The sequence below is a fragment of the Stegodyphus dumicola genome, chromosome 11, assembly GCF_044657685.1.
Source record: "Stegodyphus dumicola isolate Sdum_Otavi_A_Nest chromosome 11, ASM4465768v1".
NCBI classification, from domain to species: Eukaryota; Metazoa; Arthropoda; class Arachnida; order Araneae; family Eresidae; genus Stegodyphus; species Stegodyphus dumicola.
Window position 1 is genome coordinate 116,146,481 of NC_140778.1, and position 144,179 is coordinate 116,290,659.

The 144,179-nt window shown below is 33.6% G+C and overlaps 1 protein-coding gene and 3 long non-coding RNA genes across 13 annotated transcripts; 1 reads left to right on the forward strand and 3 right to left on the reverse strand.

Moving 5' to 3' along the window:
- Positions 1-8,828: 8,828 nt before the first annotated feature.
- On the reverse strand, positions 8,829-72,391 carry LOC118184129 (uncharacterized). 9 transcript variants are annotated; one of them, XM_085827118.1, is made up of 10 exons: positions 71,303-72,391; positions 50,286-50,393; positions 49,763-49,932; positions 47,053-47,786; positions 44,575-45,324; positions 44,409-44,478; positions 26,136-26,318; positions 20,647-20,923; positions 12,792-14,776; positions 8,829-12,695 (listed from the first exon to the last, which is right to left on the reverse strand). In XM_085827118.1, the coding sequence occupies exons 1-4, from the start codon at positions 71,377-71,379 to the stop codon at positions 47,218-47,220; spliced, it is 924 nt and encodes a 307-aa protein (XP_085683244.1). In that variant the 5' UTR covers positions 71,380-72,391; the 3' UTR covers positions 8,829-12,695; positions 12,792-14,776; positions 20,647-20,923; positions 26,136-26,318; positions 44,409-44,478; positions 44,575-45,324; positions 47,053-47,217. The 9 variants fall into 9 exon arrangements, with proteins under 9 accessions (XP_085683244.1, XP_085683245.1, XP_085683249.1 ...); XM_085827119.1 differs by adding an exon at positions 43,590-43,985 and having other exon boundaries at positions 44,575-47,786; XM_085827123.1 differs by adding an exon at positions 43,590-43,985 and having other exon boundaries at positions 44,409-44,500; positions 44,575-47,786.
- On the forward strand, positions 66,762-67,315 carry LOC146994357 (uncharacterized). Its single transcript, XR_015044119.1, has 3 exons — positions 66,762-66,947; positions 67,070-67,127; positions 67,237-67,315. It is a non-coding gene; the product is annotated as an uncharacterized LOC146994357 (long non-coding RNA).
- Positions 69,566-70,425, reverse strand: LOC146994358 (uncharacterized). The gene is made up of 2 exons (XR_015043858.1): positions 70,002-70,425; positions 69,566-69,925 (listed from the first exon to the last, which is right to left on the reverse strand). It is a non-coding gene; the product is annotated as an uncharacterized LOC146994358 (long non-coding RNA).
- Positions 72,392-92,768: 20,377 nt separating the features above from the next.
- On the reverse strand, positions 92,769-99,013 carry LOC118206089 (uncharacterized). 2 transcript variants are annotated; one of them, XR_015044121.1, is made up of 4 exons: positions 98,944-99,013; positions 98,182-98,470; positions 93,150-93,249; positions 92,769-92,999 (listed from the first exon to the last, which is right to left on the reverse strand). It is a non-coding gene; the product is annotated as an uncharacterized LOC118206089 (long non-coding RNA). The 2 variants fall into 2 exon arrangements; XR_015044120.1 differs by lacking the exon at positions 98,944-99,013 and having other exon boundaries at positions 98,182-98,935.
- Between the last annotated feature and the right edge of the window lie 45,166 nt (positions 99,014-144,179).

Sequence of the window (144,179 nt, forward strand, 5' to 3'; positions counted from 1 at the left end):
AATTTTTGTCGCTAAGTTTGGCAAGAAATTGCTAAAAGTCGACAAACTTGGTGACCTTTTTGCTTATATACAGTTCTTGTTTGTATACAAGGTTAGTTCCGCAAGGGTACATTTTAGGGCCAATATTATATCTATTCTTTATAACAGATTTCTCAAAGATGGGATTAAATTACAATTGCTTTATAGGATGCTATGCCATAGATACGGCGCTTGCCGTTAAGTCCGTGTGCCCAAATTTAGCTGTAAAAAAGCTTCAATAAATTATGCCACAGATCGAATTTTGATGCGCGAAGTGGTGTATATCCATTAATGCGAATAAATCTAAACTCATCATAATTAGGAAGAAAAACTCTGCCACACAGATCACGGAGAAACTTACACTATTTAATGTTGAAGTTCCCAGAGTTCGCCTGGCAAACTACCTAGGAATTATTTTAAAGGAAAAATTCAACTGGAAAGACCACTTAATTCATGTCAGAGAAAAAAACTCTAGCAGTTATTCAAAGCTTAAACCCAATTTTAAATGAGCATTCGAAACTTGACCTCAGGAAAAAGACGCACTTGTATATATCCGTCATTCGCCCAATCTTCACTTACGCGTCTTCTGCATGGGCGACGATAAGAGAAAAAGATATTAACAAATTGCAAATTACGCAAAATAAGCTACTGCGCACTTTTGTGAACGCGCACTATCTTGTATCGAATAAGACGTTACATAAGGATTTGAAAATCAAGACGGTTTTAGAACATATTCATCGCATGAATACGAGCTTCTCCGAAAAGGCAATCAACTGTCCACATTTGAAGCAGTTAAAAGTTTTTGATTATGTCATATTGCCCGAGGACAAGGAATTGCGTCTACTCACGACTCTAATTTCCCAACATAGCTCACGGTAGCTCTCTATATATAGAATTTTTATAAATAGTATATATTATTAGTATTTTCATTTTATTGTATTTACACTTGTATTTCAATTGCTCTTGTTTGTATATGCATAATAATAAAATTTTTGCTCATGAGACATTGTAGGAATTCCTGAAATTCGACTTATTATGATTTATATTTCACAGCTCCATAACACAAACAGTCACGATTTGCTCCCTGCACTACTCCATCATGTCGCGCTCTTCTTGCTTTGCCCGGTTCGGGCTCTGGGGCTATTTGGTTGCCTCCCCTCTTACACCTTAATCCTCTCAATTACCACGTCAGACACTGTAAAGTCATGTGCTCTTCAGGAGCTAGAAACAGCGCGCTGTGCCAGCATAAATTGTTCGGATCGGAAATTGTTCGGACTGAAACCTTTCCTTATGTCTGCCTCTGCTATTTCCCGTTAGAGCTTAAAATAGGTCCCATTCTTTTTTTTTTTTTTTTTTTTTTTTAATATATGTGGTAGTTTTACCATGTAGAGACCGATGATAGACTTCTTATCTCTTTTACTCCATTAAATACAAAAAGTACCCTAGCGCATCAATGAATCAAGATTTAGTTTCTCCCTAGTTGCATTAAGTTCGCTGGAATCAAGATTCCCTTCCAGCGAACTTAATGCAAATAGGGAGATATCCGTGAGCCAACTCCGTATTAGGCTGGAGGGCCGGTCATGTCCGCTGACACCTCTTTTTGAGGAGAACAAACAAAGACTTTTGCCACGCCGGGGTGCCTCAAATCCCTGCGCAGACTTTTGAAAAGAAATCTCGCATTTCCCTCGGGGCTGAACCGGGCCACAATCGCTTACATACCACGGGTCTCAAAGACCACCTCAGAGGAAGGCTCATGAAGGACACCATTACCCACTTTGCGATCTGGCTGGTCGTTAATAATGCCCCTGCCAGTACTGCGCGGCTGCCCGTCACCGAGGGATATTACTCGGAAAACTCAGACTGACCAAGCTACCAAGGCCACCCATTTCAGGGGCTTACGCAATACCCCTCGGTCCGACCGTATGAATGATCTTCCCTCGAGTTCTGGAATCGCCAAGCTCAAATTGTTATTCTCCCGGAGTGGTACTGTCTTGATAAGATACCAGGCCAGTGTATACACCCCAGGGAGTAATAAAAACCTAATATATATATTCCAAATGCCCATAGACGTTGACCACCCCTAATCCACCGTTGTCTCCTACAAGGTGATGGACAAATACATCCATGCCTTTCTCGGGTATTCGAACCCGTGCCCTTTGGTATGACAATCTAGTCTTTCTTCACCGAATTTAAAAATCTTGCACCACTATTTCAAGCCAAAAGTTTAAATCGGTTTACAGATAGACCCTTTAACGGTGCAACTGGTGATTTCACCTGAACTAGTTGACAGGTTACTCTATCCGCTTTTTCTGCTCCAAGGAAAATGCAGGTTGCATATGACTTCTTTGATGTATCGCAAAAGACTTGCAAAGTTATATTCGAGTCATTCAGATAGCTATGAAAAATATTCAATGCTTTTTAATTCATGTAACTTATTTTTCCAGTTCTGAAATCTACAGGTAGTTTAGCATCGCATGCTTCTTTTTTTAAATTTCCCAACACTTTTGAAGAAGCAATTTCAATATCAAAGTTACCGGACACAGGAATCCAGTGGGGTCAAAAATCCGATGTGTGATAGGATTCCTTGCTTAGTAACTGGCTTATCTTTATTCTCCGCATCAAACAACTCACATGACAGAGTATAATTTTTGGTTTTCAAAATGAGACCTAACGCTACCACATCAAAACCTTTTACAATAGTTGAGTCATTCTTCCAGTATTCATTTATTTTGGGACTGCGAGTGTCTTTCCAACCAAATAAGTCTAATCTAGGTACACTTAAAAATTTCTTATAGTCCGTTCTAAAACGTTCTAGCCCACTAACTGATGACTAACCAGTGACACAATTACCTGCGTACATGGAATCTTTTGAGTTTTTGAGCAAAACGTTTCAAAAGGTTTTCTATATGATATAAAAATGGTTTAAGACTGCAGCAAAAAGAAAGGAACTACAAAAAATAATGCCAAAAACTGCTCTGCTAATGTCTATACACAATTGCATTATCAGAGTTACCTTCTTTCCACTAGATGACAATTAAATATTTTCTGTCTTTTACGTAAAGCTGTCTGTAAAAACGCTTTGTGGATATCAGCAATAACTCCAAATTTGCCCCATTTAAATCTATTAAGAGTAGACGGGACGAGCTAGATTAAATTCAACCCCTTTCTAAGCATTCATTCAATGATTCAGGGTCCTAGTCTGGACACCGTTGATATGGAAGAACGGGTCTTTTTTGGGATCTACTCGACAAAAAGCGAGTCTCCTGTCATCGTCTCGATCATTACAGAGATTGACGCGTCGGAAATTTTTCCATCAGCTGGGTAGCTGCCGCTTAACTTTCTGACTGTCGTTTCAGATCTAAGCTGAAGACAGCGGAAGTCACGGAGATTTTGGAATTGTACGTAATGGATATTTTAATTTCTAAAGATTTGCAAAAAACTCGAGTGTTTCGTGATAGAAACGACGCATTTGATGTTAACGATTCTATTTTTATTGGATCATTTTGACTTACAAAACCTATAGCATGGACCCTTATCAATAAATTAAGGCCATACTTTACCGGAGCATCCACATCAAAGACAGCAATAACTCCTGAATTAAAGGTAAAAGGAATAATTCGCTTGTTTTCATATCTGTATGATATAGGCTTCTGGCTATTGATATATCAGATAAGCAATTCCTTATTTTAACTTTAGTGAAAATAATACATTTGGTATTTTTATATTTCACATATAAAGAAGGAGTGCATACCTTCAATTTAAAATTGTAATTTTTAAACTAATGTCTATATTAATGTACTTAATTTCAGGATGAACTAAAAACTAAACTCAGTGGCGCAAACAGCCCTAATGGGACAAGGCCAGCAGTGCCCCGAAATCTGCTTTCTTGACCGTGGGCCCTGGAGTGCGTAAGCATATGCCCTAAACAAGTGGTCAGCTTGTCGCAGGACCTCAGTGTTTAGTCCCCAGCGAACTTGGTACTCATTTTATCGACCCAAGGGATGAAAGGCTGAGTCGACCTTGCCCAGCCGGGGGTTCGAACCCCGGAGCTGTGGTGCTGCTTCGCGATTAAGTTCACGAGTAGTAGTAGTAGTAGTAAAATTAATGGTGCATAAACATAAAGGTTATATGCGCCAAACACACGGTAGTTTAGACAAAGGTAGCTTTCGTTCCCAACTAAAGTTTATTAGAAACATAAATTTAAAACAACAAATATCGATGTTATAAAATTTACGTGAAATAATAAAATGATGAACACTAAAATGAATAGGTATTAAAAATCCGCCAATGAAGTAGAACATGCAATGAAACACATTAAAGTTACTCTATATTAAAAGCTAAATCAAATTACATAATAAAAACCTGTTTCTTTCAGGTATGGAAATAAATTATTATTGACCTCGTTCCCGATTAATCGGTCAAGAGGTAAGTCACACTCGTTAAAATGCTTTAGTCTAAGTCTATTAAAATCCGAACACTCTATTAAAAAATGACGCACAGATAGAATGCTATCACAGTAGGGACATATTGTCTCACTCTCTGCTTTGAGAATGTAACTGAGTGGTTCGGGAGTGGCCAATTCAAATGCGAGTCAAGAGTTTTTCTTCCCTTCGGTTTCGAATACTTTCCCAAAACTGCACTTTAGGCTTCATGCTTATTAGCTTATTATTTAATTGTGCATCCCAGATTTCTTGCCATTTATCTAAAATTTTCTGTTTGATGGTCTTGCTGATATCTGTGAGAGGAATGAGTTGACTAGATTCCTCAACTGGAGCTTTGGATTTGATATCAGCCAACTCATTACCTTTTATTCTTACGTGTCCGGGAATCCAGCAGTAATTTCGAATCCACGACTATTTAGGTTTTTATTCAACTTTAAAATTTCAACTATAAGCTCATTCTGTGTGTTAGAGAATGTTTCTAAAGCCTTCAGAGCGCTGAATGAGTCGGAATAGATAATAAACCTTCTTCGACAACGTCTAGATATAGATAAAAGAGCAAAATAAATTGCAGTCAATTCAGATGTCAGGACTGAACAATTATCATTTAGTCGTCTTCCCACCAAATCATTTTCAATTACGAAAGACATTCCAACATAACCGATTGCTTTTGATCCATCTGTATATACAAGAATATAATTAATGTACTTTTATCTATGTTCTAAGAAAAGTTGTTGATACATGATCTCATTAGTGCTTTTTTTATTCAGATGGACGAGAACATTAAGGCAGCAAATTTGTACATTTTCCCAAGGTGGTATTTCAAAATGCTTTACTAGCCGGATGCTTAAGTCAGACATGGAATATTTTTGAATTAATGAACTAACTTGTAAGGAGAAGGTAGGAATACAGGAGGGTCGTGCTTCAAATAAGAGGTCACATATGTCATCAAGCAGAACTTCACAAGGATGGTTCAGTTGTGAAAAGATATTGAAATAATAATGAAGGGACAATTGCTCACGTCTTAGCTGAAGTGATGGTTCATAACAGTCAACATAAAGGCTTGGAACTGGAGATGTTCTGAAGGCTCCCGAACAAATCCGCAAGGCCTGATGGTGCACAGGATCTAGCTTCAATAAAATGGAAGACCGTGCCGAGCCATAGTCCAGTCTAGAGCGTACAAGAGCTCTATAAATGCGAAGCATTGATTTTCGCTCGGCACCCCAGGACGTGTTCGAAAAGACTTTTAAAATATTCAGTGTTTTGAAATACTTCTTCCAAGAACAGGACATGGGGAATGAAGGTCAACTTTCAGACAAACATCACTCCTAAAAACTTGACTTCTGGTACGACAGGAATCAATGAACCATGAAAGTGAAGTTCCGGCACGGGATGCACATTTCGCTTTCGGCAAAAGTGCATGCAGACAGTCTTTTGCTTTGAAAAGATATACCCATGTTTTTTCTGACCATTTCTCAATCCTGTTAAGAACGAACTGAAACTGTCTCTCGACAAATCTCATATCTGCACCACGACAACTTATTTGCAGGTCATCTACATATCACGGTCAGGATCACGTGTTTCGTGTCAATCGACTGGCCTCCCTTTCGCATCTTGATCTGCCTAGCACCACAGACATTTTGGTCAGCTAACTCGGAGACGAACTCTTCTTCTGAAGCACACAGAAGGTCGATCTCTGAGATCACACCTGTGCAGGAATTAAGTGTCTGACACAGTTATAGATACCTGTCCAAGTTTGGTTTGAGGTAAAAATGAAGCAGACTGGGTGGTCGAAACGGTATCAGTAAACAGGTTTCCATAACGGAGAGGCTTTATGTTCCTTGGCTCACCTATGCATGAATGAATGTATTTGCTTACCAGGAAAGGAGACATCTTTTGGAATTCTCCAGAAGCACTGGAAGCAAGAACAAAGCACGGACAGTCATTAGTTTCTTTGGCATTTGTACAGGTATGGATTTTCTTGCTAAGGGATTTGTTAATAATTTCGATATCTTTGGCATTTACATCAGTACGGATCTTCTTGCCAATGAATTCGTCAATAATTTCGATATCTTGGTTGGTTTAATTTGACTCAGGTTTTTTTTAGAATAAAAAGAGAAGCCGTGATTGAAAGAGAAAAAATTCGGGTCCGCCCACCACGGGAGCACAGATTCCTGTGTTAGGGCTAGCCAGACCTATACGCAAACTGAAGCCCCACAGTAGGCTTTCCCGAAAGCAGGTACTCCCGAGAGTTTATCCCCAAGTCACTGATACAAGGACTAGTGACCAGTCGATTGACACCCGTGAAGACGACTAAGGTGCCTCACGTTTAGCTGAATCAAAGGCCAAAGCAGTGTGTTGGGGAAAGTACCTCGCCTTTCAACTACCAGGACCCTCCTTTCCAGCGACATGGCAAAACACGTGGGCAGTTTTCTCGCCACTCGAAAACAACATGCAAGAGCTGTTCCAGTTTCTCATGACGAGCCCCAACCTCCGATGAGGAAACCACAAGGGTGAAAGAATGGAGAAAAGTTTCAGCTCAGAGAAGAGGAGACGGAAAAGAGGATAATCACTGGGGACCCAGGATCGTGACACCCGTCTCACCAAGATGATTCCCTGAAGGGCTAGGGTACCTCGGGATTGCTACACCCGTACTTACAAAAGTGAGCCCCTAAGGGGTAAGTTCACGATGAGTAATTTGTAAATTTTACGTTTTAAATTATAATGTATTTCCCTGTACTTTTTTAATTTGCAGTGTAGAAAAAATGTAATGCATTAACAAACGTATTACAACATATCTAATATATATTCAAATTATGCACATACTAAATTCAACATTCATATTAAATTGCTTTGAGTTAAAAAATTTATTTAAGTAGTTTTAATTATATCGATACTGTCAATTTTCAGTAGTTTTTAGAATCTCCTGTATAATTTTCAGTTATTTTTTAATACCAGTTAATATTTTAATGCATGATTTATAATTAGTTATCAGATTATTTATGTGGTCTGCTTTTAGATAATATATCAGTTTTGCATATTTTTTCTTTTGGATTTATGTGATTACGGCAAAATCTCGAGGGCTATCTACTTAAGGTGAGGGTTGCCTTTGTGGAGGACTAAGAGAAATTAGCTCGTATACACTTGGGGAAAATCGCGAAAACGCTCATGCAGCCAGCTCGTTCATGGGATTCGGACCGAACTACCAGTGTATGCCCCCACATATGGTTACGCCAGATTTTTCTCGATTTTGGTTCAGCTGCATCATGTATTCCAAAGTAAAACCGACAAGAAAAAATTTTTCATTTCCCCCCTTTTCTGAATATCTAAGAATCATTTTGCAATGCCCCCTTTCCTTGATGCCCAAATATTATATTGCTTATATTGCTTAATTCAGCCCTGCTGATAATGATAAATTTTCTTTTAAAGGGGTCTTCCTGGAGCTGTTTCCCATACAAAGGTGTGCTGACTATCCTACAGTTTTCAGACGAATAATAAGGCTTTTACCGAAGTTTGAGAGTCGTGTAAATCAATGTCTAGTTGATATTTTTTCTGATTATATACTCTGTGTTTTGTGTCCATGGATATCAACTATATATTAGTTGTTAAGACTGCCTTGAATTACATACTACTTGAATTATTACATGTTTTAATTTTTGCATTATTAAAAATGAGCACGGTTCATAAATAGGTTAAGATACTGTTAACGGACTTGGTATTTAAATAGCTAATGTTAGTTGAATTATAAATTAAATTGTTTTATTCCCCGTGCAGTGCGGCGCGTGACGAATATTAAAAGAAAGCCAAGCCGGAATGTTAAAAATAAAAGAGCATGTGCATTTAATATTTAATAAATAAATATCTCTTTTTGATTTCGAGAAAATTCCAGAAAATTCTCGCGCATTTAAAAAGCTTATATAAGCGGTATGAAAACTTCACAGTTCGTTATTGTTATTCATTTAGTTTGTTGTTGTTTTAAGAGTTTTTTTTAGAAAACTGCTCTTGTTGACTGTAGCGAATTCGCAGATTAGCTTTCTCTAGCTGTTTTGAATTAAGTTCTCTTGAGCGTTTGAGTAGTTAGAAGATAACTACTGTGTGTGATACTGCACGATTATTTGAGGACATTTAAGCTTATTTCTTGTGATAAGAATAAATTTTGTTCATTTTTCATCGGACTTGTGCATTCATTTCGTAACGAACCCGTACGCACGCAACAATACTTAACAGTAATTTATCACTGTACACATAAAGCATGATTTTTTTTCTAATTTTCATTATTTCCTTAAACTAAATGAGAAAATTATCGGAATGTTTTGACTCTGCAGCTGGGAGACAGGATATTTAGACAGAGGAAATAAGTAAATATTAATATTTGTATTATAATATTTTATTTCCTTTCTTATTTTTACATTAAGTGATAAAGCTTGGGTAACTAAGACTGAATGAGTTTATAAAAACAATAATTTCTATCTTCAGAATGTATAACACTGAAGGGTTTCTTAAAAATTTAATACTGTTGTTCACATAGCTGCTGATTTGACAGCTGCTTTTATGCATAGATTACAGGGGATATTATAATGCAATGCAACTGCTGATTCAGATTCAAATTTTCAATACAAACACATATAACAAAATGTTCATGGAAATGGAAACAGTTTACATCATGCAAACTGGTCACTTCTTTCTTTTCACTTCTTCAGGTAAAATCTTGAAAAAATTTCTCCCCCCCTAGACCTTTCACACATATCTTTCTAAACGAACAATGCAAAAAAATTTAAATCTCACTTTGATAAGTACCATAGAACCAAATAATTTTAGAAAGAAACAGAGTCATCATATGATGTTCAATTAATTTTTTAATGAACACAGTCTTTCTGCTGCTCCTAGGTTTGGCAACTAACACTGTGAAAGGATGCTTTAATTTTAAGACTTCCATGTCAACTTAAGTTTTATTAAAAAATTAATTCTATTTATAGTTATAGTTAGTTCAATTTTATGAAATAATTGACTAACAGTTCAATAATAACTCAGATTTCACTAATAAATTGATAAACTTGTAATACGCTTTTAAGAAAAAGCATACATACATGAATAAATGTCACTTTTATTAAACACTTAGGAAATTTGATATTATTTAGAATAATTTGCTTTCTAATTTTCCAAAAAATTATGTACAAATAATTTTAAATTAATACACTATAAACTAAATTCATCAAGGAAGATTATGTATAAACATTTTAAAATATGTACATGATTATATAAATATTTCAAAAGGATATGTACCGGGTGATCAAAAAGTCAGTATAAATTTGAAAACTTAATCACAGAATAATGTAGATAGAGAGGTAAAAATTGACACACATACTTAGAATAACATGGGTTTTTATTAGGAAAGCAATAATTAGATAAGCAACAATCTGATCAGAAAAGCAATAATTAGCATAACAAATTAAGACAAAGCAAAGATGATGTTCTTTACAGGAAATGCTCAATATGTTCACCATCATTCCTCAACAACAGCTGTAGTCGTGGAATAATGTTGTGAACAGCACTGTAAAGCATGTCCGGAGTTATGGTGAGGCATTGGCGTCAGATGTTGTCTTTCAGCTTCCCTAGATCACGATCACGATACATGTATCGATCACGATACACTTGCGACTTAAGGTAACCCCAAAGCCAATAATCGCACAGACTGAGGTCTAAGGACCTGGGAGGCTAAGCATGACGAAAGTGGCGGCTGAGCACACGATCATCACCAAACGACGTGCACAAGAGATCTTTCACGGGTTTAACAATATGGGGTGGAGCGCCATCCTGCATAAAAATCGTACATTCCAGCAGGTGTTTATCAGCCAGGCTGGGGGCGATGTGATTCTGTAACATATTGGCGTACCTCTCATCCGTCACGGTAGCAGTTACAAAACCAGAATCATGTATTTCCTCGAAGAAAAAAGGCCCGATAACAGTAGATGTGGTAAATCCAACCCATACTGTGACTTTCTCGTCGTGCAATGGAGTTTCCACGACAGTTCTAGGATTTTCTGTAGCCCAAATTCTGCAGTTGTGGGCCTTGACAGACCCTCGGAGCGTGAAATGAGCTTCCTCGGTCCACAACACATTACTCAACCAATCGTCATCTTCCACCATCTTTTGAAATGCCCACACCGCAAATGCCATCCGCTTCACTAAATCGCCAGATAACAGTTCATGATGCCGATGGATTTTGTAAGGATAGCATCAGAGGGTATGCCTAAGTGCCAACCAAACAGTAGTGTATGGAATGCCGGTGCGACGTGCGACTGCACGAGCGCTGACTTCCCTGTGCATAGACGAACCCGCTACAGTCTCCATTTCTTCCTGAACTGTCTCAGCAGCATTACGCCTTGTGCTCGGTCGGCCACTACGGGGTCTATCTTGTAAACAACCCGTGGCCTCGAACTTCGAAATCATTCTCGCCACACCTGGATTTGTCAACGGACCTTTACCTGATAGGATCGTAATGCTGAACTAGCACATTCCCCATTCTGATAATACAGCTTCACTAAAAGCACCTTTTCAGGTAACGTCAACATGCTGTGACTGCTGGTGCATCTGATTCTCATTACAGCTCCTTTTATGTGTCGATTTTCATGTGCAGTCACTGATGTTTTGCTGTCCAGCGCCATCCGTCAGACATTTTTTGAACTTTTTTTTGTTCTAATAAAACCCCATGTCATTCTAAGTATGTGTGTCAATTTTTACCTCTCTATTTACACTGAAGAAAATATAGTAATGTACAGAGAAATATGAGTAAATGTGTTATAAATTTCGCACCTCTATTTGATAATGTCCATAAGCAAGTGTGACATCTCTTAGTATCAAAAGGACACAGTATCGACTTGGCGTAATATACAGTTTGTAATTCATGGCATCTGCTAGTTATGCATTGACTGGATGTGAGTTCACGACTGTGATAAAGAAGGCACTGCTTATTATCTGCATGATGAATATGATGTCTTATAATACATTTGGTCACTCCACTGGCTGTCTTCTTTTCCATGCAACTACCAAGTAGGCTGAACATTGTAGGTTTTAGTCCTACAAACTCATGAGAGATTTCACCAGCTAATTCATCTTTCATCTTCCAGAGAACTTTTTTGCTCGTACTAAAAGAGGGTGATCTGGTGGATAGCCAAATGTATCCAAAAGCTACATAAGCCTTTATATCCACATAAATGTCTTTGGTTTCCAACAAATAAAGACTATCAGTATTGGTAAAAAGAAGCGTGGAATTAGCTACATATTTGAGTTTATGTACTCATAATGGAAAGAGTGAAAACATAATTGTATAAGTTTCTTTTTTTTTTTTTTTTTTTTTTTTTAAATAATGGCCACGCACTTTATTTAATAGCCATTGGCCTTGTGTCACTACAAGGGCTGGAAGTGGTAGCCATTTCATTATGAAAGCACCTAATAGTTGGTCACCATTACCTCCTATGAAGGGATGGACAGTTACAACCATGCCTTTTCCAGGATTCGAACCTGAGCCCATGGCTACGGCAGTCAGGATCATTAACCACTACACCATCTAGGCAGCAATTGTCTACAATTGAAAAACCTGAACAGAGGACAGTTCAACATCAAATAATTTTTTTTTCATCCTACAGCTACTAGTTCTTCTGTTATTTGATGGAATGCTTGGAAACTTGGAGAAGGCACAAGTTTCTTAGCTCTCTTTTCATCAGTAACTAATCAGTAGTAGTAGATCGATTTGGGCCCTTTTCTAAGATTCTCCATCGTTTTTCTGAAAACAGCATTGTTTAGAAGCTTGAAAAAATCTTTTTTCAAAGCTTGTTTTGGCCCGATTCTGTTGCTCAGTATTGAATAAAATATAACATTTTAGCCATGGAGATTGCTTGAATTTAAGCACCCTATGGATTTGTATGACTTTGAGACCCAAGGACAAGTATAATTTTTTTAATGGATGACATAATGCTGCTTTGAGAAAAGATTCGGAACTAACTTCACACTGTTGCCAACGATGAGCTGGAGCTTATTTGCTATATTTCGGGAATAATCAGACAATATTTGCTCCAGTGGATGTGGGTAATCATTGTGAAGTTGTGCAGCTCTGCTGGATACTCTAAATCCACTTCTAGGAAGCAGCCCTCATCAGCATCATCTGAGATATTCATATAATCAATGGGTTCATGCACTCATTCAAACCCATGCATGGGAAGAGGTTGGCTTATCACCCAGCTAAAACAAAAGAAAAAAACATTTAGAATCAAAACAAAAATCCATGAGAAGTAAAAAAATTATAATTTAAAGAAAAACAGAAAAATGAATAATTACCCATAAAGATTATTCTCATCTAAATAGATGATATAGTTGGAAGGCTACGTTGGATTCTAGTTAGGAAGGTATTTGTTGTTACTAACAGTCAGTCAATATAATATCATCGAAATGCCATTATGAATACCCAGTTCAATTAAATAAATGTTTATCCAGGTCCATGAATAGTTCCAGGCTGACTCCAGTTACTTTCAAAGCAGCTCGCAAAGCCAAGGATGCGACATGTGCCTGACACCGCTTATTGCAATCTGGGGGGACGTCACGAACAGGACGAACAGTTCCCTGTGGCATGGAACCAACCGATTTTCTCTAATATATACTACTAAATTTTAAAATGTTAACAAAATTGAGTCATTTTCTTCTATCTGATGATAGCTGGCAAAAACAGTTTCAAAGAACAAACATCATTCGTTTTTCAGCATCTAAAACTTGATTGTTTTTATTTGTTATAAATCAAATACAATTTTTGGTTTTTAATTTGCTTAGGCTAGGATGTGTAGGTTTGAGTGCTTTCAGGTACATCCGCAGAAACAGCTCCTGTGCTCCACCACTTTTAATGTTAAAAAAAAAACTCTGAATTCTTTTCTTTTCTTTAAGATTAAATAATCTGCAACTTTTATTCTCTTCAAATTTCACTTTTTTCCCCCAGGAATTTAAAAAAATCTAAAGGTGTTTGGAAACTTCTTCAAAGTGCCCTTTGCCACTGTTGTGCAGGACTTTGAAATGCCATAACAGCTATGTTTGTAAAATACTCAAATTCAAAATGAAATACTCATCTCAAAAACAGATTCATCTGGATCAGCAAACTTTCATTTGCAGAAAAACCATCTTACTTTGCCAAGCATCATGAATGCTTGGCAAATTTTGCAACTCCTGTACTAATGTATCTATTATCTTCCGAGTTGGTTCTGTATGGTTTGAAACAGCAAGTTTTTTTTATAGCTGCCCCTGCACTTTGTGTTAGTTTCGACATATGGCTCTTATTTATTTATTTATTTATTTATTTTTTTGGCTTCAATGCCATTTGCTGCTGAAAACCTGATGCTGCTATACAACAGTTTCTCTAGTGCTCGTCCATATCTTTGCACAGCATGATTTGCGCAGTCAAATTTTAAAACTCGGCCTACAAATGAATAACATGCAATTCTTCTGAGAACTAAAAGCCTTCTATTATCATATAGCTTTCCATTCCCAGCGAAGAATTGTTTCAGTTCTTCGAAGAAAATTGCTCTTTTGCTTTTATTTTGCCTTGTTTGACTGACTGAAAGATAAGACACACTTTATTTCTGACACCAATAAATAATATCTTTTGAGTGGCCTTGCCTATAATACATGATGTGCCTACTGAAATATTCCCACAACTTCTCTTGCACCATTCACCAACCGTTACAGCTATTATACAACAAAAAATATCATTATATTTGTCTCCATGTACCTTTGCCAATTTTTTCCTTCTGCCATGGCATTGTACATCGAGTCCCTCACATAAAATTCAATGACCAGTAATTCACAAGAGAAAAACATGTACTGTAACATATATTTGACGTTCATAATACTGAGTTTTTATTATTTTTGAGGAAACCCATTGCCTGTTGTTAGAGCTCCTAAAACACTTAAGTTATTCAGGGTATTTGATTCCATGTCAGACTCAACAGTTGTTACAGGGCACAGTGAACTGCTGCAAATGTATTGATATGATGCCAAAAGTCTATTATATTTAACGTTCAAGAATACATATTTTCATCAAATTTGTAACTGTATGTATGCTCCACTAACTTTTTGGATTGAATTATGACATGAGCTACATTAGAGATAGTGGCCTAATGGCAAATCTTGATATGGAACTCAGTTCGTAAAATTTCTTCTATTATTCCATCCTGGAGTGATTATGATTTACAACTTACACTTTCAACTACAATATCATCAATTGATTGAAGATCATGTTTGCTACCTGTATTATATCCACTGGCTTTAGATTTAAAGACCTAAATGGGAAAGAAAAATAAATTCAGAAATACTAATGCTAACTTAATAATAAGAGCAAAAATTCCATTCAAATAATCTCTGGCTTTACTATAGCTAATAACTTTCAGAAAATCATAATATGCATGAAATTTTCCATACTACTCGGTGTATCGATTTTACATATGTGAATGTTCCAAATATTTTCAATCACTTGGACAATGTACGTCAAATTTCATGACAAAAGAAGCTATATATGTTAGAAGAGTTGCAATAAGATTTTCCAAAAGCAGCAACTAGATGGTTACGTAGTTTTAAAAAGAGGAATAATTTTTGAATGTAAAGACGCTTTTCAATTAAAGTAACAAAAATTTAGCAACTTTACATTATTTTACTTAGATTGGTTTCTCCATCTGTTTGCTTACTGTCACAAATATTGAAATTAATGTTTGAACTGTGATATGATTCTTAACTAAAATTAATCTACGGGCACTTATATAAGGCTTCAACTAATTATGATTTCAAATTTAGGAGCCAAAACTTACAGCAACCAATAAGGAAAAAGCTAAATTATAACTAAATCCTTCTGAACCAAGCTTTCATCTTAGAAAGTCGCATTCTCTCTCTCTCTGCTGCTACTATCTTTATGCATCAATTTCTAAATTATGTAAGATTGTAAACTGAATTTTTTGCACAAAAATTTCAAAAGTGTTAATGTTGAATTAAGCACCAAAAACCACTCAGCAAAGAAGTAAGAAAAAAAAATTATGTAAAAATTAAAGAAAATGTATTATGAAGAAATTAAAACTTTAAGTAGAAAGTAACATGCTTCTATTCAGCTTTGGTTCCAGAGCTTGAGAAAGCAAATACAGCTAGCGAAGCTAAAGCCGAATGATATAAAACCTAATTTATATACTAGAACCAATCATGAACTATATGCAGGACTAGTGCTTGAGGTTTCAGTGCTGGCCTGCAAATAAAAAAATGACATCTTTGAAAAGATTTTAATTCCCCCCTTTTTTTTGTTGCATATTTCAAGAGATTGTACAGTTAGATCATGCAATCAAATTATACTTGGAAAACAAATCTATTAATTAATTTTTGCACAGGATTTCTTTTAAATATCTGATGCAATAAATGTGTAATATCATGTGGTAAGTATGCTATGACTTAAGATCTTTTCTAAGTGAAGATAAAGTCATAACCGTAATTTTTATTATCAAATTTAGTTTTGGCTGTTATTCTCCAATTATAAGATCAACGAAAAATTTTAACAATTACTAATCATATGAATAGTTTATAGATGGCACAAACATACACACAGAAACACATGCACAGTATGTGGCAGGTAATGGCCAGCCATGTTTGTGCCAAAAAGCGTGCCAGAAACAGAAAAATATGCAAGGAAATGATATGAAAAGGTGCACAACAGAAAAATATCCAAAATCCAAAGATAAAGTTAAAATATTTTAAATAATTCAATAGATTAGAAAATTTGAAATAACTAGATTAGTTTGAACTACTTCTGAGCTTTTTAAGTCATATATTGTGGCAGGCACCTTTACAATTACATACTTCATCCCAGATTTCGATAGCCTGCCCTTTTAATAATACTTTAAAAGATACTTCTGAAATAGTAAAAACGTTTCCCCCCCCCATAAATCTTGGCTTTCAGTTACTGGAAAGGATACAAACTTTGTCACTATGCACTATTATTTATTTTTTGTTATTCAGAACTTTCAATTATGTGCACACAGTATCCGAAAGCAGGTAAAGTATATTGATTTCGTATACATTTATTTGAAAACTGAAAGCATTTTCATTTTCCCAATTTTTAAATTCATTCCTCTTCAGTAAGTTTTTCATGTGTAACAAACTTTTTCTATGCCTGCATTATGTTCTGTCTTTCATGAAACTGCTATTCTAGCAGGTTTGACATGTGTATTACAAAGTGTGAAAGTAGAATGTGCTGTATGAATTAACTAAACATATTTTGATTATCATTTCTGCATTCAGCACTCTTCTAACATGCGCTTCTTCAAATTTACATGGATGATTATGTTTTGCAAATACAGTACAAAGTCTGTAATCCGGACTCGTAGGACTTCGGCGATTCTGGATTAGGGATTTTTCCAGATTATAGATCATCAATTTAAGTCTGGTAAGATGGCATGCAGAAATTATACAATTAAAAATATGAAACCATAATTTATGAAATAAAGAGCTATTATGATCTAAAGGGTATCAAAATTTACAAAAAAAAAAAAAAAAAAAAAAAGAGAGAGAGAGAGCTTAATATTTATTTGTTTACTTTATTAAACATTTCTTTCAATGTAAGTTGTTTAAGTTGCTTCTCTTTAATTCTATAAACGGACATAATTTCTTGTTCAGTTACAAAGTTCCACTGTTCCAGTCCTGTAATTGCTGTGCCGAGAATACCAACTAACTTGTCAATCAAAATTTTTTCGTTTTCACTAACCTCTCTGTCACTTTCTTCACGCCTTTACCCATTTTTTGCAGCAATTCCACTTTTTGCTTGATGGACATCGAAACATGCTTTCGCTTTGTATATCCTTTGGCAGCTCCAGAATCAGAAACTCTTTTTGACATAATCAAAAGTTCAAGCTTTCTTTTTATAAAATTGCTCTAACAGTCTGCAAAAAATAATAAGCCGGATCCAATTAGAAGATTAAGGAACAATGCAATCTGCAACCTTAACTGAAATAGATAATTTTAGCCTAGCTTATACCGTCCATTACACATTAAACGTGCATGCATAAACGTATTATGCGCATGCATAAACACTATGCATGCACAGAAAGTTTGTAGCTTTGAGGTCCGGATTATGGATGTTCGGATTTAAAGACTTTGTACTGTATACCTTATTCTCACAAATAAAGTTATATGCACAAATATGCTTATATAAACAAATGCACAAATTAAAAATGTCTGTATATTCATATTCTCAGCCACTGTAAATTTCATTAAACACTGCATTATATGATTCTTTCTTTTCAAAAATTTATATCCTTGACAGAGCCCTCTATTAGATTTAAATATATTCTTAAATTTACCTTAATATTTTTCAAAGGACACATAAGTCTCTATTTATGTATTGATCCTTTTTTTTTTTTTTTTTTTAAAGAAATCTTTAAAAAAAAAAAAAAAAAGAAAGAAAGAAAGAAAAAAAAGAAAAAGAAAAAGAAAACAGTATACATTCCTTTTTATAATCTAAAATATTATTCAGATATTGATCAATTTTAGATTTTAGTCAGTTTTGCTTAAATTTTACTTTCATTATTTACTTTTTAAATAATAATTTTACCAGAAAATCTGTTTCTGAAATAAAAATCAGATTTCGAAGTTTTAACTGGTACAATTACATTCGGAAATTTAAAGGTTTATCTAGCTATATCTTTTGAAAATGAACAATATGCAATGCATCACTTCATATGCCCTAATTTGAGGGTCAGGTGATCCATTGCATTTTCGTAAAATATGCTCCTTTGCAGTATAGATTATACCCATATACATAAATAAATCATTTTCACGGGTATGGAAGTAATTGTGTCACTTGCTTTCACATAAGTAAATTTTTAAATTCACCTGGTAAATTAACGCGGTGAATCACAATTATGTTTACAAACATAATTCAGCGAAAATTTGCCGTTTGTTTTGGCGACAAACTATATAAAGCCCCCTGTGTTTTCCCAGATATTGCGAATGGAAAATATATGCTTTTCTTTATGCAATTTCGCTTATGTAACATGAAAAAGCATCAAATGATATATTTATACATACATAGTAAATGTTTATATTTAATTAATAGCACAAAATGCAATAATAAACTTATTAGGCGTAAACGTATGTCCATATTCAGGCCATTTTTCTGCGAGATGCTGAACGATTGTGATGTAAGCATTCCACTTTAGAAGTTTTTGGTGTAACTTGTATCTGTAATATTCCATAAACACCGCCTTTGCCTCACTTCTTCGATAAGTTCAGCTTCGATTTCTGAACACCACTTGCCGCCATTGCAGTCCACCATCTTGAATGTTGTTTTGGTTGATGATGACGATGATGAGAGACTCGAAGCTGATAGCTGATTGGTTAAAAACGAACAACTTGCAATTTTTTTTGAACGGAAGGGAAAAATTGTGCATCTTTCTCTCGGTAGTAAACCAAGGAAGAAAAATTGTCCGAAACAGTTGTTCGTGTGAAACAAACGCCGTGTTAAGTTGCAGTAATGTTAAACTTCAAAATCATTTCTTCAAAATTTTCATTTTGTGTTGACAAAATGTATTTATAACAAAGGCAATTAAACTGTTTTATGTATGTTCATTCACATTCGGGGGAAAACTTTTTATTTATAATAACTGCATGTAAACTGGTGATCACTACCTGGAGAATGAGTTGGCTGTATTGAAATTTTTGCAGTTTTTCCAGTGATGGGATACGAGTCAGATTCCCTAAAGAAATTCCAAGGAATCCTCAACATCTCGTCGATAAATGCTGATTAAAAATAGAAAATCACTCAGATAAGCAAATATTAAGAGAATTTGTTGATTCATTCAATATGTGGGTAATAAAATTTTCACTGTGGAAATGTGATATTGTAATAAAAAATATAGAAGAAATAATACTGTAGAAAGACAAGCTCAGAGTATTTCACTTTACATTCTTTGTCATCCCAAACAGCCTTCATGATCTACCCATTTGAACCCTTCTTTATTACTAAGTACCTGCCTCTCAAGTAATGTTCTGAGCACTGTTAGCACCAAAGGCATTCAATTAATGAATTTACTATCTCACTTCTTTTTAGGATTATTTCAGTGTGATAGAAAGAAACAGCTGCTATGCTATAGGACAGCTGAATGTCTTTACTCACATGAATATCAGTGTTTTGCAGAAAGGTGAAATCACAGGCTAAATAAACCCATGCAAAGGCTTCAGCTGAAGTTTAGGCAGCTCATTAAAGCACAAAAAGGAAGTTCAAAATACAATAACCATCAAATAGATTTTGTAGATTAAAAATTTTCTAGAAAAAATTGGCAAAAATAAAAAAATTCAGGTGTACACAAAAATCGAAATTAACTTAAGGACAAAGAACAATTTAAAAAAAAGATTATAAAGGCTCTCTAAACTGGGTATTGATATCAAAACTGTAATACAGTTTAAAATATATAATGAAAAGCTCAAGATGGTAAATGGTAACTAATGCTTTGAACAATGGTTCTCAGAGACACTTCAAGAAATTACCTTGAATACAATAGATTAGAAACTGCCTATTGATTTCGTAGAGAAAATAATGAAAAGAAAAATTCATTGATAAGTTTAAACACGACAGCATTTTGCTGGCAGTCCAAAGCTTAGACAAAGTATGAAGAGCAATTACAAATGCTTGTAAGACACATTTAAGTTATTTATAATTTTTTATATAAATGTTAATGATACATAATATATACATACTACTGTTAAAATCTACATTTTCACATTTCAATTACACCAAAATGTTCCTAATAAAAGCTAAATACTTTTCTAATGAAAGTAAATAATCCAGTTTATCATTTGGGTTTATTAAAAGATAATCAAGGAGGATGGCTTTATGATTAAATTATATATATTAAATTTAAATTATACAAATTTCTATTATATGTCTATCAATGGATATTTTTGTATGGAAATATTCCGTATGAAAGTATTAAACTAGTAGAGACCTGTCAATAGAAAATTCATTTTGGTCACAAGAAGTATTATGCTGTAATATTTAAAACTTTAATTTCCTTTGACCAAAAGGTAGCCATTATAAAAATGCAGATCTAAAAATATACTTATTTTTTTATTTTAATACACAGATTCTTGTATTAGATAAATAAATACATTAAAAACATACTGGAAAGTACAATCTTTCTAACAGAAGAGACACGGTGAATGACCTGATATGACTTGACATCTCAAAGGGAAGTGCTTCAACTTGGAACTACTTCTTGTCACAGCTACAGGAATTCTAGCATGAGGGAATCCTTCAGCTCCTGAAACAGTGGGATAAGTGTGCTCAGCCCTCTGCTGATTACTTGTGAATAAAGCCTTCAATATATCCATAGTGTCATTTTACACCTTTTCATTCGAACATCCCTAATATTATATAGTTCATGCTGATTTTCCCATAACTAGAAGAAAATATCACAATCTAAATAACAGTTCAAACTGAATTAGCAATCTTCCCAGTTCAAAAAGAGAAAAAGAAAAAAAAAAAAAAAAAGGCAGAAAGTCTAACTTCATTGGTACTGCACAGGAACATAAGGAGTGGATATTCGTTGAGCAGAAATTATTTACACTCAAATGTTTAGAGCACACTCTTCCTGTTCTGTATAATTCATTTGGAGATTTGTTAATCCTTTGTGGCTCAGTGTTCCACTACATGGAACACCCAAATTGAATCGCTTCTGAAACCTTTAAAATTCAACCGTAAATAGATAAAAATGCCTTTATAATATACTTTGAACTTTTCTTTTTAAACAGTAGATAGCGGCATATCACAAAGAGACACAGAATGTTCATTTATTATGTGTTATTAAAATCCACTTTTTTTCAAGTAATTCTCTCTATTTTTTAATGATATAAAAAATTTTATTTGGGAAAAAAAAAATTAGGCATAATTTTGCTGGCTGTACTCCAAATTATTTGTTCTATATTTTTTTAAATCTTTCATACAAAAACCATACGCAGAATCATTGACTAAAACCGGCTGTTCCATTAGCAGAACACTGCACCTTTAGTGATTTCATGCTGTTACATCTCATGCTTAGGAGAGAACATCCGTTGTTTACGTTTTCTGTTTCCTTTGTTTTTTTTTGGGGGGGTAATGAATTCAAACAAAGCAAGTACCGAGGGGTGAGGTGTGTTTTGTGTTATGGAAGCCCTAATATTGGCATCTCGAATTTAGGCTCGTTTTTAGGCAGGAATTTTATTAGTAGCTTGACTCTTTACTTAGACCTGCGCAAATTTTTTGCTGTCGCTTTTTAGTCTCATTCCTGTTTATTTTCAATAATTTTGTAGATATTTTTCGTGTATGTATATATTATAGGCTTATTTTTCTTTATTGTTAATATTAATCGTAGTTAATTTTTGTATTATTAATTTTCCATAAAAGGGGCAGAGAGGTCTAACTCTTTCTGAAGCGCTAAAAGAGTTTCATGGATTCCCTCGGATTACAGCCCAAAGATTTCCGTTTAAATTTGCTGTGTTCCCTCTGTGCCATGAAAGTGTCAGAAATAATTTTGAAGAGGCAACTTCTTTCAAGACCTGAAGATACTCCCAGGCATAAAGTAAAGGTTTCCAGGGAAAAACACTACACTAGTGTGGAACACATACTGATGAAGGGTACGTGTAGACAATGTGCACATTGTAGCATGAAGCAGAAGCTGCACAAAACAAGTTTTATGTGCAAAACCTGCAAAGTTGGTTTGTGCTTCCATCAAAAAGTGTGACTTGCTTTGAAGAATTTCACAAAGCTAAGAAATAGGAAAATTTGTAAATATTTTTGTATATAGGACTTGTGTATATAGATATTTATCTCATTTATCCGTATATATTCAAGAATATTGTGTATATCCATACAGAGTTCTTTCATTCTTATACAAACGCTTCTACTCATTTTTATGCTTCACTGCAATGCTCGCTTAGTCACACTTTTAAAAGCTCTGGCGGCACAGTGTTCAACCTCATGGAACAAACAGAGAATTAAAACGGTAAGTGCAATTTTTACAAAATTTTACCTGTATACCTCTTTAGGACTAAATAGACTGCATACAACTTTTTTGTTGAAATTGCGACGTTAACGTATAGTGCGCCGCAAAGGGTTAAGCTGAACTCTACTGCAGGCTGTAAATTCTTAAATTGCTTATCATTACAATCAAAATTTTTAATAATTCTTCAGCTGCTTTTTGCCTTATGAATAGTGCTATAGCCTGTGTTTTTCTTTACTGGTAGTGAAACTTTAGTTTATAACTTCGTGAGCACAATGTGACATAACTCTGCATAAAAAGATGTCAGCTAATGTTGTGGAACTAACAAAAAAATAACATCTTAATTCTTTTAGCTTTCTGGCAAATGATACGTCTTACCTTAGTTACTTATTTAAATTGCTTTAGGAAAGAAGAAACATCATATTTTTCACACAAAAAACACACATATAAGGAATTCAGTTCCACTGTCTTGTCACTTTTATATTACCACATACGTGCTTATAAAACGTTTAAAATTATATAAACACACACACATTCAAATACAGCTTACTGAGATATAAACTCAACACAGATATTATATTCACATGAATACCACTATTAATAATGAGTAAAATTGCCTTGGAAGGCAAATAGTATTGAGTTACAATCACTTAAAGTTAGCAAAAAATTATTTTCAGAAGTTTTTGTTGCTGTTGTTGCTAATGCTCACTTGTCTGACCTATAGTAAGCGCAAGCCCATGAAATTCCTCATGGAAAGAAGCACAAGTTTATGAATGTTGCTGGCAACAGCTTTCAGCACCTTACAGGTGACAATATGATTTAGCTCAGTTCCACCACCAATTGTGATTTTCGGCTCGCCACATATTTAGAGTGCCTCCATGTTGCATGGACACTACATTTACAAACACCCATGCCTTTTCCAAGATTCCAGCCTGTGACTTTTGGCATGGCAGTCGCGATGCTAACCATTATAAAAGTCAGGCAGCTGATTTTCAGAAGTGAATCAGAAGTGATCTGAGGTTACCTCAAACACAAAATGTTTTACACTCAGAGACTTCTGTAAACATCAGTTTAATATTTGCTGTTGCTTAACTCTCATTTAAAATGTCCGGGAGTAGTGACTTATGAATTTGGCTTGAAAGGAATTATAGACAGATTGTGTTGCAGGTAGAGTTTCAAGATGTTGACATTGAAGACTTTTCTTGTTATCTATGATATTGTAGGCTACATATATTAGGCTTGAGCGTAGGAGTTTCCAATGAGCCTGTGGAGTACTAGAGGACCATAAAAAATTAGTTCAACCAGGAAAAAATGCTACAACTTCATAAGCAGCAACAGTCTTTCCCTATTCATTGTTTTATCTATTTCATTTGTTTAATATTGTGTTTATGTTTAATGATTTCCATTGCTTTTTAAGGCCCATCCACACAACTACGCTCGAAATGTAGCTGACAAACGCGCTTTTACGTTACCAGCAAAAAAGCGTCCAAATGAGTACGCTTGCGAAGAGTGCATTTAACCAATAGAATTATTTTGCGCAAAAATCACGTGGCGCTGTTATATAGCGTCAATGGAGCTTTATCTTGTTACTTTGCTGTGGTTCTATATGTTTGCGGCAAGTTGTTCGAATCAGATGATTTTTTGATAGCTGAAACTTTACATCATTAAGCAGAGGCAAAACCGCAAAAAAATGGTGAGAATGGGTCCGAAAGATTTATTTAGAGCGACCTGTTCAAAGAGATTTTTTTTTCTTTACTGCTTCATTTGCAAAATGAATATCCGGAAATATTAAATTTCTACTATTAGCTCACACTCTCCACATATCTTGTTCAAATTTTCAGTCGTTAATAAAATATTTTTTATTCATCCACTCAAGTTCAAATACAATTTTTTAAACTTGTAGTGGATGACACTTGATGTTAATACAACCTTTTCACATATTAAAATCTTTTAAATTTTTAATTAAAAAAAATTCTGTTTATTTTTATTTATTTATTTATTTATTTATTTTTTTTACCTAAGTAGAAATTGACCCAAGGGAATTTTTTTATATATTACTTGCTTTTTAATTACTTCTTCAGGATAAGTATCAACCAGTTTGACAGACTTGCAGATTCTATATTGTATGAAAATTAGGATTTAAAAAATTGGTTTGTAATACAGTATATAAAGAGAACTAAATTACTTAATTCTCTTTATATACACCATCCAACATATAATAAAATCAACTTCATATTTTTTAAACTCCCCATCCCTTGGTCTTTTCTTTTGATTTATTTTTGAATTTATAATGAGGTTCTAACTTTGGACAGTTTATGAGAAATTATGTGCAGATAAATATGTAATAAAGTAAAAATAAACAGATAAATTTATAGATGATATATGATAAAGAGATGCAGATATATCATTACATAAGGGTTTCTATTTGCAATGCACATTTCTAAACTAAATTAAAAACAATTATAATAATGAATAAAATAGGAAAGGAAAACAATAATAATAATAGGTAAAATAAGAATATAATGATTCATGATTAAATATAAGAAACATGTTTCAAAAAGAGAAAAGCTAACCGAATTATATACTGTCTACGAGTGAGGTTCGAACTCGCCACCTTTCCATTTGCAATGCAGCGAGCTGACCACTCAGCTAACTGTGATAGCAGTGTTTGTGAAAAATAATGTAACATGTAGAAGTCACTGCAAAGGTAATTTAATTAATATTCAATAAATGATTGCCGTATTACCTAAGTTGTAACTTTCCTCCAAAATTTCTTAATTTTTTTATTTAATTTTAGAAGTTGTTATATTGAAGTTTTGGTGCATTTAATATTGGGATATTTATAGAGCTTTTAATTATACATGATATAGCAAATATTTATAATAATTAAGGAGAATTTTGTAAGGCAGAAACTTTGATTTCGTAGAAACTTTTATTGCTTTATACAGTTATGATATTTCTAAGCAAAAACTCATCTCTGTGTGGTTCTCGCCATACTGAAACAGGTAAGCAAGAAGATTTTCCAATTATGACACGTGATAAGAACTCGTTTGGCTATTGGCTGTTCGTTCACATTACGGACGTAAAAGCTGAACAGGAGCGAACTCAGTTTTACGTCTTCTGTGCAATGCAAATTTACGCCTGTGGGGAAAAAAATGTGTTAACTACGTCACGAGCGTATTCATGTGGATGGGCCTTTAGGTTGCAAATTTGTACACAAAGTACTGGAGTAAATTTTAAATAAGTAATCACCTGTGGTCCAAGAATAGATTAATCCACTTTACAATAATTGCTATGGGGAAAATAATTTTGCTTTACAAATTTTTTAAATGATAAATGGCTTTCAGAATCAAATTAAATTTGTGAATCAATTGTTAAGATTAACAAAAAGCAATTTTCTTGACACCCATGAACATATAAAAAATAAATGGTTAGCATCCAGCACTACTGACCAATCCCTGAACTATGCAAAAATAACCTATCTGTCGAATTCTAAATGTAAAGTTAGACAAAAATAACTTATTTGTTGAATGCCAAATGTAAAATTAGCATAATTTACTTTGAAATACAAGACCAATAACATGCATTATAACAAGATATGAAATTTTACAAAAATATACAGAATCATAGCTACCTGTTTGCCTATTTATTTATTTATTTATTTTTTGCTACTGCACAGGAATGCAAGTAGTGCATTTTTGTCAAGCAGAAGTCACTTACAATGCAATGTATATAGCACACACTTCCTGTTCTGTATAATTCATCTAGAGATTTGTTAAGCAGATCTCTACTGCAGGCAGCAGTCCACTGTTTTGATCTGTAAAGACAGAAAATAGTAATTTTATTTTCTTTGATCCAATAAATTAATTTCTCATAAGATGTAGCATAGTTTAAATGAAATAATTTAATTAAAAACTGGGCTACACATTACAATGCTAAGTAAATGCTTATCACTTATAATAATTTTTAATAAGTAGTTAAATCCGCAGTAACATCTAATTAAGATAGTACAAAAAGGAAAATTACAACTTGTCCAAAAAGTAGTTACTGCAAAATAAATGACTAACTGAACTATATAATAACATGCATCATGCTGTTCAAAAAGTGTCAAACCTATTCCCCCCCCCTTTGCATAAACTAATGAACTGTAGGAGATTTTCTTCAGTATAAGATGCAGAGGGGACATGTATGTTCATTTGTGAATTTTTTCCACCCATGAAGAGCATCAGCTGCTGGCAGTCAGACAAAGAGTGAATATAAATAGTGAGCATTCCATCAGATTTCAGTGTTTTCAGAATGGCTTGAAAATTACTGAAAAACTTGAGCAGTGATATTGCATCACATTTTGCCAAAAGCTTGGCAATACTCAAGCAGAAACCATTCACAAGGTTCAACAGGCTTTCGGAGATGATGCTATGAGCTTTCTCTTTCATCAAATATCTGCTTCAAATCAGTGGACAGGTGAACCCTGTTCAGGTATGCTCTTTACAAGCCAAGATGGCAATGTCGTTGAGCAAGTGCAGCCTCTGGTCTTGTATGATCGCCGTATCACAATTGAAGGAATTGCGAACGAGACAAAGGTAAGCATTGGATGGGGTAAATGGGTCTATTTGCCATGGCCGTAGGGATATTTCGCTGTCAAGACATATTTTTCTTTACACAACTGTATTATATCTTGCCATATTATATTAAGTTGACTTAAAATAATAACTTTGTTTAGTTTAATAATTTCATTTAATTTAATAAAATGTTTTTGTGCACAGTTTAATACAAATACACAATTACACATGACATATTAATTTTAACACTTTACTAACCGATCGCCTATTAATCTGCTTTATATCGTCGAAGCCTACTGACAAATCACCTATTGATCGATTTTTTTGCCAATGACTACTGACCGTTAGCCTATTAGTCAGCTTTTTCTCACCAATGCCCACCAACCGATAACTTATTATTGGCTTTTTTCTTGGGGTTACCTAAAAATAAACTATCTATTGGTAGCCACGGCGATAAACAATTGCCATTTGCTATATCATTTGCATTTTATTTTATTATTAGTATTAAGGTACATTGCCCACTTGCATTAAGTGCGTTGCTTTTTAAACTCCCACATTTTCACACCATTTAAAAAAAATTTACCGTTCACGATGAGCAAAAAAAAAAAGGTACTGAAAAGTTTTATTTAGACGATTCATCAGATTGTCCTGAGTTATTCAGGACAGGGAGAATCTGTGGCTGAGCGGCTGGTCAAACGTGCATATGATGTTGAACTGCTAGCGGTCAGTAAAGTGTTAAGAGAGTAATGTGCTGACAAGATTCCAAAGCAATTCCATTTTCCATTCAGATTTCATAAAAATGTGAATTTCCTGCCTGTATGTGTGATTTTTCTGAATTAGCCAATTAAAATTTCAAGAAATTTTGGCAAATCATGTAAATATTGTACCCGCATAATTTTGAAATAGATAATACAGTCAAAAGTTGTTAATCCAGACTCGTCGGGACTTCAGCGATTCCGGATTATCGATTTTTTCAAATTATAGTTCATCAGTTTAAATCTCGTAAGATGGCATGCAGAAATTCTAAAATTAAAAATATGAAACCGTAATTTATGAAATAAAGAACAATTATGATCTAAAGGATATCAAAATTTACAAAAAAAAAAAAAAAAAAAAAAAAAAAAAAAAGAGCTTAATATTTATTTGTTTACTTTATTAAACATTTCTTTCAATGTAAGTTGTTTAAGTTGCTTCGTTTTTTGTGATAATACTTTCTATTTAATTCTATAAACAGACATAATTTCTTGTTCAGTTAAAAAGTTCCGCTGTTCAAGTTCCGTAATTGCTGTGCCGAGAATACCGACTAACTTGTCAATTGAAATTTTTTCGTTTTCACTAACCTATCTGTCACCTTCTTCATGTCTTTATCCATTTTTTGCAGCAATTCCACTTTTTGTTTGATGGACATCGAAACATACTTTCCTTTTGTAGATCCTTTGGGAGCTCCAGCATCTGAAATTCTATTTGACATAATCGAAAGTTCAGGTTTACTTTTATAAAATTGCTCTTACAGTCTGAAAAAAATAATAAGCCGGATCCAATTCGAAGATTAAGGAACAACGCAATCATCATCATTAACTGAAGCAGATAATTAGATAATTTTAGCTTATACCGTCCGTTATACATAAAACGCGCACGCGAAAACATATTCTGCGCTTGCGCACACGCATATGCGCAATCGTAAAGGTCTTACGTGCACGCGTAAATGCCTATGCGCATGTGTCAACGCGCCGCATGCACAGAAATTTTTTAGCTTTGAGGTCCGGATTATGGGTGCCCGAATTAACGACTTTTGACTGTACAACCTTCTGATATAACAGATGTTTAGCCCCAGTTCTCTTTGATACTGACATAATTTTCCAACTAACTGTGTGTAATTTTTTTATATCTCATACTTGTAAATAACTATATACATTACAAGCAACTTTTATTAAGTATACAAAAGGTAAACAGAATTATTAAATTAAATAAATTTAATACAGCAATATAAAGAAAAATAAGTCTTCATGGCAAAACGTCCTGACAGCAAAACATCCACAATGAAAAGTCCTAGACCCTTGGATGGGTACCAAATTTGCCGAAGGATTTGGGCATGAAGAGATTGTCGGTGCTAACAATGGAGCAGAAGCAATGATGTCTGGACATCACACAGGACATGCTGGACAATGGTAACAATGAACCCAACTTTCTGAACACCATGGTCACAGGCGATGAAACATGGGTGTACAGGTATGATCCAGAAACCAAGATGCAGTCATCATAATGGCAACATCCGTCATTGAGACCAAAAAAAAAAAAAAAATATGGCAAGTCCACAGCAAAGCCCTGATGACCGTATTATTTGACTCCTGTAGTGTAGCATATTGTGAGTACGCTCTGCAAGTCCAATTGCCTTTGTGATGCTGTAGGGTGCAAATGGCCAGATCTGTGGCAGCAAAAACTTGGCAGCTCCATCATAATGCCCAATCTGCACATTTGATTCAGGCTTTACTTGCCGAACACATCATTTCTGTGGTTCATCAGGCTTCCTCCTCACCCAACATGGCTCCGTGTGATTTTTTGCCATTTGCCAAACTGAAAATGTAAAAGGAACTAGATTTGAGACAAAAGAAGGCATCATGTCATTTGAGTCAAAAGAAGACATCATGTCATTTGAGTCAAAAGAAGACGACTGAATGACTGCTCACGATTCCAAAAACTGCATTCCAGAGGCATTTTCAACAATCTGGGAGAAAGGTATCCATTATGCAGGAGACTACCTTGAAAGGAATTAATGTTTCCCACTGCCAAATTGATAAATGTATTTTTGCCAATCAAAGGTTCAATACTTTTGAACTGGTGGCATATTTACTCTACAAGGATACAACAGTAATATAATAATCAAATCTTAATAATTTATACCTATAAATTTAAAACTTTTGCCTCACAGGATCCTTGGGAAACTGGAAGAATCTTCTCTCAGAATTTTTCTAAGTTGCCGTGCCACAACAAAAAGATTAATACAGTACAAAGTCTGAAATCCGGATGTCTATTATCCAGAATGATCTAAAATCCATACCTCAAAACCACCAACAAAATTTTTCTCGTAGACTTTACGCATACGCATTTGATTTTCCCCTCCATGCATAAAACATCTGGAGAATCCAGATTCTTAACTTCACTTTGAAACTAAATAAAATACCTTGTTACTGACGAAACAATCACTTTAGCATAAATTTGTACAATCAGTAATTAGACTCTGTTGCTATGTATTTGCTTGGCACACATCCTCAAACCGAAACATCCCACATAGATACATCGTTGATCTGACGTCAGCCTGGCGAATCATTATTTAGTATACTTTTCGTTTCATTACTGCATGTTTATCAAAACATGACAACTTGAGTAATGACTCATGTAGCGATGCCTAAATAATTTTTTTATGTTAGCATTTGAATAATAAAGGAGTGTGGTAACCTTTTATGTTGACAGTACACTTCGTGATGATTACAGATTTCAGTTAAATGTAATAAAAATGTTGACAAGGAAAAATTTACCAAAAATTTCTTTCCATATGGTAAAAATAGATTTTGTTGATGATACTCATAGACCCAAAGATTACATTTAGGGCTATTTGAATTAAGAATAACTCATTTGTTATTCACATAAACCCAGAACCAGCGCCAGGGCTGGTATGGCCGTGCCGAGTCTCAGAATTTAGGACTTACAGACACTGCATCAGGCACTGAGATATCTAGCACCGACCCTCAATAAGGCTTAAGTATATGTGGGAATTTATTTATTCATAACTAACTCGCACATGCTTATAAGTTAAAAATAACTCATAAGCATGTGCGAGAAATAGACATAAGTATAATAAATAACTAAATTAATACAATTCAGGCTTAATTGTCTCAGTGCGAGATAGAAGTGAGATAAAATTTAATGGAACAATTTGTGGTTAGTCGCCAAGCTCATGATGCATAGCCAAATATGTATAGTAAAGGATAGCTAAATTTGATGATAACAGCCGCTAATTTTAAAGGTTTTTGGATATCACAAAACAAAGGTGAAAATTTCCAGTTAACGAATTTTGTAAAGAAATGTGGAGAAGCTGTAATAAATGAAGATGATATAAAAGAAGTTTTTATATCATGAATGGTAAAATCCGTAGTATGGTTCTAGATCCAGAACATACCGCTACGGATAGTGAAGAATGTGACAGATAAGTTACTGAAAATGAGAAAATTTCGATTAACAAGTTAGTCGGAATTCTCGAGACAGCAGTTACAGGATTTCAACAATGTAACTAAACAAGAGATTATGTCTGTCTACAGAATTAAAGAGAAAGCATTAGCACAAAAAAAAAAAAAAAAAAAAAAAAAAAAAGAAAGAAAGAAAGAAAGAAGTAACTTAACTTACATTGAAAGAAATGTTTAATAAGGTAAACAAATAAATATTAAGCTTTTTTTCATAAATTTTGATACCCTTTAGATCATAAATACTTCATTATTTCATAAATCACGATTTCATATTTTTAATTTTATAATTTCTACATGTCATCTTACTAGATTTAAACTGATGATCTATTATCCAGAAAAATCCCAAATCCGGAATCGCCGAAGTCCTGACAAGTCCGGATTTCAGACTTTGTACTGTATAAAATATGGAAACTTTCTTAATGGTGAACTCTTGACCAGACAGATATTTTAATGTTATACAGAGAAAGCAGCCATTCCCTTTACACTAGAGTTACGCAAACTGGACAATGGCAAAAAGGCTAAAAAATAAGAACGAGTACACATGCCCCATTCTTGGAACTAAGCTATGGTTACACTAAAAAACATAATGCAGATATTTTCAGAGTATCTCAATCTCAGTGCCAACTTTTGGAGGAATTTACCATCTCTGGCATATGTTTGAGTTAGTATACAACAATAAATATCCTATGTATATGTGTACCACACAGTTGTTTCAAAGGACTCAAGTGTATATCACTTGTATTTAAAGGTCATGTCACTAACTGTAAAAATGTACACATTGACACTATATAGAATATCGTGAATTTTTTTTGCTTAAGAAATGTTTATTTTTATTCTTATTTATGGATAAAACAGTTAGACCGTATAAAAAAAAGCAAACAAATGTTTTTCCCTATTCACAAAGTTGCCAATAAGTTGGCGACTTTTCACTGGGGTGCAAATAATCAGGAAGTATACCATATATATTGACTTTGCAGAGGAAATGATAGTACGTAGTTTATTAAATATATATGATTAATTAAAGTTCACTTGCCCTAGTGAAATTAACAAACAATATTAAACAATTAAATCCTAGAAAGGCCAAAAGAACTGATAAGAAACTGGCAATATTCCAAACACAGCCACTAAAGATTTTCAGTAGAAAGAGACTTTTTTTTTCTGCAACCTTTTCAAACACACATTTACTACTCATCTAATGCAGATGGACAAAAGGTAACATGTGTTATTGCACTCGAGAAAGATAGGGAAAATCCTTCTATTCATAGCATTTGCAACCAATAAGTATTTTATTCACAGTAGGGAAGTTAAATGAAAAGGTTAATCGGACAGATGGAAACTTTTCTCACAGACGATGATATCATCTCATTATGCTATCCAATTTCCATTCCGGACACTACCACTACCAGATTTTTTGTCTTGTGGAGATCACCTGTGAAGGACTCAAGAATGATATGGCTGCATGGTTCCTAAACTCCAAGAAGGTTTTCAATAAGAAACAGCTTGCTAGTAGTTGCCTTTTATCATAAAACACTTGTTCTGCCTACTTATTCACCCAAACAGTGCCCAGAAGGTACTCTACCTGCTTGGTTTTCCAATTATGTAAAAAGGATTTCACTGATTTTGGCAATGTGGTTAGGCCCTTTGGTCTTGATAAAAGGCTGTGAGCGCAAATTCCAATTTATAAATTTATTGTCACTTAAATCTAATTCTTCTTTTCCCTATTCAATAATTTTTAATTCTGGACTGGCTATAAATGAATCAAAGTGCAGTCAAAACTGAAATTGCAGAACCCTTGAACCACATTCCTTTATGAACTGATACTTGTTTTTCACATTTTAATGTTGCAATGCCATCCCTTTTCAAGTAAAGCGCCATATCATTAATGAATTAAATTCTGGTCAGTTTCTATATTTTTAAAAACATTCTATTGCAATTTTTTATGTAGTGGGCAAGTTTGAAATTTTAATAATTCTTTTTCTTTTCTAGAATGCGAGATGAAAAAATAAAGAACTGAGCAGAAAAAAGAAAAATGACAAAACTTTTGTTTAAAGAAAAGGATTAAACTAAAACAAATGTTTCTGAAGGCAACTTTTTCAATGTCGTCAAAAGATTGCCTTTATTAGTGAAAATGGTCGACAGGATTTTCTGTGTACCACAGACTGATTAATTATAATTTCCCAGTTGCTCTCATCAATTTGATCATCGACTATCTTCAACTATGCTCCTTCAGAATTAAAATCAAGCACATAACTCTGATAACAAAATTAGTCAGAAATCCAAAATAATTCTGTTCATCATGTAAATAAGAGGTATTCTTTTGAATCATAAAGATGCCATATTTGAGGATGACTGTGATACTTACAAGACTTTAAATTCAAGGCTATTCAAGTATTATTCAAGTAAGTATTCAAGGCTAATGCGAGAAAAGAAGAAAACTGAAACAAATAAATGCTAAAAAATGTTTCTCCCTATTAACTTGAACAAAAGTGATTCGTAACATCTCAATGATAGTGGAAAGAGCATAAATCATATGACTACTGGCAAATACTTAAAAGCAGTCTTATTTTACAGTCTACAGTCTTGGACATAACCCCTTAAGGATCAGCGTGAGGAGAACGAAGTGCAGTCATGGGACTACACCCGCTGAAATGGATCGTTGTCACCAGCCCACACATTTTCAGCAGTTAAGCCTAATTTTACAAAAAAAAAAAAAAAAAAAAAAAAGGTATAAAATCAGCATTTAGATGCCATAATTTCAATTTTTGAAGATGCGTATTTAATGTACTTGTTTTTGATTGTATTAATGTAAAGAATAACACATTAATAGAAATAAATTAAACATCAAAATACTAAAAACCGTAACTATACACACAGAAATAAATACTATAAACATGAAAAAAAATTAAGAATACAAAATTAAAAACAAACTACATAAGAATTACCTGTAGGTAATTAAATTCCAACTTAAAAATGCTGCTGTGTGAGAAATAATTCAAAACAAGGATCGACACACAGTCCTACATTGAATATTTTGCACTCAAAATATGTTGTTTCCTTTCACTTTTCCTTGGTTTCAGCAAACACAACGCATCTTCTCATACATTTATTTCCTTTTCCATCAATGTAAATTTTCAGAAAATGTCTTCCAGTTAGACGGAAAGGTGGAGTGTCTGGTGATTTTGGACAAATTTTTAAGTTTTTAAGTAAGGTCTCTTAGCCATGGCTAATAAAATGAAACTGAATATAACCTCAACACATGTCCCAAAACTTCTTCAAAAGACACCCAGAAATACTTTATCCTCAAACCCTGTGTAACACCAGGTTTATCTTAGAAAACTTCCTGTTCTTCTAAATCGAAAAACGGTGTCCGCCACGACAACCGGAAAGTAATCAAAGAAAGAACCCCCCCCCAATGGCGGGATATCTGTTACTGATCACGTGAATATATACATTATATGTAAATACATAATGCCTGGGTCATTATATATAATGATCTATTAAATCAAGTAAGAAAAATGAAAATGCTGGCTCTTTCCCGAGAAATGCAAACGAGCATTACGCGTTGAGAAAGCTGATGGTCTTTCCCCTTCCATAATAATGTTACTTTTTAATTAACCAAGCAAGCTTATGTTAACACGCGAGCATGTGTGCTAAAATTACAAACATGAGAAGGCGCACCTGGTATGTCATACCCGAAAGCAATTAACACGTTTTAAATTGCTTTAATGATATAAATATGAGTATAAATGTGGATTAACATAAAAAACAATGAACTTTAGAATGTTTTTAAAGAATATAATAAATGAAGTACTTAACTTACAATTATTTTTCACATCTCTGACAGCTTTAACACATATGCTTCATACAAATACTGATATTACATTTCTCGCACAGAAACCGTGTCTTTCTGTCCTTGTTTTTAGGGCACTCAGCGCATCTTTTTAAAATATTTTTCATCTTTTTAGATGGTGGATTTATGCTGCAATCTCGTGAAATTATTTTTCTTTTAGTTTCAAAGGGAGCATGATTTATTGCTGCCATTGATTTGAGTAATCTTCTACTAACTTCAGCCCTAATGATTTGAGAAAGGAATGCCTGTTTCTAAATTGAGTTGGTGGTTCTTTTGTAGAAAGTAAGATTATTCGTGCATTAATTGCTACAACATTTAAAATCGAGGAAAAAAATTACCAACATCTGTTGCTCCTTTGATTAGATTATTAAATGAAATAATCTCCGGCTTTTTTAGTACTCCAGTGGTTTCATCAATTTTATTATCGTTGTGCATAATTGATAGTAGGACAACACTTTCATAATTTGATTGATTTTTTAATTCACTATCTAATTCAGTGTCTGTAACACTGTCTGTTGATGAATTATGATCTACATCTATTAATTCTTCCTCCACTTCGCTAAATGATTTATCATCTGTTGAAATGGTTTCTAGCATATTTTTCAACCTTTCCATTTCTTTATCATAACTTAGATGCCGCACCATGCTGACTAACTAAGAAAACGAGCATGAAAATCTGAGAGATGCGAGAAGGAGCTCAGGTGTCACATACCCAAACGGTACAATTTCTAGAAAAGTATTCGAAGAATCACTCCTCGGATTTCCCAGCTTCAAGAATATCACCTTGAATTCAGCTACAAAAGGTTTCACCCATTTCTAAGAAAGGAGTTTGGAGATATGGGACAATGAATATGCCCCCGGGTATGAGATACCCGGCGCACGTGCTCGTGGGTTAAACTTCAAAATAAATGGAAAAAAGGACAATTGGTCTTGAATTTTTCCATCACGGATATTCGGTGGTGTTACACCTGCTATAGCCAGCTGAACGCACTTTCCTAACAAAAAAAGCAAATAACATAAACAAAAACAAGGAGCTGGATGCACTTACTCACATTCTAATTCCAAAAAATGCAAAGAATAAAAAGTGGGGGAAAAAAAGAAATTTCTAACAAAATAAACAAAAACGCCTGTGCCCTTTTAATTCACATGCACACTTATAAAGAGCCATAATTCCCAGTTTGTTTAGACTAATAAATCTATCAAAACCAGAAGCACAAACGTAAGGCCAGGTATGTGAAGGTCAAATGCCGTATGAATCAACCCATGTGAAAACAGTTACCATTTAGCTCCATCTACTGGCTTTTAAAAATTTAAACAAAGTATTCCGTTTTAAAGTTACGTATATGCGACGCTGGGCTGGTAGGAGTAGAACTGTTGCATCACGTATATGGGATGCTGGGCTGGTAGGAGTGGAATCGTTGCATCATGTATACAGGAAGCTGGTCTTGAACGGGTTAAGCCTTGGAGATCACATGGACTGTGCTCTGAATAATACAATGCTGCTTTCATGAGATAGATATAATAATCTGAGAGCAATGTGGGCTTTTATGATGATTCCAAGTTTCTCATTCACAAGACTATATGATTTTTTGTCACTTATGTTTCCCACGCCTTGATTAGTGCTAAGCCGGTATACAGGAAACAATTTCAAACCTTTCCCAAACAAATGGCTTATGTTCATTACAAATGTATTAACCCTCTCACAGCGTACTTTTTTTTTTTTATCAAAATAGGTTCAAAAATTGCATATTTTTTATTACATATTTTAAATCCACATATATTTTAGAGTTAAAATATACAAAAATTTTTTGTGAAAGAGTTATTTTTCAATATATAATTAGATTATAGATAAAAGTTGTCAGAATACTAAAATTGAAGAATAATGATATAAAAGGAAAATTTTGAAAATAAATATTGGTTAAATTATAATTTACTTTATAAAATACAAAGGTAAAACATATATACTAATGAAAACATTTGCATATCAATTTTGCATCAATGTCAAACATTTTTAATAGAAGCTGAATTTTCAGATTTATCACTATCTGCAGAGGAATCCGAGAAATTCTCATCAGTTTCGCTATAACTGTCTTCAATATACTTGAAATCAGAGTCAAAACTACTATGAGTGTTGGAAATATCATCAATAATATAGGTTATATTACTTGCAAAACAATTCATGTCAGACATCTTTGACATCTGAAAAGTGCACGCAAAATGCTACATTACATATTTTTGTATATTTGCAGAAATGCGGACAACTAACGGCATCTATTAGCCCACATCTAAATAAACAATTAAACATCGCAGAAAAGCCGAAAGGAAACCTTGAACGGGGAAAGAGCGGGTTGCACAGTTGAATAGACGGCAAAAATTCATCCCCGCGGAAATCGCAGGTTGTGCAAATTTTGCTACTTTTACATTACCCATGGGAATCGCGGGATGCGCAGCAAGAGGTTTAAGGTTTGTGCACTCATCAATTTTTCACATGCATTTGAAAGTGGAGATTTTTTACTCCTTTTCTCCATGTCTCAAAACGTCTTCGAAAAAATTAAAAATTCTAACTACAGAGAGCTGCAAGATATTCTCGATTATGACAAATTTGTCAAGCAAATGTTAAAAGGACCAAAGATTGTTTTTCACTACATGAACTGGTAATCTTTGCTTCAGTGCCAATATAGGTGTCCACCTTCCTGTTAGAAGCTCATAAATTTTTAATTATTGCATGGTTTGGTTATTAAAACTTTTACTGTGTATATTACTGCATGGTCCATGGGTTTTAATCTCTCTAGTCTCATTAAAACTTAAGGGCATATATTAAAATGTGAGTAGAAGCAGATTTTGCTGCTGGATGTATAGTTACTATTATTACGCTAATGCATGACAAATACAGAGAACCAAAAGTAAATAAGCAATAACATATAAATAATATATATATATTTATTTATTTTAAGTGGAAGTATTAAGAATTTTCTTTGTGTGTGTGTGTGTGTGTGTGTGCGTGCGTGCGTGCGTGCGTGTGTGTGTGTGATGTTTTAAATGCATAGAAGAACCCAGTTATTTAATTTCTGGCAGTTGACAAGGCTCAGTGTAGAGACATACAGACGAAGCTAACAAAACTGAACTTGAAGAATCACCAATTTTTACACATATCAAATCATTTCTTTGGTAGACAAGTTACTTTTTGATCAAAGTTGAATACAATAATTTTTCTGTGCATGGGTAAAAAGGTACGATGTCATCTTAGACAGGAAAGCATAGCAGCACAGAGATGTTTGCAGGGTAGAAGTTAGAAAAAGGAATGATGTAACTGCAAGTAAAGTAGTATTTATATTAGGTAGGTGCATATGTAATTATACCATATGTAAGCATAGCTAAGCTGTGATTGATTCATTTTAGGTTTTAGTTGCCTTTTCAAGCAGTGTTATGTAATTTGGAATGATCTCGAAATTTGGAGAAAGGATAAACTTTGGGACCAAGGCATTTGGATTACCTTTGCAATTAATTGCAATTACCTCCACATCGTCATTCATAAAATTGAAATAAATAAAAAAAAAAAAAAAAAAAGCAGTCGCTAAAGTAAAAGGAAAGAGCAGTTATGCTAAAGTCGAAAGTCGCTTAGGGTCCTTCATTGTTAGGACACAGGAGGAGAGTACAAGAGTTTATCATCACAATTGAAAGGCATTTAGCCCCCCCCCCCCCGTAGTGACTCAACTTCAGGTAGCTCAGGTACAAAAAGAGAGCAACCGGGACACGAAGAGTGTGAATGGTTGCTATGGAGACAGATCAGCTGATGGAGTGAGGCACAGTTGAAGGAGACACCCGGTGCTCGGGTAAGGTAAGGTATTGTATCCAAGCATATAGCTAAGAGCCTTGGTGATGGTCGGATTGCGGGACAAAGGGTCAATGACGGAAGAAGGGAGAAAGAGGCGAAACTAGCAGTTGCGGAGGAGTTCAAGTCTAACCTTAACTATTTACTTAATTGGAGCAGATTTGGGCGGTGAAGAACCGTAGGGTGAATGAATGTAAGATAAGTTAAGTTTAGTGCATGAAATTAATTTAAAGGTTATTCTTACTGTAGAGTTTAATGTGTCAAAATTCAGCTGGAGGCATAGCTGAATGAAGAGGTAATTAAGGCATTTTAATAAATTAACTTTTAAAAAATATATTAAGTTTTAATTAATTATATTAAGTCTGGCAAATGAGATCTTGACAAATGCAGGTTAAATTATTTCAGTGCAGCACAGGGATGGATTCGCGATAAATGATGCCAGATTAGGTTTGGGGGAAGTTAGAACAGTTAAGAGTAGCCAGGTTAGACCTGTGAAGTACTTTTGATTTTAATCAGATCAGTTTCCCTGGTCGAGCAGGCAAACCCTTTTAGGCTTCCTAGGAAAGATGTTATAAGATCTGTCCTTGACAGCCCTAGGTCGCTTGGTAGAGCTGGATTCTGCCGAATTGTAAACATGAGTAACGTGCAGGACCGGGTTACTAATCTGTTCAAAACGATGAAAGAATTTTGCCGAAACATGCTTGAAGAAAGCATCTAGGGGAGGAATTTTGAGGTCATAATGAAGTACTTCATTATGAAAGTACCAGTGAGCATTAGTTAGGACGTGAAGCGTGACGTTTTGAAAAACTTGTATTTTCTTTAGGTGAGAGTTAGCTGCAGTGGCCCAGATAGGAGCTGCGTAGGTGAGTATTGGCATGATGATGCTTGAGTAGAGGAGTACCTTGTTTCGAAGAGCGAGATTGTTGGTTCTTGAGATGAGTTGCATGAGTTGAGATCTTGTAGTCCTGGCTTTAGTTATTGCATAGGTGATGTGAACGCCCCAGATGAGCTTCGCATCCAAATAAACTCCTATATATTTATAGTAATCCACCCAAGGAACATTTTCACTGTAGAGCTTGAGTGGTTGGATTTGGCTGTGGACATTCCATTTTCTGGAAAAGAAAACTGTGGCAACACTTTTGGCAACATTAATTTTTATTTTCCAGTCAACGAGCCAGGACTCTACTGACAGGTAATGCTGGAGATGATGAAGTGTGTGATGGAGAGTTGAGTGTTGTGAAATAATGGCAGTGTCGTCTGCATAAAGTGCCAGATCAACAGTAGGTGATTGTGGAATGTCGTTTACATACAGGTTGAATAAATATGCACTTATTATTCCGCCCTGCAGGTCACCGGCCTGAATAGGACAGGGGGAAGAGAGAGAATTTTTAATTTTTACACAAAAGTGTCTATTACTGAGATAGGAGTGCATTAGTTGCACAAAGTCAGCTGAAAATCCAAGTCGCATGCATGAGCTTGTATATAATACCGATAAGCCAACACCTGTCGAATGCTTTAGCTACGTCTAAATAGACGATTGCTGTCGGCATTCCATTGGGAGCACTCATTTCCACTCATTCAGGAATGATTTCCACTACTCTCAGTAGCTGGGCCTGAGTGGAGTGTTTAACACAAAAACCGAATTGTTGGGGAATAATGATATTTCGGTTTCGGCAGAAATCTTTCAGGTGTCTAAGCAATACAGTTTCGTAGAGTTTACTAACTGAAGACAGGAGGCTGATCGGCCTGTAATTTTGAGGGACTTTTGGGTCCGAAGCAGGTTTTAGGATGGGAATGACACAAGCATTCTTCCAGCTAGTAGGATAATATTTTGCATAGCCGAACGCTAGCTTCCCGAAGGCTATTATTAGTGGTCTTTAAGGACCTAAGATAGTTATTGTACTTATATCATCAGAATACCTTTTGATATCAGATTTAATCTTTTTCTAGAGTCTTCGTAGTTGGGTTCTGATAGTTTCAAATCAGGTTCTTTGCCAATCTCTACGAAGATGACTTTTAATTTTGATTTTTTTCTTTAATATTAGCTGGGAGTTTAGAATAGTTGGGTCTAAATTTAGGAAATGAGGCTGCATCCAATGCACTTTTGATTGTGCTGGTGAGTTGTTCGATAGAGTTGTCAACATCACGATTATTGCTAATTTTGAGGGTGGGTAGTTTATTAGAATTCAAAATATGCTGAAAATTGTCCCAGTTAGTGGAGACTTGCGCTGGTAAACTTTGATTAATTTTGGTACAGTTAAGGGTAAGGTGAAAGGGGTAGCGGTCGCTTGACAATTCCAGAATCACTTGTATCAAATGAGCTAATGGAATGTTTTTGAACAGTGCCAAATCAATAATGGATGGAGCACCTATGCCACCAGGGAACTGATAATGCATAGGTACTCCTGGTGCAACAATTTGGATGTGGGCACCCTGAGCCCAGTTTTTAAGCTTATCGCCATAGTTGTTGGCAGTGACGCAATCCCAACTTCTATGACGGGCATTAAAATCTCCTGCAACAATCATATTATTTAAGACTCCGCTAAGTTTTTTGAGATCAGGAACAAAATTAGGTCCTTTTCTCGGAGGCATATAGCAGGACGCTACTGCTATGGGGGGGGGTAAATTTTGAACATAAATTTGGATGATAGTTGCCTCGAGAGCCTCCATTTGCGAAGTTGGAATTCTACTGTGTTTCACAGTGTGTTTTACATAAATTGCAGTGCCGCCACTAGCGCGAATAGTGTCACTGTTGCTAGCCGCTCTATCATTGCGGTAGCAGAAATAATTGGGAATATTGGCGCTACGTCCCTCAACCAGATGAGTTTCTTGAACGAGGAAGAGGTCCACAGCATGCTCAAAGACAAAATCCCGCAATTCGTGAATTTTTGGAAGAACGCCGTTAGCATTCCAGTATCCGATGAGGAGTTCTTGTCTATTTGAGGCATTGAATTTGAAGTCTTAAGAAGTAAGAGCACAATAGTTCTCAAATATAAAGAATGCTCTCTCTGGACCTGAAGATGCAGTGAGTAGTTGAGGCACGGCCTTCCGGAATGCAGCCAGGAGGAGTCTCTGATCTATACTGAACTCTCGACAGATCTGGAAGACACTCCTGAGAGTGTCGGTACAAGAGTTGTCGTCAGGCACAGCAGGTTGGGCTAGAACCTGGGCAGGTGGTTTCTCCGGAGCAGGAAATGGTGCCGGAACTGGAGCAGATCGAGTGGCAGTTGGTCTTTGAGAATGTACGGACGTTCTTCAGGGATTTGTACGCTTGTGCAATACTTTGGAAGAGAATAAGGAGCCGTGCTGCTAAATGGAGCTGGAGAGGGAGCGGGTACAAAATTTTGTTTCCCAGCAACTTGGGAGTTCGAAATAGGGTTTGAGGGTCCCCTTTGTTTCTTGTTTTTATTAGCTGGATGTCTTGGGCAGTGATTCCAATTGGCGGCATGCCCTCCAGAGCAGTTTGCGCAGATGTTTGGTTCTTCGAACGGCTTTGGGCAGTCCCGGGCAAAGTGGGGTCCAGCACACCACAGACAAATGGGTAGAGTACAAACAACACTGGAGTGGATGAAATCCTGGCGCCTCCAACATTGAGATACCTTGCCTTCCCTTCCCTTGTGTTTTTCCACTTTGATGTGGATGCCAAACATCTTGGTTTCTTTGAAGATATCGCACACACTGATGGTAGGATTGAGTTGTACAAGAAACAGAGGCATAGGGTGCCGGGATTTGTAACGGCATAATTGCGTTACACTGAATATGCTGTAGCCCATGAGGATTAATTCAGCTTTTATGTCATCTGAATTGGTTTTAGTTGGAAAGACTCTTATAATCACTTTCAGAGGAAGATCCTGTCGTAGGTGAAAAGACTTTAACTCCGCGCCTTGATTCCTCAAAACTTGGTCAACGGAATGGTATTTCTCTCTGGAGTCTACAGATATTCTTAGATAATGCCCTTTTATGTGGCATTGGGCGGCTGGAACTGCGCGTTGAGCAATTTTAACTAAGAATTTCCAGTCATTGGGTACAACAAAGAAATAGAGAATATTCTTAGCAGGAGGGGATGGGCTTTCACTCTGCTCCGAGTCTAGTTCATTGATCTCTCCCTCCTCAAGGGAGGGGGTGGCAGAACTGATTGTTTCGCTCCGCTCGCTTAAAGATGGAGGCGAGGGAGAAGTGCCATTGTTAGATTTCTTTTCTACTGCTTTAACTACCAAATGTTTTGGAGGTTCTGAAAAGCCATCAGAACCGATAATTCTGCTTTTCTTCTGAGGCAACTGTTTAGAAGCTATTTTAGCTTTAGTAGGAGTTGATTTTTTTTTTATTTTTTAGGTGAATTTTGATTGGACTTGTCAAACACAAGTTTTGCAGGTTTAAGTATGGAATTTTTAGCATTGCTACTATTGCTAGTGGTTTGATCATTAGCTTTAGAACTCTTCTCAGGCTTACTTTTTATACAGATTTAGAGATAACATCCGTTTGTAAATCTTTGGGGTTTTCGCATGCGTGAAATAATTTTGAAAAGCACTCTTCTTCTGTGCTTGGGATGGGAAATAGGGGGAGTTTTAGGCACTTAGCAAGACTAGGTAAGCGATGAAAGAATTACCTGACTCTCGGCCTCCACTTGCTTTAAGTCGAAGTTGCACAAAGGAGTGGCTCTCTTGCTTCTAGTCAGCATGGCTTCAAGTTCGGAGAATCTGGATTTCAAAGCGTATAGCTGCTTGATTTCCATGAGGAGATTGTCTACAATTCGATCATCATAAGTAGACGCTATTGTAGATTGTTGTGGTTCCGCAGGAACAGGAGCAGTTGAGGTTGAAGGCAAAGAATCGTTGATATCCGTAGTATCCATTAAATTTACGGGGCTGGCTCATGCATCCGGCATCGGTGACGGAGAGGGAGAGGAGCTCAATCATGATACGTCTGCTTACCTCGAGGGACTCACGTTGAATTAAACTTTGGGGTATTTGGTATATAAATTATACCAAATGATGATAAAATGCTCGAATGATAAAGGAATCTTTATGTAATCCAAGTAAATGACATAATAAAAAAAGCAAGTTGAACAGCCAACACATAAATGCAAAGTGCATACACCTGTAACATATACCATAGGTAATTGTTGCAATAATTTTAATTAAATGAATCAGAAGGACAAAAAGCATTCTGTGGCAGATAAATGACTGTAAGCTTTTCCAGTATCATGTAACGAAGGCAGATCCTATTTAGATCACAAGATTACAAGATTATGTGCATTAGATCACAAGATTATGTGCATACTTAAGAAAAGATTGATTTATTTTAACAACTTCTGGTGATCAAGAACTTATCCTTTTGATATTTTCCAATCTAGAGTGAAAGAAGGAATAAACTGCTATAACAAGATTGAATAAATATTACCAAAAAAAAAAAATGAAAAACTTACTTTCAAAAAAATGTTATTCAGGAAATCAATCACATTTGATGCAGATATAGATGTACCAACAATTTCTGACCTTCAATAAGAAAATAAGGATACTTTATTTCGGAATTAACTTACTATGAATTCATAACTACGAAATAACTGATATGAAGAATAAATTATTTCTCACCTCCTAAACCTTCCAAATTCTGGGTCTTTATTCCTAAATCAAGTTCTTGAGTTCACCAAATTTGCTTGAACTTGAGATTTTTTGTTCCCTTTTGGATGTTTTTTCAGGTGGCCTTGACATTTTCTCATCTTTGAACCCTTAATAAAATATATGCTATGCAACCAATCACAGTACAAATAAATGTAACAAACAAATGACTGTTTAATAAGATGCAATAGGGTTGCTGCAAGTATCTTTCCCTTAACAGATGCAGCATTTTTTACAGCCGCTATTAAGAATAACATTTTGATGAATGAGCTGCTTTATGGTGAATGTGTAAATGTTATTTCGTTTCCAGAGATAAAATAAAGGAGTTGTGGCATCTTCTCTTTTTCAACACTGATACTAATTGAAAAAACAGTAAAAAGTGATATTTGGCAAATATTTATTAATAATAGAGAAAAATAAACCATTTCTTTCAATGCCGCAGAATTTAGAAGATATATTACATGTTGGAGCAGACTTTTTCAGTACTTCACTGCATTTTCTTATGTAATAATATACCACTAAATTTGTTTATGTTGAAAGAACAGGCAGACATTTGTCAACAAACCACCTTAACCTCCCAGGGTGTAAACTTTGTAACTCTACTTTGGTGTTTTTATTACTTCATTCTTTTGGCAGGTACCTTCACTCTTAACAGATGCCAGCTTCACTGTTGCTTCTTCTAGTTCATTCTCTTGACATGTGTCTTGTAAAAATGATCGGCAACTATATATATATATATATATATATATATTTAAGTAACAGGAGAAAAGCTTCTCAATAAAATAATAAAGAATATTTTCCCTTTGAATACATATTTTCTTAGCTCTCTCTTGGTACTAAATAAATTAGAAAAAATTAAATAGTAAATTTTAAAAATGTTTTAGGCTGAAATGGGAAAAAAAAAAAAAAAAATGATACCACAAAATTATTCAGATATTTTCATAATTTCTAATTAAAATCCTCTGCAATAAAGAAAAAATGAAATTTTATGGAATTAGTTTGGATAAAAAAGGCTAGACAAAAATCTAAAAATCACTTGCATTTCTAATTCACATTCTCTTTTTAGAAAATATTTGTTATTTTAATGTTTTCTTGCAATGGCTAGGTCACAGAAACACTGTTAGAAATCTGCAGAGTAGTTTTAGATTTGCATCAAAAGAAAGAGAAACATATTAGAAAATTGCCTATTTAAAATTAAGTAACTCTACAATTTTTGGTATTATTAAGCCTTATAATAAACAGAATCTTTTTTTAAAAAAAAAGAAGACCTGGAAGACCATCTAAATTATCTGATGGAATAAAATGCTTTATTCTAAGGAATATTAAAAAGAATCCAAGAATGCTCCTAAACTTATTGCAAAACTTCATGAATTACATGGAATATAAGAAAAGTAATGCGATCTGCAGGATATCATGGGCGAGTAGCAAGAAATCTTTGTCAGTAAAAAAACAAAAACTTAGACTCGCTCTCGCAAAATTGGTGCAACACAAGACATCCGACTACAGGGAAAAAGTGTTGTTCGCTGATGAAAGCAAATTCAATATCTTCGCCTAAAATGGACGAGTGCTGGTGTGGAGAAGCTCAAAGAGAAATTTCGGAAGCAAAATTTTGTACCAAGTGTTAATACAGTTGAAGGGAAGTTATGGCATGGGGATCTATGGCATATTCCAGTGTTGGAAATATTTCCAGAGTTTATACATGAATTATGGATCAGTATAAGTACCTTGACATCTAGAAGCGGAATTGGCATCATTAGCACAAAAACTTAATATGCAAAATAGTTTTAAACTTTACCAGAAAATGATCCAAAGCATACTACACACAATGTTAGACTCAGGCTGTTGTATAAGTGCCCAGAAGTAATTAATGCACCACCCCAATCACCAGATCTTAATCCTATTGAACGTATTTGGCAGGAACTACAATGAAAAATTTGAGAACAGAGCATATCTTCGCAGCAGCAACTGAAAGCAGTGGTTTAAGAGAAGTAGCACTAAATAAATTCAGAAATTTAAAAAAAAAAAAAAAAAAAAAGTCAATGCCCAAAAGATTAAAGGAAGTGATCAAGTGTAAAGGATAATAAAAAGCAAGATATTAAAAAGCAAAAACAATGCAAGTTTTTGTCATTTTGGGCTGTTACTAAAAGTGTCCACTTATTATTATTTGTGAGAATATTTTTCCTCATTAAACAAATGATACTGATTTTTGAATTTAATTTGTATATTTTCGAAAAGTATTTACTATAAAAAAAATGTTGAATTAATATATAATCAAATAAAAACCTTTCTTTTTGTTTTAATTTATTTTAATTTTTATGTTCATTAAAGAATGTAAAAATTCAAAGTATACGATCATTTTTGTGAGCCACTGTATGTTCACTCTTAATGGATGCCAACTCCTTTGGTATTTATATTACTTAATTTTAAATGCCAGACTAGTGTTTCTATTACTTCATTCTAGATGCCAGCTCCACTGCAGTTTCAATTACTTCATTCTCTTGACATGTATCTTCACTCTTCACAGATGCCAGCTTCACTGATGTTTCTACTACTTCATTCTCTTGACATGTATCTTCCCTTTTCATAAATACCAGCTTCATGGATGCTTCGATTACTTCATTCTCTAGGCCTCTCTTCATTGTTCATAGATGCCAGTTCCATTGGTGTTTTTATTACTTGATTTTCTTGACATGTATCTTCAATCTTCACAGATACCAGTTCCACTGGCGTTTTTATTACTTCATTCTCTTGACATGTGTCTTCACGCTTCACAGATGCCAGCTTTACTGCTGTTTCTACTACTTCATTCTCTTGACATGTATCTTCACTCTTCACAAATACCAGCTCCATACATATTCCTATTACTTCAGTGTCTTGCCATGTATTTTCACTCTTCACAGATGTCAGTTCCATTGGTGCTTTTATTACTTCATTCTCTTGACATGCACCTTCAGTCTTCACAGACGCCAGTTCCACTGGCATTTTTGTTACTTCATTCTCTTGAGATGTAGCTTCTCTCTTCACATATGCCAACTTCATTGGTGTTTTTATTCCTTCATTCTCTTGACATGTATTTTCACTCTTCACAGATGACATCTCAACAGTTGTGGCCTCATCCAGTTTTTTTTTTAACATAAGTGATATCTGTTCAATATCAACTTTCATATTTTTTGAAATTTCTTCATCTAAAAAACAATAAAAATAATTTATTTAAATACAGCAAATATATCACACAATCTTTTATAGTAAAAGCATGCAATTTGCTATTAAGTTAACAATAAATTTTAAAATGTTGAGTACACTTTTCTGTAAATATTTCTGTAAATATCTCACTTTTCTCAAATTGTTTATCATTACTATCAATATTACTACTGAAGTTTTTATTTATTCTTGAGCTGCTTTTGCCTTATGAATAGTTCTATGGCCTGTGCTTTTCTGTATTGGTTTACTGTAGTGAAATTTTAGTTAATAACTTTGTGAGCACAATGTGACATAATGCTGCATAAAAAAAAAAAAAAAAAAAAAAAAAAAAAATCAGCCAACATTGTAAAACTAACAAAAAAGTAACATCTTAATTCTTTTAGCCTTCTGACAATGATATGTCTTTGACCTAGCTGCTTATGTAAATTGTTTTAAGAAAGATAAAATTAAACATTATATTTGTCTCACACAAAACACACATAAAAGGAATTCAGTTTCACTGTCTTGTCACTTTTATATTACCACATATGTTCTTATAAAACTTTTTAAATTATATAAACACACACGCATTCAAATACAGCTTACTGAGATATAAACTCAACACACATATTATATTCACATGAAATACCACTATTGACAGTGAAAAAAATTGCTTTGGATGGCAAATAGTATCTTGAGTTACAATCACTTAAAGTTACCAAAAAATGATTTTCGGAAGTTCTTGTTGCTGTTGTTGCTAATGCTCATTTGTCTGACTTATAGTAATCACAAGCCCACAGAATTCCTTGTAGCAAGGAGCACAAGTGTCGACTATTGTTGTCAACAGCTTTGAGCACCTTACAGGTGACAACGTGATTTAGCACAGTTCCGCCCCCAATTTTGTTGGAGAGCACCCCGAGGGAACGGGTCTGAGGATCTCTCACTCCTCTTCCACTTATCACCAACCTCTCGAGAGGAATTTTGGCTCATCGCATGCACGGACACTATTACATTTACAAACATCCATGCCTTCTCTGGATTCGAGCCCGGGCCCTTTGGCACGGCAGTCAGCGACGCTAACCACTACACTGGTAAGACGGCTGATTCTTGAGAAATGTTCTAAGGTTACCTCATACACAAAATGTTTCACACTCAGAGACTTCTGTAAATGTTCTAAGGTTACCTCAGACGCAAAATGTTTCACACTCAGATACTTCTGTAAACATTAGTTTAATATTTCCTGTTGCTTAACTCTCATTTAAAATACCCAGGAATAGTGACTTACGATTTTGGCTTGAAAGGACTTATGGACAGATTGTGTTGCACATAGAGTTTCAAGATGTTGACATTGAAGATATTTTTGCTATCTATGATATTGTAAGCTACATATATTAGTCTTGAGCTTAGAAGTTTCCAATGAGCCTATGGAATACTAGAGAACTATAAAAAATTAGTTCAACAAGGAAAAAATGCTAGAACTTTGTAAGCATTCCCTATTCAGTCTTTTCCTATTCATCATTTTGTCTATTTAATCTGTTTAATATTCTATTTATGTTTAATGACTTCCATTGCTTTTTAGGTTACGAAGTTGTACACAAAGTACTGGAGTAAATTTTAAGTAAGTTATCACCTGTGGTCCAAGAATAGATTAATCCACTTTACAATAATTGCTATGGGGAAAATAATTTTGCTTTACAAATTTTTTAAATGATAAATGGCTTTCAGAATCAAATTAAATTTGTGAATCAATTGTTAAGATTAACAAAAAGCAATTTTCTTGACACCCATGAACATTCATATAAAAAATAAATGGTTAACATCCAGCACTACTGACCAATCCCTAAACTATGCAAAAATAACCTATCTGTCGAATTCTAAATGTAAAGTTAGACAAATTTAATTTGAAAAACAAGACAAAAACATGTATTATAACAAGACACAAAATTTAATTTTATAAAAATATTCAGAGAATCATAGCTACCTGTGTGCCCTAATTTCTTTGGTATTGCACAGGAATGTAAGTAACGCATTTTTGTCGAGCAGAAGTCACTTGGAATGAAATGTTTAGAGCACACTCTTCCTGTTCTGTATAATTCTTCTGGAGATTTGTTATGTAGATCTCTATTGCAGGCAGCAGCCCACTGTTTTGACCTGTAAAAATAAAAAATAGTAACTTTATATTCTTTCATTCAATAAATTTATTTTTCATATTAGTAAAGATGTAGCATAGTTTAAATGAAATAAATTGATTCAGAACTGGAGTACACATTAGAATGCTAATCAAGTACTTATTACTTGTACAATAATTTTTTTAAATAGTCAAATCAAAAGTGACATCAGATATAGATGGCAAAAAAATTAAAATTACAGCTTGGCCACGAAGTTGTAACTGCAAAATAAATGAACAATGTATTATTGAGAACTTAAATTTTCTCTAAAAAGATATCACAGGGATATAATAATCAAATCTTAATAATTTTTATATTTAAATTAAAAACTCTTACCTAACAGGATCCTTAGGAAACCGGAAAAACCTTCTTCCTGGATGTTTCCAAGACGTCGTACCACAACAAAAACATCGATACCATGTTTTCGCAGATCCTTTCCTTTTCCTAAGCAAAAGGTATACATTAAATTAGTCTACCATTCAGCTTCTCCATTTAAATATTAATAAACTGTGACTATACACTGTATTACTGCCAAAATTTTACCGCAGCTTCTTCCATTGCAGGTGAATTCCACAAGCTCATATTTTAAAACTAAGTTTAAGGCAAAAAAGTATCATGATTTGTGAATAAAAACTGTTGAAACTTGGAATACAACAAAATAGAATGCATACAAAAATAGTGAGGTTGTTTGGTTGAAAAGATTGTAATCAGCATGGTTGTTGAAAGAATGGTTATGTGCACAGTAGTTTGACACTTTCTGAAAATTTGGTTACTTCTACTGAGATGGTTACAATAGTATACAAGTACCAAATTTGGCTTTGAATTGCAAATAAAGACAATCTCAATTATTTTAACAGTGTTATTTTCATTTTATTTATCTTTTTAGTTGCAATGAATTTTTCTCTTAGTAATGTAATAAATTTATTTTATAGCTTTATATTTAAAATATTTAAGACAAGTGTAATATCTTTAAAATTCAGAAATTCACTCAATTATCTTTTTAGATATCAAACATTTTTAAAATGACTCTCAACTTCCTTCAAGAGCCTTTGATGGTAACATTTGTAAACGCATTTTTCTTGGATAGCTTTTAAATTTCAAAAACCTTAGTATACATATAATAAGACTTGTGCCTGAATATCCTCCTTCAGTGCATCATAATACCAAGATCAGATCTATCCAATTCAGCCATTCTATGAGTCATGCTGGCACACTGAAATTTTCAGTGACTTGAAAGCAACATTAAAATCTTCTTTTAAATTTTGCAAGTGACTTACATATAACAATCTGATGAAAAAATATAATTCTTTTCAGTACCAAAAAACCGCATTAAAGTAAAAGAATTCTTTTCGATTCAGCATTGAAATAAACAAGTCAAATTTAAAACAAAAATAAAAAAATAAAGATATTATTGAAATTTAAAATGTTTTAAATCATTTTAGTGATCTCTTTCCCTTATATATATATACAGGGTGTTCAGGATAAATTTGACATATTTATAATTTATTATATTTTTTCGTAGGTTGGATGTACTGACGCACACTACTCATCATTTAAAAGTTTGGACCTTTCTTCATTCATATACAAGATGTCAGAAAGGATGGATGACTGGAACCCACCTGAATCATGTGCATCATGATGATTTGTGCTGGCCTTCAACATAAGGATATTATGACTGCTGCCCAATGCTCCCTGAACACAGTAAAAACAATCAGGCATGAACTAGACTTGCAATGGTGACTATGAGGATGTAGCAAGAAGAAAGATCCGTAGCAGATGATCTGATTGCGTTCTTACAGCAGAATTCCTTGCAAATCTGCAGGAACAGGTGTTGAAGAACCCTGAACCCTGGCATTGGAATTCGGGCTTTGTCACGTGAAATGAATGTTGCAGCCTCTACTATGAAGCTTGCACTCAATGAAGACCTTCGCTACTACTCATACAAGCGGATTTTCTTTTTCCTTACGAAATTGTCAAATTTATCCCAAACACCCTGTGTGTATATATATATATTATGTAACTTCTTCTCACTACATGATATAGTTTTATACAGTATAAAGTCCGTAATCCAGACTCGTCGGACTTCGGCAATTCCGGATTAAGGGTTTTTCCGGATTATAGATGATCAATTTAAATCTGGTAAGATGGCATGCAGAAATTATACAATTAAAAATATGAAACCGTAATTTATGAAATAAAGAGCAATTATGATCTAAAGGGTATCAAAATTTAGCAAAAAAAAAAAGCTTAATATTTATTTGTTTACTTTATTACGCATTTCTTTCAATGTAAGTTCTTTAAGTTGCTTCGTTTTTTGTGCTAAAAGCGCATGCGTAAAGCACACAAAAAAAAAGTTTGTGGCTTTGAGGTCCAGAATATAGATCATTCCGGATAACGAACATCCGGATTACAGATTTTGTACTGTACATCAATAAACAAATAATTATGAATTTTATAAATATACCTTTTATAATCAATGAGATCTTAATTATACCAATCAACTGCTGGCGCATATTTGGCTATTGACTCCTTAACCATCATTCCCCTTCTTTAAAATTTCATCAACTTTCAGCAGGTTGATACTGACCCTGTTGGGAACCTTTAATGTAAATGCATACTGCTTGAATTTCACACTGGGAACTACGATTTATGCATTAGTTTATCGCTCTACAGCACCCGAACGACCTCAATGCACCATTTCCTCACACATATTACGCTACAAAATTGGTTCCTTTCAATATGTTCTATCAACCTTTACATGTTTGCTAGATTAGAATCACCATTTAAAAATGAACTACTACATGACCTAGACAATAATTAACAATTTGAAGCTCATCTTCCTAGAATTTTCTATCAATATTATATTGAATTTAAATATGCAAATTTTATCATCATTCATTGAATATCTTGGAGAGGAACTCGATTGGGCTACGCCTTAATAATAAATAAATATTTAGTAGCCCATTCTCAAAATACTCTTCTGTTAAATGAAAAAAAAAAAAAATCATATTTCAGTTGGAATTCTCTTTTTCCCTATGCTATGTAGATTGAGATATTTCACTTTCTTCCCTATGCTATGTAGATTGAGATAATTATTCATAAGAATCTGCAAGAACGAAGCTTGTAGAAAATCGCATATTCTTTTGATCTGAAACAAATCATCATAACTTTTTGTCCAAGAGATCAATTTCACAAAAATTCTTCCTTTAAAAAAAAAAAAAAAAAAAAAAAAAGTTCCTCAATATTTCTCATATGCTTTTATGAATATATTTTCTTTATGACATAACAAAATATTATATTGCTTTCTTTCAGCAGCAGAGTGTATCATTAAGTTAATAGCTCATTTGTCTTATGGGCTTATCACATCTAGTGATGTGCGAAGTTGGAAGAAACTTTTCCGAGCACTCATGTAAATAAGAGGATTTCTAGTCAAACCCTTGGAAACTTCCTGTCTCCAGGGTTTTTGCTCAAAGGTTCTAAGACTCTGAAAGCTATGTCCTGATTACATGTAGAACATTTAATAACGCTGGCAAAAATGTCTCACTTGCAGCTTTGTCTTTATCAAAACCATAAAAAAGTAGGTTTTTGCCCAAAAGCTAGTTTTGCTTTAAGTCAACCAATCATATATCACAAAGCAAAGATTCCAGGAAATACCTAGCAGGTCTGATAACAATTTTATGTTTTGTTGGCTACCAAGTCAGCATTTTTTCTCAATAATCAGATATTTTACTAGATATACATTTGAGTTCCCAAAAAAGCAAACTATTAATTTCAAATAAAAACTTGTAAGGACAGATATATCACATACATAAGCGGAACTACTCTGATATGCGCCCTCAAGTCGCCAAATTTCTTGCCAAACATTTTTGGCGAAAAACTCCACTCTGCCATATTACTATCTAAAATTTTGTCTACATTTTGAACTTTAAGCCTAAAATGACTCCAAAAACGTGGATTTCGCACATGCAAAAACCACGTTTTGAACACACAATTTAAGCTAAAAATCCGAAACAAAAACAAAAAATTTAGATAGCAAAAACGTAAAGTTTCTAACCAAAAATATTTGACAAGAATCTATGTACACAGCAATATTTTTTAACTTAAAAAAATATCTACGAATGGCACAATCTAGGCAATGAACAAATCTATGAACTACGTACACCTCGCTTTAATACACTAACATAACAACAATAAATTTCAAAGAATACTATGTACAATGCATCCTGTTTCAACTTTAAAAAACATCTACAAATTGCACAATTTAGACACTATGCACTAATCAACAAAATAAACTAAAATAAATTTCAAACAATTCAAAAAACAACAATAACAACATAAATTCATACTAAAAAAACGATGAACATAACATTCTACAAAATAAGAACAAGTATAAAATAAAACGCACTTACCATGAATTAATGCTTCTTCAAACAGCAGAAATACCAGTTTCATACCGCCTTTAACATGTCGCCACATAATCACTATCGTATTTATATGACAGCCAGACACACTATCCAGAAAATTTATACTATGGTTTCCAAATAAATAAAATCACAAATCCCTACTTCTATCATGCAGAGCCACTAAAAATAATCTTCCAGACCCTCTTTCCACTCGTCCAAACACCCACTGGTCCCTCAAAAGGATGGCCACAATGATATTTCCTTTTGCCGAACTTCAATTCAACAACTTCTACCATTTTATCTTTCCCCCTATCTTCTCAGACACAGACACGAACCAACGAGCATGACGCGAACCAACGAACTCCACACAACACGCAATGGAGCCAAAAACCAGCGCAGAACACATATTGCCACATTTGGTGAAATTAGGGTGTATATCAGAGCTGTACCATATAATCCAATATACTTTCATTAATAAAACTACACCAATCCCACAAAGCATGTGCACCAAAATGACTTAGCTATGTCAGACGTCTTAATTTCAAACATTACAATAAAAATTCCCTCTAATGTCAACTTACTGTAGGAAAACCAATATCCAAACCTCAAACTTTGTTGAGAACCACATTCTTTACCCTCAACAACTTTTCTGCAAATCCACACAAATCCATCAGAAACATGATTTTTCTTCTGAATCTTCATATCAAACCTGCACTTCTCATTTGTCAAGTTCAGCTTCAAAAATCCCGTATCCCACAAAAACTAAAAAAATACTCTTCTGTCATCATAAAGACAACCATGAACAAATGCTTAATTAATAATTCCAACAAATACCTTCTCGAACTAGATCTAGCTTGAATACACTTTAAAACTTGTGGCTGATATATCTGCACAATTTCCTTCATGGAACTATATGCCATTATTCAACACATAACCAACTACCACGATGAAATACAAGCACATTTCTCACAAAACTTTCCACGTAAAAAAGGTTGCCGTACAAACAAAATCTTAAGTAAACCACCCAAACACAAAATATCGCCACATTTGGTGACCACATGTATCCTGCGCTTTATAAGACCATTTGTACCTAATTTAGTAGTTAAAAATGGAGAGGGGCCCTAAATTTAGCACAGGAGTAATAAAATCATCGTATTTTCCTAATTAAAACTGCATTCCGATTTAAACAATTCAGGAGATCAATACCAATAAGATCTTGCCAATAGACTTGCTTATTTACTCTACATTATAAACTACACACTTTTTTAAAACTATCCCTCCGATCTCTAAAAGCTTATGGTTTGATTACTGTCTAAGTTAGAATTACTTTCAAACAGCATCAAATTTTGCTTTCCTTGCTTAATACCTTTACAGATAATCATCATAATGCACCAATTGTTATTTAATACTGCTTATGTGACAGGAAACCATGTCTCAAATAAAAGCAATTATTTTAACAAGTATGGTAATATGGATATTGTGGAAATTTGTAACAGTGCGGATCAGTTTCTAAAGGATGCATTAATTTCTCCTTTCTGTTGTTTAATATAGAAAGTGTCAAGTAATTTATATCTCGAAAACTCACAAAAATATTCATTAGCAGAAATATTATTAAAAATGCACTTTACCTTTTAGTGCTCCTGACCAAAAAACATAAATAATTTGAGTATTTACCTTCTAATGCTGAAGGACAGGCTAACTATGGCTGTAATTTGATACACTTAGTTTTTCTTTATTTGGGGAGGAAAATATTTGGCAGGTGCTTCTAAAATAGCTTCAAAGGGTTTTTTACTCCAAGCTACAAATTTCTGCTACCCCATGAATTCCATTAAGGACGACTTAAAATGATATCTTGCTGTACCCTATGTTTCTTATTCCGTGATTCTGAAAAAAAAACCCTATCGCCATGCACTCTTCGACTGACTCATAATTTCATAACATGCCAATTAGATAACTCACAGTTATATTATAGTCTCGTAAGAAATTAATAGCATCATTTTCATTGTTTGGCAGTTCTCACAGACTACAATCAAACCATAAACTGTGAAGAAAATTTAGTTCTTAGAACTACAGCTTATAGGCATTCTTAAAACTTAGGCACATCATGTGGTTGTAAAAGCAATTAATTCGGGCTATAGTGTCAAAGTTAGCAATTATTCACTCTTTCTTTTCCCAGATTCATGCTTTTTGTCCGTTAACACTTAAATACCACAATTTGTCTTACAAATTTGATATTATAACTCAGAATCAAGGAAAAACGGGATTCTAATTTTACACATAATCGAAGGCAATCACTTCAAACTACTTACGATCCTAGATAGCAATTTTGAGGAATATTTTACAACTTAACATTAAACTTCCTTCAGTAATTGTAATTAATCTCCCATGTATTCTTAAAATAACTAGTGTAAGCAAATATTCTATGCAGTAAATTTTTGCCGGACGCGGATTTGTGGGACATGATTTTGTATACACGTTTTTCTTAATAGTCTCCATTTAATCTGTCCAGTAAAAGAAATTCAGTTACATGCAATATGGTGCAGAGCATCAGCTGGGTTGCATTAGTACTCTTTAATGACTGGTTTGAAAATTTATTCATTAAAAAATTCAAATATTACTTTGAAAAGCAAAACCTGAGCTTTCCTAATTCTCAATAATTCTCTAGGATCTCATTTGCACTGATTTCCTATTATCCTTGCAGATCCTAAAATGTATTTCTTCCTCTAATAATAAGATCGTCAAGATTCAGAAACAACTTAAAAACCTAAAAGATAAAAATATTTCGGTTGCATTTGCATTTGTTTGTGGTCATATAAGTGTTGGGAACAAAAGTTAAATGCGCTAAAAAATGTCGACGAGGAAAACTTTAACAATTTTTTTATATGCTAAAAATAGATTTTTTAATGATACTAATAGGCCAAAAGACTACATTTAGTGCTAAGTCAAATACCGAAAATCTGCCAACCTGAAATCCACCAACTCCTGATATCCACATTGCCTCTCAAACTATAAACATTCAGTTTATAGGTTCCGGAAACTGCAACATTGAGTACGAAATATCGAAGAAAAAATACTTACCGAATAATGACGTCATAATTATCAAATAATAAGAAATAATAACGGAAATACCAAATTATTGACATCATGATAAAAGTTTTTTTTTCCCTCTAATCTGCATCAATGTAAAAAAGCAGACGATTCACTCCACTTTTTTTTCTAGTTCACGATTCACATTGTTGTATTTTCTGAGCTTTGTTATTTCACAAGATTATTTAGTGCTGCTTTTTTTTTTTTTTTTTCCTATGTCAGCCCTTTTTAATACAATGACAGATAAGAAACACACTCATGATTTTACTGCTTGCAACATTGAAAAACGTAACCACATTGCATTGACAGTAATGCAAAAAGTGCAAGTTCTGCAGAAAATGGGGGCAGGTTCCGCTCCTCAGTTTATAGAAGAATTGTATGGAATTGCGACACGATTGTGTATGATATACGGAAAAATAAAGAAAAGCTGTTGAAATTTTACAGCAAAAGTGATTCTAACACCGGAATCAGAAATCTTTGCATGAGGCGAAATCGGCAACCTGGATGCTGAGTACATATAATACAATGAATAATATAATCAATTTATATATGTAATAATAATTTAATGTCTATAATAATTTAATTAAATGTATCTAATACACCTTATTTATTTTGCACTTTGAGACTGAATATTAAGATTTATCTTTTCTGTCCTGAAATCCGCACAACCACTGGTCCCAAGCTTTGCAGATTTCTGGACTTCTACTGTATTTGAATAAAGAATAACTGATTTATTACTCCCATAAACCCAGAACCAGTGCCAGAGCTCATATGGCCGCATTAGGACCGACAGAGACTGCAACAGGCGTTAAGATATCTAGCGCCGCTCTCAATAAGACTTAAGTATATGTGAGAATTTATTTATTCAGAACTTTGATAAGCCTTAAGTATGCGCAAGAAATAGATATAAGTATTATAAATAACTACAGTACAAAGTCCGTAATCCGGACTCGTCGGAACTTCGGCGATTCTGGATTAGGGGTTTTCCGGATTATAGATCATAAATTTAAATCTGGTAAAATGGTAACAGAAATTATACAATTAAAAATATGAAGCCGTAATTTATGAAATAAAAAGCAATTATGATCTAAAGAGCATCAAAATTTACAAAAAAAAAAAAAAAAAAAGCATAATATTTGTTTGTTTACTTCAGTAAACATTTTTTTCAATGTAAGTTGTTTAAGTTGCTTAGTTTTTTGTGCTAATACTTTCTCTTTAATTCTATAAACAGATATAATTTCTTGTTCAGTTCCACTGTTCAAGTCCTGTAATTGCTGTGTCGAGAATACCGACTAACTTGTCAATCAAATTTTTTTTCGTTTTAAATAACGTTCTCTGCTACTTTCTTCACTATCGGAAGCGTGCATGGGTAAATGCTTTACTGGCTTTATGCGCATGCCTAGCAGATGCGCGCATCAAACGCACATGCGTAAATGCATTCCGCGCATGTGTAAGTTTGTGGCTTTGAGGTCCGGATTACAGATCATTCCAAATAATGGACGTCCAGATTATGGACTTTGTACTGTAATACACTTAAAGCTTAACTGTCTCTGTGCACGATGGAAGCAAGATAAAATTTAACGGAACAACTTGTCATTAGTCTCCAAGCTCACGATGCATAGCCATATATGTATATAGTGAACGATAGTTAAATTTGATGATGATAGCCGCTAATTTTAAAGGTTTTAGGGATGACAAAACAAAGGTGAAATTTTCCAATTAACGGATTTTGTAAAGAAATGTGGAGAAGCGGTAATAAATGAAAATGATATAAAAGAAGTTTTTCATTGTGATGACAATGCTCCTCAATCAATTAATAAATGGCGAAATCTGTAGTATGGTTCTAGATCCAGAAGAAAGTGACAGAGAAGTTACTGAAAACGAAAATATTTCGATTGACAAGTTAGTCAGAATGCAGTTACAGGACTTCAACAATGTAACTAAACAAGATATTATGTCTGTCTGCAGAATAGGAGAGAGAAAGTATTAGCACAAAAAACGAAACAACTTACATTGAAAGAAATGTATAATAAGGTAAACAAATAAATATTAAGCCTTTTTTTTTTTGTAAACTTTGTTACCCTTTAGATCATAAATGATTCATTATTTCATAAAACACAATTTCACTTGTATAATTTTATAATTTCTACATGTCGTCTTACTAGATTTAAACAGATGATCTAATATCCGGAAAAATCCCAAATCCGGAATCGCCAAAGTCCTGACGAGTCTGGATTTTGGAATAAGCTATAAGAAGGTCAGGTATGAAAGTACAGTACAAAGTCCATAATCCGTACTCGTCGGGACTTCGATTCCGGATTAGGGGTTTTTCTGGATTTTCTGGACCATCAATTTAAATCTGGCAAGATTGCATGCAGAAATTATACTATTAAAAATATGAAACCATAATTTATGAAATAAAAAGCAATTATGATCTAAAGGGTATCAAATTTTACAAAAAAAGCTTAATATTTATTTGTTTACTTCAATAAACATTTCTTTCAACGCGCGCATGCTTAAACATATGTGCATAATGTATGCACATTCTCTACACGCATGCGTAAAGTTTGTGGCTTTGAGGTTCAGATTATAGATCATTCCAGATATTGGTTGATTGGACGTCTGGGTTACGTCCAATTGTACTGTATTGTTTAGTCGTGGAACTAAGAATTCATTAACTCAAATAAAGGAAGTTTAAGCTAAGAGATTTTCCCCTTCCATCAAAATGAGATTGTTATGTCATTACCACTTCTTCACAAACTATAAATTAGCCCAATTTCTTATTGGCCATGGAAATTTCAAAAGTTATCTGAGCAGATTTAAGTTGAGCCCAGAGTCCGTTTGTGATTGTAGCGTCGATGGCGAGGAGAATGTTGAACACGTGCTTCTTTTATGTCCTATATATGAGAGTGAAAGAAAAATCTTGAAACTGGGACTGAAAAATTTTATGGTACTTTTCCGTTTCGCCGGCGCAAATCTCGCCAAGCAGACTTTATTGGCGACAACATACAGTATACACATAAAAAAATATTTAAAAATATGTTAGTTCTAAGAATTCTTTTTAAAAAAGAAGGCATAAACATTTTAATATCGCTTAAAATTTTATAAAAAGCCAATAAATAAACACAACAAATTTGTAAAAAGACATTAATTTAAGAATTTACTATGCTTTCATGGTTCAACATCCTGATTCGCCGGTTCATATCACGTGATCCCAAGCGATCTCATGTCACGTAAACTACTCTACAAAAATCTAATGCTCTCAGTAATTATCTACATTAATTTCATGTTAAATCTTAATTTGGAACACACGTCTAAATGCAAGAAATATTTCAATTTCGTACGAATAACATACTCAGAAATTATGTAAAACTGCAGTGCTTTACTTCGCTAATGCATTCTCATTAGAATTGATGGATTTAACTCTTGACATTACCTTTTCTATATTTTCGGCTTCGGGTAAACGCTGTGATTGCATCCTAATTGACTTAATTGCCGAAAATTGCCTTAGACATAAAACTGAACTATCTGATAAAAATTCTATGTAATGATATGCCAGTATTGAAAGAAACAATCAATCTGATAAGAAAAAGCTGCGACTTGTTTTGAAAATGAGGCGTAAAAGGTTACCAGCGAGAACATTCCGTTTGGCATCGGTTGTACCATTATTGGCGACTTTATCGCTTGCGCCGGCAAAACGGAAAAGTACCAATTTTATTATTAACTGGCCTCCCAAATTTTACCAATTTATTTCTCAGAGAAATGCTTTAACAGTTTTTGTCAATTTATTGTAAAACTTTGTAATCCCTCTTAATTCTGTTCCAATTTTGTCTTCTGTTTATTTTGTATTGTGTTTCATACTTACTTTTGTAAGCCCCATGTGGTAATATGTGGTACATGGGGAACTTCTTGTGTTTCTTTTAATTAAAAAAAAAAAATTCTCTAGGATACAGTACTGAAGCCCTTCCAATACTGAAGCCAAATTTAGAGGTTTTATTCCTTTTACCAAAAACAACTTTTTTAACCCAACCAATGGATTAAGGAATCCATTCAAAGTAAATTAAATGTTCAAAAATATTCAACAAATTTACAAAATATTCAAAGTCTATTATCTCAGGCATGTTAACATCTCAGAAAATAAAGCATTAGAAGAAATAAAGCACAATACACTAACAACAGCATTTTGGAAGTATTTAAATACAGTCAAAAGTCGTTAATTCGGACACCCATAATCCGGACCTCAAAGCTAAAAACTTTCTGCGCATGTGCCGCGTTGACATTGTGCCGAGTTGACACATGCGCATAGGCGTTTACGCGTGCGCGTATGATGTTTACGCGCACGCGCATATGCGTGTGCGCAAGTGCAGAATACATTTTCTCGTGCGCGTTTAACGTATAACGGACGGTATAAGCTAAAATTATACAATTATCTATTTCAGTTAATGTTGATGCTTGCGTTATTCCTTAATCTTCGAATTGGATGCAGCTTATTATTTTTTGCAGACTGTAAGAGCAATTTTATAAAAGTAAACTTGAACTTTCGATTATGTCAATTTCCGATTCTGGAGCTCCCAAAGGATCTACAAAACGAAAGTATGTCTCGATGTCCGTCAAACAAAAAGTGGAATTGCTGCAAAAAATGGATAAAGACATGAAGAAGGTGACAGAGAGGTTAGTGAAAACGAAAAAATTTCGTTTGACAAGTTAGTCGGTATTCTCGGCACAGCAATTACGGGACTTGAACAGCGGAGCTTTTTAACTGAACAAGAAATTATGTCTGTTTATAGAATTAAAGAGAAAGTATTATCACATAAAACGAAACAACTTACATTGAAAGAAATGTTTAATAAAGTAAAGAAATAAATATTAAGCTTCTTTTTTTGTAAATTTTGATACCCTTTAGATCATATTTGTTCTTTATTTCCTAAAATACGGTTTCTTATTTTTAATTTTAGAATTTGTGCATGCCATCTTACGAGATTTAAACTGATGATCTATAATCCGGAAAAATCGATAATCCGGAATCGCCGAAGTCCCGACGAGTCCGGATTAACGACTTTTGACTGTATAAAACACTGCATGGAAATGATTAAATTTGCTTGGGAACAAGTGAATTCATCAATAATGAATGCTTACTGGCATCAGCACTGGCCAGAATTTATCAGTTTTATACGATTTCCATGAATTGAAAATGATGCCAAGGAAATTTTACAAACTGCAAAAGCAATAGTCAATGAAGAATTTTCAGACATAGAAAAAGGAGAAATCAATGATTTAATCAAGAATGATGAAAGTGAAATGATAAATGAAGAACGGAATGATTTTATACCAACTGATAGTCAAAGCAGCGATAGCGAAAAAGATAAAGAGTCTTTAGCCTACAAGAAGTTAAACAAATTGCTAAAAAAAGGTACAGAAATTGAATAATTTAGTACTGGAAACAGAAACAAATGAAAAAAAAAGGCCCACCAGTGTCCGAGTGGCAAAATTGCTGAACACTAAAAGTTCAGTCCGAAGTTCAAATCCCATGAATGGGCTGGATGCATTGATGTTTTCATGGTTTTCCCCATATGTAACATGGATCCGCACCAGTTTCCTTGGAAAGTCCTACACGAAGGCATCCCTCCCCTTAGGCAGATAGCCCTCATGGCTTTGCAATCATTAAATAAGCCAAACCAAACCCAAATGAAAAATGACAAATACATTTTATAAGAGGTATTTAAAAAATTTACACTCCTTACAAGGAAGCATTTAGTGAGCTGCATCGGACACCTTTTTCAAGCAAAAATCGGGCAAAGTGCAGAATCAGCCACTTATATGGCACGTATCAATGCATGGACAAAGTCGAGAGAGTGCGCAATGCCAAGTTTGTGCAATTCTCTGATTTTTTTAAGTGAAAATAGGTCGATGTGTACATTGGTACCGAATTTGTTACTTTTTATTTATAATAATATTTAAGTTTGTATAAATTACATACACTTTCTTAATCTGAAAACTGCCTCTTAATCTTACATACACTTTCTTAATTTCTTATCCATTTATTCACAGAAAGCTATTTTGGGGGGATGTCTTGCACGCAATGTATTCATGATGTAACCAAGCATTCAGAGAGGGTTTATTGTATTAGTAGAATATTTGAGGATACTGTTTGCTTATCAGGGATAGGTCCAGAAATGTATATCTGTATGTATGTGCAGATGTGTTTATGTATGTATCTGTATGTACAGACATATATACGCACATACATACACTTCTGAATATGGTCCTGAAATCTTCATTAATTAATTACATAATCACACAAAGCCACGCATTTACACACAACTCGTGAACATAACAAGCAACCGGCGCATTAGCGGGATTCGAACTTCGGACAGAACTACCAGTGCTCACACACTTTACCGCCAGGCCGCTGCTGAAATCTTCATTAATTAATTACATAATCACACAAAGCCACGCATTTACACACAACTCGTGAACATAACAAGCAACCGGCGCATTAGCGGGATTCGAACTTCGGACAGAACTACCAGTGCTCACACACTTTACCGCCAGGCCGCTGCTGAAATCTTCATTAATTAATTACATAATCACACAAAGCCACGCATTTACACACAACTCGTGAACATAACAAGCAACCGGTGCATTAGCGGGATTCGAACTTCGGACAGAACTACCAGTGCTCACACACTTTACCGCCAGGCCGCTGCTGAAATCTTCATTAATTAATTACATAATCACACAAAGCCACGCATTTACACACAACTCGTGAACATAACAACCAACCCAATTATTCTACACTTATATAATAATTCTATAATTATTCACATTATTTAAGAGATATGATTCATTAGTGTAATTGTACTGGCTCGTATACACACGAGGAAAACCACGAAATTTCCAATGCAGCCAGGGCAATATGAAAGACAAAAAAATGTAACAAATAACCAACAATTAAAGGTTACCAATAATAGTGTACAACAGAGATGTATACCTCTCGCCAACTGAAAACAATTGTTAAATTCAATGGAAATGAATTTTCAAAATCAACAGACATGCGGTCTTTAAATTTTGTACATCCGAACTGTCTTCTCTCTTAAGCAGCAATATGACAAAACATTTAAAAGAAGAGCATATCTTTAGAATTTCCGATAGACAGTCTTGCGCCGAACAGTGTTGCCATTGCTCGCTTAGAAATCGTCGAGTTTCTTAATCAAAAACACATAAATGCTTTACAAAATGTTAAATAGTTAATAAAACAAATTACAAATTTGAGCTTTCAGATGCCCATATTCGGGTGGTGACGTACATATTCAAAATTTCATAGCTGTAGGTACCGTTGTTTTATCACAGTATCTGCATAAATGTTATGTACGTTAAACATACGTATATTTATGCTGAATCTTTACTATTAAATATCTTTAAATATAACACACAGCGATAATATTCGGTAGAAACAGTTCAACGCAAAATGCGAAAACGAAATTAATAGCCCTTCTGGGCTAACGCGCTTTGGGATAAAAACGCAAAAATAGAACATAACAGCTTTCATTGTCAGTGCTTAAAAAAAAAAAAAAAAAAAAAAAAAAACACTAGGCCTTATTTAATTTAATAAAATCAAAAAGTTGAGCAAGTTGCATATATTTGAGAGGATAAATATGCCACGAAACCTTCAAAATCATTTTTAGTTCATCACGCACGCATATCTGAACACAAAAATAACAATACCTATTATTCTTCTGCATCTCTGTTTAAAAATGTTTTAAAAAAACATATGTACCGAAAAACATTTATTTGTAAAGTAAAATATTTTTTTTCGAAAATATTTTAAATAAATTTAAAAAAGAAGATTTTTCGTGATCATATTTTGCCGCGGTTAAGCCCGTGCAGCTGTCTGTCTGTCTGTCAGGTACTGAAAAAAATCAGTACCTCGGTACTTACGTGAAAACGTGGTTTGGACTTTGCCAAAGCTAAGTTTACTTTTAATCTATTTTCATCCATTACATTTTTTAATATTATTTTTCACTTAAAATTTGTTTTAATACTTTGTTTTCATAGATACATATCATTACTATTATTTTTATTTTCCTTTTTTTTTTTTGTAACAGTACTTTCTAGTTTGAACTTTTCACTTCTCTATCTTCCTATAATGAACTAATATTGTTTAATTAAATTTATAATTACTTTTCATCTTTATTAAACTTTTTTATTTCTGATAGTTTTGACATTTGCATAATTACCAAGTTTCTGAAATTTCTAACAATAAATTTCATTAAACTATTTCTGTCACTGTACTGACTTTTTTGAATATGGCTTCTTTGCATGAAAAACTGAAATATTTCTGTTTAATTACTGACATGCATTTAATTAATACAGAGGCAGCTGCACTCGAGTTTGCCACCGATGCTGGACTTCTTCCCAGAGAGGATGAGGCACCACCTTGCCCCAAGTGCCAGGCACCGATGAGAAGCAACAAGAGAAAGGAATCAAAGCTCGGATGGCGTTGGGTCTGCAGCCTGAGAAATCGCAACAACTGCTCTGGCATGATTAACCCCATTGAAAATACATTTTTTGAGGGTACAAAAATCCCAATAAGGGAAGCTTTAGTCATAACTGTGTACTTTGTTCTAGATCACAGTTTCAGTTACATAAATCAGCAGCTAAAGCTATGGAGGGAAAAGCAAAAATTACCAGTAATTGCAAATGAGACTATTGTTGACTTTTTTTATCATATTGTCGTGAGGTATGTGAAATTTTTGCCTCTCATCATAGCAGAATGTTAGGTGGTAAAGGAAAATCTATATTAATTGATGAAACATTTTTGACCCGCCGCAAGTACAACCGCGGCAGGGTAACCAAAAATATGACCATCGTAGTTTTAGGCATCTACTGTCGAGAAGACAAAGAAGGATTATTTTTCAAGGTTAAAGGAAAAAGCAAAAGGCATTTGTGGCCTTACATTAAACGTCATGTTCACCCAGAAACCACCTTCATATACACTGACTCTGCTCCACAATATAAAAGGATAGAAAATTTATTTCCGGCAGCAACACATAAAACTACCAATCACAAGAAAGGTAAATATGTGTCTTTTTTTTAATGAGTGACATTTTTTTTCCATCCTTAACATTCATTAATCCTTTATTTACAGGCGTATTCGTAGATCCCGATGATAAACAGAACACTATAAATGATCTTGAGGGTGAAAACAAACTTTTTAAGAGGTCTATAAAGAGCAAGAGAACAGATGATATTTGCACGCAGTACATGGCTGTACATTATTACAGGCGGTTCCGCTTGAAGCCCTTTACTTACGATGGAGAAAGACTTGCTCAGTTTCTACAGGACATTAAAGCTGTGTATCCAGGCCATGGAAAAGTCGGCCTTGAACTTAAAATGTTGGACGAACCAACATCAGAAAGCGAAGGAATTGAGGACCTGATGCCTCCAAAGAAATCAGCCCGACAAGATGATGATATACCATTCATTCAGGAAGATGATGATAAATGGGGTAAAAGCAACAAATATAACTTTATTTTTGACATAATTTATTTATTTACATATATATACATACAAAAATTGCATTTAAATATTAAATTGCATACCATTATAATCTATGTGCTTATTTTTCAGAGTAAGGGAACACAGACCAAGTTTTAAAACTGGAATAAATGATAAGAAAAGCATACAAGTAAATTGTTTATTATAATTTGTGTAAATGTTCAGATGGTCCACAAATTTTGATTTAATACCTTTTTGTTTTTCACTACATGAAATTGTTATTTTTTATTTCCTTTTAGAATTCAACCAAAAAACAGAGCCCAGAAAACAAAAGGATGGAAATGTTGCGAAAATGTAGCATATCTTTTACAGAAAGAGGTAAATGTGTATTTCAGTTATTCTCAACTTTTATTTTGACGTGAGAGCTATTCTTTATATATTTTGTTATTCCTTCATTAAAATAAACTTTCTTTCACAGCTGCAGATCCAAAATGTCATGAAATACTATGACAGAGGTAAGACAAAATTTTAACCATTCACAGCTTATGTTTCAAATTAGTGCTTCACTTTATTTTAATACTACTCCTTCAGTAAAAGCAACTGTAAAATTTATTTAGTTATTATTAGTATAAGTTTACCTACTTATTTTTCAGTAAAAAAAACTTTATTGCAAATTAGGTAATCCAAAAAAATAAATAAAAGAAAGAAGAAAACTAATTTTGACAGATAAATTGACAAACATAGAGGTGAGTTGATTAATTTAAAGGTTTCCAGCCTACTTCTTACCAGAAAACATTTTATTGTTAAGGATAATTTATCACCCCTTTCAGGTAAAGAATATTGCAGAAATGAGAAATGAATCATGGAAAGAAATGAATCTTCAGTCAGAAAATATACAGGTGAATTCATTACTTTTAATGTTTCCAGCCTGTTTATTTTAATTATGTATTTTCATACTACGTTTAGTATTTTAATTTTACCGTTTATTTATTATTTTAAATATAAGGATTCAATCTTACATTATTAACTTCTTAAACTTGCCACCCTTTTGTGGTAATTGTGTATTTTTGTACTATGTTCAATTATTATTTTCTAGTTAAAAAGAGTATGTAGTTAACAAAAGATTAAAACTAAACAACAGAAAGAACACTTTTAGAAAAAATATTAAAACATTTAATAAAAGTGTTTATATATAAGCTAACTTATGTTTTCATTATCGTAACCTTGTTTAGTTATCTTGTATTATGAATATGCATAATATGGATATTTTGTTTAGGGACTTCAAAAATAACATTTTGCTGCCACTTAGACGAGGGAAGAAGCAGATGGAGAAATCAACTCTGATGACAAACCCAGTACCTGGGGGTATAGCCAGGTTTTTCTTTCAAGAAACACATCCGAGTTGAAACGACTGATGCGGGCCACACCTGAAAGCGAAGGAACTGAGCAACTGCTGCCACCGCAGGAAATCTCGACGATCATGAAATTTAAAATCTTGTTTACTTATCTTGTATTTTGAATATGCATAATATGGATATTTTGTTTAGGGACTTCAAAAATAACATTTTGCTGCCACTTAGACGAGGGAAGAAGCAGATGGAGAAATCAACTCGGATGACAAACCCAGTACCTGGGGGTATAGCCAGGTTTTTCTTTCAAGAAACACATCCGAGTTGAAACGACTGATGCGGGCCACACCTGAAAGCGAAGGAACTGAGCAACTGCTGCCACCACAGGAAATCTCGACGATCGTGAAATTTAAAATCTTGTTTACTTATCTTGTATTTTGAATATGCATAATATGGATATTTTGTTTAGGGACTTCAAAAATAATATTTTGCTGCCACTTAGACGAGGGAAGAAGCAGATGGAGAAATCAACTCTGATGACAAACCCAGTACCTGGGGGTATAGCCAGGTTTTTCTTTCAAGAAACACATCCGAGTTGAAACGACTGATGCGGGCCACACCTGAAAGCGAAGGAACTGAGCAACTGCTGCCACCACAGGAAATCTCGACGATCATGAAATTTAAAATCTTGTTTATTTATCTTGTATTCTGCATATATAACATGGATATTTTCTCTACAAAAAACTCCAAATAGTGAACTGCCAAGTAATACTGCTGAAAACTGCAAAATGTGGTGCTGAATGGTAAGTAATATAAAATATATGTGTACACATTAAAATTAGAGGATTATGGCTCCTGGCGAAACCTCGTAAAAAAAAAATGCATCAGGATTCCTACCTCCTAGTCTTACACGTACTAGCTTAAAAATTGGGATTATTTGTAACTATTTTGTTTCACTAATATCATTAATCACATTTCTTACTGTTTCTATTTTTTTTATCAAATTTAGATTTAATTAAAAATCACTTTAACCTGCATGTAACGTCATGTAATGTGAAAATAGTGCCTATTTTTTAAATGAAATTATATGATAATACCCGCATAAATATTTTTTATAAATAATTGATTTAAATATAATTATAAAAACTAATTTACAAAATTTGGTAATGCTTCAATTAAAATGAATAGTCAAAAAGCAGAAGAAAAGATTTTTCTTTTTTTAAGTACGTGTAAGTCTTAAGGTGATGTGGAAATGGAATCATTTCTAATTTCAAAATGCAAAATGCTTGTAAAAATTGTTCTTTTTCAGATCTGATGAACAGGCCTCGATCTATAAGAGTGGAGTTCAGTGAAACGAAGTATTGGATTTTAACAAGGAAGGAATCTATAACAGTTTTTCTTGTGAAAAAATGAAATTTTATAAGTTATCAGCAGAGTCATAGTTACTGTTTTCAGCGCCCAGGGAAAACTGAAGATTTTGTGCCCCTCCCGACTACTGGCCAAAAATGGAAAACATTCAACTAAAAATTCGTAACATCATTTTGGCTTCCCTTGGATGATGTGCCCACGGACATATGCCCCCTTTCTAGCCCTGGTTATCATATACACAGTTTCTTGTGAACTTGTTGACTGTGAGAACCTGGATACATATTTTCTTGCAAAACTGTGAGAAACTAGATAAAAATTTTCTTGTGAAAAGATGAAATTGTGAGAACCTGGATAAAAATATTCTTGTGAAAAGGTGAAACTGTGAGAACCTGGATAAAAATTTTCTTGTGAAAAAGTGAAATTTTTATATAAATATAAATAACATAATTTAAGAAGACAAAGATTGTACAAGCAATGTCATCTAGGGGTAAGTACCTTCATTTTGCAATATATGTTTACATTGATAAATTAAAAAATATGAAATTCTAGCATATTGAAACATAAGTTAAGAAATATTTGTTTAAATTTATTAATTAAAAAAGGTGAAATTCTTACATATTGAAACAAAAGTTAAGAAATATATGTTTAAATTGATTAATTGAAAGAGTTGAAATTCTTGCATATTGAAAAATAAGTTAAGAAATGTATGTTTAAATTGATTTATTAAAAAAAAGTTGAAATTCTAACACAGGGAAAAATAGAAAATATAAGTTCAAATTGATTAATTAATAAAAAAAAAATGAGTGCTATATACTGAAAAATAAGTTTCTTAAAAAGAACTTACCATATATTACAAATACCTTAATAAATGTTCTAATTTTTCATTTCTCATCCATATATATCACGTTTAACTATCATACACTTACCTGCATAACATAATTAATTTAAATATAAATTCATTATTAATTTAAATGCCAAATAATATAATGCCGAAATTACATGCAAGTCAAATTTTTAGGCTGGAAGCTTTCTTTTAAATCGATTGTTTACAGTTTGAGCGTAAGTACTTCTTCGCCCTATAGCGTTTCATGCAAAACATTTCACTCGTTAAAGTACGCGTTAATTAAAATTTCTTGTTCTATTACTTTAGACTGAATTACAATTAGTAAGTTATCATATCATGCTTAGTAATATAACATTAACTATGTTGTACAACATTGAAGAAATAGGGAATGTCAGGCGTCATCATGTCAACATGAACAAGGTTAAGTTCAATTTTTCCTTTTGGCAGTTCAGAATTGTTTTCCCTGTCCACTTCCCTCGGATAGGGAAAACAATATTTGGCCGCCATCTTGGATTTCGAAATGAGCTTTTTGGCGCATTTCTGAAATCCAAGATGGCGGCCAAAAACTCGCCAAATTCAGCCAAGAGCCGGGTATCCGAAATGAGCCCACATTTTATACCCTCTGCCACAAACTCAGGTAATTAAAAAAAGAGAAAAAATTAATTTTTCATGGAGAAATTCTATTTCAACATATGGCCACCCCATGTTCTTTCGAAGCTGGCTACGCCAGTGAGCAACATTCAAACTCAATACATCAATTTATAAGTTTAATGATACATACCGAAATTCAGAAATCAAGCTTACTTGGGAGGTGGTGAACAATTACGGGAAGTGTCGCTTTCACTACTTGTTGACTGATCCATTCGGCAGTTTAATTTCATTTGCGACGATACGTCGTGGGAAAAAATGGCGTCATACAAGTTTGGATTTCTTGACCAAGCCCATTGTCTCAATGATTAATAACCTGACAAGGTAGACCAAGGAACCTCCATGAGGTAGACATATGTCTTGCTTTGCACCCGCTAAGTCTTTCTGCACCGATGGGCGAAAAAAATCACGATCGTCTCAATTTTAACCGAAATCCTTTCGGGTTGTCGTAGGTAAGGCTCCTATAGGCTCTAGAGGAGCCTTAACAATTCCATATTTCTTCCATTCATTTATTATCTTCTTTATAGAAGCACGGTCTTCGGCATTGGTTTTATACGACTTCATGCAAATAGGCTTACTCCCTTCAATTTCTTTAATATCCATTTTTGTTAAGTTTCTACACCCTAATTCCTCCATATTTAATGCAAAACAATCTCGATACTCATTTATCAAATGTAAAAAACTTCCTGTTTTCTTTCTGGCGTTTCTTTCTGGTTATTAACTTTAATTTCTTCTAAAGTAATCAGTCTCCTAAACTTCTTAATTTCATTTATTATCAGTATTTCCTTTTGACTTGAATTTTCAGTTTTCTGATCTGAACTTGGTTCAACTAATTCTGCTACTTCCGCTCTACCGATACATTGATTCTCTTTCAAAATTAGTTTTCGATCGCTGTAGTTAGTGACTGGTATCACTGTTTCTCCCTGTATTACTTCCAATAATGAGCCTAACTCATTTTCCGATCCACTTATTAAAACATAACCGTTATTTATTTCATCAGTTTTAACTTTCACGAAATTAACCGTATTACTTTCGATTTGAGTTTCTTGGGAAGCCTTCAGTTTAATTCGAGGAGTGTTGCTATCATTTTGCAACTGTGAAAATGGGCAGTCATTAGCATAGCGTATGTGCAAGGTATTACCGTTGCTACTTTGGTAGACGGTTGCACGGATTTTTGGCGATTTACGTTGGCGCGATTTCTACAAACGTCAGCCATCTTGAAAAACGCTGTTTTTACGCATAGTAAAGTATTCGAAACTTAAAAAAAAAAAAAAAAAAAAATATCGTTAGAAATAATGGATTAATTTTTTTGTTGAAAATGTCGTTTTTTAAGATGGCAGACAAGTGTAAATAAATAAATTTACTATGAGTATAAAATACTAAAGTAAGGTTATTATTACTTTCATATAGCAAAGAAGAGAATAAAAACACCGCTATAAAAACATTGTGCCAACGTTTAATTAGATTAAAATATTACTGAAATTGAATATCGAAATAAAAAACATCATCCAACATTTAAAAGAATTAGAATATTATTAAATTTAAATACTTTAAAATACGTTATATAGAATATAATATATATATATATATATATATATATATATATTATATAGAATAAATACATTTACTACGAGTATAAAATACTAAAGAAAGGTTAAATTATTACTTTCATATAGCATAGAAATAGAATAAAAATACCACTATAAAAACATTGCGCCAACGTTTAATTGGATTAAAATATTACGCAAATTGAATATCGAATTAAAAACCATCATACCAACGTTTAAAAGAATTAAAATATTACTTAAATTAAATACTTTAAAATAAGTAAATAAGAACGCTTCGTACACTAGAGCTAAAATGACAGCAATTAGTTTATTGTTGGTAAAAAAGGAGGAATGTCTAATAATTTTCTTACAGTTACAACGGTTATTTCTTCCAACATGACCACAATATCATATACGGCCGTCTCAGAATCGGATCTTCTAACGGTCTTCATCTGTGATCTACATTTTCGCTCTTCATTGAAGAAACAATTAGCGACGTTTCCTTCAAAAATTTAAAATAAATTTCCTCTGACCCTTGTAAGAATTTATAAATAAATCTTTGGCGGCGAAAATAAGGTCTCAAAGGACAATTTTTTTATTCCGAAACCAAAAATTCTTGGTACTTATCAAAAACAACATTCATCTTTGAAGGAGACATTTTTGAAGGAATTCGAAGATATGAATTAAATTTTAAAATAGCGCGGTAATGCACAAATTTTCAGCAACCTATCAGGGAGCTGATTACAGCTCATTAATGCACAAATATTCTAAAACCAATCAGAGAGCTGATTACATCACGCCTAGAATTAAAATTATTTAAATAATCATACATAATAAAATCATTTTAAAAAAGAAATGCAAAATTAAATTGTATTTTAATATTTAACAGCCATAAATAATGTTTAAAACATTAGATTAAATTTATAGATACTAAAACCAATTACTTTTAAAGTAAGGTGACGTCAATGATTACATCATCCACAGCATAAAATTTCATAAAATATGATAAAGAATAAAATTTTTATTTCAAATAAAAATGAAAAAATTAAATTGATTTTTAATATTTAGAAGCCATAAATAATATTTAAAACACGGAATTTATGCATAATAACACGCATTATTTTTTAAATAAAATGTCAACAAAGTATGGGTTACCATAAATAACTTATCCAGCAATGGGTTTACCATAAGTCGTATTACTCGCCAAAGGAAAAATTGCCAAAAACTCGCCAAAATCCGTGCAACCGTCTACCAAAGTAGCACCGTATTACCTATCTTGGCGTATACAATATGCGGTAAATCAATCCAACTAATAAGTCGCATGGTTGCGTTTCATCTCCTACAATTAGAACTGTAATGTCCTTTCCTTCCACATTATCAATCTCTAAGTTAACAGTTACTTTTCCCAATGTTCTAGCGGCTGGTTTATTCTGGTTCCCAAAGCCAAACAATTCTTCCACATCAGGTTTTACAATAAGATTCAGTCTCTTAGCCGCAGACTGTTTCAATAAACACGAACTAGAACCCGTATCTATGATTGCAGTAATTTCTTCTCCATTATTGATGCGAGCATACTTTAAATATACAGCTGGTGAAACACCTGAATTCTGGTCCACGGATAAATTATTTTTAACATTTGTCAAGTCTGGATTCTTAGACGTACACCTTTCAAAAGTATAACCCTTTTCATTACATTTCCTACAAATAATTTCTCTTTTAGGCTGAGGACAATCCGTCGCTATATGTCCATAATCATCACAATTGAAGCATTTCGGCTCAGCCTTTTCATTGCGGATGCCAGAATTATATTCCCTTTTCCTTTCGTCTGTTTTATAAAATTTATCTCTCAGATTGTATTTATTATCAAAACTGTTTTTAAAACCCACTTTAAAATTACCATCTGTCTGCATGGAATCTTTAACATTTCTTTGTCTTGAATACTGATTATAGGATCCTTCATAAAATTTAGAACCAGATTTGGGCTTAAAATTATGCCTAAAAGTTTTATTTTCTACTCGAAGTACTTTTATCCCTGCACGAATATTTTCATATTCATCTAGTTTTTCAGCCAACTCTTCAGGATTAATGAATTTAGACCAATCATCAATGAAATGGTCTCGGATAGCAGCGGGGACCCTCTTCTTTAATTGATCAGTAATAATAAGTTGTTTTAAAGAGTCAAAATCTGTTACATTTAATCCAGCAAGCCACTCTTCAAAATAATTTTTTAATTCAAACGTGAAGTCCTTCCACGTATTACTCAACGTTTTAATATGATCAACGAACTTTTGCCGAAACCGTTCAGGGCTTAACTTAAATTTCCTTAGTAGCAGTTGTTTAACGTGCTTATAGTCGTTAGCTTTCTCTTCTGATTCACGGGCAATTAATTGAGTTATTTCATAAGGCAATAGACCCAACAGCTGAGAAACCCAGTTTTGTTCTTCTAACCCAATACATCGTGCCTGTCTTTCAAATAAAACTAAATAAAAACTTATATCACCTTCATTCAAATCATACTTATGCATTAATTTACTCATATCGCAAATATTACTAACATTAGAAGGAACAGAATCATTTACATTACTACTTCTGATTTCCGCTTCTATTTTCAATTTTTCAAGTTCAAAAGTTCTTTGCTTATCTTTTTCTATAATTTCCATTTCAAATGCTCTTTGCTTATCTTTTTCTTTTTCTAAAATTTCTAACTTTTCTCTGTCTAAACGATCATTCATAATTCTATCTAGCATTTGTTTAGTAAAGTCTTCGTTATAATTCTTACTATTCAAAATCATATCTCTTAAGCCTACAATTTTAATATCAGAAGGGACATCTACATCAAGTTCCAAAGCAAGTTCTTTTAAATCACATTTTTTGCCTCTTGCCAAATAAGCCATCTTAGACTTCAATTTTCAAATACTAATACAATAATTATACTTAAGTTCTTTCCGTTTAATACTTAGACATAACATAAACAGTTTATAAATTCACGTACCTTTCTACTTTCAGTTTTGGCGAGCTTCCGCATTCAGTTTAGGCTTAGCGTACGTTAAGGCAATACGTTGTTAAATCTAGATAATAATTCTAGTTTATCCCACTTCTGAAATGTTAGCATTTAATTAGTTCCTTTATTATAAACACATTCCGTCAAACATTAATTGTTAAATACTTGCTTTAGGCACAGCTTTAGTATAGCCCACCCGGAATTTTAAACAAAAAAATATCGCCAAAAGCGGCGATAAATGATATGATCTGGTAACCCATACTATTCGCCAAACGCAATGTAAACAAGGAGCGAGCTACAATTCTGCAAATCGGAACCCGGAAGTGTGTTGTACGTCATCACCGGAAGTGTACTACGTCATCGTTACATTATCTTTGCTGACCAATGGCATACGAGCAGGGTTAATATAGTTCTAACAGTGGATGCCCTACTCTTTGATTTATCACTGCTTGGCAATTACAAGAGGTAAATAATATCGTAAATAAGCACAGTAGTTATCGGTAAAAATTTGCTATCGCTATTATATGGTATGCACTTGAACTTTAAGGATATAGGAAAACTATACATCTTCAGTGTTTTTCAGGCAGAACATTTTTAAATTCACAGATATTGTTCTTAGTTTGTAAACATTCCCTATTACATATAATTCACAATGTTTGACAGAAAATTTACATATGATATTACTCTGTGACTTATATTGAATTAAATTATTATAATTTGAATACTGTTGTTATTGTATTGCTACGCATCTACTTGCACTCTAAGCGAAATAACTAACAGTAAGAAAAAGTAATTAAACGGCATCGAAAAACATTTTGGGTCATAGTACATTTCATATTTTGGTTATTAGCAAAATAATTATTTCTCATTAACTGATGTAATGAATGAAAAGGAATAGAAAATCGAGGTAATTCTTAACAATATTTATATACCACATGTACGAACTGCTGGGACAATAATATTTGACTTTTATTTTTATGGGTTAAAACTACCAGAAATTAAGAAATATTATTTAATTTTTCATAGAAAACGTACTGTTTTGCAAAAACTTATACACATCTTCAAGTTGATTCTGTTGATATTTTCATTAGATCTCATCAAAGAGTTTCATATTTTTCTATCAGAATGTTTTAAAAATAATTTTTTCATTATAAAATGTCTATATACATCTAGGTTCAGCAAAGAATTTTGTGTAGCTGGTACTCTTTTCATTTACACTTGGGATCTTTTGTATTCCAAACTTTTGTATACTGTAGTTCTAAATTTGATTTACTTTGAAGTAATTATCTCACAATCTTGTGCATTTATTGAATTATAATAAAATTACTGTATTATTATTTCAGTTACATTTTAATTACTATTTTCATTCTGGGATATACAGTCTCAAACCTTATCTAGTGGTGCAGTGTTCCAGATTTAGAAAACATTTTGAACAAAAGAATGTAATCTGTCACTGAATAACAAATTTTCTAAAATTCCAGTCTTATCATTTCATCCTTTCCTCTATATTCTAATTTATATTAATAACTTCTTACAATCCAAGGTACCCTTCTAATGTTTTAATGTGATGCTATACTGTAGGCTGTTTTTATATTTCAAATAAACTAATTTTCCTGTAATTCTATCTATTCTCTTATTATATTTTGTATTATCTTGATTCAGATTTACTAATTTGATTATATAATTTTATATTACTAGTCACAATACTAACAGTTTTGGCTCATATAATTAGAGTTTTTTAATTCTTTCCAGACATTGTTTAAATTTTCATTGTATAACTGAAAAACTGTAATACTAAAAGTAAATAAAGGAAGAAACTAAAGCATATTTCATGCATCTTCTTCTTCTCCCTCTTTTGTAATTCATGCAGTGTATATATTTCTCATTGACTGTTCATTATTTTTATAATTTGCATGTATTGATATGCATATTTTCGTATATTTTGCATTGTTACCCATTTCATTCTGATATTCTGTTTATTTATTACATCAATCAATGTAAATTTAATTGTTTTGTCAAAATTTAGTTATTGTTTATTAACTCCCAGTAAATTTAATGTGAAACAGAGTTTCTTTGAGTACTTTTCTCTAGTGCTGTAAATATTTACACATAGATGTCTGTTTCTATACTTCTTTAAGGATTTTGATTTTCCATTAAAAACAAGAATCAAAATTCAATTTTATAAAGCTAATTACTACAATTAAAATATTTGTTGCAAATAAATGCATTTAAAATTTTAAAATACTTAAAAACAGTTTAAGTAACTACAGTTTTAAGTTTGCTTGTTGGAATTTCAAATAAAAATACAATTAATTTGAATATTTTTATGCTAACTTAATTAAAGAGTTTAAAGCATTCAATATAGTATTACATTAAAAATTCTGCATTATTTAATTTCATCGAGAACACAATGAACCTTCATTACAATATTTCAGTTCATTCAATATTTTCAGAAATGTGCTTGTCCTAAAATTGAAAATATTTTAAGAAAAACATTAAAAATTGACTGATGGCTATTTTATTCATATTTCCCTAATTACTTATTTTATGAAGCTGTATTTGTTAGTCAATTTATGGCAAAGCGCATGAAGGCTATCTGCTTAAGAGGAATCTTTCCTCCGTGAAAGATTATGTAACATTCATATTCACTGTGCACATAGGAAAAATTATGAAGACAAATTGTGCGCCAATAGTCTAACCTGGGTTGAATTACAAACTCTTAGAGATTAATTTCGGGGTTCTTACTTTAAAGATAATTTCTGTACTAAAATTGTTGAGAACATGGGGGTTATTTAAATGTGCAGCTGTTATAAAGTAACACTTATGTAATAAAATAGTAAAATATATCTTTGAGATTCTTGTAAGAGATAAAGTTCATTATTATTATTCTTAATGGAGGATTTTGTTAAATTTTAGTTAGAATCATTAATATGCATGAATCACATATATGCAGAAACCACACAAAATTTCATTTTCTTTCTGAATTTTGAATTAAAATTATGAACAGATTTTATTTGTTTAACAACTAGTGAAGAACCTTTGGTGAGTTTACAAAAATTATGCATTTTCTATATTAAGGTCTGATTAATAGATTTTTATCTTTTTTATATACTATGAGAAGTATAGACATAATTATTTCTTAAACCTGTTCATGACTTTATCCATGAAACAAATCTATGATAATATTAGGGTGTTTTTTTATTTTTTTTTTTTTTTTTATTTACTAAAATTTTATATATCAGATACCTAAAGATGAAAAATTATGGTTTAGTTAATTAATTTCAAAAAATGACAGCTCAGTATCCAAGCATGTAAAACTGAAGCATAAAAATATATATTCATGAATACATGAAAAAATCCAAAAAGCAGTATCCATTTAGGAATAAAATATTTAAAAGAAAAAGATAGAGACTGTTAGTTTAGTAAAATCTTTTTATATTAAAAGTACCTAACCTTATATTAAAGGCGAACGGGTTGGCTGCATGGGTGTTTTTGTGGTTTTCCCCATGTGTAACGTGTATACGAGCAAGTTCTCCACGTCCCCTTGGGCAAATAACCCTAGTGTGCTTTGCCATAATTAAATACACCACACCACACCACACCACACCACCTTATATTAAAGTAAATTTGGCCATCATTCCATATAGGTATCTGTGGCACTGAGATACTTATTTTACAAGGATACAAGATTCTGTTAACGCTAATCATACACATTTGTTAGCAGTTCATTTAGAAATGAAGATACTATTTTCTGGAATACTTTGTAGTTATAAAATAACTTTTGCCCAAAAATTTGTTTAACTGTTGAAAAAACAGTAAATATTTAGGATGAAATTGAGGTTATTGACCAATTGCTCCCAAACCTGTAATCACAATTTCTGAAGTAGCTGTTATGAATTTAGCCTTAAGTTCATGCTGTCAGCCAAGAAGCATTTCTTGTAATTTCAAAAGGATCTGCTCAGTGAATTCAATGTTTCACGAGCAGAATTGGAGCAATTATTGTACCACAATGCAGTGATCATCTGCTTAGCTGCACTTTGGCTTGATTAATAGTGTGCATGATGCCATGCCATAAGTTATTGTTCGATCTAACATGCTACACATCCTTGTTTGCATTTGGGTGTAACAGACAACTCGATTTTTTTTCTCAGTCATGATATAAGAAAGTAAATAAACATCTTTATTTGCTTATTGTGCCAATATCAGTGCAGCTCTAAATGAAAGGTTTCCCCCCCACACACACACACACTTTATATTTGGTATATTCTTTGGTAAGCATATAGTATTGTTATTACTTAGCACACACTTTTTCACTAAAGCAGATGACAGGCAATGATTTCATGCATAATGGATATATGAGAATAGTGTATGGAATTCATGATTCTCATATAACACATAATGTTCATATCACTATTCTCATATAACACATATGAGAATAGTGTATGGAATTCATGAATGGTGTAATGCTAGTCACAAATTTCAACTTTATCTATTCTATGTTATAATTCATTGAAAATAATAGATGTCTTTCCAGGACATTCTTAATCATGCATGTCATCTCTTTCGCCCAAGAACTTTCCATGTCACTGTCTCATTTTTGATTTTTTAACAGGTCAACTTCATAAACTTCCGTAATTTGATATTTAATTTCACATGAAAGAATATTTCTAGTGAGTAAAAATCAAGCAGGTGTCGCTTCATATAAATACAAACTTAAATTAGCACACATCATTGACTGATAATGGATGATTTTGATTGTCACTTACTTATTGTTCAATCAATAGACTGGTGACAGAAGTATGTTACAAAGTAGATATGAACTCTTGTCTCCCAGTTCAATTAGTTGCTCAATACCATAGTATAAACGTTTATATGGAAAATAGCCTGGCTTATGCATTTTTAAAATTAAAATGTTTATTCAAATAAATTTTTCCATTCCTTTTTATTGTGAAATAGCTATAACATTTTGTATATGTCTGGTATGTATACAATAAATTACATTAATATTTTGCTCTTCATTTTGTATTCAACCAACTGTACACATACATGTATTAATTTTCATAAATTTACTGAAAGGTCACCATTTATCATTACCCATTAATAAAAATTACCCATGTTTTACTGTATTAGAAAAAAAGGCTCATCATGGGTCGAATGTTGTTTGAAGCCATGAAATGCTATTAGTTTGTTCCAGGTTCAATAACCAGTAGATAAATAGATTAGAAACACATGGTTTTCATGGCTTTCCGATAAAAATACAAATTACTTAACTTCAAAAAAGCTGCATTTATTCCTATAGAAATTTAGGCTAACTGTCTTTAAAAAATTTCTCATAAAGGCATATCTTTTATATAATTTGTCACAATAAATTATCTATCAACCTGCTTCATTCAGATTAATGCATAAAATGTGCTAAAAATCTCAAAATTCATCATTAATATGAAAAAAAAAAAAACTAAATGGTTTTCTGCGAATTGCTGAAAGGTACTATGCGCCATGTTTATTTTTGAAATGACCTTCGCAAGGAAACTAGAGACACTGTTGAATGCATCCTGAAAAAATATTCAGCAAATTCTAACTATTGGGAGGGACTAGATGCTGTAGAAACAGAAGTCATTAAATTGTTTGTTTTATTTGTTCGAATATAGCAAATTACATTACAGCTATCTGCTTAAATGAAGATATGAAGGGATGCCTTGCTGGAGGAATTTCTAAAAGAAACTGTCTCATATTCATGTTGTATGTAGGAAACACTATGATCCCAGCTTTTACTTCTGGGTCCGAAAAAAAAGAACTGATTAGTCTAGTTTTTTTTTTTTTTAAACAAATTATTTTAATAAACAAATAATAGTATATTTTGTCTAAAAATATACTATTATTATCAAGCAGAATGGCTTTGTGAAGATTTTTCTAAGAAAAACTAGCTGATACATCATTACACAAGATAAAGTCTACAGAAATGCATGCAAGCAGTTTCTTCCAGCTACCAGAATAAACCTCAGGGAAAATTACAAGTGTTTGTGGCTTTAACTACTTGTCAGGCCAGTCTTCTGGTCTATAAACAACTGTAAGAAACTGATCTTTGTCATATACATATGGCAATACTCATCTGTCTCATATGCCATAATACATATGAGAATCTCATTTGTCATATACATATGAATACATATGGTTGTCTCTTTAAACAGTAACTTCAGATGAGCAGCAAGAAATTAAATAGCTGAAGGAGAATGTGGACATTAAGCTATCCCCCTTAGTGCATAAGAAATATTACATATTCCCAAATCACTCATGAATCCAGAGGCGTAGCTAAGGTTTTAAGCGTCCAGGGACACCTTAAGATTTTGCGCCCCTTTCTGTATTCCAAGAATGGAAAACATTTCATTCTGAAATGTGTATCATCAATTTGGCCTAGCTACGCCACTGCATGAATCAACAATAAAACGCTAACCTCAAAGTCTTACAGCTGATTAACAACTAATTCGTCCCGTCTTTCAGAGCCGTATTTACACTGTCATCAAAATTTAAGGATAATGATAGAAATAAAAGTAGCTGATACTTAATGAAAAATTATTAATAGAAATTTGTACAAAATCATTAGTTAACATAAATTACAATATTTGGCAGTTGATTATTCGCAAAATATTTAAATTAAAACCAAATTGATGGGAAAATTAAGCCCCTCTTGCAGAAAATATTTTTCTTTAATATGGTGTATGGTCACCTAGGGCAAGTTTGCATATCTGACATCTTGATTTCATAGACTTTAGTCTTGTAGAATTGCACGCCAGTGATCTAAAAGTGGACTTGTCAGCTCTTGGAAGGTCCGCGAACGAATTCGGCGTGCTAAGGCATCCCACACATGCTCAAGTCGGGTGAGTAAAGTGGTCAATACATTTGAGTGATATCTTCTGTTTACAAGTATTCTTACACCACATATACTCGACGAGGCCAAAAATTTTCACCCATTAGCAAAACTTCTGGGCCAATAGCACTCCTAAACAGTCTAACTTGGGGTTCCAGTAGCTCGTCAACATATCTCCGAGCGGTTACAGAACCTCATTGAAAGATATGCTTGAAAGATTCCAATGCGGCGACTGGTCGTAATTCCTCCCCAAAGCATTAAACCGCGGAAACGGTATATTTCACGGACAAGAGAAGGGAAGTTGTGTGTTCCTTTCTCTTTCCAGATCAACACACATCTACAATCACTGCTTAGACTATGTCTGGACTTCTCAGTAAACAATTGTTGTGTAGAGAATTTGTCTGATAGCGTTATAAAAACTATGTGAATGATTTTCTGATTTATGGAAATCTTAATTTTTATTTGATTCTGAATTATTTATTTTAAGGCTTTAATTTTGGGGAAAAACAGATGCTTCTGGGAATATTATTTAGTTTAAAAGAAAATTATTTATTTTCTTTTATTTGCAAATTTTGTACAAGCTTTGATTCATTGTGAAAGAAGCAGGGAAAGGGAAGCAATTTTTTTTGCCAAGTCATGATTTCGCGCGCTTTGTCCTTTAGAATGTTCTAGAAGGATTTTCATTGTGTAGTTGACCTTAAGAGAGGAAGTACGTGACAAAAAGGTCAAAAGTTGCTACTTGTCTTTCAATGTAAGTCATTCAGGTTTTTGGCGATTGAGGGTCCGGTTGTTGGCTAAGTGAAGAAGGGCGCGCATGCGCGATCACCCTTATTTCCGCATTCAGGGGTTGAAAACAAAAATTTTGCCAAAATTAAGGGGGCGATAAGTGAAGCCATACTGGGAGCCCGCGTTTGTGAAGGAGACGAAGGAAATTCGAGTTGGACGCACTCACTTACGGGCTTGCTGGACTTTTGGACGTTACTCTTGAAACTTGCTGGAAAGTGAGAGACAAGATGTAATTACGAAGAGAGATGTTTTCCGGCGGGGAGCGGCAAATATGCTCCCCGGCCGCGTTTTGGTTAAGAGGCGAGACTTACTGACTGGTGTGTAACTTTTTTTTGGACGTTACTCGTGATGCTTACTCTTGGGATGAGCAAGAACAGGCGAGCCGTAATTGCCTAGATAAACGTTTCTGGCCGGGAGCTGCAAACTTGCTCCCTTGCCGCGTTCTATGAAAATCAGTTACCTGCGTGTTGACTTAAGACTTTCAAGACCAAGCGGATAGCCGTCCTGGGCAGCAGTGCTCCTGTTTCTGTTTTACAGAGGTAAAATACGTCGTCATTATGAAAACCAGTTACCTGCGTGTTCACTTAAGACTTTCAAGACCAAGCGGATAGCCGTCCTTGGCAGCAGTGCTCCTGTTTCTGTTTTACAGAGGTAAAAGAACGTCGTCATTATGAAAACCAGTTACCTGCGTGTGTGTTTTCGCAAATAGTGCCAGGACAGGATGATGTCTTCTGAAACTTCCATTTTGTGACCGTAAAGATGAGCCCCGTCGACGTCAACGCTTATTAGGGTACGAGTCCTCCACTTCAAGATGTCCACACAAGATAAGTTTTATTTTTTGTGTTTGAACTTTAAGTAAGTTTTTCAAAAACGTCCTTAGAATGTAAAAACAACGTCGAATCTTAAAATTAATTCTCAGGCTATCAATTGTTTCCCTTTCCCCTTTTAAATTACCAAGACAAACCTTAAGTTTTTTTAATATGAATTTAAATGAAAAAAAAAAGTAAATGACAAATTGAAGAATTATCCTTAGACTCTCTGATGAGGATAAGATTCTAATTTTGTGATGAAATTGAATAAACTGATATTTAATCTGGAAACCTATTACAGTATGTTTTCTTTATATATTTAATATGTTTTCCCTATATATCTTGTATATGTTTTTCTTATGTTTTCGATCCTCTCACGGCGCGGTCCCGGGATGCATTTTTTTCACAACGCAAAAATGCTTTACCGTTTCACTATACGATCACTAAAAGTTTGGTAGTTGGCAAATTCTTAAGAGTTTAGTTTCCTCCCTAAGAGGAAGTAGAAACCTATCACGGCAAGTAGTTTCTTATTTAACAATGGTGCCGTGTAGCAAGCTTCATAACATTATTTCCCGGCGTGAACGAAGCTTCATAACACAATACTCGGGATCAGTCGTTTTGGCTTCACTGAACATGACGACGGTACCAGTTTAAACAGGCCCCCTCTGGAAGATGGAGTGAATGGGACACAAACCATTGGTTTTCTTCCATACAGTCCAACCTCCTTAAGCCTTCGTGCAGCAGCAGAACGGCTAATTCGAGTTCCTATGGCAGCATGAAGTTCTAAAACCAAATCCCTTGCAGTTTCTTCGCGCCAACAAGGATATAAAACGCTCTTCTGATGCACTTGTTACTCTTGGTCGCCGTTGACCAAGGCTGTCTGTCAACCGATTCATTGCTTAAAAAGCAGCTCCAGATTCAAATCTTTTTCGATCTCCATACTGACTTCTCTCGATTATACCAATTATTCGCCACTTTTGACCTCCACTTAAATGATGCTTTGAGCCATAACTACTGAATACTGATCGGTCTCAGAAACCATATTCAATTTAAACTTTACAACAGACCGGAATTCCAACAGGCATCCATTGCGCACCCCATTGTCAGTCACCGAATTTGCATATTTCTGGCGCTGACGTATGCGCGGAAGTGCAATTTTGTGTCCAAATGTATTTTATTAACAGAGGCGTAGCTAAGGTTTTCATCGCCCGGGGACACCTAAAGATTTTGCGCCCCTTTCTGTGTTCCAAGAATGGAAAACATTTCATTCTGAAATGTTTATCATCAATGTGCCGCTCCCTGGATGCTGCGCCCGGGAACGGATGTCCCCCTTGCCCCAACCTAGGTACGCTACTGTTAATTAATGTAAATAATTATAGCATCGGGCATTGGTTGCAACATTAACTTAGTGAGCATATTTTTTCCTCATTACCCTTTAATTTTGATGACCAGTGTATATGGTGTAGCACGAGTTCTGTAAAAAAATTGGTCTTAGGGCTTCAAGCAAGCAAGCAAGTCAGCAGCAAGACGCGTTAGGAGCGTAGTTGTTCATATTTAACGTATCATTTAAGCTATTTTTACAGTTTAAATATTTTCGAACTCAAAATTGAAATATCTACAACTGTACGTAAGAAATTATCTATATAAGAATAAAATGATTTTAAATATTTATAGAAATTTGCAACAATTAATATTTATTTACCTACCACAGAAATGTAATCTTATAAACATGTCTGTCCGGCCATGTACTTACAGAAAAATACATGTATGTATTCAGAAATATTCATGAGCATTCACTGATCCATCTATATAATGTAAAAGACATGACAGACCTCCTGACGAATAGGATAGCTTATTTGAATACGGGAAAGCATGCTAGTCCTATCTGCTGAGGGGAAATGAGGACTTTCTAATGAAAACTGGATCAAATTCATGCTGCAGATGTAAACCAGCGTTCGCATGGGTTCGAACTTGGGTGATACTACCAGTATTCAGTAGTCTTAATCATTCAGCATGTAAAAGTCTCGTAAAACCTCCAAAGTGCAGGTGGTAAGAACTGAGCACCTTTGTCGCTTCATCCGAATTTCCAGCCCTCTGTTTTAGTGAAATTCTTAGTAACATGTTTCATCTGATATTATCACTTTATGCCTCTTGTTTTCACAAAAGAGTCAAATTAGTCCATAACAATTTAGAATCAGCCATAATTTAAGTTTTAGAAGCTAGAAGTCATTTCTGACCAATCATCCAAGATGGAAGTTTTAATGTGGTTTTGCAGGTGATTCTCATGGACTATCTTATAAGACCTACAAAAAGCTTCCGAAATCTGTATTTATCTATCCTAAACTGCTCAGGTAGTTGAACTGCATCAGCATCACGTGATTGTGTGACACAGCAAGTCGCTTTTCAAAAGGTAGAACGGACCAGTCTAAGAATTTTGTACCGTTTTGCACGTATCCTAACTACCTCTTCGTCTACTCCCTTTCTCTCATTGTTCGTCGCCTTTGCTTTCCATTTCATAGTGGTGCAGTTTCCACACACAGATCGTATTTTATTCTCGAGTATCAAGATGTAGAAACATCTTTTTACTCGACTCCCCGAGATGAGATAGTTTTCCAGATCCTTTTGACATCCTCACCGTCCCTCTCTGACATCTCGCGAAGACGGTACTACTCACGTATAAGAACTATTTGGAAAATAAATGGATTTTATTCATTTTAAATTCTCGAATTTTTTAATTTACTATATTCTGTATTGTTGCTGAGGCGGGCTCCACGGGTACACTACTTATCAATTCTTGCAGAACTGGACAGGCTGACTGCCATTGTGCATTTCGATGTCCGACGGAAAACGCTTTCCTTCTGGAACATCTATGTGTTTGGCTCACTACTGTCTTCAACCTGTAAAGACTGATATTATATATCTAGTATCGATTTTATCTGCCTTCTAATGGACTCATAGATAATATCAACCGAAAACGCTTAAGATAGCACTTATCTACATCATTCGTTCTAACCGATGATTTTAATGACGAGAATCCTCTTTAAGGAAGTAAGGATAAAAACTTAAATATGTAAACAGAGCAACTGAGTATGTCACTGCGTATGCCTCCTTAACGATAGATAGCAAACTCATGTCTACGAACTTAAAAGGTATTAAAAGGCTACTTCACAGCACTGATCTGGTAATATGTACGCCATTACATCTATCACTTTATACATTTAGAATCTAGAACGACCCATTTAATCAGGGCGTAGCTAGAGGGGGGCAAGGGGGACATCTGTCCCCGGGCGCAGAATCCAAGGGGCGCCAAACTGATGTTACGACATTTTAGAATTAAATGTTTTCCATCCTTGGCAAGCAGTAGGGGGCGCGAAATCTTCAGTTGTCCCTGGGCGCTGAAAACCCTAGATACGACTCTGCATTTAATACTGAATATTTCCCAATATTTGCGTCTTTTAAAGGAATATGCGTGTCGGACTTCCATCTCTAGCTTTTCTTACGAATGAAAAAGTAAGGTGTGTAAAAATAGATGATACTGTGGAGACCGTTACTGATCTGTTGTCCAGGCGTTCAGAAACCACAAATCTGTATTCCTACGTCATCAGACAGACTTCCTAGATACATATCTAAAATCATAACAGAACCATAGAAAGAGAAGTTTAGTTAAGACTTATGACAAACCCTAGTCCGAGAATATTGGCAATTCCATGCTGAAGCATTCGTTGACTGAGTCTTTTATTAGTTTCCCTTCTTACTCTTTGTAATAGAGGTTGTAGCAGGGCATTTAATGTTTGGCATAGAGAAATCCGAAAAGCAAAACTTAGAAAAGCCAGAATTGCGAATCACCTACGCAAACTTCTGGGGGAGGATGGCATACTGCAGCCTTGATCATTAGTTAGAAGAAAATGATAATACCTTTCCTAATCACAATGGTTTTCTAGAAAAGAAGATCAATACTGATAATGTACTTCTGTTCAGAGCTATATGTTCTGCTTTTTTTAAGAGGAATCACTTGATGTCAATATTTTTGTGACAAAGAAAAAAGTGTATGACTTGGAGTTCTCTAAGATCTGTTCATTGTTGTTTGCAGAGACCTTCCAATTTTTAAACAAAAATTTCTCGAAGGACTGGCTGTTTCTCATAAAAACTGATACTTTGTTGTTTTAAGTCATTAACTCTTTCCAAAATTTTCGGAGTGTTATGTTATGTCATAACACATAGCTTATTAAATTATCTGCAGTCTCCGACACCAGTAACCTATGTTAGGGCGCAGCCCGGTCCACCTTGCAAAACAAAGTTTGCCTTATGACCCTATACGGGCTACGCCAGTACAAAAATCACCACACAACTATACAACACACGAATCACACACTGATAATGGCTTCTTTATTGTTGTTAATAATCTTCATAATCTTATGCGCTATTCCTCTTGCCTTAAGTAAACCATTTTTCATAAAATCTATGTTCGCTCCATCAATGCATCTGGTTAACTTAACATTCTGTAATAAAGTGGACATTGTCTCCTACTTTTGTACATACTTTACATAAATCATTATCTTGAACATGGAATCTTTTCAGATAAAAGGGAAATATCCCATGACCTGTAAGTAACTGATTCAAGTCAATGTCATTGTTAATATTCATATTTTCTTTAGGAACAAAAATCTTCATGAACATATTATTTTAAGCACAGTTTTCCCATTGAGTCCGCCGTTTATCTACAATGTCACACTTCATAATGTTAATGCATCTTCTCATGGAGGCTTGTACATCGACAGTTTCAATATCATTACTCATTGTTGCCTCTTTTGCTAAGACTATAGAGACATTAGGATTTTTTGGAAGCCAGAGAGATGAAAAATTAGCAACCGCCTTCGCCGGGAATCGAACCACGGACCTCTGGAATACCGGCTCAGTGTGCAGAACCACTACACCACGAAGGCACGCTGGGCGAGTGGGAGAAATGCCTTAGACATCCGCCCTCTCATTGCCCAAACAACCAGTATGGGCTTTAACCCAATTAAAATTCAATTGATGCCATACCTCCAATTGTATCACCAAATTTTTAATAATTTGAATATTTAAATTTTGCTGCTCGGGGTCAGAGAGTGCTTGAAGAACTGACATACAATCAGAATGTATTGTAATTATTTGTGATTCATTCAGATTTCTTACAAGCCACTCCAAGGCTTTTTGTATAGCAATCAGTTCGGCTTGATACACCGAATTATATTTTTCTAATTTAAACTTTGCATGTTTAATCTCCAGTCCACGATAGAACACTACAAATGCTAAGCCAATTTTTCCCTCCAACCCCGAGCCATCCGTATAGACATCAATATCATTAAATACAGGAATGTATCTATTAAAAGTAATTGATCTTCTTTCCCTTGGATGTAAAAGATGACAATTAAAAATATAAAAAGCAGTGTTAAAAACAATATCATCTGTATATGTATAAAAGTCAATCTTATTTGATCTCAATAAAAACTTTTTATAATAAAAGTCATAGGACAACGAGATGGGCGGAATGCCCGCAAGTATATTAGCAATTTCCGTAGGAGCAGTTCTAAAACGTCTTGTGATTGCCAGCAGCCAGCCTCTCTGGATAGAATTCAATTTGTTCCTTAGTCTCAGCAACTCCGCTGCCCTAGAACCCCAAGCTCCAACACCATACATTATAATAGGAGCAATAACACATTCATAAATTTGTTTCATAGTCCTATTCTTAATAGCTAAAATCTCACCAGAGAAGGATCTCTTATAAAATTGATCTTCATGGGTACAAGTATTCTTGGATTTTATTTAAGAAAGTATGTAAATTTACTGCAATATCACATATCAGTGATCTTTACTTGTAGGTTTCTGGCGATCAACAGCATTGGCAGGCATCTATGTTCTTATATTATGTTATCAATATAATTATTATTAAAAATGCTATCTAAATTTAGTACACTACTCTGTACTAGTGAATCTGTTAACAAGTGACAACCAAGCTTTAACTTTTTTGATCGAATGTTATAAATTATGTACGGGCTATCTGCTTAGTTGGAGGGATATCTTTCTCAGGGAAACAGCCTCACATTACCTGAAGATTTGGAACATCTATTCAGACTATGTGGTTTGCTTTTACCAATCACTCCACCTAAGTTAAAAAAGTTCTCTTTGATTTAAAAATGTTTTGGAAATCTGATCATCCAGTGCTTAGTAACTATCATTCTTGGTACTAAATGCATCCATTCCTCACTCCTACCTTTGGATTTCGCGTCCAAAAGGTAACACAACTATTCTTATGCCTGAATAGATCTAGAAATACCCCTCTGCACATATGAAACGTTATTAATTATTACCTGAATTATTTCAGAATTTTATTAAAGATAACAGTGATGTTATTAACTGCATCATTTTTATGAATCCAGAGAATAAAATAGTTATATTCCAGTCTATACAAATGTTTCTAGGTTCCCTAATCACATCGGTTTGGCTGTTATGTATAATAGAACACAACTTTAAATAGCTTATATGGCATTGAACCTATGATAACGTTTTTGAAAAGTACAAAATCTTTTTTATAGATATATTAAGTTTGTGAAGAAGCCACGTTTAATTTTTATACTTCCATAAACAAAGCAACGTGGTTTAACATAGCAAAATCTAAAATTTTTCTGTCGTTTTTTTCAACAGTTCACAACAATTTTATTTTATATGTACTTGGATGTATTCTTGTCTTTACTTATCAGTTTAGATAATCTGGAAAATGTTTGGTATATATTTGATACTGTATACTGCATTTAAATTTGCACCAATAAAACCAATTCTTATTTTTATGTTTCGTTCATACCTTGCAAAGTTCATAGGATATGTTTCATGTTTTGTAGGTGTAATCTTTGGCATGAAAATACAAAGTTATATCTTGAACAGATCACTTCCACATACACAAATGATATACCATAACACAAAATATTCTGGTGAAATCCTATCTGAAATAATCTAAATTTTTATGTCATGTTTCTCAGTATAAATCATACACACCAATACAGAACAGTATCTCATTTCTAAAAAATATTTTTTTGGTTCCTTACGTATTCATTTATGAAGCCTCTCATTTTCTAAAAATGCAGATTTTATTCCATATACTTCTGACACTGATGTTTTTAATTAGTAACAGTGCTTAACTAGACCCAATTTTTAGAATTGCTTGTTGTTTGTAGGCCTTTTACACCCCTATTTTGCATATCACAATATTAGTTACTGTTATAATCAGTCACATTTATTCACACTGTTGGATAAAAACAGCACAGTTCAACATTGATGAAATAATCAACACTTAAATTCCAAGAATCATTCCTAATATACTATGATACAAATAATTTAACAGATTTATGAATGTGTTAGAATTGTTAAGTTTTACGTTTAATGAAAACATTAGGGAACGTGTACGTAGAAATGCAAAGTAACTCAAAGAAGAGTTACTTTGCATTTCTACGTACTTTAAATGGTTGCTACAGAATATTACAAGTTCGAATTTAACTGCACACTTTTGCCCAATTCATGCACTATAAAACCTCATTATTTTGGTTTAGTAGATTAATAATTAGATATCAGATTTTGGATACAGATTAGCATTAAGTTTTATTTTCTCAGGCATATAGCATCCAAGAATAGAAATGATAATTAATTAATTTAACACTTCAAAATATACTCATGTGCATGAAAATAATTGTAACTGATGCAAAATGGGAGAAAACATGGCCTTTTGTAAAAGCAGTGTTTGTTCTTTAGTTATGAATGTTTAAATCAAATCTGGATTTTATGTATATGCTTAGAGCAAATATTCTCTTATTTTTAATGTGTCAAACAATTTATGGATATTGGAGTTCTGCAAAAAATTCAATTCTTTAAAACCATCGATGCAAATGATAAACAAAGAAATTTCAGCAAGTACTTCTGTAATGACAGGAAATAATAATAGGCATTATCTAACTATTAAGTAATGATAAGACTTATTCTAGAATTAAAATTACAAGATATTTAATTCCCTGAATGCTTTAGATAAATCTGGCTAAACTCTTCTGTGTGAAAGACCGCAAGCCCTTTCTCTGCCTGACACATAAATTTTTATGCCTCCTTATTTTGCAATAGTTAAAAATTAAAAAAATGGGCTGTAACTTCAGCACTCATTTTCCATAACTATTACAAGACCAGTATATTCATCTTTTTGATTAGCAGCAAGTTCACTCGTACTTCTTTGTTTCTGAATGTTGAAAATTAAAATATCTAATTATTGGGAGCAGGACCTTTTCTGTTATTGGAATGTGTGAAAGTTTAATTTGTATATGGCTTTGCGTACTGAAACTTACAAATATGCAAGTACTCTTATTAACCAGGAAACAAAAGTGTCCACATTTTTAAGTGACTATAATGTTTTTTAATCTTAATGAAAATCAATTGATATCATGGATGATGAAATAAAGAATGAAAATATGTTTTATTTAAGAAGGGATAATGTATTATTCATGTCTTGTAAGAAACAATACTTATATTATATTATGCTTCACAGATGACTAATTCATAATATGTGGAGCAATTTTCAGTAAAAAATAATTCAAAAATGGAGAATTTTTTCCCAGACTTTATTCAGAATACATAATTATTTTACATAGCTTTTATTCATCTTTTATTTCTGAAAATAAAGACATATCAGATAAAATTCCTTGAATAGAGTATAAATATTATTATTCAACCATATTATTTCAAAATTTATGAGTACTAGTTTCAGTTTCAGAAAATTCTGCTGGCAGAGCTTGCTCTTGACTCTTTATACATACCAGATATCCATTGTTTACTGAAAAATAAAGAAGACTAAATTCAATTGTGAAACACGAGATCACTGAAAACAATGCACCATTCATTTTGCAAACATAAACCTGAAATATTAAAAATGATCAGATATGTTATGAGATTAATTATGAACAGAAAAATTTTCAGTACTTACATATTACCCCATTGGCCATGAAAATTGGTACAGACCCACCAATCATTCCTGAGGAAATCCTTCACAGTCAATGGGATAAAGTACAAATTTTCTGATTCCTCTTTAAAAAAAAGAGAAAATTTTGGCATGTAGGTCCCCGAGAATGCATTGTTAACATAAAATGAACTATTCTCTATTATCCACAATTGGGGGGTATCACCCTGGCCAAAAGGGCTCATTGTTGCCTACTTTAACAATTTTCTTTTATACTATTATTATACTTCCAAGTTACATACAAACATAAGCATTTTTATTTGTTTATTAGCCATATAACATTACAAAATAAAGCAAACTCAAAAAAAAAAAAAAAAAAAAAAAAAAAAAACTTTTATAGAAACTGTATGGCAGCAGATGAACTGCAAAATATTTGTCCACTATACTTTATATTTTTCAAGCATTACCAAAGGAATGGAATGCTGTCCTGAAAAACATTTCTTATTTTTAATTTCTTTAAATATATCAATCACTTTTTTTAATCCTCTGATAAGCATAGTAACATACTAAAACACCACAGCTCATATTATCAGTTTGAAAAATATGCAAAGGATAAATTATTTTCCATTTAGTGCTAGTAGCAAATATTTTAGCTAAAACCTTACACCATGTATGAATTAAAATTTGATACTCTTGCACACATGATTTATTTTGTGGATCATAAAATTCAAATACCATATCTAGAATATTTACTATTATTAATATCCAATGACAATTTAAATTTGCAGGGATAAAAAATAATTTTGCTGATTTTAATCTTGTTAATAACAGATCTTTAATACAGGAATTTGCTTTAGGTATTTGTAAATTAGACTTAACAAAGGCAAAATTTTCATAACTGTTTAATATTTTAAACAAAAAAGCATCAATTATAGATTTATTTTGATCAATTCTGGTTAAATCACACAGATATTGATCACTGTTATTTAAATCAAATGCTATGGCTTTAAATTTAATTTTCTTTTCCACACATTCATTTATTTCTGGGTCATCTACACTATCATTAAAATCTTCGATTCTTGTTCTGCTGATGTTTCTGTAATTTTCTTTTTTTAGAAGTTTTAAACAATTGTGGGTTAAGTTTTTGATTTGGTGAAATTGGACACGATGCACTTGAAACTCTTCTTGAATTTTCATTCGAGTTTAAAATTCCCCTACATTCTGAAACTAATGAATTTAATGTTATATGAACTCACTTTAACATGACATTTTGGACTTTTGGTTGTCTTATTAATCGCAGTAATTCTTCTACAAACTTTTCACATGGATTTACTCTCTGTTCAATACTTTGTGGAATGTAATGATTAACAGAATACACATTTATTGCTTTCATATTTCCATTGAATTTCTGATTCGATTTAAGATTAATCTCTGAGGGATTAAACATACAATCATTTTGTCTATTAAGAAATGAATGCACTTTATGTATATGTTTGCACAGCAATTTATCTAAGCAATTGCCATGATACAAGTGACTACACAATGAGACACAATACTTAAGGGCATCTATAAAAGCAAAAATCCTGACACGGACAAATTTCAAAAAGATGCTGCACAGTATATATTTTATTTTTTGCCTGGGAGCAAACAGTCCAAGAATTATCAGAGCATTTATTTACATCACTGTCCCTAATTTTTAGTCCTCTCTGATGCCTACTTAAACAAAAAATGGAATTTCTGGGAGATACATTAGTGTATAATTTATAGGTATGCTTTCAATATTTATCTTTCTCAATTGTCAGAAGTGTAGAAATTAAAATATCTAATCGTCTATTATGTCTCCGCTTAAAATAAACAGTTTTCAACTGATTGTGAAAAGATTCACAGTACATGTTAGTATCAGTAAATGCATGTGGAAAGTTCCGATAACATAAAGCCCATTCTTCTAATCTATTTTTATAATTTTCAGAAAAGTATTCAATAAAATCTCTACTTTTCCTAGAATAGTCATTCAAAAACTTCCTTATTTGATCATGAAAAGTGATCTGGTTTCTTTTATGTAATATTTTTGTTAATTCTCCTAGCATTTTTTGTCGTACTTCCTTATCTACCACTTTAGAATTAAGTTGTCAGAACCAACTTTGGCGTACGTGCCACGAACATAAAAGATGCTTAACATTTTGGCCAAAAACCTCTGAAAATGCAGGATATGTAACTTTGTCATCATCTGTCATTATGCAGTTTACATATAAATTTGGTACACGACACTTTAAACTATTAAATAAACAATAAAGAGTGTCAGCATCTAGAAAATTAGTAATAAAATGAGCAACTGGATAGCCACAACCAAATTCATCAGGTACTATAAGATTAAGAAGGTAAAAATCATACTGGTTAGTCTTATGCGGAGAATCGATACATAGAATCTCTGTACAACCTTTTATCCTCATTTCTTTCTGTTCACGTGTCTGAAGACCAAAAGCAAACGATACTTTATGATTTGGAAGATTATCTAGATCAGTTGGACCGTACAAAGTTGAATTATTCTGAGGCTTATAATATATATTATAATAACACAGGATTGTATGCTTCACATTTTAAAGTTTCAATGATTGAATTAATAGAAACTGCATCACTACTTGGACGCAATGAATTGTTTAAATATCTAGAATAAGCACAAATAGCTTTACGGGAGAGAAAGCTTTCCTTTACAGGGAATTTATTTCTATTCTCGCGATTTCCTGATCCATCTTGTAAGATATCCCTTTTTTTTGTGGAGGCACAGACAAATGTAAATTTGCTTTTATCAAACATCGCGTACTTTGTTTCAATGGCTGATATTTACAATTTTCCAACTTTTGCTCATGATTATGTTTAGGAAAGTAAAAAACAGAGATTTTATTGATTTCTTCACACGCCCACATTCTGACTGGACAGCATAAATTTTTTGAAATTGTACATTTTTTATTTTTCCGACTAGTATTTTTTCAAAATCAGAATAACCTTGCGTGGTAAACTGACAACAATAATAATGATAAGTTTTAGAATTTTTCGTTACTTTAGAAAACTTCCTGAATGAAGTAAATGTCGAGGTTCCTTCCAGTTCTATCCAGTCTTGAAAATAACTCATTGTTTCAAATGAATATTCTTTTAAGTTATTTAAATTATGTTTATCTGCTAAATGCTTATTAAAATTTAAAACATATATAAAAGACTTATGGCAATCAGGTATGAAGCATACATACAATTTATTAAGTTTTGTGCAAAATTTCTTATGATTAAAAAATGATAATTTGCAAGGATAACAGTTATCATTATTTAGACATTTCTGAGGGTAAACAGATGAAAAATTTTGTTTTAAATCAGGTACTTGTTTATTTGAACATTTTTTTTTTTTTTTTTTTTTGTGTGTGTGTGTTTATAAAATGAATTTTTCGATTTATACGTTTTCAAGCATATTTCACATTTATGAAGATAAGCCATTTCTATTTTGTCATTAATACATTCTTTGGTTTCTAATGTTTTAACACTCGATACATTATCAATGTTTATAGCAATATTACTTTGAGGAGAAGTTAATGAAAGTTTAAAATTTTCAGTTTTTCTTTGCAATTTTTTTTATGATTATTAAAAGAATTTTTAGTTTTATAGTTTTTTTTTACAAACATCACATTTTCTAGGGTAAAGCGATGGTGCATTACAGTCAATTTCGGACCCCCCCCCTCCAGTCAGAATAGGACACATAGACTTATTTTCCCTCTCTTGACAATTAATTTCACTGCTTTCTACGTGATCTTTTAGTAAACAAAATTTATTAAAGTGAAAGAAACTTAGGCCACAACTACAAGAAGCGCTTTCTCTGGTCATAGAAATGTTCTTTTCCTGCAAAGCAGAACTAGAGGCAGAGTAAAAGTCATCTTTTGTTGTACACAATTTAGGTTGTGAAATATAAAAATTTGTTGAATCATTTTTTAAAATCCCTTTGCCACTAACAGAAGAACAATACAATGGATAATAATCACTGAAAGAAACAGCACTTGCCTGCTGTACACTACAACCAGCAGCAGCGACTGCATTTTTTTGTGATGATCCCGTGTAGGCCATTACACTTTTTAGGCGCAAAACAGCTGAAGCAGCATTCTTCAGACGCAAACCGCCATTAACAGTCAAATCCTTCCTTGGACACACACCATCATCAAAAGCACGAATTGGATTCTTCTGAAAGCTAGCAATTAGGACAGTAGTGTTCGTAGAAGAATTAACAGTGGAACTAGCACTGCTCCTCAGAAAACGGCCAGAACCACGGACTGCAACACGTCTGGAGTAGTCAACATCAGCAAGGGTGTCATTTCTATGACAGGGGCTGGCAGTGACGTTATTCCTTGAATGCAAACCAAAAGCAGCTTCTTCGGATGATCGCCAGTACCATGGACACCAACAACGGGAATGACAACATTCTTAGGGCATGGGACAGGGGTAGCAATGTTCCTTGGATGCAAATCAGAACCAGAGCAAGGGATGGCAGCATTCCTCAGATGTGAACCAAAACCATGGGCAGAAACATACTTAAAATGAGAGCCAACACTACGTATGGCAACATTTCTAGAATGACATCTAGGTTTAGTCTCATTCCTTACATGCAAACCAGAATCAGTTCTACGGAGTGATCCACCACCATGCAATGAGACCGAGAACTAGCATCTGGGTTGGCAACGTTTTTAGGATGTGAGCCAGGGGTGGTATCATTTTGCAGATGCAAACTAGAACCATCTGTGGGGTTAACAGCTTTCCTTGAATGAAAGTCACCACCATGGACAACACATTTAAAACGCGATCCAGCACCAGGAATAGCAACACTCTTCAGTCAAGAGCCAGAAGCAGCTTTAGCAGCATTTCTCAAAAAATCAGAATTAGCCTTCTTAGTAGCATCTACAGCACAACCATGCTTCAAAACAGTTGAATAAAGAGGATAAGAAGGGCTTGCAGAAACAAAAGAATCACTCAGTGGTGGAAAATCCAATGCAGCAAATGAAACACAAGACAATACAAAATGACTTACCTTTGCAGAAACTGGCTTTGAAGTCATAACAGTCTTGATATTATCCAGGAAAACTGCCACAAGTTTCTTGTTCCCCAGACGGTTTAGGTTTAATCCATCCCTAGCCAATAACCTAGCTCCAAATTAAAGAGACAACCTGCAAACAAAAAAAAAGCTTCTCGATTTTGGCAGTAATTTTCAAGTTGAGAATTAATTTCTACAACTTTTCTACTAATTACCTGTAAACGGTTCAAAGCTGCTACTCGCTGATTTAAAGTTGTGAAAAAATCTTCATCACATGATAGGATATCTGAAATGATAACATTGATATTTGGGTTCAAAGTTTAATATCCCTAGAGAGGCAATCGTACTTTTTAAGAATAACTTCAACATTGTCATTCGAATTGTTGGTACCAACATGTACCAAAATCAAATGGTATCGATTGTCCAAAAAGGATTTAACCTTTCTATCATTGCACCGGGAAAAGAATGTAAATCTACTTCATAATTCAGAAGATTCGCAGGTAAATATTTAACCATTGAATCTCCAGTTATAAGCAATTTCATCTTTTTTGGTTGCATATCGGCAAAACAAACACAACTACAAATCGAAACACAGATCAATAATTTGGTAATATACACTGTAAGTAAAATGCAACTATATATTAAATGAAAATCAAATCAAACACTAATCATAAATATAACAAAATACAAATAATTATTAATAGAAAAAAAAGTAAATAGCTCAAGTAATGCGAGAAAAATGGCGCAAAAAATACACACCTCACTCCCGCTAATATTAACACGTAAATTAAATTCGCGCCAATTCTTCAGCTTGCGGAAAAATTTACGGAAAAAAAAATAACGCCAAATGCTCGCCAAGCTTTGTTGCCAACAGAGATATCAAAGGTACATATCCGGTGATAACGTAGAACACACTTCCGGGTTCCGACAGACAGACAGACAAAGTAGACCAAGGAGGTTAGAATACATGGAGATGCCTTGCGCGCAGTCCAAGTGAAGCCAAAAAGGGGGGGGAAAGCATGCCCTTAGTAGTCGTGGCTTTAGAAAGATTGACGAGCTCTTCAGCCAATGAGGCAGAACCTAGCCACACCCAGTTTCGTAAATTAAAGACCGTGGATTCTTCGCGCGCTTTTTCCTTCACTTTTTCCCGCCATTTCATTTTATTTCTACATTTTCTATCATCTTGTAGACGGCTGCAATATTGTTCCGAGAAGCAATTTTTATTCCTGCCAGAATGTTAAATTCCTGCGTTGCTTTCGGCTGTACAAATAGAAGAATAGCAGGATCCGGTATTACATTTCACAGGTAAATATTCTTTTAACATATATACTATCATTTATTTAATTATACTTTGCTCAAAGTTAGATAAAAATTTGCTGTGCATGTTTAAAACATATCCAAGGAAACGGCTGCAAGTGCTGATAATTGTATCAATTCTAATGATTATCAGGATATGAGCAATGCTCTTTAATTACCTTTATACTGTAAAATGAATGTTATGTTTTTCTCTGCACCTATATGCAAACAGTCATATATGGAAGCATTATAACTTCCCGCTAGTAATGATTAAGCATTTATATATGCATTTTTCTGAAAAAATTCAAAGCATGTTATTTGGTAATAAATTTATGCTTCTAACTTTTACCTTTTTTTATATATTAGTACTTTTACAGAATCCAGTAATTTAATGCGGGGAAGATATGTGGCTATAGTTGCCTTACATGACCGAAATATAAATATGAGTTATAGTTAATTTGCTCATAATTTCTAAATTATTTATTTTAAAAAATCCAATTTTTGAAATAAATAACAAAAAAGAATGTAACCTTGTTCATACATTTCATAATAAATCGGTTTTCCTAGAACTTTAAAATATAATTTGTATGATTTTATAATATTAAATTATTATTTGAAACCTATAAATAAATCATAGTTAAGTGGAAACAGTACTTTGTCTGCATATGACCAAAATAACTGAGGGTATAGTACAATAATTATAACTGGTTCTTGCACTTGTGTACCATAAATATTTTTATGTACCATATAAAAGAACCACTCTCTTCGGGTTCCCTTTAGTAATATCCATCCTGACAGAAATGTTAATTAAAAATTGTTGAATAATTAATGCACATACACTGCTATTTGCTTAGGAGACAGATGCGTTTGTAGTTTGTAGGCCTTCTTAGAGTAACTGATTCATATTCATATACTATGTGAGATGTTAAGTTTAAATTATGTTGAATTATGTGAGAAGTTAGCATTAAACATTTTGTAAAATTATCCATATTTCAAAAGAATCAATCTTTAAGAATTTGACTATCTTAATTTTCAGAATGTTGAAAATTTTTTCCCTCTTACAGGTTTTAGATCATGATTAAATTTATGATACTCACCAACATAGTTTGCTTTACTGTATTTAGAATGTTTCACCAAAGATTGCTGTTCGAATGATTTTTTGTCGTGGGGCTATATTTCACCCCTCCTAAAGCTACTATTGCTCACCATTGGCTCATTGATAATTGTACTTACGCCAAGATTTAAAACTCAACATCTCACATACTGCATGAATATGAATTACATACCATAAAAAGGGCCTTCCACAAAGGCATCTGTCTCATAAGCAAATAGCTGTGTATGCTTTGCATTAATTAATCAAAAATTTTAATTTATTTATGCACTAAAATTATTTGGTAATTTTATATGCCATTTCTGTATTGCATCATGTACTATATTAATCTATCATGTACTATACTAAAAATTGGATTTTAGATTGTTTTCAAACATTTATTTTTATACTTCTTCAACATATGGATTTTTCTTTTTCAGAATTCCTAAAGATCCAACGTTAAGAGAAGCATGGATTCAGGCAATACGGCGTAAAGATTGGAATCCTTCTGCAAATGCATTTCTCTGTTCTGAACATTTTAAAGAAGAGGATTTCAATAAAAGATACGCTAGCCACCTTGTAACGCTTAAAAAGGGTGTTGTTCCGAGCATCTTTAAAGAATTTCCATCTTATTTGCAGAAAGTTCAAAAGGTATATAAGGATGTGTTTTATTTTTTAATAATATTAAAGCATAATTAACTTAAACACACCAATCAAGTATTAATTTAGAATTCAAACAAAATCACTGATTTTTGTTATTTAAATTCTAAATTAATATTAAAGAATGTTTGTATATGATTTAGTGATATATTATGAACAGTCCTCTTCTAATTAAATAACTGTCTACCACTGGTAAGGCTAGTGCTTCGGTTTCTCACATCTGCTTGCAAATTCAGAAATAAAACCTTTGAGGAATTTTTAATTTTTACTTTCTTTGTGCATTGCGAGATTTGGAGGGCAGGGAGGAATTAATAATCTGTTACAAGTTTGTAAAATTTCTTTTAAATATTAAAGTCGACATATAATATTCATTTGATAGCTATTCAAGATTACAAGCTTATTTATTCTTACATCTGTTGCCCACCCAGGAGCGTAGCTAGAGGGGGGCAAGGGGGGACATCTATCCCCGGGCACAGAATCCAAGGGGCGCCAAACTGATGTTACGAAATTTTAGAATTAAATGTTTTCCATCCTTGGCAAGCAGTAGGGGGCGCGAAATCTTCAGTTGTCCTCGGGCGCTGAAAACCCTAGCTACGACTCTGTGCCCACCAGCGGCCGAGCGGTAAAGTCGCTGAATAGTGGTAGTTCAGTCCGAGGTTCGAATCCCACAAACGGGCTGGCTGCATGGGCGTTTTCGTGGTTTTCCCCATGTGTAATGTGTGTACGAGCCAGTTTCCCTTAGAAAGTCCTCCACGAAGACATCCCTCTCCTTAGGCAGATAGCCCTCAAGGCTTTGCCATAATCACACACACACAGTTCTTACATCTATAGGTTGCTGTGATTTATTATTTTGTTTGCATTGAAATTGTCATGCCATATCCCAGTTTCTGTACATAAATTTTGATTCTTCATCTGTCATCACCATTACTGTCCCACCCCCCTCAGTTTCAAACACTTTCAATAGTATATGTTTGTTCTCTATTCCAGTAAACTGCTTTTACCTTTCAATTTTTTATAAAGTAAGTTTACTCTTCTTTCTTTATCTTAGAAGTGTGCTCTTCAGAGACTTTTTTCGAAAGAATACGAGATTAAATTAGTGGATAAAATAAGCATTTAAAATATATTTTATAGCAAAAGGTTTTTCCCTTATGTTTCATTTTAAAATAAAATTATCATAATTCATTAATTTTACAAAAGAAGACTCTTTGATTCATTCCCCGGGGTGTTCTCCTTCAAAATTGAGATGTGTCTTCTCCATTCTCTTGGATGTAAAATCAGTTCCCCGCTCTAACATTGAAAAGCATTTCTGGTGACGAGTCCCTCAATGGCTGATATATATTGGTAATCCAAAACTTCGTATTTAGCAAAATGTTTTAATTTATTGTAGCAACTAATTTTCATTAATATATTTCTCTCTGAATGCATGGATTCAGATTTTTTTTTAAATCAGTGTGAAACTCTATGTTATTAAAAGATTTTTAAAAATAATTTAATTTTTGAGAGGCCAAAAATTTTTTAAAACTGCATTCAAATAATCAATGTCCTACTGTGTAACTGATAAATGAACATATATATATTTTTAATACTTAATATTTGTAGATTTCCCTCTTTATACTGCAAAAGGAATAATGTATGTTACAAATAAAAAAATATTAAAATTACAGAAATTGTTAAGGCATTAGCTTTAAGCGCTTTGTCATAGCGATTAGCGCAATCATTACTTCTGCGAATATAAGAACATAAATGTAGAACATCACCTCCAATGTGATTATTAATTATCTCAAGAGACGATTCACTGTATATATTTAGATCAATAAGATGTTAAATAAGCTGTTCTAATGTACGTAAGTATTTCAGCGCTAATTTTTTTTTTTTTTTTTTTTTTTTCCCACAGACTAAGAAAGTTCCATTTAAGAGACCTGCTCCTGCCAACTCAGAAACTAGAGAATTCATAGCTGATGAAACATGCAGTAATACAGAAGATTCTCCTGTAAAAAAAACGTTGAAAGTAAAACTGACGAAAACTTCTTTGCAACTCAAGAAGGCAAAAATTCAAGTTAAAGGGCTGCAACAAACAAAACGACGCTTACAAAAGCGATTGCTTTCGTATAAAAATATTCTACTCGAATTGAAAAATAAAAATTTAATTATAGATGAGTACTATGAACTTTTGAATAACATTCCAGAAATTTCCAAAGAAATTAATTTACGTCTTAAGAAAAAACATAACAAATACTCCCCCCAACTTCGTTCTTTTGCATTAACTTTAAATTTCTTGTCACCCAAAGCATACTGTTACGTCAGAAAGCAATTTGACACTGGGTTACCACATCCACGTACCATTTCTAAATGGTATGAAAGTTTAGATGCATCACCAGGATTCTGCAAAGAAGCTTTAGCAGCTTTGAAAGCAAAAAGTTCAACAAGTCAATATCCAGTATTTTGTTCATTAATTGTTGACGAAATGGCAATTCGACAACATGTAGAATGGAATGGTGAACAGTATGTTGGATATATTGATATTGGAACACATTTAGATGGTGACGAAAGGTCTGTTGCAAAAGAAGTTTTTGTACTATTGGTAAATTGTATTAATAGTAACTGGAAGCTTCCAGTAGGCTACTTTTTTACAGCTGGATTAAGTGGAGAGCAGCGTGCATCAGTTATTCTTAATTGCTTAAGATGGTTAAGTGAAGCAAATGTTAATATTGTTAGTCTGACATGTGATGGTGCTGTTTCAAATTTCTCAATGATGAAAAATCTAGGCTGCAGTTTTGAATTGGATGATTTTAAAACTTTCTTCCTCCATCCCACAACACAGCAACCCATATATTTCTTCCTGGATCCTTGCCATGCTTTAAAATTGGTAAGAAATACTTTTGGGGACAAAGGTGTTCTAATTGACTATGAACATAAAATAATTCAGTGGGAACACATAGTTAATTTAAATAAATTACAAGAAGAAGAGGGCCTTCATTTGGCAAATAAATTGAAACGGCACCATGTATTTTGGAAAAAACAACCAATGAAAGTAAATTTAGCTGCACAACTTTTTAGTGATTCAGTAGGTGATGCTCTGCAGTTTTGTTTAGAAAAAGAAATTCATGGCTTTCAAGATGCATCAGGCACAATACGATTCATCAAATTATTTAATAGGCTATTCGATATTTTAAATTCCAGAAGTATTCACCAGGCTTCCTATAAAAAAGCAATGTGCACTGAAAATTATTCCACTATTTTACAATTCTTCAGCGAAGCAAAGTTTTACATTGAAAACCTTTCTGGAAGAGAGAAAACACCTCTAGTACTTAGCAACAGAAAAACAGGTTTTTTAGGATTTTTAATCTGTATTGAAAGTAGCAAGGGAGTGTTCGAAAAATTAGTAAAGAAAGAAGAACTGAAGTATATACCATTGTACAAATTTAATCAAGATAACATAGAGCTTCTGTTTGGGTATATAAGATCAAAATTTGGCTGCAATAATAATCCAACTTGCAGGCAATTCATTTCTGCTTTAAAAAAAATTCTTGTTCATCAAGAACTAGAAATTAATAAAAATGGAAATTGCTCAGCAATAGAAAACTATAAAATCCTTGTATGTTCTTCACACAAAAATCCAACAGAAGGCATAAATAAAAGTAGCCGAAGAAATTTCATATTAGAAAATGAAGAAACAACTCATAATGATAATATATTGGCTGAACATGATTACTGTCTTTCTTTATATTTCCGGCCTAGTGAATATTTAGAAGAAACTATTGCATATATTGCGGGTTTTATTGTTCGGAAAACAGAACAAACAATTTTCTGCTCTAAATGCATTGAAGCACTTTATTCATCAGAAAAAAATTGGAAATTGATAGATATAAAATCTAGCGGAGGACTTATATTTCCTTCTTGGGATACCATTAAAATATGTAAAGAGACTGAGATACTTTTCAGAAGATATTTGAATATGTATCCTCTGTCAGAAATTAATACTTCTAAAGTCGAAACTATAATTACAGATGTTTTAATTAAATGTCTTGATGTAAACATCTTTGAAAGTTTAAAAAATCATGCTCTGGATACTGAACCCGAGCATAATCATCTATTCTATTAAGTCAAATGCATTGCTATGCATTACATAAATATACGGCTTCATTATGAAGCAAAACAGAACACCCTTTTTCTACACAAACAGAAAATACGACAGAAATTCACAAAACTGGTATTGTTTAAAGGGCAGTAAGCAAATTACCAACTGCATTGAGATTTTCTTTGAGTAATTTACAGTTTTTATATTCAGATGGAATTTGTCTGCATTCTGTTTCACAAACAGAGCTTGTTATGTCTTGAATGAACTGCTCATTAATTGAAGTTATGATGTAATATACCATACTTTTATTTGTTTTATTTATATATGTAATTTATGTAATTTTATTTATGTATGTAATTTATTTTATTTTGTAAAATTTTATTTATATATATCTATGCAATTCACTTTATCATTTCTATAAATTATTGTAGCTTCATTAACGACACAGATATTTCTTCCTTGAAAACTTATGTAGTTATATCCTGTTATTTTTTATAAAATAATATTATGTTATCAGCTAACTAGTAGTTACATATATCTTTCATTTGTGCAATGCTTATAGTAAATTAGAATTTTACTATTGAATAAATTACTTTTCATGCACACAAAATTTTCATGAACTGAGATAACCTGATTATTTAATGATAGAAATATTGCATAACTTGTATATTCTATAACTTGCATGTCTTGTATATTTTATAATACAAAATAATGTTTGTATTTGCATATTTTATAGTTTTTATACATGATTTTTTCTTATGGAACTCTACATGTTAAATAAACTTTTTTTTTTTTTTTGAATAAAATAAAAATGCTTATGATTAATTTTTTATTTTTGAACAAATCAGCACCAGTCAATCTTTAACAGTGAAATCTTAATGTAAAAGTAGGCAAAGTGCTATTAAAATTCCTAATACATATGTGAAATAAATATCATTTGACTTATATATGTATGAAATAAATGTAAAAACTAGACTGAACTTCCTAGCAAAAATTGAAAGATAAAATGAACTAATCATAGTTTACAAATTGAATTACTCTGAAATGCAGAGGAAAAATATATGTACAAAGGTACTGATTCCCTTAAAATGAGTTAAATGAGAAATGCATTATGTAATTACATGCTGTCATTAATGAATGCTAGCAATAAAGGTATTGTGAAAATAAATAAATAAATACTCAAATCATTAATTGATTATATTTTAGTTATTCTAAATATATACAAGTATAATTCTCAATTTTCCATGTTAGAAATACTACTTACGTTTTGAAAAATATTAAATTGCATGAACAATGATAAAAAATAATATTTAAATTCTGCATTGTTATTTTTAAAACTCCCACAAATTTCACCCCAAATTAAATCCTGTTATTAAATATTTACTTGCACAGAAAATAAAATTAAATACATAAAATATGACTTGTAATATAATATGATCACACCTTTAAAATAACGCGTTTTCTTTTCCACGATGAGCTGACCACTCCCCCTTCCCTTGTTTACTTACCGTTTTGCTTTTACAACTCAGTTAATTACGAGTATAATACTCAAACCATTAATTGAAGAAAAATCTGAGAATTATAGATGTTTCTTCGCGCACGTCACACCGAGAAAATACTCAAAACTCTTTGCTGATGGCTTTTCAAACGCACATTTCAATTATTCTACTTATTTATGCATGTTAAAAAAACATTCTTTTATATTGAAATGAAATCCGAAATGTAGACTTTATTTCAATGTAACCATTCAGTACCTTATAACCCTCTCACGTCTTCACATAAGAAATCAGAAAACACACTCAAAACTTCAAACAAGCTGATGTTTAACCTCACTTCACATAGTAAGGGAAGCGTTTTCTTGCCCTCACGAGGCGTGGCTTATTTGCTTCCCCCGGCTTCACTCTCCTCGTATTGCGACAGCAGAGACGCCATCTCCATGTATTCTAACCTCCTTGAAGTAGACAGATGTCTTGTTTTGCACCCGCTAAGTCTTTCTGCCCCGATGGGTGAAAAATCAAGCATAGGTGCGAAGGAAAGGTATATAGAAAGAGGGGCAATTTCGTATTTGAGGAGAGTAAAAAGGAACTTCGTACATCTTGTACGAGTTCAAAAGGCCAGGAAGAAAAGATGGGACAAAATAAAATTTAAAATAAATGGCCCAAAAATAATAGAGGAAAAAAAAAAAAAAAAAAAAAGGCCTATAGAAAGAAAAGGAAAAGAAGTAGAAAATATCCTAAAATACGATTGTGTCCATGAGTGTAGTTAAAAGGAGAAGAAACTGTCTTCATTTACAATAAATAGTGTCTCACAGGTGTGTTTGTGTAGTGAGTGTGTTTGGTAATGGTGAATAGATGTGTTACTGGGGAAAAAACAAATATTGACGGTGTTAAAATGCTTCGTATCAAGGTATTTAGCATGGAATATAAAGTAATATGTACGCTTGCATCCTGAGATATCAACAAAGGTCATCAAACAAAAGTATATATTAATTTAACCAAAGTAACTTATGCTACTTTCATTCTCAACATTTTCATACATTTTTCAAAAAGCAGCAGCAGACTAACAACATAGAACCATATACAATACAAGACCATAACCGCATACACCCAAAAAAAAAATAAATAAATTAAATAAAATATATATATATATATGTGTGTGTGTAAATTACTGAGTATATGTATTAAAAACACAAATTAAACAGTATTTATTAATTTAACTATCATAATTTATTACAAGATTAATTATTTTACTATCATAATTTATTACTAGTTAAATAATGTTAATATAACACAATGAGGCACACTGTTATTTATATAAGCTCATAGTTCTAAAAATTCATTTAAGGCGGTGAAGAATAAACCATCCCTTACATATGGACATTTAACAGATAGCAAAGAACAGTATGAGAAAAAATCGGTGAGGTATAATATTATTTAAAGGCGAAACTATATTCAAGCGATCTAGAAAGAAAAGAGAATCCAGAAGATCCGAGAGGGAAATAGCGCGATGCCCAAATTATCCCTCTCATCCCCAAATTTTCCCTCTCTCGAGATTCCTTAAGGGCTTTGTAAGTGTTGACAGACGTGAACTGATAACGCTGGCGTCTGTTTGGAGTTGATACACAAAGGAAGCCACAAGCAATGGCAATTTCAAGTATTTTTTAATGCTTTAAACTGATAAAAAATTAAGATTTATTGATTTAAAGGCACTTATTTATAGAAATTTGATTTAGTTTAGATGAAAGTACTAATTTTAAGATGAAACTACTAATTTTAAGTACTTATCTTAAAATTCCAGTCTTTTGAAGTATATCCTTACATTGTCCGCTGTTTTATTCTCGTCAGCATCGGAGCCGAAATTCATTGGAATGATATAGGTTTTGTAGAGGAAAAATATACATTTTTCAAAGAAATTTAATTGATAATCACCAAGAGGAAAGGAAAAATTTTCACTTTTTTACGGAGCGCAGCGATCGTGCTGCCGCTTGCCTCGGTGATCACAAATAACACCACCATCGCACAACAACAACTTGAACGGCGCCCCCCAGCCCCAAAAAATAACTCGTAAACAAGAGGATGGAATTACGGTTACAGCTAATTTAGTAGTCAGTTACATTTATTCCATTTCAATACAAATTACCGACATATCCGTTTACTCAAAGTTTAATGCACGTGCCCTGTATTCTTACTTTTCCGGTATAGATTTCTCTTAAAATTTGTCTCACGCTGCGTTGCAGGAGGAAATACAACCTTTTAAAATCGAATTCTACTAAAATTAATATCTAAATACACAATTCGTAACATTGTTATTGGCGATTATTTAACGCTCAGATACCGTGAATGCTATTTTGTATATATATTTTTGGCTACTTGAGGTGATATTTTTGCGTTTAGTTATTGCTTGCTCTAAAACTGCTGTTAGTGATGTTGTAATTAAATATCAGGAGATTATAAAGGAAAATTTAAGGTGGGAGTTTTCAAACAAGCGTAAAATTTTGGGAACAGATATTTTATGTATGAATTAAAAATAGTATGAACTTTTTAGAGGATTTTTGATGGATTGTCGATTATTGAAGGATAACGTTTTCTGCGAAAAATGTAAGATACCATGCTGGTTAGTTAGTCAGAAAAAGTCATCGAATGGTAGTATTTGCAAGAAATGTACGGCTGAGAAATCAATTAGGCTAAGATCTTGATTCGCCTGTAGTAAACTCAATTTTTCTAGAATTTTTTTTTTTTTTTTAAACGCGAATGAATGGAGTTGCTTATGCGCGAATTTCTGCAGTTCTCCGATTTCTTTTAAGTGAAAGCAGATTTCTTAGTATATGAGCAATGCAGAGTTTATTCAATTACTGATTTTTAAGTAAAAAGAGATCGCCATATACATGGGCAAAGCCAATGCAGTGCGCAATGCCGAGGTTGTGCGCGGTGCCTAGTTTGTGCAATTCTAAGATGTTTTTTTAAGTGAAAATAGATCGATGTGTACATGGGCAGAGCCAATGTAGTGCGCAATGCCGAGGTTGTGCGCGGTGCCTAGTTTTTGCAGTTCTAGGATGTTTTTTAAGTGAAAATAGATCGATGTGTGCATGGGCAGAGCCAATGTAGGGCGCAATGCCGAGGTTGTGCGCGGTGCCTAGTTTGCGCAATTCTAGGATGTTTTTTAAGTGAAAATTGATCGATGTGTACATGGGCAAAGCCAATGTAGTGCGCTATGCCGAGGTTGTGCACGGTGCCTATTTCGTGCAATTATAGGATGTTTTTTTAAGTGAAAATAGATCGATGTGTACATGGGAGAGCCAATGTAGTGCGCAATGCCGAGGTTGTGCGCGGTGCCTAGTTTTTGCAGTTCTAGGATGTTTTTTAAGTGAAAATAGATCGATGTGTGCATGGGCAGAGCCAATGTAGGGCGCAATGCCGAGGTTGTGCGCGGTGCCTAGTTTGCGCAATTCTAGGATGTTTTTTAAGTGAAAATAGATCGATGTCTACATGGGCAAAGCCAATGTAGTGCGCTATGCCGAGGTTGTGCACGGTGCCTATTTTGTGCAATTATAGGATGTTTTTTTAAGTGAAAATAGATCGATGTGTACATGGGCAAAGCCAATGTAGTGCGCAATGCCGAGGTTGTGCACGGTGCCTATTTTGTGCAATTATAGGATGATTATAGGATGTTTTTTTAAGTGAAAATAGATCGATGTGTACATGGGCAGAGCCAATGTAGTGTACAATGCCGAGGTTGTGCAATTCTCTGATATTTTTAAGGTGGAAATAGATGGATGTGTACATGGACACCGAGCTTTGATGTTTTTCGGGCGAATACGGATCGTTGTGTACAAAGGAAAACGAGATAATATGTGATGACGAGCTGTAATGCAATGTATTTTATATGCAATGTTTAACATATCGTTTGTGTATTTTAAATTTGTATTCTTGTTTCAATTGTGAATTATATTTAAGACATCATTTTTCATTTAAATTGTATTTTTAGTCCAAAGGGATTTGAATCCCGAAGGACTATTATTTTCGTTTTGGCATTTTGCGTCGGACTCATAAATGTCGGTTCACTTTTCAAACTGTTGCCACAAAATGTTAGAGTCCTGCATTATATTTGAAGAAATTAAATAATGAAAATCTGCGTAAATGTATGTATATTTCTCACATTGTCATAAAATAACGGTACATAGAGTCATCGAATTTTGAATAACGTAATCCTCCAACGAATATGAGCATGTGGAAGACCAAAATTTGAAATTTGAAATTTGTTTTATGATCGATTTCCTATTTTTTAAAACTTTGACGAATTTTTGATTAACAAACTCAAGGATTTCAAAGCGAGCAATGGCAACGTTGTGCAGAAAAAACATTTTTATCTCCAGCGCGTGAGTCTCTGTATCGGAAATTCTAAAGATATGCTCGTTTTAAAACTATTTTGCGATATTGCTGTTGCACTGGATCTTATGGTTTAAGTGCGAAGAACATGATATTTAATAAAGAAAGGTAACACACAAAATGTTAAAAAACGCCCCTTTGGACGTAATTTAAAATCTGAAACATTTAAGATTTTTTTTTTATTATTTCAATTTTTTGGTTTTGATATGTATATAATGCTTTCCGACTTACTATATATATCGATAGCCCGACGATCTACTCAACAGTAGCAAAACTGTAAACTTTGACCCTATAAGTAACTTTTACCTCATTATTATAATACGTAGTTTTTGCAATCGTAATCGCACTTGATAATATGAGTTCTTTGATAATACAGTGTCTCACAAAAGTGATGGGACACTTGTGCTTTACAAAAGGAAACTGTAATAAAATAAATTAAAAAAACAGGTAAAAATTTTTTGTGGGTGTGTTTCATACTTAAATTTAGTAACATACTCGTATATTACATCACATACATTTTCTCAAAATATTAATTTAATAAAAATTTAGAACGGAGCAAAAAATGGTTCACATAAGTGATGGGACACCATTAGATACTACTACGTACTATGCAACAAAAATCGTCTGAAGTAAGCAATAAAAATATTTTTTGGGGTTTTTATTTTTACTCAAAAGCAATTGGCAATAATTTATCGCAATCGTCTGCAGTATTTCTCTCCAGTTTGTTTTGGAAATCTTGTGTTTTTTATGTCTGTGCAGCCATGAATGCTAAACGAAAAGAAACTTTGCCTGAAATTCGAAAATTAGTTATTAATTTGCATATTGAACGTGGAAATTCTATTAGAGAAACTGCTGAAATCGTTAACCTGAGTCCTTCAACAGTTTTTAATATCATTAAACGATATAAAAAGAATCATATGATTCAGGATAAAAGAAGACCTGCCTGACCATCAAAGCTATCCAATGGACTAAAGCGAATTATCGTTCGAAATATTAAAAAAAAATCCAAGAATGAGTGTTCCCAAAGTTGCTGCCTGATTTACAAGCATTATATGGAGTAATTGTTAATCCTGAGACTATTGGAAGAGTAATTCGATCTGCTGGATATCACGGTAGAGCAGCCAGGAAAAAATTCTTCGTGAGTGAAAAGAATAGAAACCTCAGACTGGCTTTCGCAAAATCCAACATAAGAATTCTGATTACTGGAATGAAGTTATATTTGCTGCTGAGAGTAAATTTAATATATTTGATTCTGACGGTAGAATCTTGGTGTGGAGAAAACCCAGGGAAGAATGTCGCAAACACACCATTTCTTCAAAACAACAATTAAAATCGGTGCTTCAAGAAGAATGGGGTAAAATCACTCCAGAAATCGCAAAAAAATTAGTTGAATCCATCCCAAGAAGATTAAATCATGTTTTAAACGTAAAAGGAAATCCAACAAAATATTAAAATCTTTTATAAAGTAAAATTTTTGGATAAATGTTTGATGGAAAAGTAAGTGTCCCATCACTTATGTGAGCCATTTTTTGCTCCGTTCTAAACAATTGTATTTTTATTAAATTGATATTTTAATATTTTGAGAAAATGTATGTTATGTAATAATTGTTACTAAATTTAAGTATGAAACACACCCACAAAAAATTTTTACATGTTTTTTTTTCATTTATTTTACTACAGTTTCCTTTTGTAAAGCACAAGTGTCCCATCACTTTTGTGAGACACTGTATGTGTGTGTGTATGTGAAGCATTGCTTAGTGTTCCTAATTTGTAGTATTTATTTTCTTATAATATTTTCTTTCATTGCGAGAAATTAAATTTTTTATTTATTTATGTGTAGAATTCTAGTATGCCTGCTTACAGAGAATATAATGTGATTTAGAAATTTAAGAACTTATTTTTCATTAATGTGAAGTTTAAAATTTTTAGAAAATAATGAAAATTGTCTACTTACTGGTATATAAGGGATTATGTCGTTACGTAGCAAAACGTTAATTTGTAAATATGATAAAATTGATATGTTCCAGAGTAGTAATTAAAAAAAAAAAACTTTTTTTTTTATTTGTATAAATGCTAAAGCTTAAAAATATTTGAAAATACTGAAGCTGTATGAAATACAAGTATGAGAGACTGCGATGTTCTTTATCGTTGTAATAACTGGTAGAATTCGCTTACTGTATCATGATAATTTTAAATATAAACAATTTATTATACTTATTTTCAGTTACGCCTAAGCTCAGAAATGTAAATTTAAAGAATTTGATGTTAATTTACAATAATAAACAATTCATTATTTTTTTTAAAGAGAAAATAGAAATTACGCGTAGCATGGAGAATATATTGTGACGTCACACCAAATTATTTATAAAAGGTGAAATAGCTAAAGGTTTCCGGTATTGTTTTTAAAATTACATCCTTTTAACCTTAATCATTTTTATTAATCATTTCTTAATATTTCTTTCTCTTAAAATCGTGTATAATAGTCGTAAACTTATTTCTATTATCCACGATTTCTGGTGAAATCAAGATGGCCGCCATTTTTTGAAACACAGAGTTTCGTCGAAAATCTGGATGGCAACCATTTTTCAAAACAACGTATTTCATGTGCTTTGGCGCCAAACCAAATTCGCCAAACTTTGAAGGTGGGCTATACTAAAGCTGTTCCCTTGCTTTATTCAGAAACATTCCCGTCAACATTACTGCTCAAAAAAACATTACAGTTCAAATTATTATCGTTCTGAAAAAAAACTGTTATTGCCAATCGGGAAAATGCATTTTAAATAAAATTAATACGTTGCGTTTACAGAACTGTTTACCAGAAGCTTGATTCAACTGTTTATCGAACTTGGACCGAGCACATTTTATTAATACTTACCCAGTTTAGTACAAACAGTCACGATTCTATATCTTTTGGGTTACGTTTAGGCTAATTTATTGAACTCAGTTAGTGTATCAAAATTAATTATGATTTAAATTATTTATCTGTTTACTTTTGACATGATTAAGAAAAGTACAATTTCTTGTTCGATCAGGAGTAGGGCCTTCGGGCCCAGGCGTTCTATCACCATTCCACCGTTATACTAACATTTGCTTCATTGCCCAAAGACAGTCGAACAACTGCAATATTCTTTGGAAGCTCCGCGTAGGGCATCTTCATGGAATTCTTTGCTTCTGGTACACCACACCTTCGACAAATAACTCATATTGACAAAATTCAAATTGCGTTCTTCATGTCTCGAAAGCACGACTTAAGATATGTATTAGATTTATATATAGAACTATTCTAACATTGGTATTTTGACACAAAATCGGTTTTTTTTCTGAAATTACATACAAATTTTTTTATATATTTCTATTCTACAACTCAAATTACGCCTAAATATGAAATTTTGTAAAATTTGGAGCGAAATTTACGGAGAAATTCACAAATTTATGTTGGCACTTTCTTTTTCAGTTTGCGCCAAGAATATATCCTAATATTTACGAAGAAATTTAAAAATTTATCTTGTCGCATTTTCTTCAGTTTGCGCCCAGAATAATTTACTTGGCGAAATTCTTACTTTACAGCAACCTTATTTCCTTTTCTTTTCTTCACTGTAGACGAGCGGTAAAAAAGTTATCTTTCATACTTTCAAGTAATTGTAACAAAGTGCGTAAACCATATTTGGCGTTATTATCGCTCAAAAAAAGATGCTAAATTTCAAAAGGCTCCACTATGTAAATTCCTGTATATCATAGAAAACTCTAATTTTTTGCAGGTGTGCCTAGAAATACATCTACTTTTAAGATGATGAAAAAAAAAATATATGTATACAAAAATCTTTTCGAAAAATTTATAAAAGATATTTAAAAATACAAATTTAAAAAATAAATCATGTAATTATATTTGGATTAAGTCTAAATTTCAAATTCTGCAAGAAGGAATCAAGTAAGTTTAATAAAGGAAAGAGATATTAATAAATATAAATATTAAGGAGCTAAAATTTTTAAAGCTAACTTTTTAAAATCTACCTCGCGATTTTTACAAAACTTGGCAATTTGGCACAATTTGAGTCGTAGAATCGAAATATGGAAAAAAATTGGCATGTCATTTCAGAATAGAGGTAAACGGATTTATGTCTTGTGCCCTCCACTTATCTAAAGGCATCAGTTCCCTGGAGCCTCAAATAATTTAACGCAAAAGACTTGAGGGCATTATCTTAATTTACTAGGTAAGACTCTTTGCAGTCGTGCACCAGCAGCAAAGTAAAGATTAAAGATCAAAGATCAGTGGAGCCGCAAAAGGTTGCATTCGAAGTTAATTGCAAACTGATTCGAAACTGGTATTTTGTGTCAAAAGACCTATATTAGAACAGTACTATATATAAATCTAATACATAGCCTAAGTCACGCTTTCGAAACGTGAAAAACGCAATTTGAATTTTGTCAATCGGCCTAGTAGAACGGAAGATATAACACTGTCCCATTTTTTTTTTTTTTTTTTTTAGAAGTGTATATATTGCCACCGATTACAGACAGTCATGCTAAGCAGAGTGTATTTAGGGTGCTTAGTTTCAGAACTTAAGACTCTTTTTAACCGTTTGGGTACGAGCGCTTCACTTGTCGTATGCCAAAAATACGGCGCAGCGCATCTCTTGTTTTGTATCGAGAATGCGAAGACGCTCGTGTTGGTTAGTATGCTTTACGCAATTATTGAGAGCAGTTGTAGTGATATCAGTAGCAGTTGTTTTATAGGAATTGGAAATTGTTTTCATTTTTTTACGAAGTGTTATGCAGCGTCTTCGCATTCTTGATACAAAACAAGAGAAAGCGCTTCGCCGTATCTTTAGCATACGCAAGTGAAGCGCGCGCCGGACTCAAACGGTTAATACTGACATTGTTGAAACCCCCGCACTCCTCTAACTTTACTCGCAATCGCGCTTTCTGATTTAATACAATCACATTTTCACACATCAGTTTGTTATACTTTTAGTCATTAGTCTCTCTCAAGCATGTAGCAAGAGAAAAACTGCGTTCAACACAATCCGATTTTCAAAAAAGATTCCTGGGATTACCATCGGTTCTTCTTGAATAATAGTATAACTTCATTAATTACTATTTCTAGTGGTAGCTATGTGATGTTATGTTATTATCTGGTTTAATTACCCTATAGTTAGTAATCCACCTTACCTTCTGTACGTGTCGTTACCTTACCTTCTATAAGGGAGGAGGACACTCCGAGTATGTTTGAACGAAAACCGAGTAATGACTACGAATCTCTAGCGTTAATGAATATCGACATGTTTTGCGACCTGCAGGTTTTGCCGTATGGAACTTTTCGATGCTCAGAGGTATAGAGACGACATACTGAATCCTATTAATAGTACCGTATGCTGCCGTAGTTGCGATACCTTCATTCTGCAAGTAGATAATTTTCCCCTCACACTACTTCCCTGGTTTACCAATTTTTTGAAGAAATTATAGACCAAATATGTAAACACCGTACTGCAGATCGGAAAGCTCCTGCGTCGCCCAAGGACTCAAATAATGCTGTTTGATCACAGAAAGTTACTTTTCCTGCGACTAATGTCACGATCGATTCTCATGAACTATCAGAAATGTACTTAAGCAAAATTAAAAGTGTTGTCAACAGATTAATTACATTTGTTGAACATTTCAAGAAAAAGAAGAAGCGCAAAAACTCCAGCTGGCACTATAATTAATTGAACTTCTCGACGCCATGAAAACTTATAATCTTCCTCACCTACAATAAAATGAACAAGGCCAAATTCTATTCAAGGCCTGCCAGTGTGAAAATATTCTTTTGTGTTTTCGGTGGCCTCCGTCAAATTTCTACTGACCGCAAGAAGGCGCTACTCTTCTGCTACACATTGCAACGTTAAGAATGAGCAGAAATGTACCAGAGACAAATATTATCTTATATAAAATATATCTTATATAAAATTTTAAGAATGTTAGTGATGAATGCCAAGTATTTCAATATCATCTACAGCATAATGATATGCATAACATTAATCAAAATGAATCATATACTCCCTTTATCCCAAATTAGTTGCTATATTTGAGTAGTGATTATTGATACTGAAGGGTTTATGATTTCGTTTGAACATTTTCCAAAATCAATCAACAACAACTTTACTTACCAAGCATTCTCTCCTTAAATCTCCTTAACGTCATCAAATTAGTTTCAAAAATCCAGGTTTCGCACATCCTTAAACCACGCCCCATTTTGTAAGGACTCTTCCATCAGTAATCGGACAAAATCTTTTGCTATTTAATTATCAATTATCTGTCTCGTCTGTACGAGCCAGTTTGCTTAGAAAGTCTTCTACGAAGGTATCCTTTCCCTTAGGCATACAGCCCTCGAAATTTTCTTGAATCCCATAAACATGATCTTTCTGATATACGGGCGGTACAAACCATACGAAATCGGGCGTGGCGTGCCTCTAAATTTGGTCCCAAGATAAGTGCTGCTTTTGTGGAAAGTGAAAAGAGAATGAAAACCTATTATGTAGCGTTACATTCATTGTATAATTTGATTGATGTCGATCTACTAAACTACATCCATCTACTTGAAATGTAGTAACTAATTTGAAACAAAAGTTTCGACTTAAATGTAGCAACTAATTTATGACGGAGAAATATAAAATTTTGAAACTGCTAGTGCTGAATACCAAGTATTTCAATATCACCGACACCATATAATACTGACATATATGAGATTAATCACAATGAATCACATACAAAATTTTGAGACTGTTACTGCTGAATACCAAGTATTTCAATATCATTGACAGCATATAATCCCATAAACATGCTCTTTCTGATATACGGGCGGTACAAACCATACAAAATCGGGCGTGGCGTGCAAACCCTCTAAATTTGCTTCTTTAAAATTGTATTAAAAATAAAGCCATATTCCATGAAACAAAAAGTATTATCGCTATTAATTACATATAGATCTCCATTACATCAAGTACAACAGCAAATCACTCAACCGGGTAAACACAAATTCATGCACAACATACTGATACATCACACTAATTAAAATGAGATATACACTTTAAAACTTTGAAGCTAGTACAGACAGTATTCAGACGTTCTTGGATCAAAGATAACAAATAGGAAAGCTAAAAAGTAATAAATTTTGTAAAAAAGGAAATGCAGTTAACATTTCTAATAGAATGTATACGTGGATGCAATCTTAAATTTTAATTGCCTTAAATTCCCATCTCGAACTGTTAAGAACTGGGAAAAAATTAAACACCATACCTCAGATATGTGTACAATATATATGGTAGGTTAAAATATCATTTAATGTAGAAAACAGAGATTATCTCTAGTTTGATAAAAAAAAATTGTGATATTCGTATGACATGAAGATTTAAAAATGATATGAAGCTGAACACACGTACACACACATATTAAGAAACTTGTTTACATACAAAAACTGAGGGAGAATCACATTTCAAAAGAATTTTAAAGCTTTAAAATTTTACGTAATGATGGCTTTTGTTTAAAAAGTTTTCTATTAAATCTGTACTACATGACAGAAAATCTATTAAATCTGTACTAACTAATGGAAATGCTATCCGTCCATCAGTTACATGTTGCGAATAATTATTTAAATACAATGTTTAAAAGAAAGGGTACTATTCGGTTTTGAAGGCTGTAAAAAAATTGCAGCGAAAATGTATGCGCAAAAGCGCCAAATCTAGCTTACACATTGATTTCAGATTGCGTTAAATTTATATAATTCTATATTTCTTAAGTGGCCATTGACATATTAGTTTAATTTTTAAATCCATTTTTTTTTTATTTTAAATCCTTTTTTGATATCCTATGGATTTAAAAATTTGGGAATTGCCCATGACGAAAAGTCGGCAATAGAATTTTGGGTAAAGTGCAGAATCACCCACTGTTTGACGCGTTTTTAAGAATTGCACATACTCGGTATCCATGTGCACATCGACCTATTCTCACTTAAAAAAAAATCCTAGAATTGCAAAAAAAAAAAAAAAAAAAATGGCACTGCGCGCACCCTTGACATCTATGTACACATCGACTTATTTTCGCTTAAAAAGTAAAAGAAAATTGACAAAAATCCAATTGTTTTTACCCTTGTAAAAAGCGGCAAACAAATAAGTGAGAGATTCTGCACTTTACCGAGAATATTTTCAAAGAAAAGGCATCATTCATTATAGAAAATTACGTTTGAACAACCAACGAGATGAAATTATGCTTTAGCGATAAGTCGGTAGCGAAATAGCGATACAGGCATCCATTCAGTTATGTTTTAGCAATTTTTATATAAATTATAAGAATGATCTGAAATAGTTATTTACTCTTATGCTTCCATTCAGTCATGTTTAGACTTTTTCATATAAATTATAATAATAAAAAAAAGTATTATATGAAATTAACCTTTCATCTAAAAACATCAGTCTTAGATAGTTATTTACTATTATACTTCCTTTCTTGCCGTAATTATTAGGGTTGCCGCAATTATCTTTGGCAACATTGGCATCAACAATAGTTTGGCGATTTTTTACGGCCCTCGAAACCGAATAGTCCTCCTCCTCGTATTGGAATAAACCTGTACACTTGAAGTGTTGAATGACATCCAATGTGGCAGTATGTAACAAGGAGGTTAGAATAGAAGGAGGGAAGGTTCAACTCAAACGGTGAAGCTTGGCGGCCATCTTCCTGTTATCACCGTGACTTGTGCAAGGAAGTCTGTCATTGCAACATTTTTTTCTTTTCTTTTTGAAGCATGTCAGCTTGTATTGCATATGGATGCACAAATAGATTCTCGAAAAAAATTCCGGGCATTATTTTTCACACGTAAGTATTAATTTTCTTTATTTTTATGTAATATGACAACTATGTCAAAAAATATCACAATGTCATGTGGTTTTCTTTCCAGATGTGAAAAAAAAAGGACTTAAAATAGGTTATTTAATACAGCTATAATCAAAATATATTAAATACATTTTAATGTTTCTGTTTATAGCTGGTATCTTCGTTCCTTAAGATACAATGCTATATGGTAGGATTTAAATTGTATAATTTGAACGTTTTAGTTAATTCGTTTTATAACTTTCATGAAAAGTAAGAAATCAATTGTTACTATTTTTATTAATTGTAAAGGTGTTAAATAAAGCAATGCTTTTCTTTATATATTAATTATTATTCATTTTTTTAAGTTAAGATAAACTGTTCTGTTGTTAAAAATTTTTTGCATAAACTTACAAATTTCTGAGCAGTATAGTGATAAAATTAAGTAAAATATTTACACAATTGAACGTGTGAAAAGATGTATCCAAAAACTTATATAGGTGTATTTCTGTAATTCAACTTAATTAAAGGCAGTTTCTTTGAGATTAATAAATATGAAATGCGCATAAACTGAAATCAATGAATTCTGTTTTATTTTATTAAGATTTATTTTCTAACCTAAGCGAATCCGTGAAATATGAAGAAACATCATTTTTTAAAGGCTTTAATGTTATGCGCATGCATTTAGATTTCGAACTATTTCTTAACAATTTGCTGTACATAGTAAATTATGGATATCATCTTTATTACTTTAAAACAAAAATTCAACAATAGCGGGGGATTTCATTATAAATTTAACATAATTTTACTGGAAAATAAATGCACGGAACAGCTTAGAAACACGTACATGTCACTGCCGTAATGCAATGTTTTGAAGTCACAAACATGGACGCCGCTTGTTCGGCGGAGTTTCATTCCCCGATAGTGGAGGAAACTGCGAACCCTCCCTCCTTCTATTCTAACCTCCTTGGTATGTAACAGTGGCATAACGTGGGCAAAATAACGATTACAAAAGAAAGAAACCTTTGTAATATGGCATTCAACAAAATACCATCCTGTATTGCTTTTTAGTAAAATACATTTTTCGTTATAAATGAGCTACGTTTCAAATGCTGAATGTATTGCCAAAGTATAGCGATTTGCGACTGCCACCTAGTGATAAATTTCGCGAAACCCATTGGAAACTGGAAACCGGAATAAATTGGTTAGGTTAGGTTATTGGTACTTTTCCGTTTTGCCGGCGCAAGCGATAAAGTCGCCAATAATGGTACAACCGATGCCAAACGGAATATTCTCGCTGGTAACCTTTTACACCTCATTCAGATAGTTCAGTTTTATGTCTAAAGCCATTTTCGGCAATTAAATCAATTAGGATGCAATCACAGCGCTTACCCGAAGCCGAAAATGTAGAAAAGGTAAAGTCAAGGGTTAAATTCATTAATTCTAATGAGAATGCATTAGCGAAGTAAAGCACTGCAGTTTTACATAATTTCTGAGTAAGCTATTCGTACGAATTGAAGTATTTCTTGCATTTAAACTTGTGTTCCAAATTAAGATTTAACTTGAAATTAATGTAGATAATTACTGAGAGCATTAGATTTTTGTAGAGTAGTATACGTGAGATGAGATCGCTTGGGGTCACGTGATATGAACCGGCGAAACAGGATGTTGAACCATGAAAGCATAGTAAATTCTTAAATTAATGTCTTTTTATAAATTTATTGTCTTTATTTATTGGCTTTTTATAAAATTTTAAGCGATATTAAAATGTTTATGCCTTCAAAAAATGAATTCTTAGGACTAACATTTTTTTAATATTTTTGTGTATAATGTATGCTGTCGCCAATAAAGTCTGCTTGGCGAGATTTGCGCCGGCGAAACGGAAAAGTACCAGGTTATTTAATTACGGCAAAGCCTCGAGGGCTATCTGCCTTAAGGAAGGGATGTCTTCGTGGAGGACCTTTTAAAGGAAACTGGCTCGTATACACGTTACACATGGGGAAATCCACGAAAACACCCATGCAGCCAGCCCCCGTTCGCAGGATTCGAACTTCGGACCGAACTACCAGTGTTCAGCGACTTTACCGCTCGGCCGCTGTTGGGCCCGGAATAAGTTGGCCTTGAAGATGAACAAGGCCGACTTATACTCAAGGCCTGCCAGTATGAAAATATTCTTTTGTGTTTTCGGTGGCCTCCGTGAAACTTCTACTGACCGCAAGATGGCGCTACTATTCCGCTACGCTTTGCGACGTTAACAATGAGCATAATGGTACCCGAGACAATAATTGTCTTGTTATATGCAAAATTTAAAAATGGTTAATTTGTAGTAGTCAGAAATTATGCATTTCTTTTTATTAAAAATATTTTTATTTAGAAAGAAAGCATGAAATTTAAAGCTATCCCATTTTTCTTTTTCCATATATAACCCTCAAGTACTCGATTCTGGTTTTAATTCCTGCTTGCATCTAGATGTACGCTATTTTTAATTGTACTTATTAGAGTTACCTACTCTAATTTAAACGTAATTTAGAGCACATGTTTTTGAAGTTAGCAGGTAGCTTCAGAACATAAACTATTTCAGCGCAAATTTTTTATCGTATTAATATGAGTTGTGCTGTGCAACAAAATAATTTGGAGTTACTGCTAAATATGTAATTAAGAAATGATGAAAGTAAATTTGTTAATACATAAGAGAAAAAGTATTTCTAAAAGAAATTTGGTTTTAGGTACTGAAAATTTTTCTCTTTTTTAATTAATATAAAATACTTTTTTAGGAAATATTAAAAAATAAAATTTTAAATAATGTAGATTTAGAGCTCTGAAGAGTAAATGCAACACTACAGATATTCGAAATAATACCAAGCATTTCAATATCACCAACAATATATAATAATGGCATGCACGACGTTAATCACAATGAATCTTATATAAAATTTTAAGCCTGTTAGTGATGAATACCAAGTATTTCAATATCACCTACAGCATATAATAATAACATGTATGACATTAATCACAATGAATCATATACTCCCTCTATTCCAAATTAATTGTTACATTTGAGTACTGATTATTGATACTGAAGATTTTATGATTTTGTTTGCACATTTTCCAGATATTTCAGAGTGTTACGTTATCAATCAACAAAAACTTTACTTACCAAGCATTCCCTCCTTAAATCAGTACCAAATTAGTTTCAATAATCCAGCTTTGGCACACCCTTAAGCCGCGCCCCATTTTGTAAGTACCAGTGTGAAAATTCTTCCATGGGTAATCGCTTAAAACCTTCAGGCTAATTAAATGTAAATTCAATTATCTGTCTTGTCTATACGAGCCAGTGGCAGACAAATCTCGAGGCTTTGCCTTAATCACATAAAAGCGATCTTTCTGAAATACGGGCGGTATAATCCTTAGAAAATGGGGCGTGGCTTAAGAGCTTGAGAGCCCTCTAAATTTGCGTGGATAAAATTGTCGCAAAATAAGTGCTACATTTGTGGAAAGTAAAAATTCAGAATGAAAACCTAGTATGCAAGAGTTACATTCCTTGTAGTACACCGTATAATTTTACTGATGTCCATGTACTAAACTGAATCGAAAGTTATTTACGACTTCACTTACTTGAAATGTAGCACCTAATTTTAGACAAAACTTTCGACCGAAGTGTAGCAATTAGTTTGGGACGAAAGGAAGAAAATAATTTTGAGACTGCTAATTCAATATCTTTGACAGCATATTTTAAAAAATAAAAGCGTATTCCCTAAAACAAGAATTATTACCTCTATTAATTACATATATTTATGGATTCGACATGAATCTTCAAGTGCAACCACAAAACACTTAACCAGGCAGACAAAAATTCATGCACAGCATCACACTAATTAAAATGAGAGATGCGCTTTAAAATTTTGAAGCTAGTACAGACAGCATTCAAATGTTTCTGAATCAAAGATAACAAATATGGGAGCTGAAAAGTAATAAATTTCGTAAAAGAGCTAACGCAATTAATATTTCTAATAAAATATATACGTGGATGCATTCTTAAATTTTAATTGCATTAAATTAATATATATATATATATATATATGAAAGGTTAAAATATCATTTATGCAGAAAACAGAGATTATCTCTAGAATGATAAAAAAATTTATTACCCTTTTAGGTACTTACGTATTAACGCAACCAGGCCAAAATTCGCATAAATCGCCAAATTTGGCGACCCTACTTACGGCAAATCTACGTGTTATACGTAGTTTTTCGTTAAGAAATTATTTTTCTTACTGGTTAGATTGAATGCCCTGAAATGCTTTAACTATAGGTATTTGCTTGCGAGTGAAAAAGATGCTGTTGAATTGTTGCAGGGATATGGAATTATACCGAACGAACGTACTTGTAAAAATTCTCATAAAATGAAACTGTATTTTGGAAAGCAAATCTTCTGGAAATGTAACGTCGAAGAGTGCAATCAACATTTGGGTGTGAGAACCGGAAATTGGTTTGAAGGCAGCCGAATTTCATTTGTGACAGCGGTGCGCTTCATTTATTGTTGGTGTAAAGAGTTAACCTCAATTAAATTTTGTTCAGAAGAGATGGGAATTGCTGACAAAACTGTTATAGATTAATAATTACAATGGCGAAGACGGTTTTCAATCAGTGCTAAAAGCAATAGCCAAAAAGATTTCCGCGAAAAAATAATTCTGCAACTTATTCAAATTCGAAACCGGAAGGGTTTAATTGCTATTTTATATTTTAAAACAAAATAATATATAAAACTGTATTAAAAATTATCTGTAATTAATAAATGTACATTTTCTTTCTATTCATACTTTTTTACTCAAACTTACAAATCGCGCCAACCTGGTTGCGATAATACGTAAGTACCTATTTTTATTTCAGGAAGACGAAAACATAACATGAAGCTGAACACATGTACACACACATATTAAGAAGCTTGTTTATATACAAAAGCTGAGCGAAAGAAGCATATCAAAAGAATTTTAAAGCTTTAAAATTTTACGTGATGATTGCTTTTGTTTAAGAAATTTTGTATTAAATCTGTACTGCATGAAACAGATGCAAATGCTATCCATCCAACAGTTATATGTTGCGAATAATTATTTAAATACAATCGTAAAATTTTTTATAAAGGAAGAAAACTTTGCCGTATAACGCGTAACAATATACTATTTTATGTTACTATTAGTTACAGCGGCATGTTTTAATAAAAGACACTTTTTGTCAATAACGAACCACATTATAAATAGAGAACTTATAGCAGAAGTGTATCCCGCTCCGATTTGCCGGCCAGGAACTAGCTGATAGTTGACATTCTGATTGTCCTTAGGGGATTAGATCAATATAGCTTATTAACTGACTGATAACTTATAGCCAGAATACCACTGAGATCAGTAGTTTATCTGGCTCAATCAAATTTATGCCGGATGGGCACAATAACATAGAACTATCTTCACATAATGATAGCTTATTAAAGCCCAACTGGGCTAATATAAGCATAAGCGAGCGCCACCTAGTGATGAGTTTCGCGAAAGCCACTGAAAACTGGGAAGGAAAGCATATTTCACAAGTACATATCAGCGCAGCCACCGCGGGAGGGGTTTCGAAAATGGACCAATGAGCTGCTATTGCTCTTGCGATACTAAATCTTCGTGCATGTGGGCGTATGTTGTTTACCTTTTAATTTGCATTTGTTTCGCAGTTATAAATATATGACGTAATAGTAGAAAATCTCGTAGTGCTTTCGTTTTCTGAATTTGATTAATCGCTAACATTTCACTTTCGCGATTTTTATCACGCATTAATATTAGGATTGATGTTCAAGGCATATAATGTGGATTAAAAGAATTCAAGTATATATATTTTTAATTGAGTTGAGAATGACTGAAAGTGTTACAATGAATCTAGTGTTTTCTTATTTCAGTGCTTGCATTCTTTTGATTTTTAAAATGTAAGATTCAGAATACATATGATCTGATTATATCCATTGTTTAACATTAAAAATTATATGTGAATAAATTGAATATACTCGCAGAGTCGTAGCTAGGGTTTTCAGTGCCCAGGGACAACTGAAGATTTCGCGCCCCCTACTGCTTGCCAAGGATGGAAAACATTTAATTCTAAAATGTCCTAACATCAGTTTGGCGCCCCTTGGATTCTGCGCTCGGGACAGAGGCCCCCTTAAGCTACGCCCCTGTATATTCGATGATAAATTCCCTCTGTTTGATGAGTATTTCTTGTGTAGACAGTACATTTAAAAGTGAGCATTTATTAAGTGGGAAATTTAATGCTCTAAATGTATACGAATGCATATTAGTAACGTTTTATGTAAAGATTGCATTTGGGCTCAGATGTTTATCACATATTTCTTTCTTCATCTTATTTACTACTTATTAAATAATATTTCACATCAATACTTTTGCGAAGTTTCCAACATGTGCTTGTATTTATTTCAACCACATAGTGAAATCTTCAGGATTTCCTATATTTCACCTAACTTCGCAACGAAAAGTTTTAGAAGCAATCGACGGTGCTTTGATTATTTTGTAAAGAAAATTGCGTGGCAGAATATTTTCAGGTCAGGTCAGGTCGTAGCATTAGACTATGAGTATCGTACTAATTAAAGTACATGCCTCATCAATGATTAGTCCAATTAAGGCTTTATGGATGGTAGAATTTTTTCTTCAGGAATTATGAAGGATTTTATTAAGTCAAATATCAATTATATAATAAAGTCAAATATCGAATATAATATTTGATATTATATCAAATTCTTGAGATGTTAATTGAGAGACTGGTCACGTGTTTCCGATCCAGAATGGTGATTGGCGAGAGCGAGAAAAGCTTGAATTTTCATATTTTGTAGTATTTTCGACTATATTTACAAAATTTTTTAAATAATAGATGCATGACAATAAATACTAACATTCTTTGTTAGTGTATAAAACTGCATAAATGAAGTTGTTGATAAATATGAAATAAAAGAGAACTTGGATAAATAGGTGTGACTGTAGTTAGCCAATAAGAAACAATAATCTTAATATGAGAACACTTGCTTCAGTAATGTACATAGAACAGTAGTGGAGAAAATCTTGATTAAATAGTAATTCATGTGATAATGATGATGATAAATTACAGATGATTATAGCAAAATTCACCACTGAACATTATGATGAATTGTTCGAGGTCTTTTATACTTTTGCTCAATTATATAGTCATAGTTGCCAATATTTTGAATAATATTGGAGGGATGTTGTTGCATTTTATTGTAAAATTTATAGACTGTTTTGAGAATTTCTTCATCTATTGTGTTAAAGTTTAGATCCCTATGTAATACTTCATTTCTTATAAACCAAGGGGCACCCAGCATGGTTCTAATAATTTTATTTTGAATAACTTGGAGTTGATTTCTGTTTGTTTTAGCTGCTGCAGCCCAGACAGGTGATCCATACAGCATGGTAGGTCTTATAAGTTGTAAATAGATGATTCTTTTCGTATTAATGCTAAGTTTTGAATGGCTATTAATAATAGAGTATACACTCATGAAGGCCTGCATTGTTTTAGTTCTGGTAGCATGAAGATGTTCTTTAAAGTTGAGTTTGTAGTCAAGATGGATGCCTAGATATTTAACTGTGTTTTCTCTATTTATAGGTTGATTATTTATATAAAGCTGTTCACAAACCGGTCTTCTAGTTGTTCTTTTGAAAATTATGTTATTGCTTTTATGGGGATTAATTTTAATTTTCCATTTAGTTAGCCAATCTTGGATATTGTCAACTGCATGTTGTAATTTATATTGCGCATGAGAAGGGTTGATTGAAATAGAAAAAATTGCAGTGTCATCTGCATATTGGGCTATTTCAGTACCTGGGTAGATAGGAAAGTCATTGGTATAGATGATATATAAATACGGAGCCAAATTCCCTCCTTGAGGGACACCAGCATTTATTCTTCTTTTTGTAGAATAACTATTGTTGATGCGGACTTGAAAAAATCTATTTTGCAAGTAGTTGTGAATAATTTGGATTAATGCAGCAGGAAAGTTATATTTAATTAATTTGTAAATGAGACCTGTATGCCACACTTTATCGAACGCTTTCTCCACATCGAGGAAAAGAGCGGCGACAGTTTCCTTTTTATTAAAAGCTTCACCAATCTTCTCAACGATGCGGGAAACTTGATGAATAGTGGAGTAATTTTTTCTAAATCCAAATTGAAAGGGAGAGATGATATTATTGTCTTGCACATATTGCTGTAGTCGTTTTTGAATAATTTTTTCAAAGATTTTTGAAATAGCTGGTAGTAAAGAGATTGGTCTGTAGCTTGCTGTCAATTTTTTATCTTTTCCAGGTTTTTTAATAATAATTATAGTGGCATGTTTCCAGGCAGTAGGGATATAATTTTTTCTGAGACAGGCATTGAACAGATTGACTAAATAAATAACAGCTTTTTTAGGAAAATTCTGAATTGCTGTGTTGGATATTTTATCATATCCACTTGCTTTTTTGGGATTTAGCTGTTTAATGATATGAATAACTTCTGTAGGTGTAGTAGGATAATTTGCTGTACTCCTATTGGAGTTAAGAAAATTTTGTACAGATTCTTTTATGCTATTGTCTTCTTGGTGATTCATGTTATTGATGTTGAATTGTTCTTCGTATACATTAGCAAATTCATTAACTATGTCTTCAGGATGATGGATAATATTGTTGTTACATTCAATAGGTCCAATTTTTTCATTATTTCTTCTGAGTTTCTTTGCTAATTTCCAAATAGAGTGGTCAGTGTGTGATAATTTTTCTACGTAATCGTTCCAGTTGTCATTTTTATAGTCATCACATAATTTTTTAACTTTATAGTAAGCCCTTTTATAGTTGATGTGATCAGTATGGGTACGAGTTCTTTGCCATATTTTCCTAAGTCTATTTTTGATTCTAATTTCTTCAGTAATATTTTGTGGTAGAGAGTAGTCTTTTCTGGTAGAATTTCTAGAAGCTTTATTGATGGAGTCAATAATTTTATTATTTAGATGAGTTGTTGCATTGTCAATTAATTCGGGAGTAGTCATACTAGCAGTAGGAGAGATATTATCATTTAAAATGTATTTAAAGTCTGTCCAGTTGACTTTAGTTGGCTGGGGAGGCATGAAATGAATGATATTATTAAGGATGAACATTATTGGGTTATGATCAGAATCCAGCTCAGGGATATTGATAAGATCTGGGATTTGTGGGATATTGCTAGTAATGAGAATGTCTATGACATCTGAGATATGACTATTGCAGGAAGAGATATGGGTAGGTTCAGTTGTAGAATGGATATTGATAATAGAATTTTGCATAGAGTTATACAGTCTATTGCCATTACTATTTGTATATTTTGAATTCCATGCTGGGTGTTTACAATTTAAGTCGCCTGCAATTAATGTGGGGTAACCCAAATTGCAAATATAAGCAATTTCAGCCGTATTGATGATTTTCTGTGGTGGTTTATAAACCGAGACAAAGAGGTAGGGTTTAATATTATTGCTATACACAAGACAAGCACAGGCTTCTATTGAATTAAATATAGGAAGTTGATATTCCATGTGTCTAATAGAATTTTTAATGATTATAGCAGTGCCTCCTCCACTGTTATGTAATCTATCATTTCTGTAAATACTGTAGTTGGCAATTTTGAATTTTTTATTGGGTTTCAGATGTGTTTCATTTAGCATCATGATGTCGAGGTTGTTTTCAAAGATAAAAGAATATTTTCAACCATCTTGCTTAAATCTTAAAGCACGCAAAAGGTCATGTGACATGACAGAAATATTACTGGATGCTCATTGGTCCACTAGAAGCCACTCCACTCGGTAGCTACACAGATGTGCACTTGTGAAGTATGCGAACGGGAATTTCGTTCAGTCTGGCAGGCCTTGAGTATAAGTTGGCCTTGAGATGAATGATCTAGTTACTTTAAGACTCGAAAGATGACACTACATAGCAGAGACTTTTTTTCACTCTTGATGATGTCGCTCTTCTCTCCGCCCAGTTTGTTTTGCAGCCCTCCTTCTGCTGTCTACCTTCTTCAGAGATCTCCTGCGTCCGAAGCTTAACATCATGTGCATTCGGGCTTTAATTCAAGAGCCCGCAAAGTTGCATCTAGCAATAGTTCTGTATACTATAGTAACGTTCATTGACATCATCATAAACAGCACGAGAGATCGCTATCAAGCCGGTTTTTGTCGCTCGGGGGTAGTTTGTTAAATTTGACATATATTTAATTTCTATATCCAAATTTAAGAGATTTTAGTTTCCTGGAACTTGGAATAGTTTCCTGTTGATGTCACGAAATGTAAATACATGTGTGACAATTTTTTTTTTTTCTTTTTTTTTGCGGGGGGGGGGGTCGAGTTTTTGCTTCCACACTTTTTGAGTTGTTATAGTTATTGTTAAACTTTTGGAAACCAGTGTACTTACGTGAACGATTATTTGTTACTGTAATATAATGAGTCGGATCTTCTACCTAACCACATATTAAAATTTTAGAACTGGATACCGATTTCTGTGACTCATTGAAATCACTAGGAGTAATGGCGCACAATGTGCTACCCCTTCTAGAACTATTTTTTAAAAATTCTGAAAACGTAACTTAAAGGTACGTTATAACTTTTTTTAAAATAAATTAATTAAATATGTTATGAATTTATACTTAAAACATAATAATGTGATAATCAGGGAGAATAATCAGAAAGCTGGAGAACCGGTGACAAGTGCAAGTTATAAAGAGCCGATAATGGTAGGAAAATATAATACTAATGCAGAACAAAAATACACAAAGTACATTATCAGAATTACAGAACTTAAAGTGTACACAAAATACATAAGCGTCCTCTCGCTGCAGATATTACTGATAGTTGACAGAACTAAAGTTTATATAATATTAGTAAAATTAATGTCTCATATTGAACTTATTAATAACGTAACTTGAATTTTAACCAAAAATAAATTTGCATGCTTTTTATTTCAAAAAAGAAGCTAAGCTGTAAAACTCAAGCTCCCTTTTTTTTTTTTTTTTTTTTTCCTAAAGCCCGCCTACTAACGGAGTTAAGTGCTCACTTGAGTACTGAGCATGCTTTGAGCATTTGGTTTGGAACTTTTTACGAAATTCCATGGTGCATATTTTTGCAAATTATAAAACAGCGTGAAAAGCTACCATAACTCTTCTTAATGTGTTAGTAATATCAAGGCCTGCCAGACTGAACGAAATTCCTGTTCCCAGTTTTCAGTGGCTTTCGTGAAATTCATCACTAGGTGGCGCTCGCATTCTGCTACACTTTTACTGTACGTTCTCTATTTGTAATGTGGCTCGTTATTAACAAAAAGTGTATTTTATTAAAACGTGCCCCTGTAACTAATAGTAACATAGGATGGTTATATTGTTACGTGCTATACTACAAAGTTTTCTTCCTTTAAAAAAAATGTTTACGATCGTATTTAAATAATTATTCGCAGCATATAACTGTAGGACGGATAGCATTTCCATCAGTTTCATGTAATAGAAATTTACTACAAATACATAACACACAATTTCTTAAACAAAAGCCATCATCACGTAAAATTTTAAAGCCTTAAATTTCTTTTGATATGTTTCTTTCGCTCAGCTTTTGTGCTAAAGCTTCTTAATATGTGTGTTCAGCTTCATATCATTGTCTCGTCTTTCTGAAATAAAAATATCATAATTTTTTTTATTATAAGACAGGAGATAATCTCTGTTTTCTGCCTAAATGATAATTTAACCTATCACATATATATATGAATTTAATGCAATTAAAATTTAATAATGAATCCAGGTATATATTTTATAAGAAATGCTAATTGCGTTAGTTTTTTTACGAAATTTATTACTTTTTAGCTCTCGTATTTGTTATCGTTGATCCAGAAACATTTGAATGCTGTCTGTACTAGCTTCAAAAATTTAAAGCGCACATCTTATTTTAATTAGTGTGATGTATCAATATGCTGTGCATGAATTTGTGTCTACCTGGTTGAGTGTTTTGTGGTTGCACTTGAAGTAATAGTGATTGATGTCGAATCCATATATATTACCTCTATTAATCCATATAATGTAATTAATAGAGTTAATAATTTTTGTTTTAGGGAATATGGCTTTATTTTTTAAAATATGCTGTCAATGATATTAAAATATTTGGTATTCAACTCTAGCAGTTTCAAAATTTTATATTCCCTCCCTCCCAAACTAGTTACTACATTTAGGTCGAAAGTTTTGTCCCAAATTGGGCGCTACATTTCAAGTAGGTGGAGTCATAAATAACTCTCGATGTAATTTAGTACATGGACATCAAACAAATTATAGGATGTACTACAAGGAATGTAACGCTACATACTAGGGTTTCATTCTCAGTTTTTACTTTCCAAAAATGTAGCACTTATTTTTTGAAAATTTTATCGACGCGAATTTAGAGGGTTAGCACGCTCTTAAGCCACGCCCCATTTTGTAAGGACTACACCGCCCGTATTTCAGAAAGATCGTGTTTATGTGATTAGGGCGAAGTCTCGAGGGCTATCTGCCTAAGGTGAGCGATGCCTTCGGGAAGAATTTCTAAGAAAACTGGCTCGTATAGACAAGACAGATTATTGAATTTACATTTATTTAGCCTGAAGATTTCGAGCGATTACTGATGGAATGTCCTTACAAAATGGGGCGTGCCTTAAGGATGCGCGAAAGCTGGATTTTTGAAAGCAATTTGGTACTGATTTAAAGAAGGAATGCTTGGTTAATAAAGTTGTTGTGGATTCATAACGTAGCACCCTGAAATTTCTGGAAAATGTGCAAACAAAATCATAAAATCTTCAGTATCAATAATCAGTACTCGAATGTAGCAACTAATATGGGGCAGAGGGAGTTTTTGTACTTTTCGTAAGATAAATGTTCAAAGTTCATGGAAAAATACCAAAATTTTAAAAAAGATGAAGTAGAATTAATGAAAAAAAAATTGTGGGCGAGACTTAGCCTTGATCAATGCTATGAAGTCCAATAGTCATCTGACAAAAACACATTCTGAGTAACTTGAGCAAAGATTATTTACAGCAAATTATTTACAATAGGATACGATTTCAATAAAACTTGAAGTTCTGGGATAAATATTATCAATTTGAGCTAAAAAGATTTAGCAAAAATTATTTACAACAAGTTACGATTTCTAATTAAACTTGATCTTCTGGGATAGATAACAGGATAAATAACGAAATTTCTTGAGTAAATATAGTATCCAAATGCGTACATAGATGTTCGACTACTTCCAATTATTATTATAGAAAATTATCCTAGGACGTTTGAAGGGCTGGTTAATGCGGTAATTGTAATTTCCTAGATATCTAATGACATTGTGCTGATGATTATCACATTTGGAGTGAAAATGTTTAGATAATTTGAGAATTTCTTCGTTGATGGTGTTAATCTTGAAACTTTTTCTTATGACGGTGTTCCTGATGAACCACTGAGAGTCTGACATAATTTGTTAGTGAATATTTTGTTGGCTTTGTAATTTGGATCTGTGGGTATTGGCGGTAGCAGCCCAAGCTGGAACTGCATATAGAACTATTGGACGAATGGATTGCAAATAAATTATTCTTTTGAATATACTTTTGAACATACTGGAGTTGCGATTTTCTCCCTAATAGAGTATAAAGTGCCTAATAGAGGATAAATGCTTTTTGAGCTTTCTCTTTCATGTAGTCTGTATGTTGACGGAAGGTTAATTTCTTATCAAGGAAAACTCCTAGATATTTAACATGAGGTTTTCTTCTAATGATGTCGTTATTGATTTTGATATCCTCGAAATTTCCTCTGAGAGTTCTTTTGCTGAAAAGAACGATTGTTGATTTTTCAATATTGATTTTTATTTTCCATTTTGTAAACCAGCTTATTAATTTGTCGGTGGATTCTTGCAATTTAATTAAGGCCATGTGGGGATTCATATATCTGCATAGAACGGCTGTGTCGTCTGTCTAACATGCAGTCAGTGCACAGTCCATAATTGGTAGATCGTTGATAAAGTAATTAAAAACCGAAGGTGAAAGAATTGCTCCCTGTGGTGTGCCAGCACTGATTTTTCTGATGGCAGAAAGATGATCATTAATTTTCGTTTGAAAAGTTCTATTGTTGAGGAAGTCAGCTATTATTAGTATAATCTCAAGAGGAATTTTGTGATCGATAAGCTTGATAAGGAGGGCATCATGCCACACCTTATTGAAAGCTTTCTCAATGTCGAGAAGGAGGCCTGCCACAGTTTCTTTTTTATTGAAGCATTCTCCAATATATTCTATTAGTCTGACAATTTGAATTAATGTCATACATGTTGTTATTATTATATGCTGTAGATGATATTGAAATACTTGGTATTCATCAAGAACAAGCTTAAAATTTTATATAAGATTCATTGTGATTAATGTCATGTTTGTCATTATTATACACTGTCGGTGATATTGAAATACTTCGTATTATTTTGAATATCTTTTGTTTTGTGTCTACTCTTCAGAGCTCTAAATCTGCATTCTTTAAAATTTTATTTTTTAATATTTCCTAAAAAAGTATTTTATATTAATGAAAAAAAAAAAAATCAGTAAATAAAAGCAAAAATCTCTTTTAGAAACACTTTTTCTCTTATGTATTAACAAATTTTAGATCATCATTTATTAATTTCTTAATTACATATTTAATAATGGTTCCAAATTATTTTGCTGCTCAGGACAACTAATATTAATACGATGAAAATTTTGCGCTGAAATAGTTTATGTTCTGAAGCTACCTTTTAACTTCATACTATATAAATAAGTAAAACATGGGCTCTAAATTACCCTTAAATTGGAATAGGTAACCCTAAAACTAGCGTGTATCTAGATGAAAGCAGGAATTAAAATCAGAATCAAGTCTGACGGTTATATATGAAAAAAGAAAAACGGAATAACTTGAAATTTCATGCTTTCTTTCTAAATAAAAATTTTGTTAAAAAGAAATGTATAATTTCTGATTACTACAGATTAATCGTTTTTAAATTTTGCGTCTCGGGTACCATTCTGCTCATTGTTAACGTTTCAAAGCGTAGCGGAATAGTAGCGCCCTCTTGCAGTCAGTGAAATTTCACGGAGGCCACCGAAGACACAAAAGAATATTTTCACACTGGCAGGCCTTGAGTATAAGTTGGCTTTGGTAATATATTGTGATGTATTTTTCAATGCAAAGAGTTGTTAATTTTTTTATGAAATGTTATTTTTCGCGACTGTGTACTAATGCTTTATAAATACACATGCAGCATAGCAACGAAAAATATTATTTATTCCAGTCAATGTTAAATATGCTCAAGGACTGTCATGTGAAAATATTCTTTTGCATTTCGGTGCCTCCATGAACTTCAAACTGACCACAAGAGAGCGTTACTCTTCTGCTATACCTCGAGTTATGTTAAAATAAGCAGAAATGAATGAGAAACGAATATTGGTTTGTAAAAACGATTAATCCGTTAACAAAAAAGTTATACGTTACTTTTAATAAACATACAACCATTTAATAAGAAAGCATGAAATTTCATGTCTTACTTTTTTCATATGCAAACACCAGCTACTTGATCCCAATGTTAATTTCTGCCTTTTACCAAAGTATCAGGAATTTAAAATTTTTTTATCAGACATATTTATCTTACTTAAAGCATACATTTAATTTTAAGAAATATATTTGTATAGTAAGAAATAAATAGGCTAACTGCAGAAAGTTTCAGTTTTTACTGTTTTCAGTTGCGCTGTGGAAAATAATTAGTTACCATAACTATTAGATATTTAAATAACAAATCAATAAATTATTATCAAAATTTTGTACATCTGTATGTACATAAAAGTAAGAGAAGCATTTCAAAAAATTATTTGAATTTAGATGGTAGAAAAATGTTTTAAAAATGTTTTATGTTTTCTTTAATTTTAATTTTGATGATGATGAAATAAGCATTTGTAGGAATTAAAAAATACTAGTTTACATAATCCAAATTGACTTCTAAGCAGTAAATAGTACGTTATTGATATTCAAAATAAGCCCAATTGTTTGCCAAAAAAACTACCTTAGTTTGGAACAGGTTTTTGAATAAAGCTCGAAATTAAGTTTGCTGATTCGGCTAATTTTAATATTATATCGCTGTCATTTATACGTTTTTATTTGATCGGTGTTCACATTAAAAATATTAGAAATGGAACAAAGCCTATTGCAGCAACTTACAGTTCGAAACTTCATGAATAATACGCTATCGTAAATAAAAAACAACAGACAGACGATTATCGTAAATAAAAAACAATTAGACAGACGGAGAATTTCTCTCAGATATTACCAATTTATAATTTACAATGCATTAACGAATTTCTCTAAAAGCACAAACATAATTACCCAGAATTCTGAAAGCGGAGCCTTGTGTAACTTGCCGTGTCAAAATAGGCGGGGCCTTCTCAAAATAGCACGAATCGAAATAGGAAATCGAAGGTACGTAGATTTAGTTATTAAATTTTAAGACATAGCCTTAGTGGAAAAGAATGCAAATAATTTTTCCTTAATTTTAATTTATTGTTAGATAATGGTTTTGGCCCTTCAGTTCTAACTCAAAAATACTGACTGACTGATAACTTATAACCAGAATACCACTGAGATCAGTAGTTTATCTGGCTCAATCAAATTTATGCCGGATGGGCACAATAACATAGAACTATCTTCACATAATGTCCGCAGTAAGGAGGAGAAAGACGGATAAAGAATAGGAAGACCAGCAACGCAAGAGCTCACAAGCAAGTAACCGGCCCGGTAAAGGCGTGACTAAGTGGGAGTCATAAAATGAGTGTAGCATGTGAATAAAACTAGAGAATTTAAGAAATACACAGTACAATAAATGAGTAAAATACAAAATTAAGAATGCTAATAAACACATTGGGTACATCATTTACAGGTGGGCACTAGGTGGGAAAGTTCGGGTCCCTGATAAGGTGGGCCGCAAGTGGGCGCAGTTTGGCGTCCTCATTCAATATTTCGTAGGTAAAGATATCAAAATTTCTCATATGGTCACAGTTCAGAGCTTTCGTGAAGAATTTCCTGTTGATCTTATTCAGGTGCTCTTCTAGAGTGTCCAGTTTTAAGTCACAGTGTAGTGTAGCATTGCTCACAAAAAAGTGAGCATGGGTGATAAGCCTTAAGACTTTGTTTTGCATGATTTGAAGTCTTTTTATATCCTCCTTGGTAGCCGTGCACCAGGCCGGCGACGCATAAGTTATCAATGGCCTAATTGCCGTGATATAAACTAGCCTCTTTTTCCTGATGTCTAAGCTAGAATAATTACCCAATATAGGGATGAAACTATTTACAACAGTGAAAATTTTTCTTCTGACCTCTGTTATATGATCTCCCCATTTTAATCTTTCATTTAGCATTACTCCTAAATATTTCGCCTTACTAACTCTAGGAATCTCTTCAGAGAATAAGAAGAGCTTACTGTTAATAGTCAACTGTGTATTTTTCCTCCTTATCAATAATAATTGCGACTTGCTGGCATTAATAGCAATTCTCCAAGTCTTACACCACTTTTCTACCACTGGTAGAAGCTCCTGTAATTTCTTGATTGCATGGTGTGCGTTTGCGGACTTTACGGCTAATGCCGTATCGTCCGCATAGCACCCAAGAAAGTAATTTCTGCCAATGTGAGCCCTAGGAAAGTCATGAACATAAAATAAATACAGGACGGTCCCTAAAATGGACCCCTGTGGGACGCCTGCATTCATGGTGCGTAAACTGGAGATGTCCTTTCCAATAACCACAGCGAATTTCCTATTAGTGATGAAAGACATAATTAGCTGAATCAGCTCTCTATCCATAGGGAGATTTATAAGTTTATAAATAAGCCCCTCATGCCAGACGCGGTCGAATGCCTTCGCCACGTCTAGCATGAGTAAGGCGACATTTTGTTTCTTGTGAAGCGCATCCCCACAAAACTCGACGAGCCGAACCAGCTGCTTCGTTGTTGAAAGCTTTCTCCGGAAACCAAATTGTTCCGGAGGCAGTAATTCAATATAGTTTTTCAATCTGCTGTAGATTAATCTCTCAAAGACCTTTCCTAGTCCCGGAAGCAAGCTAATGGGCCTGTACCCATCTGGCTTAGTGTTATCCTTGCCGGCTTAGGCAATAAAATAACTTTTGCGATTTTCCATTTTGTGGGAAAATAGCATTGACTAAGACACGCATTGATAATACTCGTGAATTTTGTCACAACATTGCAGGGCAGATTTCTAAGTGCGTGATTATTAATACCGTCTATGCCAGGGGCCTTTTTGACTTTAAGCTTCTTTGTGATTTCTTTGATCTCACTGGGGGTAGCAGTGGCCATGTACCTCTTAGCAGTGTGGGCATTAAGCCAATCCCTAACAAAGTAGCATGCCTCATTGACAAAATTAATGTCCATGGGCGTCATGTTAGGTCTGAACTGCTCTTCTAAATGGTCCGCAAGGACCGTCGATTTGTCTTTATTGTTGAGAGCAACAGAGTTTTCAGTATAAATCGGCTTATTGCATGTACGCTGCCTTTTCAAGTTACGCATCAACGTCCAGAGACTGCCATCATTCGGACTAAGATTCTGAATTTTTTCTTCCCATACATCTCTCTTATGCTCATCTATTTTCTTTTTAATTAATTTATTTAATTTGTTCATATCTCTTTTAACGTGAGGGCTCCATGTAAGGTGCCACGCTTTCCTCATCCTATTCCGGTCCTTAATCATCTCTCTAATTTCCTGTGGCAGAATGCCAGCGTTATTATTTCTTCTCACGTGTCTAGAGGCATTTTCAATAGCATTATTGACTGAATCAGCGAGGGTATCAACTGCATCATCTATATCTTTCCGCGAGTTCAGAGTATCAAAGATGGGCGGATTCTGACTGAGAAACTTCTGGAACTTATTCCAGTCAGTCGTGCGGATCATTTCATTTTCTGCCTCTTTAGTAGTGCCTAGGTAAGCAATGACCGGTATATGGTCAGAGCTCAATTCGTGCTTTACTTTAGTATAAATAGGGATTGAAGTATTTGTCAGAAGAATATCAAGAAGGTCTGCATTTCTTGGGTTCTGTGGTCTATACGTATACTCCTCAGTAACATGCAAGGCAACTGGGTGATTATTTATAGATTCATAGAGGACCTTACCATTTTGGTTAGTTTTACGGCACCCCCACTCGGAGTGCTTTGCGTTGAGATCACCCGTTAGGATATACTTATTAGTGTCAGAGAGAAGTTTGGAAAGAACACTTTCCGTCAGTAGTTTACTGGGCGGATTATAAAATGAAATGAAATTCAAATTACCATATTGCGGTAAGTACACTGAGAGTGCGACCATCTCATGTCCGTCGTTTCTATCTTGGCTAATCAAACAGGACTGTAGCGAGTTTCGCACATAAATTGCGGCCCCCCCCACCACGGTGACTCAAACGATCGCACCTATATGTGCGGTAATTAGGCAAATTTATACGCACGCATGGCGTGGCAAAAGTCTCTGTTACAAGGGCAATATCAATATTGTGATTGTTAAGGAAGTTTAAAAATTCCGTCAACTTGTTCTGAATGGCATGAGCTTGTTCTGAATGAATGCTAATTTTATGGATAAATTTAATTATGGGTAATATTTATGGTAGTTTTGTCCTTATGAGTAGGTGCATTTTGTCCTATTTGCTGTGTTAAAAGAAATCCGGAGCTCTTAATGACCGATACAAGCTCGGCCAGGTGTGCAAAAACAGTTTTTGCTTCCTTGATCGTGTCTGCATACAAACCAGTAGACAGGGCTTGTGCAAATGATTTATTTTCTATAACCCTACTAGTATAGACTTTTGGCTTATCTTGTTTCTTTTTAGGGAACATCTCACAACCCCTAAAGTTCAAGGTGTGAGATTGTTTACAGTTCGCACAACATGGTGGCAAGTCAGAGTTTTTATTAGGGCATTCAAAGGACAAATGTCCCTCTCCGCATCTCACGCACTTGGGTGCATAGTTACAGCCAGTTTGCGTATGATGAAATCCTTGGCACCTATAGCATTGTAGCGTGCCCGATCTACCTTTATAATTTTCGACTTTAATTCCTAGGTCACATAAGTGAGTTTCGTTGTGTATATCTTTGGATTTAGGTTTCTTAGGCAGAGTAACTAAAAATAGCGGAAGTTTAATAACCTCCCCTTTTCTTCTGCGCGTAAGTTGTTTAACTGATTCAACTTTGTATCCTAAATCCTCTAACTCCTCTTGTATTTCTACCGTATCTGTGTCTCTTAAAAGACCTCTTATCACAACTTTTATGTCTTTATCCTCAGGAAGCGTGAAAGAGTGATGTTCCACTTTCGTGTCTTTTAAATAAGTAACAGTCTGCCTGTAATGTTCAGGGTTTCTGATGAAAATTTTAATCCCTTTATTATTCTTATTAGAGTTAAACTCAATGTTTCTCTGTTTAAGTGCCCTAGCTATGTTTTTCCAAGTAGGGTAATCTACTTTAATAGTTATGGGTGGTATCCGTGACTTTTTCACAAATTCCGTTTCTATGTTTTCATCTGAGCTTGTATTTTGTTTAGACGTACTAGCGTCCGTGTCCATACTATTGTTATCCTCACCATTAGTGGCATTTTCACTAAGTCTCTCCTCCATGGTGTTCATTTGAGTTGCGCCAGCCTGGGGAATATGAGCGTCAGTTCGCCCAGTCGGGCACGTGACCTCATCTGGATAACTGAGTGGTCGCGCTGCGTTTTCGGTTCCAGACCTACTCGCTGCAGCCTGTTTCTCAGTTCCTTCACGAGATGGCGCCACATTATTGTGGCTGCTGACCGCAAACTCAGAACTCAGTGTTTGTGTAATTTTACTACCTATGTCCTGATTAGGCGAGATTTTTAAACTTTTGGGAGCCTTCGGTTTGGGATTTCGTTTCAAGCTAACATCACCTTCATGTCTGGTACTGTGCGTGTACTGTTCGACAGTAAGTGCGGAGTCATCATCAGCTATGTTCGCAAGAACATCAAATTTGTTTTGCACCTCAGGAGGGTCCGATTCAGTATCGCTCAGAGTACGTTTCGTACTTTTGGTAACAGCAGTCCAATGCATATCGTGTTGTGAGACATCAGCATGATGGGAATCAATATCATTAGACGCTAACCGGTTAGAACCGACTTGCGCTAAGCCTAGTTCAGAGCCACGTGCAGAGTTCAGACTTGCACGTACTTTATCCGATAGGTTAGGGAGAAGCTTTAATAGAAAATCCAGATCAATTCTTTCATCCTCAGTCAAAGGTAAATCCTTCTCTTTGGAAGTTAATTCCGCATATTGAGCGAAAATTAGTTTGACCAGTGACATGTTGATCAAGTCCTTAAACCAGTTCAGTCATCAGGGAAAAATAGATGCAAAGAATCAGTAAAATCGCACTAAGGCCTTTTTACTACTCTTTGGTCACTTAAGACCGGTGAGCAACCTTTTATGTGCTAACAACTGATCGCAGAAGAAAAATCAAATCGATTTGGTAAAACCGAGAGCCGTGCTAAGACAACCTTCACGTGCCCTCAAAAATAAATTAAAGTAAAATCTTAAGAGGTGTGCTCATAGAGGCATGTCCGACCCAATGGTGCCATATTGCTGAGAACAGTGTCTTCCAACTGCACATGCAGGTGATGAGTTAAAAGCTATCGTCAAAGATTTCACCAAAGAGCTGCAGAGTGCACTAAAAAGTAACAGCATATCCGCTCCTGATAACAGAGGCAAAAAGTGCACAACTGAAATTAAAAAGCTTATTCAGCGCAGAAATGCAGCTAGAAAAGAATGGCAAAGGTCAAGGCATCCACCTGATAGAGTACTACTCAACCAGTTCAACCGCCAAGTCAGGGCCCTTACACATAAACAAACAGACCACGACTGAGCCGTCTACCTCTCCTCTCTCTCTGCAGAGGAAAATACCATCTGGAACGAAACTAATAAACTACTGAGATACTACACAAATATTCCGCCCCTTAATGGCTCGCAACGAATTGCTAACACCGAAACTGAGAAGCTGAGTCAGTAGCTGATAACTATGCTACTCAGTTCTGCATAAACAACATACCTCACTCACATACAGAACGCCTTGTTGCGCAATCACTTACAAACTTCCTCTCAAAACCACACACAAACAACATTCCTCCTGTCAGGCCATCAGAGGTCTATGACTATATCTCTAAGCTCAAAATCAAGAAAAGCCCGGGACTGGATCTCGTGAGCAATAAGATGCTAAAGAAAATGGGAATCCTGTTGACACTTAAGCTCACTAAAATTATCAATGATATGCTTTACCTAGGGCACTTCCCCAAACCCTGGAAAACTGCAGTAATCTCACCCATCCTGAAACTCAGCAAACCACCAACAGATCCTTTCTTGTACAGACCAATTAGCCTGCTCTCTTCAACCTGCAAGGTGGCAGAATACATCATGCAGCAGAGGCTACTCAAGCATGTTAACGATAACAACTTAATGATTGCTGAACAACATGGTTTCAGCAAAAAACATTCGACGGTACATCAGTTGTATCGAGTTACTGAAATCATGTCTCAAGGACTACAGGATAAATCGATTACATGTGCCATCTTCCTAGATGTTGCAAAGGCCATTGATCGCGTCTGGCTGGAGGGCCCCATACACAAAATTATATTCCAGATTCCCAGATTTCCCAGATTACATCACCCGCATCACTTACTCTTATCTTATGGATTGACACTTTGTCGTTCTATAAACAACAAAATCTCCTTCCCCAGGCCCATTAGGGGTGGGGTCCCACAGGGGTCCCTTTTGGGCCCCCTCTACTTCACTCTTTACACGAACGACATCCCACAAACACCACATACCACCTTGGCTATGTATGCTGATGACACAGCAATTCTACCTCAAAATGCATCTCACGGCTCAGTCATTCAAGCACTACAGAATCGCATCCACACACTGGAGTCCTGGCTCCTGGCATGGAAAATAAAGATCAATGTGGAGAAATAGGATGCAATACTCTTCACGAGAAAAAAGAACATAGACTACAGCATCCATTTTAATATGCATAGCACCCCAATCCCATGGACCAAACAGGCCCGCTACCTTGGTATTATTCTCGACCAATGCTTATTATAGACCCCACATATCACACAACTTATTACCAAGTTCCGAGTGCGTAAACATACACTCGCCCCCTTAATTGCTCGGAACAGCGTCTTATCTATTGATAATAAATTACTCATTTACAAAAACCATGCTACGTTCCATAATTACTTATGCCTGCCCTGTCTGGAGGTATGTTATGATACTGCAATCAAAAGACTGCAAGTATTGCAAAATGTTGCATTAAGACAAGCTGTGGATTGTCCGTGGTTCATTAGGAACTCGGCAATCCACAGAGAATTCAAAATGCCAGAAATTCATGTCTACATAATAACTCTAGCCGAAAGATTCTTTAGTAAAATGACATTAATTCAAAACCCCACTATCCAGATATTGAATTATGACTATAATGACGGGACAAACAGAAAACGACCGCTTGCGGTACTTAGATTTCTTTTTAAATCAATCAATATAAACATCATGTGAACGTGAATTAACTCAAAAATAATAATAATAAAATAAATAAATAAATAAATATAATAAAAAATATGGAAAAAATAAATAAAAATGTATATATTATCTCTTTGTATGAATACCTCATATGTCTCAATTATTATTATGCATACTTCATACCTTGTGCTTATATCCATGAACCTATCACTTTACCATGTCCACTTTGTATACACTTATGTCACCGCATTTGTCTTTTATGTATATATTTCCCTGATCTTGTTTTTTGCTTTGTATAATGTCGTCAGATAGATTTATTTATGTATGCTTGTCACACATGTACTCTCTGACCCTATTGCAATTACTGGCATTTCTTTTGCTTTGCACTGTACCGTTCTGTACTTACTCACGCCTTTCTCCGCCTGGATTGGTCGATCGTAGCACGCTGGTCTCTGTCGTCTCTCATATCTTTTCGCCAAGGACTATCCGTAAGATTATGCCTATCTTTGCTACATCTACGCTTGTCGTCTGCAACAAT

Coding starts and splice junctions, on each gene's coding strand:
- LOC118184129 (XM_085827118.1), bottom strand. CDS start 71,379: ATGAAATTAAACTGCCGAATGGATCAGTCAACAAGTAGTGAAAGCGAC. Junction 49,933..50,285: donor TTTCCTAAGGATCCTGTTAG/GTAAGAGTTTTT, acceptor TTATTTTTACAG/GTCAAAACAGTGGGCTGCTG. Junction 47,787..49,762: donor AAAGAAATTAGGGCACACAG/GTAGCTATGATT, acceptor ATTGTTTTTTAG/ATGAAGAAATTTCAAAAAAT.